General features: G+C 41.1%; 2 protein-coding genes across 4 annotated transcripts; one reads left to right on the top strand and one right to left on the bottom strand.

The window, feature by feature from the left end:
- Positions 1-14,845: 14,845 nt before the first annotated feature.
- zgc:101566 (uncharacterized protein LOC449823 homolog) lies at positions 14,846-27,057 on the bottom strand. Its single transcript, XM_037108090.1, has 3 exons — positions 26,802-27,057; positions 24,274-24,403; positions 14,846-15,479 (listed from the first exon to the last, which is right to left on the bottom strand). Exons 1-3 carry the CDS (start codon positions 26,805-26,807, stop codon positions 15,199-15,201), a joined length of 417 nt encoding a protein of 138 aa, XP_036963985.1. The 5' UTR covers positions 26,808-27,057; the 3' UTR covers positions 14,846-15,198.
- A 15,204-nt stretch (positions 27,058-42,261) lies between these two features.
- On the top strand, positions 42,262-99,225 carry LOC119024923 (anoctamin-1-like). Of its 3 annotated transcripts, XM_037108159.1 has the most exons (25): positions 42,262-42,757; positions 49,380-49,772; positions 53,664-53,762; positions 55,718-55,869; positions 56,693-56,747; positions 57,270-57,318; positions 57,799-57,854; positions 60,616-60,657; positions 61,283-61,347; positions 63,747-63,881; positions 69,761-69,921; positions 71,017-71,099; positions 73,300-73,311; positions 76,267-76,341; positions 78,237-78,305; positions 78,439-78,640; positions 79,100-79,211; positions 79,378-79,435; positions 81,105-81,205; positions 84,249-84,391; positions 85,228-85,380; positions 85,504-85,556; positions 90,021-90,205; positions 94,859-94,964; positions 95,836-99,225. In XM_037108159.1, exons 1-25 carry the CDS (start codon positions 42,653-42,655, stop codon positions 96,094-96,096), a joined length of 2,925 nt encoding a protein of 974 aa, XP_036964054.1. In that variant the 5' UTR covers positions 42,262-42,652; the 3' UTR covers positions 96,097-99,225. The 3 variants fall into 3 exon arrangements, with proteins under 3 accessions (XP_036964054.1, XP_036964055.1, XP_036964056.1); XM_037108160.1 differs by lacking the exon at positions 73,300-73,311; XM_037108161.1 differs by lacking the exon at positions 76,267-76,341.
- The last annotated feature ends 21,778 nt before the right edge of the window (positions 99,226-121,003 follow it).

Genomic DNA, 121,003 nt, shown 5'->3' with positions numbered 1-121,003 from the left:
GTCAAGTTAGTACATAACGGAAATCTGAGGTGAGGAGACTCAATCATCTGATGATAGTAGCATTTGGCCCATCATCACCACAGACCAAAATACTTTTTTTCAATTTGGTTATAAGTATTTTATCGTTGAAATGGGCTTGAATTTATCTAAACTACATTTCTAGGTTTGTTTATTAAGGTTTTGTTGTGGCGCTATGCAATATAATGGTTTAATAGTTTAGATTAAACCGGTTTTGGTGTCCCTGATCTCAGATCAGCCTCAACCATAGGGTTTAACCCTCAGTTGAGAATACCAAACCACTACTGTATACATGTATTTATTTGTATTTTCAACAATGGATTTTTTTTTTTTTTAACACTTTGGGTTACCATTAATTTACCAAGTAAATAACTGGTAATTAGGGGACTGTAAAAGAAAGGCTTACCGGAAAGTGAATAATATGCTAAGTAATAAGAACAAGTCATTATAACATGGAAATATATACCAAACATCCAGAATATTATCACTGCTGATAGGTGTAAGATTAAAATTATAGCTCAAAATATTAGTATTGATATGGTGCTAATAATGTACAGACCACTGTACATTTCTTGACGAGTGATATGACCTCGTAGTCAGCACCATATCACAGCTGATCAGGCAAAAGCGGGTCTGTTAAAGCATGTGTTTATATAGGGGAAATAATTAATTGTATTTTAACTAAAGGGGTAGCAAAATCGGAATGTGTTCAGTGGTTGAACTGAAATGTACAGAAATAACAATTAAACAGTTATTCACTAATCTGCTCAAAAAACACGAGACAACAGTAAAAGACAAAGTGAAGTAAGGTGACAAAACATTGAACAAAGAGCAGAGGGGTTTGGGGATTGGACCAGGTAGATGTAAATGGAGCTGCGTAAGCAACACATTATAGTATTGAGACTTACCCGGCAGATACCGGGAAATCTAAGTTTTAGCTTGGCGTATTTGTATCATATTATTAGACTACACTTATGGGACCTGTAAACTGTCGTCTGATGAGGATGAAGAGGAAGGATGCATTGCGTTTATCCTCTAGCTGACCTTTGTTGCTGGGGGATCCTGCATCTCTCTCTCTCTCTCTCTCACACACACACACACAGTCTCTCTCTCTGCAAGCCATCTTACGTTTCTCCAGTCCAGACTTAACTGAGTCATGAATGCTTGACCTGATTGGAAGACAGGCATAGTTCATGCAAGGCCTAGATCAGAAAGGCTCTGCATCTGATTCAAATCACATAAATTGGCACCTGATGCTCTGTAGATGGTACCTAACAGTGAGATGTCTGCACAGAGGCCAAACGATACAAGGTACTACCCATCCCAGCCTCAGTCTGTTCATCCTACTGCCTTCTGTTAAAGAAGTATTTGCTTTCACGCCAGACTACAGAGCAGCCTTTCTCCTAAGACTCCTGAACTCATCCTCAGCACATGAATTTCATTTTTTCTGACTTGATTATAGTAAATAGCTCAAGGTGACAAGAAATCTCAGTGGTTTCATTAATTAGTCTTTTAACATGCTCATGTCATACAGTGAAATTCAGTAGCCTGGGTCAAAGAAGCTTCACAAGTAGAGCAATACCCGTATTATTATGATTATTATGATGATTATGATTATTATTATTGTTATTATTATTGTTGTTGTTGTTTATTATTACTACTATTAGTAGTAGTTTGTAGTATTACCCATAGTATAACTAAGGGTCCATTTTTTTCATTACTTTTCTCTTTGTCATAACAAAAAAGTAATTTGAGTTCTAGCAAGTTAAATCATTCACTTCTAGAGAAAATATATCACCTTATGAAGTCAACTGCTTGACTTAGCTGTTCTTAAGCTATAACAATAAAACGAATAGAAAACATCAAGATATACACTGTACATATGCTTCTGCTTCCTACCTCACAATGTCTATGGTGGCTGTATTTTTATACCAGTTGATAATTGAGAGATTGAGGTTTGGCCCCTTGAGCTGATCAGGGTTATGGGTTAAGTTATACAGTAACAGATTTTGTTAATGATGTCGAGTCAGAAATTACATGTTTGTTTCCAGAGCGTATTAAATATGTATATGCCTGTTAATATGACCACACGTCATTTTATGTGAAGAATGTGAATTGAAATGTATTGTTTGTAAATATCCTGTCATTGCGTTCACAATGCTAACCTCTGTTAGTGTGCTAAGAAGTCCCATTGTGTGTAAGCATCAAGCTAGATGGCTCAGTGCTTGTTAAATAAATTGATTTAACAGTCAAAGAGTGCTTACTGTAATATTTATGTAAATGCAGTATGCAGTTCATATACTATTAGTCTCATACTGAGGTTTCAGACATACTTAAAAAACATATTGTTTTAGTTAACTAAACAGCATGTTGGTTAGGAATTTCAGATGCAGCCAGGGGCTACGTTTTGGGGTGAAGTCTATGTCTTTCCCTCTATAACTGCACACTAAAACATGCTCTCACATACCCAAATGGCAAATACTCTTTAGAACCACTTCCATGCTGACAGTCTCATTCTGCCAACTCTCAACTTAAAACTCATCTTAACTTCCAATAGATATGTTTTTGCTTGTATTAATCATTTTGAAGTAATTGATTGCACAATACAAAATCTTTAGAATAATGACACCATCTATGTTTAGATGTATGTCTAAGCTGTATGCCTGTATCTTATTTCTCCTACTTTTACTTGCTGTGTGTAATTTCCAGATGTTTTGAATGTGGATGCTGTCCTGTGTCAAAATAGTTGAGATCCATTTAGGAAGTGTCACACTCAAGGCTTTGTCTGTCATTCTGTCTCTTATGATCATTTTTGATTAAGTGTTAACTTTGCAAAGAAGAAGGATGGGTAATGGATAACCATGATTGAAAACAATGTGTTGAAAATTAGAAAGCTATTGATAATCAGTAAAGAAATGGTGTTGAGCTGAGGTCATGAGAAAGTGTTCAGATCGATATGAGGGCAAGTGGATAGGCTACGCCTCGGCCTCAAGAGCAAGACGATTATTTCCTAACAAAGTGTTATGAAATTGCTAGCCATCATCAAGGGACTATTAGTCATTGAACGGAGAGATGGCTGAGAAAATGTCCCAATAAGGACATAAAACCAAGCCACTGTCCTAAGCAAGAGTGTATATAACCTGAGGAGCATGGACTAAAGTTTGTTTATTAGTATCCAGAGGGAGATTTTGTTTGCAGTAGCAGAGTCCTTACACACACATATGGGAAACCATAGAGACACAAACACACATCACCCAACTTAGGACAGTGAAAGTTAGATAAAAGAAAAAACACATTTTAAGAACTTTTTAAAAGTTCTTACAGGTCTAAGTTATTCTAAGATAGTAAAATTTGACTGGACTACTAATAGTAAGAGGAAAATATACAAAATGAAACAAAAAAAAAATTAGGTTACAAAAACAGACATAATAGGTAAAATATAAATGGATATGTAATATGCGCAGTTAACCAACCTGTCCTGCTGCTCGGGGACTTTAACTCTTGTGACCTGTCCAATCATCTACCCACTCTACATCAGTATGTGGACTGTCCGACCCGCCTGGCACGTACCCTGGATAAGTGTTATGGCAATATACCAGACGCCTATAAATCCACCTGTAGGCCTGCCTTAGGGAAGTCTGACCATAATGTCATACATCTACTTCCACGTTACAGGGCTAAACTGAGACGGGAAAAGACAGTGACTAAGGAAATAGAGACCTGGACTGAGGACTGTATGGAGGGGATGAGATGTGAGTTGGAGACCACCGACTGGCTATTTCTTAACTCATGTGACACTCCTCATGAACTAATTGATACTTTCACATCCTATCTGCTGTTTAATGAAAGTAAAATCATTCGAGCAAAAACTGTTAGAATATTTCCTAATAACAATTTATTGATGTCTAGTGATCTTAAGGAATGTATTCGTGAGAAATAACGAGCTTTTGAAAATGGCAATATTGAGTTACTTAAAGCTAGGGACTGTAATGTTGTTCAGAAACACATTTTGTTATACTGGGTGAAATGGTCCTGCTGTCCTGAGAGTAGTCAATACATTATGTATTCAGAAAAAGGAACGAAAATAATCAGACCTCTGTGGCAGCTGCAGGACTGAGAAAAAGCTGACCAATCCCTGCTTTTCGGCCCGAATAGCAGGGATTGGTCAGATGCTCTGATTGGTCAGATGCCTTCATGTCTCGTCCTCTGTCCCTCCCTCCTCCGCGCGTACACACGTTACGTTTCACTGATGCCCGGAAATATTCAGCACACTCCCCTGCAGAAATAGGAGTTGCAGGAGAAGAAGTTCATTTGGTTACAATGGCAGAGAAAATGCAGCCAGCATTTCTTTTAACAGCTCACCATGCGAAAAAGGCAAGGAAAGGAAAGTCTGAGACAGAAATGGCTGCGACGAAATAGGCTCTGGATAAAGAAAGAAGTCAGACCCAAGTCAACATCGGTGCGGTGTCTGAGTGGTGGAGACAACTGTGAAGGGCCTGAAAAGCGATGCAGAGGTTGCTCTCTTTCTGTTGGACAGGTAATGATTTGTTTTGTTTAGGGGGATTGTTATTTTCATGAAATATGTAATGTTTGCCAACTTAGCTACGTTTGTAGCTCGTAGTAGCCCAATGCTAACATTAGCTTCTTTGTGTGCTGTTTGTAGCCATGAGAATGGCTAATGAGTCGGCCCAGTTTCCACTGGATACGGTCTGCTGCGTTGCGGCTCCAGTCCAGTTTTGCGCCGCCTTCCAGCAAACCCCACCGGTTGCGGTTTGAGTCCGCCTCGGCGCAGTACTGTAGACAGCTGGCTTCATAGATCTGGAAAAGTTTCATTTGTTTAAGTATGCGGATGATATGGCCCTGGTTGCCTTATTGAAGAAGGGGGACATAGTTGGAGAGGAAGTATACAGAGCACATGTGTCATCTCTCTAGAAGCGGTGCGATGAAAGCTCCTTAGAGATCAATGTAACAAAAACACAGGAACTTGCCTTCCATGAAAAGGACCCTGTGCAGCCCCTTACAATTAAGGGACAAATTGCAGAAGTAGTAAACAAGTTCAAATATTTAGGTACATATATTGATTGCAACCTAAATTTCAGTGAAAACACTAACTATATTTTTAAAGCCTGTAATCAACGTTTCCACCTACCATGCAAGCTCAACTCCTTTAGAGTGAGCAAGCATATTATAGAAACAGTTTATAAGAACCTGATAGAGGGCATTTAATTTTTAACATGGCAATGTGATATGTTAATCTAAACATAAAAAGAAGAAGCAAGCTGCAGAGAATAGTAAACCTAGCCTCAAAAATCATAGGGATGAGACAGAAACAATTAAGTTGTATGTACGAGGAAGTGCAAAAAGTGAAAAAAGTTGTCAAAATAGCAAAACGATCCCTCTCATCCACTCAACAGGGAGTTTGAACTTCTTCCCTCTGGTAGATGATGCAAAGTACCAAGGGCAAATCGTAATATTTTTAAAAATTCCTTCATCGTGAATGCCACTGGAGCACTGAACACCATGTCCCGTTGATGCGTTTTTAATGTAACTGCCACTGCTGTCCTGCTTTTTGCCCTGAAGATGTTTGTGTGTAAGTGTTGTTGTTGTTGCTGTCCTGCTTGTTGTTTTTCTGAGACCAAAGACAAATTTCCACATTGTGGACAATAAATGAAACTAACTAACTAACTAATTAACTAACCAAGGATCTCAAATTTGGTGTTAATAGCATTTAGTTTGACCGAGATATCAAACAGTTTACATTTTTATAGCTAGCTGTAGAAATGTGTTTGTTGATAATTTACGCATTTTTTGACCATGCAAAATCCTGTATTCAGGGAACATAGGGATATAAGGTTTGCGAATGTGTTATTTAAAATGCGGAAGTTACAGGCAAAAACGTGATTGCATCCATTATAGCACCACCTAGTGGAGTATATGTGCAATTCTTGGTATGGAAGAACTGTGTCCCATTCTATCTGTACCATATAAATTTCAAAGCTCTCAGCATAATATTTTGGCTGAAATTAATGTTTGTTGTTTATCTTGTAATAAGTCATGCCCACATTGACCAATCATGACGACCTTCAAAATATGGCGTCAGGATTGGCCCTATATCATACCAACCAAATTTCGTAAAAAACGGTTCAGCCGTTCAAGAGATATAAATTTCTCATATTTTTAGTGCCCCCTAGTGGGCAAAATTCGCCAAATTTGGCTCATCTCTCCCAGTGTCATGGCAACCAAGGATCTCAAATTTGGTGTTAATAGCATTTAGTTTGACCGAGATATCAAACAGTTTGCATTTTTATAGCTAGCTACATAAATTTGTTTGTTAATAATTTGCGCATTTTTTGACTGAGCAAAATTATTTTGATAACATAAGATCAGGTCCAGCTGAACAGTGTACATGCCAAGTTTCACGCAAATTGGACAAAATTCCAAGGAGGAGTTCTAAAAAGTAGGTTTTCTAGTTTTTGCGATTTAGCAAAAGAAAGTTCAAGGCGGAAGTGAGCGTGGCCAATTGCAAAGTGATTCCTACCACCGCTGGGGCTGGGAACCCTAATGTAAGAATTTTTTGGGGGCCAAGCCCGAGGGAACGTGTATGCAAGCATATGCGTTTCCTAGGACCAGTGGTGCTAGGAACCCTAAAATGCGGTGCTAGGAACGTGCTAGGAACCCTAAAAATCCTCTGTTTCCTAGCCCTTCGGGCTTGGCCGCCTAATGAGTACTGAGCTGTATGCTTTGTCCTTGCCAAAATCTCTGCAATAAAACCAACATAATATTAAAGTTTGAGTAGTGGACATTGATTTTATATCTCTTTGATGGAAGTAAAAGTCAGGTGTTAAGTGAGCATAATATCTTAAGGGTTCTTTAAGGTTACTATAGCCAACCAGTCCCTTTGGGTTTACCAAAAGCCCTTAAAATCCAACCTAGCACCATACCAAGAGCACAGATTATTTAAAGAGCTCCCATTAATGGGTGTGGCTGGTGGCTTTATCTGACCCAAGGGCTAATTATGTGAGATGCCAAACCAGAGGAAGCTGGGTAGACGTTTGGATTCAGGCAGTTAGAAGCTAGGCAAGTTTCCTTATTACCAGCTAATAATCCCTATTTAAATTCCCTCTTTTTAGCAACCTTTTGTAGGTTTAGGGATCTAACCCTTTATAACGGAGAGCTGGTTGAGTACCTCCTGGACGGGGGTAAAGCTCAGGATTTAACACCTGTCAACCAGAGAGAGGGAGGGAGCTCAATGGGCCACAACAAATGTACAGTTTAATTAGACCACAAAAGAGACAATAACAGTAGCTATGTAGTGTGCTGTTTCTTAACTGTATGTTCAGTGGCTGTCTGGTGTTAAAAAAACAGCCAGTGGTGGAGCTGACGTAGTGGACTCAACCATAGTTGTCCAGGTAAATACACCACCATGACTGACTGTCACAGTTGCGCCACAGCAGTGGAGAGACCAGGCAGATAAAGCCAGTGGGTGATGAGTTGATCCTCCTCAAGGGTCAATTCAATATTACACATGACACTGCCAAGTGTCATAGAAGCTCCACAAAGACCCACACAAAGAGTGATGGAGATAGTTAAGACACTCAGGCTAAAAGTAACGTGAAAGAAGGTGAGAAGAAGAGAAGTATTGCGTGTGAAAAACACCATTCTGAGGCATGCAGCAAATGTAGTATGATTTTATTTTATACGTATAAAAAAGTAGCTTAACTTCAACTACAAAATGCACACAAATGGAAACATAGTTTAGTCTTCATACTTTCACATCACAATAACCAACTTTTTTTAAATCAAAAGTGTATCCCCTTGTTACATCCCTTTTTGCAACAGTTTTCTGTCTTTCTTCATGATGCCTTTGTTCAATTATTCTTTTCAAACTGACAGAAGGCAGAGTGATTGAATAACACAGTCCCAGAGGTACAGCTGTACCACTTAATTCTAGCCAACTGACTCATTTAAGTTTGATGTTCACTCATTTTAATGCTTGAGAGCTGTCTTTATCACCTGGGCCCGTATTCACAAAGACTTTTATCTTAACGTTAGGAGTACTCCTAAATCGGACTAAATGTTTTTATGTAGGAGTTGTTTCTTATAAGTAATTCACAAAGCTGCTGAGACCTACTTTTAGTTATGAACATATTGAACTCTCTTTTGCTATGGATAATGTCATTTAATAAGGACACGCTTGAGTGACAGGGCAGCCCATTGAAAAGTCATTTAGGCTACGCAATGCATGAAGTGAAAATAAGGAAGTTGCCTACAAGCCCATGATTTTTATGATGATGATATTTATGAGGAGAATTAAGTGCACCCCCCCCCCCAAACAAAAATGCTTCTGACAAAAATTACAAATTAGAAGATTGCGATGAAAAACGTCAATTGCCAATAAAAGTGCCATTTGCTTGAAAAGCTGCATCAAACCACTCTCCATTAAAATTCAGGAATCGTGTGTTGATCTGGGCCATTTCGCAACAATGTCCAGTATATTGTAACATGCGTCAAAGACAATTTGTATATTGATGAAATGCAACTTTTTCCGATTGACAAAAGCCCTATTTGCATGGGACTAGTATAACCTGGGGACCTCCAGTAATTTGTAATAGTTGCAGAGGTCGTCTGTGATCTTAATTCCTTGTGAATCTGCAAGTCTGTAATTTGTAAAGTAAAAATTCCACCGCAAATTACCATATTTCACCAAACACAGAGGTCATGTGATAATATTAGTACCATGCGAATCGGCATCTCTGTGATTTGGGGTTATTTTTTGTTTTTCTTAAGGTTTTTCTGTTTTCCACACCTTGTTTCAGCCTTTTTCCCGGTCGAGCATTATGGAGGCTGCGTTGGGAATTATAAATGGAAGTTTTGACAGCACGTTGGGTGCAAATTCAGGGGGCTCACCAGAAGAGCCAAATCTCAAAAGATGATTAGATGGATTACATGCATGGCAGCATGCAGTAAGGAACATTTTTCCATCTTTCAACAGGCTCCCCAGTTATTATATTAAAAATATCCATATCTAACCGTTGTGCTGCTCCAGCAAGCACTCCGGTGCGATCGACCCGGGGGATAATGTCAGTAAACTCAAGTTAAAACACAGACTTTGCTTATCCTGTGCGAATGCGCTGCACGCAACACAGACGTGGTGGGATAATTTCTAAATCACTTGAGGTCCCCAGGTAATACTAGCACTGTGCGAAGAGCTGCATTCTCCCTGTAGCCAAATACTGGAGTGTTGCCAAACATTTTTACTCGGGCGTTATTGGATTGTTTCGGTTGGTTGGAAACGTTATTGCGTCCCTCACCAACTCAACCACAACTTCAATCCCTTTGCGGTCCATCCGACATCATTTTAATAATTCCCTGTCATTTAGGGTCTCCAAAACATTCGGCTGTGACTAGGTCTTAGCGAGTTAGGAGTCCTCTGGACTACTTCTAAGGTCTCCCAGACTTAGATGCTACTTTTAGGTTTCGTGAATAACTCTTATTTTCAAAAATTAGGAGTCCTAAAGTTTCGATTGACACGCCCATTATTTTTAGGAGTTGCCCCTAAATTTGCCTGTTAGGAGCTTCTTTTAGCCTTAAGATTCCTTGTGAATACGGGCCCAGGTCTTTAAAGTCCAAATCAATCCTTATCAGTCAATGACAATAAATTGACCTTGTACTTTGTATTTCTGGGCATTTCCTAAAAGGTAATTTCTCATTGTAATCATAGGGAAAAAAGGAATTTCTTTGGAAGAAGCCAAAACCCAAGTTTAAATGTATTCTTAATTTACAACAGATTTAGTTTTCTCCACAAATAAAGGATTGTTTGCTCTTCTATAGACATATTTCAGTTGTTGAATGTTTAGGTGTTCACTGTGCATTGACTTAAGGACTTGATTAAAGTCTCAATTTTCCCTATAATTTATCACATAGGTCTTTCCATGGAGATAATCAAAAAACACAGACCCACAAAATTAACCAATATGGTCCACAAACTCAACACAAAAATATTTGGAATCAATTTTGAGTTCTGAGAGTCTACTATTTACATGTTAAATTGTATTATTAACTGTTATTGCTATTTTGTTGGGCAATAATAATAAGAAAGTAAATTAACAGTAACACTTTATAATTATCTTCATTAAATGGTAAATTCATAGTAATTTTTACAAAGTTATTTACAGACAAACAAAATCCTAAATTAACAAAATTAACATTGTTAATTGTAAAGTTGCAACAGATGTTTATAATAATTTATAAATAGCGAATAAATACTGTGTAGTTCATCTATAAACAGTATTCGGACTACCATTATAAATCTGTACCTGATAGGTTTAAGCCTTTACAGTGTCCTAATAAATGGCTTATAAACCACTTCATTATTAACAACAACTAACTATTAACTTAAGTTTAATTAACTATAAATGCACCATTTTTAATGATGGTTATTATAAAGTGTGACCAATAAAAATAACTGTTCTCTATCCTATTTGGCCAGTTCACCCAAACAAATGATCTTAAGAACAAAGCTCACAATCATTCATCATGTGACTCAGCAGTAAAAGCCTGCAGTTTCACAGTGACAGCAGAAATGTAAAAGAACACAGAGAAGCCAGACATAATCCCCAGTAACACATCACCGTCTTCACTTCCAATATAGTAACATAGGCTTACTCTGCATTTTCTTGCTTGAATCCAACTTTGTGATGTTTGTGATGTGACTTTTTTTTAATCCTTTATGGTACATTTTACAAATCATTTGCAACTGCGATTTACAAATAAGATTGCAACATTTTTTTTCCACCCAAACCTTAGAATAGGAACACAAGAATGTTTTGAATTAAGTTCCAGTTAACGTAAGCATTGTGCAGTAAGAACAATGGTCAAAGACATGCACTGCTAATGAATACATATGTATATCAGAGAGATCAAGTAAAGGTACATAACCCTAATACTACATAAGTTTGCCCATACCAGGATTTTCTATTATGGGTATCTTTTTTGTATGAAATGATTTTTCACATTTTATTTTAATGATGTAAACCTGAGATTTAAAGTGAAACTCTCGCCAAAATGCAACCTAGGCTTTTTTGTGAATGTATATGAGTCAAACCTTAATGTAAAAGCATAATTACGACAAAAGAGGCACTCTTAAGATTTACCTCGTTTTCGGGTGAAGCTTGTTTTCAATGGGAGTGCTAGGGGCACTTTTACGATAGCATCAAATCGCTATTTTTAACCTGTTAGGGACCGCCCCCATTTTAAGGTTCTTTTTCCAAAACAACATACTGAAATTAAAAGCATGACCGCTCCCACATAGTTTGAGACTCAGGGATGTGCTTGGTACCGTTGGAAGTTTTTAAAAAGTTTTTTAAAGAAGTGTGATTCTATGACATACCGACACAGAGTTACAGAGGTTGGAACACAACAAGATATAAGGATTCAGGTATGTCTATGGCCACAGCAGACACAGTTAGGCCATAGCACAGGTCTCAGCTTACTACACCAAGATTTGAAGACAAAAGACTAGGAGACTGGAGACTCCAAAAGGGACTTATGGTTTCCAAGACTGCCTACTGAGATTCAAGGGCTTATAACTTGAGAATCCCTTTACCTAGAAACATAATCTTGGTCTCAAATGAAAGCTAAGACTCTGGGGTTTCTTTCCTGTGTCTTGATTTGATTCTGCTCATTCTGGGATAGAATGACAGAGGCATAACCATTGAAAACAACATTTTTACCATTCCACCTACAGGCTTTTGATAAGAAAAAGCTAAAGTGAACTTGAAAAATGTTTTACATAAATATTATAAAAGTAGAAAAACTTAGCAATACAAACAGAACATTCTTGTTTCTTGCAGTAGAGGGCTCTTTCTAATGTTGTGTCATGGTGAGTTTAGAAGGCTATTACATGGTCTGGAAATAACTTTTTTTCCTCTGTGTTTGGGCTTAAAATAATCATGACAGTCTCAGCTTTCCAACAGTGTGTGGCATGAGTATATACTGTTAAGATCTGATGCTTAAAACTATTAGCAAAGTTTTTACAAAGTTTTGGAACCCCCCCCCCCCCCTTAGTGAAGAGGTTAACCGGTTAAAATACTAAGAAGGCTCAACACAACGTGAAACTTTGCTCGTAGTATCACCAGGGTCTTTACACATGAACACGAGCGTTGACAACATTGTGTATACAGAGTTTACTAAAAATAAAGTTTCTGAACAGCTCACCTTGGCAGCAGCTTGTTCCACTCCCAATTCATCGTTTTGTCATTAGCGAAAAATAATACTGACCTTGAAGTTGATAAAGGAGCCACATATGAGAAACAATACTATAATAAAAAGCCGGAAAAGTCACGTGAGATATCGCGTGGATAGTTGTTGCCGGAAGACAGTAAAAGTCCACCTTAACTGTCCTCCATGTTACGCTGCATTCTGAGATCAATACTTCTCACCTGCCATGACGACTGGGAGTGGAACAAGCTACTGCTAAGGTGAGTTGTTAGAAAAACTGTCTTTTTAGCAAACTTTGTGTACACAAACAATGTTCTCAATGCTGGTGTTCATGTGTAGAGACCCTTGTGATACTACAAACAAAGTTTAATGTTGTGTCGAGCCTTCTTACTGTTTTAAAAATAGAGATTTGATGCTATCGTAAAAGTGCCTGTAGCACTCCCATTGAAAATGAGAAAATGAAAATACGGTAAATCGTAAAAATGCTGCTTTCATCGCAATTATGCTTTTACACAAAGGTTTGACTAATATACATTCACAAAAAAAGCCTAGGTGGCATTTTGGTGAGAGTTTCACTTTAACATTTACGTACAATAGAGTCTCACTCGACTGCTACGCTGTCCTAACCATCTGTCGGCCAAGACAAAGATCAAAACAAAGGCCAACTTCAAGGATGGATTTGGTCCAAACGAGGAAGTAGAGGTGGCATGAAGTAGGGAAGCAATTCAATTGCCAAAATAACTGTTACCAACACATTTCTACAAACCACGGATATGTTACAACTACATTTCTTTAGGCTAAATTTTGTATTTTGTGTTGTGACAAGGCTGTGCTCATGGTCTGGTTAGATTTGAGCAAAAAATCCCACCTGGTTAGGGTTTAAAGTATCCAATGCCTCTCTCTATTTAAAACATTTTTTGCAGGAAACACAATTAGCAACCACACTCATACCACACTGTGGTAACACTATACAATAAAAATGACATATGATCATTTGAGATCATTGAAAAATATTGGTGAGGTCTGTAATTATTCATATAATTCTGTTGTTTAGTGGAGCACACTAAGCACAACAGGGGAAAATAAAACTCATTGACTGCTATCTTATTTGGGCAACCCACCCTTACAAATGATCAAATCTCATGAATTATAATAACGTAGCAACCCAAACTCAGTCATTCATCATCAACACACACAGTGTTCAAAATTGAAAGCATCTCCGCTTTCATTGGAGGAGTTGAGTCAAAAATGGCTTAAATGTCGCTCGACTGCTAGACGGCAGAGGCAGCACAGAGTTCAGGTCAAGCAGAACTGGACAACTTGGACCGGGATATGGTTCCAAAGGCATACAGGAATGTGTGATGGCGTGACTTTACCAGAGACTTTTAGAAGCTAACTGGTGTTTTTCCGATTTTGTGTGCAACAGCAGCACTTTCACTCCAAGTGTGCCCAAGTTGAGGGTCCTCTGGCAGAGCGCACACTGTGCTTCAAATTCATAATTGTACAGCTTTTAACTGACTGAATTCTGGATGTTAAAGCCAACACTTGTTAAATTTAAACTTTCCCGTAGTTGTACCAGGTTCCCCAGAACTGGTGAAGCGCGTTGGCAAAATGCCACTTACGTTCCAGGATACATCAGACAGAAGTACAATACACAGAGCTGACTGTGAATCTCACCAACACATTTCCCCGAAACAAAAACAAAAAAACAAAAAAGGCGACGACAAAAGCGGTAAATGAATGTACATATTTAAGACCTAGCTAAATGTAATTTAAGAGCATGTTCAAAATATGGACATATTTAAGACTTTTTACGACCTTAATTTTGGATACATGGTTTTTAAGGATGCACAGATACCCTGGAAAAAGGCTGTGTCAAACTTAAGTATCAATTTGGCCTTGTCAGTGCACTGATTAACAGCCACTTGCCTTCTAAGTTGCATTTTCATTGGAGTACAGGTCACAGCATATTTTATGCCTTAGACTAGCACTGTGTTTAACCAGTGTGTTATGTTTTAACTGTGCAGTACCAGCATTAACTGCAAACTCTGTGTTCCCCGCATGTTGCCGGTATCGACTGCAAAATTAGCAGTTCAGGGAATTCGTCTCTCTGGATACCTTAACCAGTCAAATTCACCCAGCCATTCTTCACGGAAACAGTATTTTCTACCCTTTTTCGCCACACTTGTGTCTTCAGACTCGGACTCATCCTCTGAGTTAGGATTTGAATCTGGCACACTACTACTAAGCTAGACCTGGTGGAAATTAACACATGAGTGAAACCAATCAGCTCCGCTGGCGTGGCAGAGCCAGCAGACACATATCTGGTGGAATCGCGGGGGAACCCCCCCTCCCTCCCCACACACACACACACACACACACACACACACACACACACACACACACCTTCACCTGTTCGACGTACCAGTGTAAAACAAACAAACAAACAAAAAAAAGTATGGACTGCCAAGTGTGACTGCAGCCCAATAGTGTCCTTAACAAAATATGGGTTAATTTTTAAATCAAGGAGTTGGAAAAATGTCACTGTGTTCAGACATGCAGATACAAAGGGATACTTTCTGATGTCTGCTGCCCCTCACTCAATCTCTGATTGGACAGTTGTTTTTATTTTCTGTGGTAATCTGACACGTTCCTCACATGCATCATCGGACATTCACACAACATTTTCTTAACTTGCCATGTTGCACGCTTGTTGTGCTTTTGCCCCATTGATGGCCCTGCTGCCTTGTGTAGCTGCTTATCTATCTTTGTAGCTGCATGAGTGAAGAAATGCTTTAATCTGGGGAACTTTGATAAAAGTCCATTTGAAGCTTTCGAGGTATTTTGCTTTCGGTTGCATTATACATATCAACATACATGCGTGCATCCATACACACACACACACACACACACACACACACACACACACACACGCACACACACACAACAGCCCACTGTCCATCAGTCAGCTTTGTCCTTCTTCCTTGGTGTGACTTTACTTGCCACCACTGATCCCACCGCTCCAACACTTCCTGTAACCATGGAGACACTCCCTTTGACCAATCCCACACTGGCTGCTGGCATACTGGTCACAGCTGTCTTGGTGAGCGCAAAACTTTTAGTTCCTACCCATGCAACACCCCCCAGTGTTGCACCAACAGCGCTTCGTGTCATGCTGAAAAGGCCGCCGCCCACTCTCCACATGACTCCTCCTTCTTGCTGTGGGGGGTCCTTATCGGTGTCTGGTACAGAGACAGGGAGACAGAGACAAATAAAGTTAAAGACAGAAAGATGGACAGAAACAGAATGACAAGACAGAGTGAGACACACATAACCAGACAAGTGCCGCAGAATTTAATTGAATTTACAAATTGCTTTATCAAACCTCAACAAAGAGAAAAAAAACAACATATATACTAATTTCCCATCATCTCCAGCAGGAACATGTTGAATGGAGAGAGAGAATACTAGCGTGTATGTATCAAGTCCCCAGCAACAGCACTGGGCTTTGAAGACAATCTGACATAGCAGCCAAACCTTGCAATTACAACATCACATGATGCACACTGGCCCAAAATGACTTTTTCCCAGAAGCTTACATTGTGAAAGAGGCAGCTGTAAAACAGTGGATGCATTTTTGAGTGTCACGACACTTGCTTCATTTCACGACCTGATTTTGATCCATTTGGTTTGATAACCTTTTGAAAGTGTAGAAGAGGTTAGCTGCTCAGTAAATAAAAGTCTCCACTTTGAAGTACTGTGTACTTTGTGAACACTCGATGGGCTGCACACTGTGAAGACAACGTAGAAGAACTGGGTATTTTGTTTTTACCTGGGAATAATCAGCCACTGAGAAACTTTTTTTTATGCTGTAACCCTGCCAATCTCTGTTACCTAACATTCTCTACCGGTACTGAACTTTAAGTAATAGTGGGGCTATGGAACTGCCAGTCTGCAGTTAAGAAGGCGGACACCATTTCAGCCTATGCCTCCATGTAGGCTCTCCACTTCCCGGCCCTTATGGAGACCTGGATTATCCCAGAAAACACTGCTGCCTGCCCTCTCAACTGCCTACTTATTCTCACACTCTCCACGACAAACAGGTCGAGGAGGAGGAACTGGACTCCTCATCTCACCCACCTGGTCCTATTAGGTCCACCAGATCTGGGTAGGGACCACCTATCCAGATCTGCATTTGAATCCCAAACTGTCTCCGTCACCCTTCCTTTCAAGCTCAGCATTGTGGTGATCTACCACCCTCCCAGTCCTATCCGTGACTTCTGTGATGAGATGGACACCTTCTTAAGCTGGTCACCACCCACCTGATGACCTTGCTCACTTCCACCACCTCCTCTGACTTCACCTCAACTATATCAGCAGCCAAATCTGCCTTCTACCTGTCAAGATTAAGGGTTTAATGTCATATGCACAGTAAGGAAACATGTTTCTCTGTACAATGAACTATCACTATATTTGGAGCTAATATTCATTTGCAGTACAAGGGAAAATATTGGCATCAACATTTTGAATAATACAAACTCCAAGACTTAACTTTAAGTGTTTTTACGCGTAGACTTATTTCTATTCATCTGCAATAAGGGTTTGAAAAAAAGAGAGAGACTTAAAAGTGGGGCCACAAGCTGATATATGCTCAACTCATCATGCTTAATTTACTACAGCATTTGGGAAGCCTGTAGTTGATTTTATTATGTAAATGTTTTATTTTACCAACATGTGATAGCAGGGACACTGTCATTCAAAACTAGCCTGCTACATTACTAACTATGAATGTAACTATAGCTGAAAAAGTAGTACAATAACGATAGAGACTATTCATCCCTGAACACCACACACACACACACACTTCTTACTTTTATCACTATTTCTCTATCAATATTATCTGCAACCTTGTTTCAAGTGATTAAACTGTTAAAAACACTAAATAGCCTACAGCATCTTCACTTTAATAATCAGTGTTTATCATAGGAGCAGACAGCTGCCACTGACGTATTGGGCCTCATAGTAACGTTGGTAGTCGTGAGTTGTACAGTTTCTACAGTCTGCTGAGCGTCTACAGCCAGAGAAGGAGAAAGCAGACCAGTGGGTTAACGTTACACTAAAAGCTAATCAGCCTTCACCTCAACGTGCTTCCCTGCAATAAAACTGGACTGAATTGAGTTTATTAGTTTTTTACTCTCTCACTCACACACATGGACTATTTCCATATTGATATTAGCGAGTGATTAACATGCTTGTCTGGAGGGACTGCGAGTGAGCAGAGCTGCCGCTTATTTTTATATAACGTTAACGGGCTCACAGCAATGTTACTAGTAGTTGTGAGTTGTAGAGGACTGGGATGTTTATTACAATTTCGGGAGAGTCTGCTGCCTTAGCTTGCCTTCGGAACCAAGCCCCCAGGAACAGCGCCGGGCTATGAATCCAGTTTTACGTGGTGGCTAAACTTTTTCTCCTCTCCGCTGTGTGTGTGAGCACTGTGCATGCACAGCTTTTACTACTGATTGGCTGTTACTCGCTCTGCCTGTAACCAATCAGATGGTGCTGTGGGTGGGACAATGCTGGAGACAGAGTAGGGGCAGCAGACAGAGAGGCTCGGCTGCACCACAGCCAGAATAACCCAGTTTTAAATCGATCTCTTATCGGCCGTCGGATTTTAAAAAAAAAGGCCGGTGCCGATATGCGTCAAAATGCTGGATATCGGCGCCGATAATCGGCCTGACCAAAATTTCAAATTTCAATTTCTCCTTGTCCCTCATACTTTGAGCTAGAGAAAGCATCCCAACTTTTAAAGAGTCAGAAGACTTTGAACTATTGGGCATATATTCAGTTTTTAAAAATCTTTTACAGTTTTCAAATCATTACAGTTTTAGTTTTAAGAATTTTTAGGCTGTCTTCTGACTTTATAATGGGTGTGTATTGCGTGAGCTAGAATGCGAGATATCATCGCTAGAGTGGAGAGCAGCTGGAAGAACTGGAGAAAAAATTCTCTTCAGCTTGATTTGGATCCCACATCTTTTACTTCATGTAGACACAATATACATAGAAATGTAGGACATCTTGTTGGCTTTCAGCTGATCATCTTATTTCAGATGTAGGACTTACAGTTTTGGATGTGGAAGCCCCAGAGCGATAAGCACTCCAGCAACTCCCCCATAAGCTGCAATGTTAATTTTGAGCCTAAATTTCTGACATCACAGAGTTCAGCAATGTCTCCTGTTAGCTTAGTAGTAGTGTCTCCTGTTTGCCTCTGCTACTGCTCCAGCATATGTGCAGCCACAGAAACTGTAAGAAAGCTCTACAGGTCAAGGTCCAGCAGCACCCTCTACTGGTGCAAAGACAACTAGCAGTGTACAAGTCAGGACATGCCCAGTCAACTGAAATGCAGCAGACAGTCAGTGAGCAGACACTGTAACGCTGCATGGACTTTCTGTGTGTTTCTCTAATGTGTGCATTCTTGAGGAAATGTAACTGGTTTCTGCTTGTAGTTATGTATAATTTGATCACTATTGCAGTTTGTGTTTATTCTGCCCTTGCTAGGATGTAGCTTCTTTCTAGCTTAGCAGATAGCTAAACAGGTTCCTCCAATAAACATCCAGGAGTCAGTAGGTATGTTTTAGATGTTTGGCTTGGCTGTCCTTTAAGAGCACAATGTCCCCAACTTGCAGGTTAGGTCGGTTTGCTTGCCATTTCCTTCATGGCTGGAGCGTTGCAAAGTACTCTTGACGCCATCTTTTCCAGAACGAGTCAGCGAGTCCCTGGACTTGCTTCCATTGCCTCCGATAGAGATCCTGACGACACAGGAACAATTGGCCGTGCATTCATTATGGCGACCACCTCTGCAATCAGCGTGATGAGTACCTTGTGTGTTAAACTGGGGGAATGCACCTTGAGCAGCATGCCATCTAGAATGCGCCAGGCAACTCCTATCATTCTTTCCCACACTCCCCCCATATGAGAAGAATGCGGGAGATTGAAGTCCCAGCCTTGGTCTTTGAGGTAGGTCTGAAGCTCAGCATTTCCTGGTGTGATGCCAAGTTCTCTGCATGCGCCTACAAAGTTTGTCCTTTGGTCTGAACGAAAGCGCTTTGTTAAACCCCAGATGGCAGTGAATCTTCTAAGCACGTTTATAAAGCTTGATGTTGACAGAGACTCTACTACCTCCATACGGACTGCCCTTGTAACCAAACAAGTGAACATGACAACCCAGCGCTTACTTTCTGAAAGACCTCCCCTGGTACGACAAGCACAGACAGACCATGGTCCAAATACATCCAATCCAACCAGTGAGAATGGAGGTGCTTGGGTAAGACGGTCAGCAGGTAGGTTGGACATCTTAGGTTTTTCCATACTTGCTCTTAACCTCCTGCAGGTGACACACTTGTGTATGATGGTCGATACCAGTCGGTGTGTGGTCCAACGAGCTCAAAGGACTCTGACTGAGTAGGTGTAGCTCCATCACCTTTTTCGAGAAAGGAGGGTCCTGAAAACCAATTGGTGTCTCCTAGAAGTGCAGCTTGAACTGGTCTTGTGCCATGATCAGCAGGATGGTGCTCTGTACTCACAAAGTGCCATTGTTCCGGCTGTGATGAGTTTCGGATGCGTGCGACCCTGTTAGCGACGTACGCATAAAACCTCCGGTTGGTGTTGTAGATATAACCCAGCACAACTCTAGAGTCAGTGTAGAACTTAACTGAATAGATCTCAACATCTAGCTCATCCACTAACATGTCTGCGAGCTCGACTGCGAGCACAGCTGCACAAAGTTCCAGACGAGGCACGGTGTGGGAGTGACGTGACGCTAATTTGGATTTCCTCATGCAGAATCCAACATGACTGTGTCCTTTATTGTCGACTGCTCTGACATAGACCACTGCAGAGATGGCCGTGGTGGACATATCAGAGAAGACACACAGTGTGCTGGGTGTAGAGCAAGGAAACAGGTAAGTATGGTCTTGGTATGTGAAGTTGCACGAGGGCTTTAAGCGAGTCTCTCCAGGACTTCCACTGTGTCTCTTTTTCAGCGGGTATTGGGGCGTCCCATTCGTAATGCTCAGTGCATAGTTCTCTGACAATAGCCTTGCCTTGTACTGTTATTGGAGCAATGAACCCCAACGGATCAAATACACTGTTTACTATAGAGAGAATACCCCTCCTGGTAAATGGCTTCTCCTCTTCAGAGACAAGGAAGGTGAAACTGTCAGTTTGAAGGTGCTAGTTAAGACCTAGACTTCTCTGCAGGGGTAAAAGATCTACACCTAGCTCGAGGTCTTTCAGATCTTTAGCACGTTCTTCAGGTGGAAAAGCCTCCATCACTGTATTTTGATTGGAGACTATTTTGTGCAGTCGTATGCTTGAGTCGGCTAGCATTTCTTTGGTCTTCTTCAGGACTCAGATGGCGTCGGTGGAGAATGAGGCAAGTCCGTCGTCAACATAGAAGTTCCTGATAACAAACTGTTTTGCCTCCATGCCATGTTCTTCCTGACCTTGCAGAGCAGCTCTTCTCAAGCCATAAATGGCAACAGCGGGAGAAGGACTATTGCCAAATACGTGTACGGTCATGCGGTACTCTGTGTTCCTTTTGGCAGGGTCATTGTCCTCGAAGCAGAGAAAGCGTAATAAATCGCGGTCTTGCTGGCGAACTTTGAAGCAGTAGAACATCTGTGCCACAGCCACCACCACAGGTTCCTTGCGGAAGTGAGTGAGGACTCCCAAGAGTGTGTTATTTAGGTCAGGGCCACTCAACAGAACATCATTAAGGGAGACTCCATCATGTTTGGCGCTGGAGTCAAATACTGTTCATCCCTGACCTGGCTTGCGCCTATGATAAACTACAAAGATTGTCAAGTACCAACACTCTTGTTCCCGCTGAGTGGTGGGGCTGACTCAGCATGACCTGCATTGAAGATCTTCTGCATGAAGGAAACCATATGTTCTTTCATGTCTGGCTTTTTCTTGAGCATATGACTTAACGTCGAAAGATGCTTGACTGCTTGTCTTCTGTTGTTAGGAAGTCTGCGCCTTTGTTTCTTGAAAGGTGTGGCTCCACCCAACTGTTTGAGTCATCCATGAAGACCTCCCTGTCCATTATTTCCAGAAAAGTTTTGTCTTCCACAGACATGGCTGGCCTGTCATCATGTGGTGTTTGCTGGAGGACTCCCTCTCCAAAGCTATCCTTTTCATGAAACAGGTCTTTCGGTTTGTTAGCCTTTGGAAAGTGATGGTCATGAACTAATGCATCGAGCTTCTCTTTGATGTGGAGACTGATAGTGCAAGGGTCAAACAGAGATGTATGTCCGTTACTCAGCACTTGAGTTCAGTAAACATTAGCACAACCTGGATTGTCGGCTCGTCCAAGACAGACCTCTCCTACAATCACCCAGCCCAAGACAAGACACTGGGCATAAGGAGCGTTGTGTGGTCCATTGCATTGATCTCAAACCTTGTGTGCCTGTGGTATGTCTCGGCAGAGCAAGATGAGGATGGCTGCAGAGGGGTCTAGCGCTGGGATTCTGCCCACGACCCGCTTAAGGTGTTTGTAATGGTTGGCGATCTCAGGCATGGGGATTTCCAACATGTCGTCCGGGAGCATGTCGCATTCAATTAGAATGGGGAGTGGAATTTGACTGCCCTCTCTCTCTGACCTGCTGGATAATTCTGGAGCATGATCTTGACCTGATTGTAGTCCCACAGATGTCAGTGCATTTTGATGTGACAGTTTGAGGAGCTCCTTCTTCATGCTCCCTGCCTTGATCTCTTGTGGCTGCAGAGGTCTCAGGTTTGTTGTGGAGTGGGCATTGTTTGTCCGGGTCGGCTGTCATTTTTTCTGCGGGACAGTTATGACTGTCATCGGAGTTCACTGAGACGTCTGTCCTCTTGACAGAAACAGGAGTTTTCACGTTATATTTAAAGGAATGCTCTGCCTTTCCGACATTTGAACCACCTGTGAGTGGAGCAAAGCTTGGATTGTTGAGTGTTTTGGCTTGATCACAAACAAACTTTGCGAAGAAGGAAAAAGGTGGGTATGATGCGCAATATTTTTCCTTGTAATGAGATGCTATCGTGGATGTGAACTGCTCGTATTCTCTTGGCGTGCTCAGGCGATTTTGGGCCGAGCCATTTGCATAGCGGGTCGAGCTCTTCCCTTGATATCAGGTGTAAGTCCACTGTAGAACTGTGGAAAGATTATTTCCAGGCCCAATAATTTTCAGGCCGGTCATCGAACATCAACAGCCTAGAGCTTATCATTTCATGATGTATTAAATACATGGCCAGATCAGTTGTGGCTGATGGATTGGGGTCATGGGTTCTGGGAGCAGCACAGCATCATTTAATAACCCAGAACGTGATGATGGTGTCTTTTAACACAAGCCGAGATGAAAAAAACGTATGTCAACTACAGAGTCAATTGACCTGCATGTAGATGCTGAGTGCACACATTGCCATTGCACACAAAAGCCCAATCTGAGCAGGTTTATGCGGGATTTTTGACCAGTGGAAAAGGGGTAACAGCACTGCTTTATGTTCTTAACCAGACAAAGTGGTGGTGTCAATAGAGATGCTCTGTTAACATTTTTTTCTTTACCAATACTGATTCCGATGCCTGGGCCGATACTCAGTAGGGCTGAACAATATATCGTTATCGTATCTATATCTAGATATGAACATTCAAGATATTAATGTCGAAAAAGAAACAATATAAATGATATAGATTCCCCCGCTCGCCCTGCATGTACAGTTCTGGCAGTCACATCATTTTTACGATTGCCCTTGAATGCACCGCTAAGGCCAGCCAACTACAAACCTCATTTCATGCTTGCTGTGGATCGACAGCTGAAGCCAACCAATGACAAACATACGAGGGTGTTAGTGAGGGAGACGGAGACACACAAACTAGTGACAAATTTAGCGACTTATTCAGATCATCAGGGGAAAGACGAGAAATATATTATATTGTGATTCTCCTGCTGCTCAGAGTCAATGCAGGCCTCGGCTCCTCTGCAGCAGCACCGGGGTCTCTCCCCTCCCGAGCGGCTGTGCAGGCGGCAGGCCGGAGTGTCGGGGGCTGACTGGAGCAGCAGGAGCGACACTGCAGCCGCTCGCTCTGTGGATATGAGCCCAGATAGCTGCTGTTTACTCTGTTGATCTGTTCATTCTCTGACTTCTTTCTAGATTCCACTGGTACTTTACCGATAACCTGAAGCTGCTGAGTCTCGATCTTCACTTTCACTCTTTCTCTCCAGATTAGGATGTCATCGTTCATCTTGTAAAAATGCACATAGTCCATTTGATCTTCTCCCTCCGTTTACTGTTGTTACTTATATAAATATAAAATAAATATATAAATATACTTGTCTCTGTAGTGAGTTTGTGATAATTAGGTAATGATTTTCTCTATCAACCATTTGTATATGGCTTAAAATAATCTCTTTATTTTTCTGAAAAATGCTTGGTTTTCACCAAACCCGTAGTCATATTGTATCATATCGATATCAAGATATCTGGCATGAATATTGAGATATGAAATTTTGTCCATGTCGTTCAGCCCTACTCAGTACCAGTCCAATACCAGAGCTTGTTAAAAAAAATTTGGAGACTTTTCATGTTTATTTCAACGGCTGTATACACTACTGACCCTTGCCATCATTGTTGTATGGCCTGGCTCAGGTAAATCCTGGCAGAGACTGAGTTCAATACAACATTCTTTTAGCCATCCCTGAGTTCAATAATAACAGTAATTTTGGATGGCATTACTTAAATGACTGTTCTAGAGATCAAGTCTCCTCAAACTGCAGAAGGCCAACTCTAAAACATAATTTGCAGTAAAGTCCAGTTTCATTTTGGCCTACTGTGTTATGTGACTAAAGTTATAATGTCTCTTGTATGTGCAATCTAGAGTTTTGACATACAAACAGTAAAAGATAGAACTAATAATCTGTGACATTGTCTTCCTCTTTTTCAGAATTGATGCCAACATACTGTATTTGGTGTGAGAACTAGTCAATAGATGTGGTTCCTCACCATTTGGTTGTTCGTCTTGGAGGTAAGGGGGGGTGTCCTCATGTTCCCTGTCCTCACTGCTGTGGTGGTTGTTGTAGTCATCTGGAGATGAGCAGCTCTCCTCCTCTACCGCCTGCTCTGAAGTCAGCACCTGAAGACAGCATGAACTGTCGATATTACAGAGTGCCAACAGTTCTGTGTAAAAAGAATGATTTCCATTTAAATTAATTTGTGGAATTTGTGCCCATATTTTAAAAAATCCTTTTCAAGCTATTTTAAACTCTAACTAACTAAAAGTTATATTTTCACCTGAAAACTTCTAAATTTTAACACTTTGCGAGTTTCACACTCCACTCAGATCTTCTAACCCAGAGTGTGTGACATCACAATAAGGTGTCAGTCTGACAGAATGAGGTAAGAGGAAAGGGAGAATCACTCAGACCAGGGGTACTCAAATACAAATCTTAAAGGGCCACAAAGATTTTTTCAATGACTCAAAGGTCCATGTATTGAGGTCAGTCAGGCCACATGCAATAATACTGTAATATTCAAAACAAAATGTCCTTTTCATTCAAAATGCCAACAACAACACAAACTAAAATAAAAAAGTCATTTCCATTTTTACATAAATTAAAATACATAGTTGAACATTTCCTCATTTTGTTTGCCTTCAAACATTGTGTCCATCACTTCAGTCATGCATTCTTCTATATTTCTGCATCTGAGAATGGCTTCTTGTGCTTACTCAAAATCCACACCACTCTAAGTGAGCACTCTGTTGCTTTTTGTTGTTGTGTCATAGATGTGACAAGAATCCTGCTTGCAGCTTGACATGATGATTTCAGTGCATTTATTTTTGTTGTTCTTACCTCTGAATTAGGAGGAAATGTCTCTTCAAAATTCCCTATGCTTTGTCTAATAATGCCATTTCAAATTGGAAATCTTCATCACAGCTATAGTCTCCTGGCATGTTAAGCACATGGGTCTTGTGCTGGTTGTAGGGAGAATGAATACAAATTTTTCAGTCCATTCTACTTTTAATTGCCGATTTTCACTGTCCACTTCTCTTTTAGCAGTGAACTTGGAACACGCCATTTTCGAGTGATCTAGGCTCCTGCAGCCGGCAAAATGTCAATATGCAAACTGCTCCAAAAATGAAAGTGAAAGTGAAAAATTGCACTAGTGAGTGACCCAGCTGTCTGTGTATCGTTGGCATGGAGACAAGTCCCAGTAAAGACGAGCTGACCCAACCAAAACACATAGTGAAGGAATAACAGTTAGGGGGCTGCCTATTGACGACCACTGACATAGATGATCAAACTTTTTTCACAATTACTATATGTTCTTTGAACAAGCAAGTTAAAAATGATAAAATAAAAGGTCAATGGCTAAAATGTATCATTCGCAATATGTGGACTATAGTATTGTACATTGCAAGTAATTCATAGGTGATGTTTTTCCAGGTGCAAATATCTTTGGCCACTGAGTCTCATTGCAAGTTGTACATTCACAGTTTGACAAATGGGGGGCAGCAGAGAGTTAGTGGGTCACAGTACATCCAGGTATGTCTGGTAGTTGTCGAAAGTTGTGGAGAATATAAGGAGACTGGCAACAGAGGAACCTGGTGAGTCACAAAAAAAAAAAAAAAAAGAAAAAAACACTGTTTTGACAGTTAAACAAAAGCCCAGGGCGAAGGAGGGCAACTTCTTTTGTTAAGTTGCTAGTTGAACAAGAAGTCTTGGCATATTGTGTATGGGGAGGCCAGTGCCTTACTTCTCTTTTTCCTGTCCTGTGTTATAATTCCAATGAAATTCACTCCCTTACAGCAGAGCACTTCTCTTCCCTCCCTAAAAGCCCAGAGTGGCTGCTCAGGTGAAATGTCCTTTGTGATCAAGTCAGACCCCGTTTGGATTGGGTGTGCATCTCTCTGTGTAGTACTATTTCTTGGAGTGGCCAACAATGATGAGTCACATTTCAATAATCCTTTCTGACAGTGTATTCATCAAATAAAAATCACATTATAATACACATCGTGAATAAACATTCTGTCAGTATGTATTAAATTACTGATAAGTGGGTTACAAGCTGAATATCAACACCAACATTTGTTATGCACAGTAATCAGTGCAGGCTTTTTGAGACGGCTGGAAATGCTCATGAAAGTGTCAAGGAAACTCTGAGGGAAACTGCGTTTCATCAGCTCATTGTTGTGAACATCACTAAATGGAGTTATGAAACAAAGGAACACTTTCACTCGTCTGGTTTCGCACTATGTGTCACCCTGCAGACCTGGTAACGTGCGAGCCGTTTCTACGCGCTCTCATCGTGTTCGTGCACAGCAGCACGGTGTTTCACAGCGCATCACACCTGCAGGTACCTGCTGACAGCTCGCGTCCCCACAACGATGCTTCCATCTGCTCACTGACTCAGCCTGCGTGGTGTTGCGTTTACTGGCAGGCTGAGCAGGAGCCCCGTCTCTCTCTCTCTCTCTCTGCTCTGTCCCCGCTGTGCTCATCATAACCAGAAGTAAATCAAGGACTCTCTCTTACCTTCATTCTGGGACAACACAAATGTTTCCTCGGTGTGTGTTTTTATCGCTCCTGCCTCTGTTGTTTTGCTGTCAACCTGAGAGCGGAAGTGACGTCGTGTTGTTTACTGAGCGCTGGCAGCTGTAATACCCGCGCTCAGCCGCACACTGTCAGCAGAGACTCACGGGGTGGAGAGGACTAGTGCACGGAGGCGCTTCCATTACTCACGCATGTTTGACAGGGGGCTGGGTCTTGTTCATGCTGGGCGCTAGAGCTCAAAATTACAGGAAAAAGTATAGACACAGTAAACATAAATTACCTAATGAAAAATAATTATGACATCTGTTGATGAATAAAATGTCTCTGGCTAGTGATTTTTCAGCATTCCCATTCATATTGGTTTTAATTGTTTTCCTAAATGTATAAGTTTGGAGGGATAATGGCCAAATGAGTGTGTATGTTCTTCATCGTTTGGCTTGCATGTGACTTCATGCTGGTCTATTTTTGATCACTTAAAGATTCTCCTCTCCTCTCTGCATCCCTGGCAAATCAGCACTTTTTTTTTTAATGTCATTCTTCAGACAATCTGAGTGATTCACGACAGCTGTCAATCAAAGTCACACCCTCGGTCGCTTACATGCGCAGGCATGATGGTCACTGATGCAAATGGCGAGTGGGATGTATTTTGAGGAGACAATGGCAGCTTCAGGTGAAACAACAGCAACAAAAGAAAATTTGGTAATTCCCTACAAAAGAATTCTCTCATGAGGCGTTCGCTTGAGGAAAAAAAGCAGATAAAGGAGCTTGGCCTGGACCAACCAGACTTAAAAATCCAGCAGCAGGCAAGTGACCGTGGACGGTGTAACACCCGGGGCTTCTCCCACTTGTTTTATGCCAAACAAGTTGGCTGGCTAGATGTGATCCCTGCTTGCTTTTTCAGAATGTTGGCACTGAAGTTTTGTGGACAATAACAGGTGTCAGAGACCTGAATCATCTATCTGAAAAATGCAAATGGCACGAAAGTAGCCATGGTCATCTTGACAATAGCTTGAAGCAAAGGGGGGGTTTTTTGGCAGTTAGCATTGCTGAACAGCTAGATGAGGGCTATAGAGTTGGCATTGGAAGGCACAATGAAAAAGTGACAAGAAATCATCACTGTCCACAATAATAGACTGTGTGAAATTTTCAGGGGCCTATGAGTTGGCTTTACGTGGCCATGATGAGAGTGAGAGATCTGTTAACCCTGGGATATTTTGTTGTTTGGAGGATTTTGTTGCCTCTCTGGATGGAGCTTTGAAAGAATACCTTGAGAACGCCACTGTTTTTAAGGGTACTTCAAAAACTGTACAAAATGAGTTCCTGGAGTGTGTGTTGTCTGTAGCAAGGGAACAAATAATCAGAGAAACCTAAAACAGTGATTTTTTTAAAGAGTCCAGGCAGATGAGACAAGAGATATTGCTACACAGTCCCAACTTGTGCTTGTGCTATGCTATATTGACTACAAAAAAACAGCGTGCAAGAGGGATTTTTGGAGTTCATTCCACTGCAGTCAGCTACATCCGAGTCCATTGCTACTGAATTAAGAGAGCATCTTGCTGCCATTGTTCCCTGAGGATCAACAAAGTAAGCTCATCTGCCAGGCATATGATGGAGCCAGTGTGATGAGGGGTGCCGCTGCAGGTGTTCAGAGGAAAATAAAAGATGCATACCCAAAATGCCTACTATATCCACCACATTTCCGACGTGAGAATTTTTTTTTCTGACCTAGGTGGATCTGCCAGCTTTTTTTCCAAGATCACCCAAGCGAACATGTGTTCTTGATAACATGCTGATCTGTAGACTGCCAACATCCAGCAGCATCAGAAAGAACTTTCACAGCCAAGCCATCAACACTGTGTTTAAGCACAGGGAGGATCTCGTTCGCTGTTTTGAGAACATACGAGACGTGACTTTGACCCCAATACCATCAGAGAGGCAGGATCCTTGACCATGCTACTGGAACATCAGGACTTTAAGATCTTTCTGGAACCTTTTTCACCACATCATGCCACATGTGGACCTCCTCTATGCCAAGCTTCAGAAAAAGAACATAGACTCAGGCCACATCAGAGGGAGCGTCCAGCAGTTCGAACAGGACATACAAAGGATCAGGTATTCCTGTTGATTTTTCATCATCATCTCTCTTCCCTCTCTTTAATTATTATTATGAATTTCACAGAATTTATGATTTTTATGAATCATTATTCATAAAAAGAGATCAACTTTCAGGAAAGCAGAGGTTTTTTTTTCAAAAATAATCATATAATTACATAATTTATGGTATAAGTAATCTGACTGATTGAAGGCTTAGTATATTCCTCCACACTAGACATTTGTACAATTTAAAATATCACATTCATTGATTTATAATGGTTTTATTGACACTTTAAACATATGCACTATTCCCAGTCACAAATGACTGGCCATAGGAAATGAATATGTACTGTACCTGCTCAGCCACACCTGCAGTGTTTAAAACCAGACGGCATCTTGTGACAGGATCACACCATCTGCAACACCAGATCGGTGCATAATGCTATGGATGTAATTACAGAGAAGTGAGTGTAGTGATCCTACGAAGGATAATTTAGAAAATGTTGGAATGGAAATAAGTTACTAGGAGCTACTGTAGTGGAAATTCTCCTTTGTGAGGTCGAGATTTGCTAATTCTCACACGATCAGTAACACACTTCACACTACCGGAACTTCACTGTGTGATGAACACAAGTCCAGTCAGAGCTGAATAGCAATCACTCCAAAGTCAACACAAATGATATACTCTACATGAAATGTGGTCCGGCTGCAGCAATTGTGGAAATGTAATCGACCAACCTTTTAAACTGAAGATGCTTGGCTGTTTTTAATTACGCTGGATGTTTTTTTTTTTTTTTTTACTAAGCAAAAGATATCTTAGTGATATCAGCAGTAAAGCACAGTAGATGAGGTCTGTTGTGAATGGAGCAAGTTTGGAGATCAGTCTGGGCTGAATTATTATCCCAGATCACCACTATTCAGAGTTACGATGCAGTGGGAGATGCGCCACTAATCTTAGATTTCATCATGTCAATCTTGCAGTCCTTAAATTCATTAAATAATCTGGGCTAAAAGTGGGAGAAAGCGTTCTTGTGTAAACTGACCTGCAGTGTTTAAAATAAAGAAAGTATTATTGTTATTGTTAATTTAGCATGAAAATGTTGATGGTTTGGTAAACTATCCATCCAAATGAAGCAGAAAACTTCTTGCTTTCCTTTCTTCCACTTCAGTTCAAGCTGTCTGCACAACCTCTTTGAAACGACGTACGTACCTGTAAACATTGCCCCACTTTGTACTTCACACTAGTCCCACTGTTGCCAAAGACATAAACTTCAGATTTTTCTAAAACATAATCTGGCCATCTTTGAAAAGATCTTTCTACAGCACTTACTGTTGTAGACTTTGATAGCTATCTTGGTTTTAAAAATATTCCGCCTGCTGTAAAAAAAAGCTTTTTAATTTGATTCTGAAGAATTGAAATGTAACTTTTCCATTCACAAACAAATATGGCCATGAGTTATTTTGTTATTACCATTTATGGGACACACAAATCTCTGGCAGCATTCAACTATGAATTACCAGACCTTCATGATAAGAATTCTCGCTTGCTGTAAAATAAATTGTACATATGGGTGTTTTAGCATCATTATTTTTACAAAACACAAAGGACATTTCAATTCTCAAGGAACCAGACAACTAAGGAGGAGAAAGAAAAGAGGAGTATTAAAAAAATACAATATACATTTAAAAAGAGAGAAAAAGAGAAAAGTTCAAATCAACAATATGAAGGTCTTTACATCTTTCAGTGCAGTTCAAAGGGACAAGTAATCATCTCCCTGTCTCACAACAACTACACCCAGATGGCAGATGGGCTACAAATGCATTGTCAGCTAAGAAAGAAGCGAGAGACAGTTAAAAATAAGGTGAGAGGAATGGGGAAAGAGGTTTGTCAATGAATAAATGACTGAATGAATGATTGGATGAACAAATTGATTAAAATGAATAAACCCTCATCCACACCAACCAAAAAAGCCCCCTCCCATTGGGTCTGGGGGCTGTCCTGAATGGGTAAAGGACCGGGAGGTAGGCTGATGCCAAGTGTTCTCCCCAGGGCCTGGGACGACTGAGAAGGTGAAACCATCACACCACATTTCAACAAAGCTTGGTAAACCTGATAAAGACGAGCTAATCTGAATTCAAGTGGAGGAGAAGGGGGAGGAGGATGGTGGTTTTGTTGTTGCAGTTGTTTTTTTGTTAGGGATAGATCAGATCCATAGACTGTACAATAGCAGTGGCTCTAGCTACCATGAGTACCCAATGATTTGTGGGCTACTATTTGACGTTTGGTGTCTGTCTGTTGTCATTTTGATTCCCAGCAACACTGTGCAAAGTCACTGCTTAGTGACACTGCAAAGTTATCTCATATATAACTAACCCCATTCACACTGCAGTTTGCAGGCGGGGATCCTGTGCCAATTCTCCACACCTCCTCTGTGTGAAAATTTCAGATGCAGAGAGGGGAGGAATTTTGCTCTGGCGCTGAGCTGCCTCTGGAGGTAGTATCAGGGCCGCATTATTGGTGAAACGCCCCAGTGTGAACGAATAAGCTGGAGGCGCGGAGCCGGGGCATGTCGGTCTGACTTATTCGATAACTGCACAGGTCCCTCACTCAACTAAATAAAGAGAAATGTCCTACAAAGCAATATTACAGAACCAAACAAAAGTAATGTAGTAACTGTAACTTTGTGCAACCTATATGAGGAAAACAAATACCACAGCTGTCGGTGGAGAACCGTCCATCCTCCCTCCTATCCTCCCAACTCTTTGTCACATTTCTGCCCGAAAAACAGAATCTGTCACCGGCAAAAAACTTTAACTCACCTAGTGTTTGTGATTGGCGACTGTCAGCCCTCTGGACCAAGACTTCAGGGAATTTTACCCCAGAAAACAGCCCCCGTCGACGCGAGTGAGGAAGTCAGACAGTGTCCAGTTTACTGATGGCGATTATGTAATTATGTAATTTAGCATGAAAAATGTAACTTCGTCACTTTCCAGGATGTTTGGTGGGTCAGGATCTCAATCACTACACATTATAACAGCATCCATATGATTATAAACTGTCCGCTGGTTTGGATTGACAGGGGGACACCTGGGAAACACTGACGTCATGAACATGACATATACGGTCACACCTCTTTAGGAGCCACAGCGCCGGATTTCTGTGTGAATTACATGGCGGTATGGCGGAGATGCTTCGCTCTGTGTGAATCACCATCAGCGGAGAATTGGCGAACTACCACTCCAGAGACGCTGTGTAAAAAGGGCTACTGTTTTAACCACATACTGGCCAAACACTTCAATCTCACGTCCAAAACTCACTCAAACCAAAATACTTTTTCATACATGTCTCCAAATAAGTTGTTCAGCCAGAACCCTGGCTTCAGTCCTCACTCATATAGCATACAATGTTACTGATAACACACTGATCTAACACTGATCACAGGGAGCATTACAGAACTGTAACTGCAGAGGGCTGTAGAACATAAATGATGAGAGTACCCTTTGTTCCCAACTCTGTTCAGCTCCTAATCCACCCCTGCACCCCCACAATGGACAATACTGAAACAGACAATAAGTAACCTGTTGATGGTCACGGCATTTCCCGCTTCCACTCCCTCTCTGTTACATTTTTTTTTACATTTGCACATTTGCACTAATTTGCTGCTACTGCTTACTGCACAATTATTGTATTTTAGTTTGTCTGACTTCTGTGTAACTAATGGGCTGACTTGTTTGTATCTGTGTACAAGAACTCCACATGCCTCTAATTGCCCCCCAGGGACAAATACAGTTTTTTGAATTGAATTGAGAAAATATGACCTTTTATCACTCATGTTTGATGTATTCATACATCTATTTTTTTTTTTATAATTGCTAAAACGCATTTAATTGAATGGAATCTTAGCACTTAAGACAGCAACACACCACCATTATATTATTTATTCTCTACCTGCATACAACATAAAATAAGAAATCCAGTGTTTTTTTTACCATTCAGTCCAGTCATTGTTTTTACCAAATACACAAATATAAGTCATTTTTAATTGACACCGAGTAAGACCCCCCCGGCCACTAGCTTATGTAGTTTTAGCAACCTCCAAAAGACCGCACAATAACAATACTCTGCAGTCTATGCCTCCACCAAGAAACCGCCAACTAAAAGTCTCTCATAGCCACAAATAATGCTCAGAACAGCAACGAACTTCAGCAACAGTACAAAAAGGGTCCCAGCACATAGTTGGAGGCATCAAACAACTGCTAGCTTTGGTGGATTTCTACTGAAAAGAGAACACGGCTCACCACTCTCCTGCACCAGCTTGGTCATTGTTGAGAAGCCCTGCGAGTCGATTACCGAGTGCTGTAGAGCTCAAGGATGAAAATGTATGATTATTACTTCATGGAAATGCGATCAAATTTCATATGTGTCTTGCCTACCAGTTTATAATAGTTATTATCAAGAGCGGACAGGGAAAAGAACAGAACTGAGCGTTTCTAACTGCACTCGGTGATCAACTCGCATGGCTTCCCCTCACTCCAATTTTATGATTAGGGAGGGTTCTTTCAGTTATTTTAGATGTTTCAATGAACACAGTGATGTACTGTAAGAAATATCATGGCACATTTAATCCACAACCCTAAAAGCTGTAGTTATAAATTCTACAAAGGAAACAAAGTTAAACTTTTGTGTTCTGAAATGAATATGTTTAGACAGGATCTCAGTGTTTAGCAGGACAGCTGCTTCACTCCAAACTTTTACTGTGTGAATCTGGACTGTGTGTGTGCTTTTGATGTGTAGAAAAATCGGCTGTTCTTCGCGCACACATGTGCATGTTAAAGTAGGAGACAGAGTGACCCGGGAGAAGCATAAAATTCCCCCACAATACCATATTTCTGCTGCTGGAGGATCGCTGCAGGTAATGTCATTAATATTTTCGTCATTGAGAACAAATCGCTCCCCTCATCCCATCAGGATGATACTTTTTATGACCTGTCCCTCCTGATCCGTGGACTGAGATCTGCAGTTGTCAATGTAACAGATGGTGGTGAAATGGTAGGGCAGAAGGTTCAGCAGCTGAGGACCACATCCCTGCCCCTCAGCAGAGGTGAGTGCAACTGTTAAATGTATGCCAGGTCCTGGCACTAAGACAGGAGAAGGGTTTAAAGGAATTTATTGATTTGCTCAGGTGAAAAGACAGCTAGAAGTGGCCCAGTCCCAAGATAGAAACCATAACATATCACTGTCGATAAAGTAAAAAAGAAAAATAGAAACAATTTTCAAGCCCTTGTTTGCGCACAGAAGCTGCTATTTATCAAGGATACCTTAAGTAATGGTGCTAGGATTTAATTTCTAAGGGTATGAATATACAAGTGCATATATGACCTTTTCTTTTGGTGGGGGTGGGAGGGATTTATTCTACTCAGGGTTTGAACAGGTGAGTCTTGGGTCTTTTACAGAAGATGGCAAGTGACTCTGCTTTCCTGACATTGGTCAGTTGTTCATTCCAGCACTAAGGGTCAGAACAGAGAAGAGTCGTGACTTTGCTGAGCAACCTTTGTTTGCTCTCAGCTATGGCGGTACCAGCCGGCCAGCCGATGTAGTGGAGCAAAGTGCTCTCACTGGAACATGTGGTCTGACCAGTGTTTTTAGGTAGATGGGTACAGCTCCATTAATGGCCTTGAAAGCCAGTACCATCATCTTGAATAGGATACAGGCAGCAAAAGGAAACCTCACAGAGGGGGGGTCACATAGGAGAGTTTGGGTAGACTAAAAACTATGCACACTGCAGCGTTCCGGATACGCTGCAGCAGTTTAGTCATACAGGCTGGGAGTCTAGCCAAGAGTGGGTTGCAGTAGTCCAGGTGGGGGGTGATCAGCCCTTGGACCAGGAGTTGCGTTGCATCCTTTGTGAGGAAAGACTGGATCCTGCGGATGTTGAAGAGGGCAAATCTGCAGGATAAGGCCCCAGCAGTGATGTTGGGGATGCAGGATAATCTGTAGTCAAGGATTAGTCAAGGACACTTTCCAAAGCACAGACGCCCTTCCTTTGCATGCTTTTTGTTTTCCTTTTGTTTGAACTGCCCTTCCTTGTTCTTTGTTGTTACATTGTAAAATGCTCTTGGTTCAATTGTTCTGGGTTCATCCACCGGTTCAGATCCGGCCTGTGCCTGTCCAATCACCAGTTTACCGGTATTCTTTGAATAAACACACCACCGCAGCAAACTACCCAACAGGACTTGATTGATTTATTTAACAGAGTTGGGTGTCATCTGCATAACAGTTGTAAGCAAATTCATTCGATGTGATTGCAGAGCGCAGCAATCACATTTCCACTATACACTAGGACCTAGTACTGAGACTTGAGGGACACCAGTTTCCAGAAAGCATGGTTTGGACAAGGAGCTATTCCATATGACCTGAAAGGTGCAATTTGTCGGGTATGATTTGAATTAGATTAGATTAGAGAGGACTTGACAGGTGGTTGACTGTGTCAAACACAGAAGATAGGTCAGCTAATCAATGAGAAGAGGGCAACATCCCTGTGAATGTAGCACAGTTTCAAATCTGTTCACACAGATTTCCACATCCAGTTTTTTTTTTTTTTTCTAACATGTGACCCTAGCAGGGCTCCAAAGATGACCAAGTAAATCAGGAAATAAAACAGTGTGCCTGGTTCTAGGGGGAGGAGCCCACCTGGTGGTTGTTGGTGCAAAATCAGTTGGATATAATAATTTCTGCCATGTCCCGGGGACCTTCCTGGGACCTTCCTATGAAATGATAAACATCTGTTGGTCTGTTGGTAGACTTACACAAAACAGTTGAGCATGTTACAGAGATTGTCATTAAAGAGGGCTTGAAACACTGCAGGGGTATCGGTTAGACCATATACCATTACAAGGTTCTCAAAATGTCTAAGTGGTCTGTTGAAGGTAGTTTTCCATTCATCTCCCTTTCTGATGCAGATGAGGTGGTAAGCATTGCAGAGGTCCAGTTTGGTGAAGATCTGCATATGACAGAAAGGCTTAAAGAAGGGTTCAATCAGCGGGAGGGAATACTTGTTTTAATGGTTATGTTTAGTCAATGGTAATCAACGCATGGACATAACATCTTGTCCTTGTCCACAAAAAAAAGAACCCAGCCCCACAACAGGAGAATAGGAAGAATTAAACCACCAGTTAGAGATTCATTAATATCTCTCTCGGTGGCTTTTTTCTTGTGGTGGGACAGGTTATGGAGTGTGCTTGTAGGGAGTGGAGCACCAGGGACATCAATTGCACCTTCATAGGGTCTTCATGGGCAAGTAGGGGCAAGGTTAACTCTTTACCAAAGACCCTCACCAGATCATTATATGCTGTTGGCACAACAGACAATTCAGGTGCTGGAGTGGTTTTAGCAGGGGTTCTGCTGGCAGGAATTGCTGCATGAGGCAATGTGAGTGGCAGAAAACACTCCAGCTGGAGACATGGGATGGGACCCAATCAATGTGTTGATTGTGACGCTTCAGCCAGGGGAAACTGAGAACTACAGATGAAGTGGAAGAGGGAATGACAAAGACCTGAACCTGCACACAATGATTTCCAGAGATAACTAGGGTTAAGGTATGCTTAGTGACTGTGGCCGTCTAAGGCGTTTACCATTTTAGGGGATTCTAGGGTCTCCATTGGGCTGTGAGCTTGTTCCACCAGCACAGCTTTGGTCAGTCATGTGGGTCATGTGACCATTGTAAATCAGGACATGAGGTCCTGCCAATCTGAGGATCTGAGGAACACCAAGAAGGTTAGCACCGAGCTGCTACCCTTGCAAAGGAAAGGAGCGACCAGTTTCCTCCTTTGCCGACTTTCATCAAACCTTGCACAGCAAGACCAGCATTGTTCAACATGGGAACCCCAACCTCCTCCTGCAACCACCAGTACCTTCTCTTCAAAGACTGGTGATGTTAAACTGGGCTTAGAGGCTGTCCACACAAAAATCTGCATACTTTCTGAAATGATGACGCCATCGCCCCACTCCTTGACCTCTAGCCTCCAACCTCTGAACCCTGTGACATCTCATAACAACAACAACAACAATGGCAGACTACTGCTTATGTTTGTGTTTCTTGCAACTTATTCACCCTGTAGTCGAGTGTGAGTCGCAGCAGCAGTTGACCTCATTAATGATCCAAACAAACGCTTCTGGTTTCTTTGCACTAGCCATTTTCATCTTCTTCTTGTTTTCGGATTCTCCTTCTACTGTCTGTTTGTAAACAGCACACAAGCTTTATGCGCATGCTCCGTCTCTTATTCTCCATTTTTGGCGAATTTCAAGCACCACCAATAAGCCTGGAATGTGAACTACAGCGTTTTGAGTCCTTTTCTGTGGATCCATGTGGACGCAAATATTCTTGAAACGATGCCAAGGAAGGCAAAAAAGATCATTTTGGTACGTGTCGACAAGGCCTTAGATAGCATAGCATAGCATGGCTAAGCACAGGATTTTAAACCCTGGTTGATGTAATGCACGTGCTCAATTTATGTGTTTATTTACTGTTTAGGTGTTATTGTGACCTCAGGACAAGTTATTGGTGGTTTACTTTCCCAGACGGCTAATACGACGTTAGTCGAATTATGCTTCACACAGACTCAGGGTCTCTGCATGCAATAACCAAATTTCCTAACCTGGCACCACGTCACATACACACACACACATGTTCCTTTAGCCTGGATCATATCACACCCACATGTGATATCAGTGACTGCCCATGTTTCTTTGTTATACCAGACACACACACACACAAACACACACACATATGCCTGTATATAGTACGTTTGTTAGATTGTGATCTTTGTGTTGAATAAAAGACTTTTGAACCTTCTTGCTGTATATTTGATATTGTACAAGGGTGAATGGTGCCAACCTCCGCACTGTCAAGAACTCCAAAATCCTTCAAACCATTACTAGCTGTTATGGTAAATTTGGTTGTAGCTATTAAGTTAATTATTAATCAGAGTTATAAATAGTTGGGTATACTTTTATGAGACCGATTTAGTAAAATTGCTATGTATTTCCTTCTTCAAGGGTGGTGCCCCAAGGTGATCTAATGCAATTTGGATCATATCATTTATCATAATTAATAATTATCCCAAATAATCATTAATTATTATTCATAGCCAAATTTAACCTATATCTGCCTGTGATTGTTGCATAAACATTACTTAATTGTGCCTTGTGTAATACAAGGCCCAACAGTGTTGAAGGGCATGAGCATGCAGGTTAACCACAGTAGATGCAGAGTCTATTCTTAAGTAGTCTTTGGCATTCAACAGGTGACAAACAAGTCTGTCAGAGCTGCAGGGGCTCTTCCTCAGCAGCAGGGGGAGCACCAGACTACATGGCAGTGTTTTTGGGGGACTTAATGCTGAGAGAGAGTGAGACTGTTTGTCTCTCCCTCAACGTGTTCACTACTCAAATAGCTAAAGCTATCAATGTCAGAGGCAATCTGGTTCATCACGAGTGAATATCACATCCTTAAGGTATTCATATAACTCCGTAAGAAAGTTTATGCACATTTATTCCATCCACCCTCAGAAGCTAGAATATGGAAATCAATAGAAAAGGAAGGTACTGACTTCGAACCCTGACGTTTAGTGCTTAGCAGCCTCCTGGCCCTGCAATGTATAATCAGACACTTTGTGCATCTCAAAAATCAAAGTTACATAGGACTCAGTAATTACTGACTGACTTTTCCACAAATCTGTCACACACTGTACTTCCTTTTCCCTCCAAAAGTTCATGACATACACTATATGAAGTACGGTATCTGGAGGGCAGCTGTTCAGACACTAGGAAACACTGAAGGAAGAAATGACCACGGGTGTCCAGGTTGCTGGTAATGCAAAATAAAGACTCTCTGGTAGAGGGGAGGTTGACCAGAAGGAATCACTGGGCAGTTGAGCTGAGCATTGAGAATGATATTTGAGCTGAGGCCATACAAGAAATCCATCACCATTTCTTCATATTTTCCTACCAACACTCCTTGTGCGCTGAGGGCTTGATACAGGGTGCCTGGATCTGCTGGGTCCGTGTTTGGCCAGATTGTGGTGTTACAATTTGGAGGTTGGTTTCTGGCCCAAAAGTGGACACAAAGATAAATTCATGGCCCAAATCAAAGGTGACCAATCATTTATTTTTCTCTCCCCATTGGCTACTGTATTAAATTCTTCCAAAATGAGGTCCCATGGGGCAAGCCAAAAGGGGCGGGTTTTCACCACTGTATTGAACCCATTAGCCAAAGACGCCAATGTGGTGCCTACGGGTTTATATGGATGTAACAGTGGAAATGTAATTGCTGTAAGTCAAACACAGACAGCCCTGAGACAAAAAAAGATGTCTGAAATTTCCCCAAAGACCTATTTTCTCTCTTTTTGATCATAAAATCTATTAACACTAGATTTGAAAAAAACATTTACATTACAACAGGGATGAGTATACGATTTTAGCTGAACCTTAAGTACTCTGAAAATGATTGTTTAGAGTCTGAGAATCCTGTCTCCAATCAGTGGAAAAAAATTCAGATTAATATATAATGGTTATAACAATAGACTAGGTTTGTATGGCGCTTTTCTAGGTGCTCAAAGTGCCTGACAGGGTTCCAGGTTCCATTCATTCACACACAGTCATACCCATTCACACACGCATTCATACACTGATGACAGAGACTGCCATGCAAGGTGCCAGCTGCTCATCAGGAGCAATTTGGGGTGGTGTGTCTTGCTCAAGGACACTTGCACAACATGCAACTGGGGGAGTGGGGATTCGAAATGGTGACCTTCCGATAACTAGACGACCCGCTCTACCCACTGACCCACAGCCACCCTAGTTATAATATAACTGTTCACAGAATAGCCTCAGAGTTAATCTTCTGATGAATGTTTTTGATCACAAGGGTAAAATAACTATTTACAGAGCAATTTTTTTGTTAACTTCCATCAGCTGCTCAAATGATGACTTTCCTTCATTTCGACACATTTTATAAACAAAACATACATCACTGGTGTCAGATACCTGTTTCAGCCAAGCACTTGCTGAAATCTTCCAGCTATGACTGTAAAATCCTGCTTTTTTAATCTGCCATTAACAACACTTTTCATTTCAAAATTTATCCTGCCAGGATAAGTTGGAGTCTGATGAGGTGAAAGGCATTAAGAATAACTGTAACAACTATATAGAAATAGCCAGTCCTCTGTTGATGGTATGGTCTGTTTGTGTAAGTCATATCAAGACATCTTTAGTTGTTTTGTTCCTTACTCATTTCTTAGTCAACACACTCTTTTTTAAGATGTTTCCCAGTTTTTAGTGAACCAAACGCTGGACCACTGAGAAAGTATCAGAACGGACCTTTAAAATCCAGATTAGTCAAAACTTTGACTCATGTACACAAAATTTTGGCCATTGTTGTTGGAGAAAGATGAGTTACAGTATGTGAACACAAACACCACTTCCGTCTGTTTCCTGTGAGAACTGACCTTTGAACCCTACATCTCGCTCCCAGCATCGAGTCGGACACATGATATCCCCTGGGAGCTTGACAGCATGTGCTCTACAAGGTCCCTGCTTTCCTTTGCTTGATTCTCTGTGTATTTTGTAACTCTTAAAATCTAAAAATATCGCTGAGTGCGGATGTTGCTGCTGTGTTACATAAGCTTGTGGGACTGAAGTGTCAGGAATAAGAGGTTGTACAGAAAGTTTCTGGATCTTAGTTCTCACAAAGTAAACAATCATGGAAGAAAGGACAGTTTCCTGGAACAGCTTCACAGAGGAAAATCTACACAGAAATAACTGCAAGCTTTATATTTTGGTCACTTTTTAGTATACTTGAGGAAAAATGTCACAGGTTTCCTGTGCGCCACTGTAAAAACTGGCAGTAATGAAACTGATTACTCAAACTGTTTTTAGTCTATACTTCAGACTTTTATTCACCATAGCAATGTTATCATTCCCAGCAAAAGAATGTCCCTTCATCCACAGAAATGAATCCTGGATAATGTCACTGTCAACCTCTCTTTCAATCCCTGTAACTGAAGAGATGAGTATTATTAGCATTTGTATTTCTTGCTATATGATCTAATGAATATAGTCAATAGATTTTCTAGTCAAAAGAAACAGAGGTTAATGTTTTTTATTTTATTTTATTTTAGATTCACTTTAGCTAAGGAATATCCATCCAGTGCTTTTTACAAGACTCAGCAGATTTACATTTTTTTTATTACTGTCAATGTGGGCTCATTTGTACAATTGCATTTAATATATATACCAACTGTTTATGGGTGCACAGAAGACAAAAGTGGCATACTTCAGAGAACAACGATTTTATGTGATCTCTGATTTCTATAACTGAACATTAATATTCTGTCAGTTAGATAACACGGTTGAGGTGAAAAGAGGCCACAGGTCACAAGAATACATGTATTTGGGTAACAGAAAACAAACATACAGAGATTGTCACATTTTGACAACAATCCCTGTGAAATGCTGTTGCCACATGATGATATATGTTTTGCCTACCTCTGCTTCTCTCTTTCTAGTCTGACTCACTAGATGTAGCCTGTTGGTTTAAGCCTATCAAGTCTGTTCACCATGAGTGAACTTGGGGGAAAAAATAATATATAATAATATGTTCCAAATAGCATTCCTACCAGCAGGCTACAAACCCCAGTCTATTTAGTCAGAGCCCTGTGTAGGAGCAGAAACCACCCCAACGCAAGGCTCGATATATGACATAATATGACATCAGAGGAATGTGAATGGCCAGTTTTTAGGGATGGTCATGAGCAAACATTAATTATTATGTTCTCAGGACAACACCAAGGCAGCGATACAACTTTTAGGAGCAGGGGGTGAAGACCAATGAATGTAGGACCTACTTTTCTCAGGCATACCTGACTTGGCCCTGTCTGTTGACGCTGGCCAAATAATGCAGTTGTTTGAACTGACCAACACATGCCTCTTCTGTATCGGGGACTTGAAATGTTGATGGTGGCCAGAGGGTGCAGTTCCTCTAGGTGACCTCGACATGAACCTGGTCAGGGGGAAAGTGAACTGGGCTGTGCAGAACTTGGCCCATTCTTGAGACTTGGCCATGACAATGAGGTCATCAACATTAAAAATATTGCCAAAATGCCCTGGCTGCACAGCTATTGTGGTTGTCCTTTGCTGGTATGTTGTGTTGGTATTATTTTTATCAGTGTATTCTGAACAATGTAAATCAGGCAGGAGGAAAACTATAGCACACTCCCTCTTTTTTCAGAGAAGTGTGTTACTGGCAGAGGCAGGGAGGGAGACGGAGAGGCAAAGCAAGAGAGAGATGTTGGGTGTGCTCTGGGGCGGTTGATCTTGTAGTGATTACAGTTGAGTAGAGACAGCGAGAGAGTGAGGGAGGGCACCTTGTGTTCATCAGAGTTTTATCGTTGTCTAAGTTTAGATTTTGGCTCACAGAAGGCTTCTCAAGTAACAAGGCTGCAGGCTCACACCAGAGACAGAAACAGAACTTTAAAGGGAAACAAGTAAAGGCACAGAAAAGTGGCAAGTCACAATATAATACGAGGAGAGGAAAGACCCAGAAGCTGTCTTATAATGAGACATTTTGAACAGGAGACACAGAAGTAAAGAGAGGAAAAGCACAAACTGGACTACTCTGTTTGGAAACAGCTCTTCACCACATTAGTTCTAATTATCTTTGCTTTTTCCCTGCTTGGACTGGACAATGACAGAGGAAGCAGAAGAGGGAGTAGACCTCTCTCCAGCCTCTGGGTGCGAGCAACAGGCTCCACACTTTTTACAAGATGTCATCTTCCACGGCAAGTTTAAGGTGAGTTTCTCTGGAAGGGACAAACAGAGGAGACTGAGACTGACAGCAAGGTAGTAAAAGGAGAGTTACCAAAGGTTAAACAGAGCTGAATGAAATTGGTTCAGGTAGCGACATGGACAGTATGGACTGTTCACAGATACCTGTTCTAAACAGCATTACAGGGAGTATATTGTGATTTGGATATTGGTATTATACAAAAGAATCTCAATTATTAAGTGTTTTCAAAAATATTTTGTGAGACAATTTTGAATTTTTCTGATTCAGGTTTTATTGGCTCAAAAAAAGAGTTGGAAACACGATTCACTTGGCCTTGATGTTGATGACCTTTCGCCCTGTACCATCACTGCTACCTCAATCCATGAGGAAGATTGAAACTTTGAAGTTCATCCTTCTTATTGTAGTCACACTGCAGCTAATGTAGGACTCTTCTCTGGTGGTCTGAGAACAGAAAGCTCATAACTGAAGATGAAAATCGCCAGAAAGTAAGGGATGTGGGGTCTCATTCATGAAATGTCCGTACAAACAGATCTGGTTCTAACTCATGTGGCCAAGCTAAGCAATGTCAGATACAAAATGTGATGTTGTGATGGCAATGATTTTTCTCATTTCCAAAGTATTTGTAAGCTTGAACAAAATTGGATTGATTAAGACAACAAGTTGATATGATATGAAGATATAAAGATTCTGGTTGATAAATGAGAGAGAGTATATATCCACTTTTTATTGCCAAAAGTCAAAAGTTCATCTCTGAACTTGACTCCTGTCGTTAATTCCTCCAGATGTTGATAGCTGTCATGGAGCTAAATATTTGTGCGTTTTGTGTTTTGTCATGTGCTATATGTGAACATGTGACGTTTTCTTGTGTCCGCAAAAAATTCTCTTACGGGAGACAATAAAAGCAGCTAACTAGCTAAATGAAAAAGTGTTCTGACAAATGAGCTCACGTGTGAGATTTTTGGTCAGTTTTCTGCGTTTCAAAAGTGGTTAGTTCTTCCGTGATACAGAAATGGCCTGCTGACCAACTTGACATTGGGTGTCAGTGCATGGCATGGCATGTAACAGCCTGTAATGCAGCAGCTTTCTGAGCTGACTGAAAAAAAGTTAGTCATTACATACAGTCATAACATTATTATTTCAGTCTGAATCCTTGTCAGCGCCCTTTTTTTCTCTCCGTACTTTTCTGGCATCCAGATTCAAGTGCAAGCCCTGTCATAACAAGGACATTTACTCTAACATTAGCTCTGAGATCATTGCTAGCACCCCCTTGTTTATTTTTCTGTGTATTTTGGTTCAAATTAAAATTTGGTTAAAGTAGGTTGTACATGAGTATGGCTGGACCCTCTTAGCTTCTGGGCCTTAGAAAGCTTTCCTCACTCCAGCTTATTGGCAGCCCTGCATAAAGTAAGTCACTATTTTTGGAAAACTTGAATACGCAGATATAATGTGTCTGGTGTCTAGAGAGGAATATTCTTTCATGCCACAGGTGTGTGTGTGCCATGTCTTTTGGTTGTTTTTATGATGTGTTCACCTCTCATGAACTTCTCTTCTGGCTGCCAGCTGACTGATGTTTATTGGTTGTAAATATTAAATAACAGACCTATTTTCATGCCCAAACATATGATATTTAATTGTAACGGATTCAGCAGTCCAGTTGCACACCAATCACTACCTGCTAGGACATGTACACTCTATATGATTATCCAACTATCTAGCCATCAAAACAGTTTATCTTGGTCAGGGTTGTACAAAAAACAGGTATAGAACATCTAGTCAGATTCATGAAGTCATTCTTTAAAGATTTAATATGTAGGAATGTCTAAAAGCAATTAGACCTTTCCCAAATAGCAAAGTGTTGTTCCAGTTCCAGTTTAACAGAAAAAAATAAATAAATAAAGAATAATGATCAAATAGGAAGCGGTAGAGTCTGACTTATTTCTTCAAAAATGTTAGGTCACACATTTCCCATAATGCAACAAAAGCACCCTTTAATTAGTCCTTCCCTGCCTGCTGAACGTCTGTTAGAATACTGTATCTCTGATGACTTCACAATGACATCATTGCAATTATTTTCTCAGACCTGAAAAAGCTCCTCCAGAGCTACAAGCCTTCACCTGTTTTTTTTTTGCAGGCTGAGAAGTAGCAAACTTACGCACCCCCCCCCCCCCCCCCTTTTTTTAAAGTATATTTTTTTTTGCATTTTGGATTTATTGACATAACAGCTGAAGACAGACAGGAAACAGGTTGGGAGAGAGAGAGAGGGGGAGTGACATGCAGCAAAGGGCCCAGACTTGAATGGGGCCGCTGCAGCGAGGACAGAGCCTCTGCCTTATTTTTTGAGCAAGATGTAATTACTGGAGAATTACTGGAGTTATTGGACTGAAAATATTAATAGGATTTTGAGCTGAAGTTTAACAGGGAGATCCTCCTAAATTTAAGTGATGCATTATGTAAATCAAGAAATGATCTTGGTGATCTGTTGGTTTTATTGGACACCACAAGCATTCAAGTTTCATTGGCTGCAGAGAGCACATTATACAGACAATGGAAACCTTTCCTCTAAGCTGTTATAGATAGTTATTATCTACAGCTAATGATGATGTTTGTCATTTGAACCAGCGAAAGTGTCCAGATGAAATGAAAAGCTGCTACGTCAATGTTTTCTATATATCTCTTTGCTCTACAAGATAAAAGAGTTAAAGGTTTGTTAAGGTCAGAGTTCAGGTAGTCCAGGTATTTTACTAACCATGAATTGGATCCAGCATGTACCCAGCTATCAGAGCCCAACCCTAGTAAACTGATCTTCAAGTTAAAAATGGGCAGAGTTTCCCTTTAAACATTGGTGCATGCTTTCTGTGTAGTTTGATCTGTAGACACCTCCTCTCAGATCAGCAGCCAGACTTTATGAATAGACTTCATGAGGAGAAATACTGTTACAGGCTCAGGTCATGACACAGCTCATAATTCATACACACTATTTATGAAGCGCCACAGTGGGCATGGCAGCTGCCATCCCTACTATGGCACCCAACTGCTCCCTGAGCTCCCGAAGTCAACATTTTCACTCACCGTGTCTCTATGCAATCCAAATTCCTGAGATGGGAAGCAAATTCAGGAGTCAACTTGTTTCACCAAAACTAAGACCCTGAAAAGTAGGGCTGTGTAATCCACAGCTGCTTTCACACACAGTGAATGAGCCATCAACTAACAGCCCGTTGCACAGCTGCATCTGGAGCTCAGGCCGGATGTCCGAGCTCTATCTGCATAGACATAAACTCTGACAAGTCAGTGATGGATGTTATTTATCATATGCTAAATTGGGTTCCACCATGATACCATTGTCAGTCTCTGTCTACAAATCAGCTGGTTGATTCACCAGTACAGACCAGCTTCATTCCTCAGGCTGTGAGGCTCCTCAATTCATCCTCAACACTCCACCATATAAAATTGTTTATGTTTCTTTTTTTTTTTTTTCTTATGTAGCATAAAGGGATTCAGGCCACATTCACACTAGCATCCCAAATCAAGTTTTTCTTATATCTACACTGATTTTAGGAAGTCTCAACAGCAAAAAAAAAACCCCAAAAATTATTCTTAAACATTTGATCAACTGCAGCGGACCTGGGTTTGACTCCCGGCCTCAGGACCATTTGCTGCATGTCACTCCCCCTCTCTCTCCCCCTGTTTCCTGTCTCCCTCTTCAGCTGCACTATCAAATAAAGGCCAAAAAAAAAATACTTAAAAAAAAAACTGATATAGTTGCAGTGCAACACACAACTGTGATGTCAACACAAAATATATAATATGTTATTATGTGTGGAGTCACACAGAAAGAAACTGTCTGCTCTGTGACATCACAGGGTGATTGGAAAGCCACACATACAGCACTGACGCCTGTATCCTTACCACAGAAACTCTTACAGATATGTTTGCGACGTCAAGAATCTAATCCGACCACTTGCAGATACTCTGTCTGTCAGATCTGATTTGAGAAACAAATCTGATTTACCTGCAGTCTAAACATAACCTGAAACTCAAATGTCTATCTACAACCCTGGTTTAAAATCACTAATAAATTAACCTTTAACCTGAAACATCATCATTCTAAATGGAGAAGATCAACTTCTGCCCTATCTTCTGTATATAGAGTCCTTCTATTTAAATGCAGCAGGATAAAGAATTCTTCAAAAACATCAATCTACCCTGTTGCTAAATCAAAATCAGTGTCCTGCTAACTAAGACCTCAGTCTGAGGATATTATCTTATGTTTTATAGTCACAACTTTTGTACATCTGTGGTACATCTAGGAACATGTCAGATGTGTAACTATGTTTAACCTCTGTGTCAAACTGCTTGAATAGAACTGCCTTAGGATGCAACACGAATTTCAGTGTAAAGTGACAATAAAGTTGTGTTGTACCATCTCTTATTTGGTGTACCACAATGTTATTATCTGCTTAACCGGTTGGAAAGATTTGCCTTTCAGGACACATCCTTATATTATTATATCAAAAGAAAAAAGAAAACTCTTGAGTCAAAAGTATAAAAACAAAACTTAAAGAAACATAATGACTGGGTCAAGATTTTTTTTTTTCTGACTTTCCTCATATAAGTCTTCCTGAAAAAATGGTCAAGTACAGAGGGACGTATCGCGGCTATTAATTGGTATGTATAGAAAACAAAAATGTTGCTGAATGTGAATTATGCCCCTCGCTGTCATATCGCAACAAGCTAGGCTAAGCATGTTTTCATGTTTTTTCAGTAATTTATTTCTATTTCCTTTTTCATTGTGGTGTCCAACTGTGCCAAGCACGTTTGATCACCAAAGTCCAGTTTGTTTGACTATTGTAAACACTCTGTAACATACGTAAGTATGGTACACTTCCTTGACCCTGGCATGGTTGAAAGATGTGTGCTTCCCCATGGTACAGTTGCTCATGCACAGGCACAAGCGCGGATGTGCAATATGGACTTGAAGTATAATCATGCGTATTACATCACCATACAAGTAATCCAGGACTGTGAGAGGGCTGTGTATGACCAAAACAACACATAATATGTTACAAAATAGTCAGTAAAGTTTGTCACACCCTGTTTTGAATACTTCTCTCTCTGAATTTCCTGTCTGCTCACCCATGCCATGCAGCTAGCTGGTAGCTGACTGCCTGACTGTGAGCTCCCAATGAACATGGTTGATCAAGGACTTGTTAAACACACCAACATCCAGGACCGCCACTGTGATGACATGGAACATAGCACCAGTGTGATTGTCTTGCTGGATTTGCCTCCTGACAAACTGGGGCCTAATATAAGTCGGCTGGTACGACTGGTAACATCGGATGCATGACTGAAGGGGCAAGCAGGTAGCTGTCTAACAGCAGTTTGTAATAGATTCCCTGTTGTCAGACTTGCCACAGTTGGCCCAGGGAGTCTGTGTTTGGTCTGACACTGATATCAGGTAGCTGCTGTTAGTGGTAACTTTAACAACAAGGGAAGCCGTCTGTTCATGAGAAAATCACTAAAGTTCAGGCTGCAGGACATTAGACAGAAAACCAGAAAATATTGTCTACATAAAATGTAATTCAGGTTCAAACAAAAATGGAAAAGAAAGGCCCAGCCCCAGAAACACTCCAACTTCATCTTTTTGACATAAAATCTGAGCTTTGTGCCACTCACTCAACGCTTAAAGATTGTTCGACGGTGGATGACATGTTGATACTTCTTGCAACTGAATGGTCCAAGCTCCTGTTAGTAAGATTCCCAATTCATCAAATGCAGATTCTTTGGCTTTCCCCAACTCGTCAAAAACTGCTGCTTTCCTGTAGCATCCACTCAGACCTACAATCCCAAAGCATCTTACTATCTTACTAACAGGAGCTTTGAGTAAATGTGACATTTTGTTTTATAAGATGAATGGATTTTTCAATGCATATATTTTGTCATATCTTGTTAAGTAGGTGAACAGCGTAACCTCAGATATGATTTAATTTCAGTTACAACTATAACATTGTTTCTCTTTTTATCAACTTATTGTTCTTCCACAACACAGTGGAGGTCATGATTCCATCTGCATTGCTGTTGTCCTGGTAGTTGGCTGTTACAGATCTGGTCATAGGTCATATGTTATGGTTATGCAGTTATGGGTGGATTAGAATTTGGATCTATGCAGGGCTATCAAGTATAACAGTGGATAAGGCTTTAATGAATTTAAGAGCTGTTGGGTCTTGACGAGGTATGCACTGTACTGAGTGCCATTATTTTTCAGAATGCTTTTGAATAAGCAATTTTTAAACACAAGGTTACTGTCTTCTAGGTATATTCTGATGGGGTGTATAATCTGCTACTTTCTACTTTCTGTTTTTTTGGTATTCATCCACTGGCAATGTGAAAGTCAATAGCCTGTTTTAAGAATTAGATAAAATCCTACTCTTGTGTGTAATGTTGATGTAAAGTTGTTGCCAATTGCATGTAAGTGTGCCTAATTAGCATGAGTAATAGTGGCTGACATACAAAGAAGCATCACAAGTAGTCCTGGCCTTTTAAACAAATCTGCTGGAGTGTTGCCTACATGTAGTTTCCTCTGTACTTAATCATCACCCATCTCTGTCTGCCCCCATGCTGTCAGCTGCTGAAAGCTCTGACCCCAGAGGAAAGCACCCACTGCCAGCACGGCCTCTACTTCGAAGACGGTCAGCGGCGGGTTGACTATGTCCTCACCTACCCATTGAAGAAGCAGGCCGGGGGGCGCTCCTGCCGACAGTCAACGCACCTGCTCACTGAGAACGCTTTTGCCCGCAGCCTACGCCGTGGCCCCCATCACATCTCTGAGCATCTCCGACATTACACATTAAAAAGGGCAAAAGACTCATTGTCCCCACCATCATTACCAAGGGATGACGCAGAGCTGGGATGTCCAGGAGAGACGTTCGGCGGCCACGAGGATCATAAGACATTCAGGAGGGAGGAGTTTGAGGGGAAACTGAGAGAAATGGGACTGGAGCTGGAGAAAGATGAGGATGTGAGTTGACGTCTTCATTCATTTATTTTTTTCCAGAAACACTGTCAACTCTACGTAAAATATATTTTATAATAGTGTCTGTGATGTACTTTATAGACACAAAAGTCATTCCATTTACAAAGGTTTTTACAGAGTTAAGACAGTACGGACAAGCACAACATAATCAAGTAGGAAACACTATTGATGGGTGAAAAATTCTTGGAAACATTACAAAAGAAAAATTTAAAGTGAAACTCTTGGCAAAAACCAACCTAGGCTTTATTTGTGAATGTATGTGAGTTAAACTTCCGTGTAAAAGCATAATTACGACAAAGGAGGCACTTTTAAGATTTACCGTAGTTTCGTTTTGGGGCAAGCTAATTTTCAGTGGAGTGCTGGGGCACTCATACACTAGCATCAAAATCTCTATTTTTAAAACAGTAAGAGGGCTCGACACAACATGGAACTTTGCTGGTAGTCACCAGGGACTCTACACATGAACACCAGCATTAAGGACATTGTGTGTGCACAGTGTTTACTAAATAGAAGGCTTTTGAACCACTCATGTTAGCAGCTGTATCTTCAGTGCGCCGCCGTCATGGCAGACAAAAAGTGTTGATCCCGAGTGTGACCTAACAGGCGGGCTTGAGGAGCGGGCCACCATTAATCTCCTTCCTGTTAAGTTAAGTTGTAGTAAGATAGTAACAAAACTTACGGTGAATCCCTGAATATTCTGCCAGGTCATTGGCATCTACCTTCCATCTGCCGGCCTGTTTGTCTGGTCTGTCCACATTGCCTTGAAGGAGAGAGTTGATAGTTGCCCTGGTAGTGATGGACATTTAAATTTGCAATGATTTGGCCATGTCCATCTCTCACTTCTCAAAGTTTGTAAATTCTGTATTATTATGGGATTATAACAAGAGATGGTGTTATGAACATGCAACTTGTTTTACCAAGATAAAACATACGTCTTAACCCACACAATATATTTACTTCTCTACATAAAAGCGCTGCTTATGCTATTGTTGACATCACACTGTTCTCTTAACATATCACAGAGCATGTTTCTACAAGCTCTGACTGGACGTTATGAAGGCAGTGTATTTAAACTGCAAACCATGGTCCTATTCATTATCTGTTTCTCGCCTAAAATGTTTTAAGAAGCATAGTTCGGTGAATCACGGTGGTAACTGGTACGTTAGCAAAAATAGGGATGAACCAAATGCAAAACACTGCATGGTCAGTGTCAGGCAGGCTGGGTCTAAAGACAAAGAATCCAAAACGCTAACACAAAACTCAACAATAACAGATGGAGCAGGCAGAGTGAATCTGAGAAGAAAACAAGTCCAGAAAACACAACAACCAAATAAAGTGCAAAAGAAAAGAGTGCTAGGAACACAGGCAGAAACACCAGTAACTGGAGGAACACTGGAGACGCAGGCCTGACGTCGGGAAACAGAACAGACAGAATGACAAAGACAGAGGAATACAAAGAATGAAATAAACAGGAGTGAAAATCATTCGAACACAAGTGAGCAGGGAAAACAGTAAGAGAAACAGGAGACTCCTCTGGGATAGGTGAAACTAATCGGGCCATTAACAGTAACTTGCCCAAAAATGATATTTATATCCCGCCCTGTCAGGAGCATGAACAGCCCATCCCTTACCATGCGCACACTCCCCTCTGTGCAGCGATATGGTTAAAAGAAAACAGTTTGATCAAGATCACTGGAAAAAGGAAATTGCAGTTCAATCATTTTTGGAAACAAGGTGAATAATGTAATGGCAGGGAATTTTGATACAATCTTTTTCACACCATGATTGTCTGGACTGAAGTTGTTTCATAAAGCAGTTGTAGATACATATGACAGAGTCTCGGCTCTGTTTATATTTCACTGAAGTTAGCAGACATCGACTTCTGAATGTCCTCAATTTTGGAGGCAGCCAATTTCTGTAAAACTATTTGCAGGGTTGCAGCTTAGATATATCTGTGTATCAGCCATGTAAACGGGTAATCTGATATTGTGCATATGTATAATATGTCCTAGTGCCAGCATATAAATAGAAAATAAGGCTCTCCACAGCAGTAACTTGAAATGGCTGACCTGAGGTTGCCAGTACCACATAGAAGGTCTTGATTCCTATTTTCCTGAAACTGGGCACAAGGACCAACACAAAATCCCAGTGCAAACACACATATGTGATATTTGGCTATCACCAGTATCATTGTGGTGAAAGCAATTGTCTAATCTCTGTGTTTGGGTTATTCTATGCAAAATATCAGCCTTTTTACATGTAACGACAAAAAAGGGGTTAAAACAGACTGTTAGAGAGAAAAAACCGAAACAGATGAAATGGTAGGAGAACATAATCGAATTGGAAACATGTAAGGAAATTTTGTAAAATGATTTTAATGTATTTGTTTTTATATTTTTTTTCTATGTTTAGTTGTCCGCTCACAGCTTTTGCCTGTAGCTCTGTATTAAGGAACACAGGTGTCAGGGAAATAGTAATAAAGCATTTAACTAATTGTACAATAAAGATACGCATTAATAAACTAGTTTACAAATCAATTTATCACTCTAATAGACTGTCATGGGCAATTTTAATGGGCAATAAAAAGAGGAATTATAAATAGAATTTACAAATGAAATATAAATCTATCAATAAATAGTAAAAAAAAAAAAGGGATTTACAAAAACAACAGCCAATGAGGACATGTCGTGGCAACTGTAAATCAGTCACTTGCGTAGTGCAGATGAGAAGTGTTCAAACACTAAGCTCCAACACAATATTTTCTTCTAGACGTTCTTTAGTGCTTGCAAGCAAGAGTCACACACCAGCAGAGCGCAGATCTTGACTGAAGAGAGGCAGTCTTTCCTCCGCCCTTATAATAACCTGGAACAACACATTCAATTTGTAACGGTCACAAGAATACATATGATCTCCCTTCAAACACTTCTTCCCCTCCATCTCACGATACACGTGTTGTGTGCCACTTGCAAACCTGACGTCAAAACACTTCAACACAGAAGAGGCTTCACCAACCCTCTTCAGGATGAACTCCTTACCTAAGTTCCTTTCTGTTAATTTTCACAGCACATTATACCACATACAATACATGAATACATCCATTCATACTCTGCACCCACATAGGTATCACAAGACAGAACTCATGTTGGAAGCTCACCAACAATAAGATTTGACTTTACCTTAAATGATAATGTTGTATCTAATAATAAGTTTCACATGTAAACACAATGTATCATAATAAGAAGGGACATTTGAGAATTTATCTTACAGACATAATTTCAAAATACATTAATTAATTCATAAATAAATCTATTTAAAAATGCACTTTAAAAGGACAAATTAATAGCTGATTCACAAATTGAATTAAGAATAATAATTGAATAATCATTGTCTCTCCACTTAGCCTTTACGTGACACTTTGGGACTTGAGCTGGTAAAACGAGCTAAAACAATGCAAATTAGCATTGTCATCTGCAGACATATGGCATGCCTGCATGTGCATTTAAAGCAAGTGCACTGGAGACTTCCACCGTCTGAGCCGGCTAACTTCCAGTTTACACGTTGCTATCTTGAAAATGGATAAAATAATTTAATCGTACGGTACTTTTCAATTTCTTCTAAATGTAACTGGACCGAATGGCTCCAGGTGTGACAGTAAAACCTTTGAGTGTTTGTTGCACTTCTTGTTTGCATTTCAGTATAAACACTTCTCTATCATGATATGATGTGACAATTTTATTCGTGACGGAACAGAATTACTCAGTCATTTATCATATTTTTGACATGCAACAGCCTGCTCATTTTAGAAAGTTCCTGATAAAATCAAAAGACAGTGTTGCTGTGTTTAAATTGAGCCTCACTATGTTTTATGTCCCTTAGGCCAGAATTCAAGGGGTGGGCTTTGTGAAGATTCATGCTCCCTGGAACGCTCTCTGTCGAGAGGCTGAGTTAATGAAGCTGAAGATGCCCACCAAGAAGGTAAGACTCTCTGGATACTTCCAGATTGCACACTTTTCTTTGTTTGTACTGCTGCTGCCCTTACAAATGACATACTGTTGTCTGCAGTATGCATACAACTGGGACATACTACTTTGTCTTGACAGTGCGCCTTAAACTTTGACTAGCTTTCTCCTACACGGGTCACAGCCTTAGCACAACATTTTGGAGTACAAAGAACCAGATAGTGACATTTAAATGTGCTTCATCTGTCGTGGCAATGTTTGCTGTGTTTATATATGCATTACACAAGACAAATGGGACATATAGTGGGTCAGAATAGCCAGAAAAGCATGCTGACTTCAAAATTCAAAATGCCGGATATAGTAGTTCATCCAGGTAGTTTTGGCATGCCGCATTTCACATATATCATATTGGGACATACTAATACTTTTTCTGGCATGGTAAATAGTGTGGTCATATGGGTATTGGAATGCAGGGCGAGTCTCTTTCCATTCTCTGTGTATCTCTGTCTAGTTAGAAAAAATGAAGTAGCCACTTGTTGAACACAACACAATACAAGAAAACACAGTACAAGCAAAACAAAACTGTAGTCCTACCTGTATGAACGTGTACCATGTTCATCCAAAACAACTGACAACTGTATGATGATATTATTATTAGTATTAATATAATTCAAAGGAGCCTCCACTTTACTTAAGTAGGAGGCCACAATCTGAATGGCTCACTGAATCCCATGTTATCTGACCTAGCACAACTGACCTTCAATGTCTTTTTTAGAAATATATTTTCTATACGGTAGATGTGGTACAATAAAAGACACCTTATACCTCAGCCTTACATAAGGTGCCTTATTGCGCATTGTTAGACTGTTCACAACCTGCCAGGTTTGGCCCAGGTGAGACTGCCCCGCTCACCTCAACTACTATTCACCTCAACACTTCAACAACGTCCTCCCCATCCAAAGACTGATGTGTCTGTCTACACCAACATCTTTGATGAGGCTCTCTTGTGGGGAACTGTGCTGACGGGACACAGTGTTTGTCCAATGTCAGGTCTGACTGCAGGGAGGGAGGGATGGATACAGGATGGCCATTTTGATCTTATGGCCATTCCAAGATTGATGATGCCTGACACACAGACATTTCAAGGTTTTTCCCAAATAATAATGAGCAACTTTAGGTAAAAGAAACACTATATGTTTCCAGCATATTATTTGTAATCAGGTATATCCCTGCTGAGTACAGACACATACTTATTTTCATTTAAGCATCTTCAAATTTCTCAGAATTAACATTAATCAGATAAAACTGACAGATCTGCTGCCAGTGATGACTGTCATTTTATTTGGTAAAAGGGCCAATCATTGTCATTCATGAGACAGGAGTAGTGATAAGATATTTAATGCGAGACTAATGGGAGAATGTAGGACACTTTAAGGATTACCTGGTGTGATCCCATCACAAGAGTGATGCTGATTGATGTTTTCTTCACTGATGTTTTAATACCTGTAAAGCAGTATGTATTGATTAGGTTTTTTCTTGTAGTTGGTTAAATATTGTGACATGTCATATGATGTATTGAATTTCGATAACAAATCTGTTTTGCCCTTGTTGGTAGCAGGCTAATGTAATGTTGATATTATGACAGTCAAATATACATTTGTGAATTTGGGTTTCAAATTTGGGTCCGGTGATAAAAATTCTAAAACTTGTATCAATTGCATTTGAATATTGTTTTTGTGCTTATTTAAGTGACGCCATTGAGCTAAATGTTGTATTCTTCATAAGTAATCTATTGTTGTTGTCTTGCTTTGAATATTTAATGTTTTTAACACTTTTCCTGCCTTCCATTTTGAATTAGTGAAATCAAAGTTGCTGTTCTGTACCTAATTTGTGTGTGTGTGTGTGTGTGTGTGTGTGTGTGTGTGTGTGTGTGTGTGTGTGTGTGTGTGTGTGTTTCATGGGGATTTGTAGGTGTATGAAATGAAGCCGTCGAGCGGAGTTGTGGGTAAGATCAGCTCTCTGGTCAGTAAAGCTCTGGAGCCTCTCCACCCTCATGTTGAGGAACGTCAACCCAAGAATATCAAACGCCTGTCGCACACTTTTTCCAGGGAAAAACAACACCTGTAAGTAACCCTTTTACATCTGAATGGGTTTGACCCTAGTGAACGGACATGACTGTGGAGGATACATGTAGAAAAGACATTTTGTTCATTGTCTAAAAATGAAGTAGAAAAAGTGTTACCAGAGGGGTGTTTTCATACACTGTGGTTTCATTCTCTCTCTCTTGTTCGTCTCCTTACATAAACCCTTGTTACTGACGTGTGTTACTGTTACTAAGTGGGCCACTACAGACCCATACACATTACTGGCACTTTGACAGTTTTCATTTTTGCTGTACCGTGACTTTTACTTGCGTACTGGCACTTCTCACAACCTACCGGTACTGTTATGTGCCCTTTCCATATCTGCCAGGGCGAAGAGATGGCCACTGCCCGCTTCCCTCTGATACCAATATTAACCAGCCGGGCTGTGCAGACAGTGTGCACTGCTGGCAAAAAAACAAATATGAGAAATAGAACTGACTTAGTTTTTGTGTTTTGTGTTTTTTTTTTTCATTTTTAAAAGGCAGACAGACACACACAGATGTGCAAACAGACAGACACAGGCTGCAGATGGTGGAGATGTTCTCCACACAAGTCTATGATCCTTTTAACTTTATTATTGCAGACAAAGCAATGTCCTGTTCCCACCCCAGGAACACACAAAAAGGCTGTAAGTTAAATATCAGCTGTACGTGTGATTAGAAACAGAGGGGCAGAGAAATGCACTTCAGGCTAACTATTGTTGCCACGTTTATTGCTATACTGTGGTAAACATTACAATAATTGTTCTAAACTTTAACAGACCATAACAAGTGTGGATGCTTTTGTGTTTGTGTCTTCACAGGTTTGACCTGTCAGACAAAGATTACTTCTTTGACAGCAAAACCAGGAGTTCAATAGTAAGTCCACTGAAGTTTGCCTGTGACGTATCCACCAAAAGCACTCTCCCACAGAGATCACGCACAGTTCAGTGTGTAGTTCAATTTGAATAGAGACAACCGGAAGCTTGGGCTGTAGCTCAGCGGGTAGAGCAGGTCTACTAGTGATCGGAAGGTTGCTGGTTCAAATCCCGGCTCCTCAAGTGTCCTTGAGTGAGATACTGAACCCCACATTGCTCACCCTGCAACGAGTGACTTGTCCAGGGAGTACCCTGCCCTCGCCCTGAGACAAGGCTGGGATTGGCTCCAGCAGCAACACCCCGCGACCCCATGGAAAGGGATAAGTGGTTATGGACAATGATATGATATGATATGATACGACAACTGGAAGCTTGTTTCATGTCACTTTTAGTAAATGGAGATTATAGTTTTCCATTGTTATAATATATATTACTAAAAATGTGAACTATTTGTTTTCATGTATATTTTCTTCAACAACATGGTAAATGTACTTAAGTTCTTCTGTTTTCCATACCCTTTAAGGTCTATGAAATACTAAAAAGAACAAAATGCAAGGCCAAGTACAGCATGGGTAAGTTCAGATCGCTATCACTCTCCAGTGGTATCTGGATGTATTTTTAGTTAATCTCAAACAGATATGTTCATTTCATCATCCAAACTAAACTGCTGACTCAGTCATCATTCAGCACCTTCCTCTTCATATTATTCATTGGCTCCCATGACACTACGGTGTAAGGTAGCTATTGAGTGAGCAACAGTTGCAGCTGAGCTACTTACAATGTTTTTGTCCTCCTCCATTGCATGGAACAGTGGGCTTGTTGTTTTCGTCACTTTCCAAGTTGTCATTATGCCATTGAATTTGACATTTTATCACATCAAAAAAATGTCAGGTTGCAGATCTAGAAACTAGATATGAAATGAAATAATTTCATCCACCGGGCTTGGGCCTACAGGCCTCAACAACTCTACTGGGGTCACATTCACAGAGCTAGTGTATACAGATGTAGAACCCATGTGCACACCTGTATCTGTGTTTGTTTTCTCTCTGCAGGTATCACCAGTCTATTAGGTAGTGGAGTTTATACAGCAGCTTACCCTCTTCATGATGTGAGTAATACATGTCAACATGGGCATAGGAAGCATTTAAAATGTAGGTGGGACAGTCTGGCGAGGATCTGAGGGTTCCCCCCAAAAAACGTTTGACAGAGTAGATGTCATGTCCTGTGGTTCCTTTCACACAGGAAGAATGATGCTTTCATCTGGATAAACTAGCATGAGAAAAAATATGGATGCATTTGTCAAATTAACTGGGCACATATTTGAAGATATTCAAAAGCTGAAAGTACAGAAAAGTGTTTGATGACAAATGTATAATATCTTTGTGGCACAGGCCCCTGAAATCCTACATATGGATTTGAATGTGACACAATTAATCCCCAGCAATGACTTAAGGGGATTGGTGACTGTTCTTTATTAAATGAATTCATAACCTCATATTGCTATCAGGTGCCCAGATGTATTTTTTAATATATATAATCTAATGGTGATGCTGCGGATTCATTTCCAATATTTGAAGATAATAATAAAAGCTTACAGCTATAGCTCCTCCATGCCACAAAACCCTTCACAGGTTTTTTTTTTTTTTTTTTTGTTTAGTGTCCATTCTTTACTTCTTCATTTTTTTCATTTTTTTACCACCCCCCCCCAAAAAACAAAAAAAACAACCCCCCCTCCCAAAAAAAAAAAATGGAAAAATGGACAGAAAACAAGAACTCAAAATAACTTACAGCTACATTAACACATATATACAATCAAAAGAACTAGTATAATAGAATATATCAAATTTCTGAATTGCACAAATCCTTCATCACACAAATACAATCACACACTTAAGAGAGTATAATAATTTTACTACACTCTGTACAAGAAACATAAAATAAATACCAACCAACTTCTGGATATATTTTCCCCACTAACCAGTGACTTCCTGAAGTAATGTTGGTGGCAACTTCTTCCGTCACTGTCGTTTCTATGAAATACAAAGTCAGATGGTACCTGACTTGGTCTCATGGAAACCAGTTGTGTCTGAATTCTCACAGTTAGAACTGAAGGCCAGTTAGCAGGTCAGTGCACAGAGGCTCATCCTCAAGAGACGATGCAGCTCCAGGCGTTTCTAATGGAGCACAAGGGCATTAGTATACACATATTATTCACAGCATTTATAGTGGTGGAACATCACACATACCTAGTAATACCAACATTATAACTGTCTGCAAAATGCTTTGCAGGGATGCACACACACATGTGCGCAAACACGCTCACAGACATATGACAGACAAACTCACCTGAGTCTTGCTGGGGAGAAGTAGAGGTAAACTGGTCTTCATCCTCAGGATCAGACAGTTTGTGGAGACTATGTGTGTCTGAGGAGGTAGATGGCTCCTCATCCTGGCTGGTGGCAGAGGGTGCTCCACGATATTTAAAAAGTCCCCTGCATTTGTATTAAAATACATCATATAGGATCGATGCATTAATAGCACAATTAAATAAACATGTTATTAAGCATCATTTATCCAACTTTTTGAAAAAGAAACACATGACTAACACAACCCCCTTGGTTAATGGCTACTTATATACATGACACACTCCAAGTGACTCAGAAAGGTACAAAACAAAATATCAGTGCACTATGCATCTTTTGAATTAGCTTACAGAATTGATTATCCACTTTACTGAGCAGCACAGGACCTACTGCAACGTTTACCAAAGAGTATTTGAGCTAGTCATCGCTGTGATACACACATATTATTAGGGTGAAATTAATTAGACATAATGTTTGCTAGTCAGTTGGTCTGAAAATCGATGCTGTCCGCATCTACTATTATATCCAGCAGTGTAGCAAAAGGCTAACAAACATATGATTTAGCCTATGCTAATTAACGTCATTTAATTTCATTACATGCATGGTCACACTTATGAAGAGTATTTGACAGGGCTCCATACCTTTATCTTTTGCTCGTTTCTCCTCTTTTTCTTTTCTGTTTTTCCTGAACTGGGCACCTGATGGCTGTGTCCTCCTCTTATCCATTTGTTTATTTGACACTGGGGAATTAGCACATTGCCCATCCCCCAACACCATCAACCAAGAGTTAAGACTAAACCAATTCACCTTGTTTTGTAATATATTTCATTATTTAACAAAACTGCAAAAAATAACGTATGTGAAACTATAGACTTTTATTCACAATCTTATTATGACTGAAATGTGCTTTATAAGGAATTCCTGATGTGATTGACTTTATCCTACTAATTGCATTAGTTGTGCACTATTGATATGAATCCCCGGCCCCGCCCCCCTTCCCCTTCTTCCCCCCTGTGTGAGACTCTCAGCAGCAGCAGACACACCTTTAGAAAACAAAGGGCGCCCAGCCGCCCGCTGCCCACATGGCGTCATGACATCATTAAATTGACGTGTAAATGAGCAATACAGTAATTGGAGGAAATGAATGTGTGACACTTCCTGGTGCACCTGGCTCTTAATAGGACTGGGAGTTGACACTTGGATTGGTTTAAATTACGTACTACCCAAAACACACCCATGACAAATTCAGGGTCTAAATACCATCTCTTTGTGCTTCACTTTGCGTCCACATCATCTGCCGTTTAGCTAGCAAAATGGACTTGGACACGTCCAAAACGCACAAGCATGCAGCACTTTAAATTGAGCACCATAGACCTATAGGGCCCCTTGTCGCAATCAGTTGCAATTTTATTTCAGATTTCCTAAAATTTTAGATTAGAATTTCCAATTTAGATGGAAACCTAACAAGGGTGAAGAGTAACTATCTTTTTTTATTTGCTTTTTCAGGGAGATATTAATGAGGAGAGTGCAGAGCCCAATGACAGAAAGGTAAGAAAATAATTTTCTAAATATATGGATTCCAGTAATAAACACAGACTGGTGTTCTTCTTTTGCATTTGTAAAGCTTTACACACTTGGACGTGTAGAGTCACACTGAGACACACTATGAACACTAAACAATCTGACACCACTTAAAATGAAGTTTGGAATAGAAACGAACGAGGCCGGATTTGGCATGCTCGTCCTCCTCTGCCATGGCTCCACACAAAAGTCCCATCAAAAGACAAAACATGAATTGTGTGTACATCAATTAGTCCTATATTTCATTTTCGTCCACAATTATTGACAACACACAAGCCTATTTTGATCCAGACCCCCATACACCACTCCACTGTGGAAAATAATGCACCGTTTACAGCATATTCATATTGACATTAAACCAACCAGTAGAGCCAGCACTACAGTTCTACAGCTCTTCCAGCTCATTTCTCTTTGCTCTATCAACTATGCAGGGGTTAACCCGACCAACATTGTTTAGCTAACAGACAGCAACTGTCCCTCTTACAAAGGTGTGAAGCTTGTGGAACTCTCAAATTCACTTTTGATAATCAGCAGCAGGCACGATAAACTGAGACAAATGTTGTAACAAAATACTGTTTATTGTCTTCCTCAGCTTTTGTATGAGGAGTGGGCGAACTACAGTGTCTTCTACAAGTACCAGCCCATCGGACTTGTGCGGTAAGGACATGTTTCTGTAGCTATCATCACTGTACGGTACCAACTCTGATAATGAAGTAACCCCCCTCCGTCAGCCAGAACTTTAGTTTGAAGGACTGTAGTTCATCGTCAACATTTGTACATCTTATACTTGACCTTAAACAAATATGAGTTAAAAACTACCTTAATAAGTTATTCAAAAATATAATTATTATGAATTTGGCATTTCCATGTCTTAAAACAACTAGACCTCATTTTTTTCTGTCAGTTGGCTTACATTATGCCAGATGTTTCTAACAATCTTTTTGGCCGAAATGCACAAGTTTACTCAAGGTAACACTGTGTTTCATGTTGCTATTACTTTTGTGAAAATGGGAAACAACTCATTAAGTCGTTGTAGGTGCTGTGCTCATGAACGGAAACTAGGAATTATGATAGCAGTGTTATTTTTCATTTCAGATTTTGCTATAGGTCATTTCTTTAATGACCCGGAAGGCACTGTGATCTCTAGGCTGTGTGTGTTCATGTGGCGATCTCAAAGTTCTGAAGTCCTCATCATGTTAAGATGAATATTCTGAGTGTATTACAGCCAGGAGGTCAAGTGGGATGTCCTGTGGCGATATAGGTTGAGCATCTATCTATGTTTTAAGTGCATTTGTGTGACAATGAAAACACTACAAATGTCAGTGGAAGATTTGTGTCTGTAATTATTTGTATCAGATACGAAAATACAACACATACGTATGTTGATCTGCTCTTGCTGCTTATTAAAAGACAATCGTGTGGAGATGTAAAATGCCACTTTATGCACACCGGCACCCCTTTACATTGGCTTACACTGATGGTTATGTCACAGTGTGCTTTCCCTCTCTACTGGTTGGATCTACTGTCAATCGATAGGCTACAGGTCTGTAAGAAAACCAAACACTTGTCCCTCCCCTGTATGCATAAGCCTGCATTTAGCTTAGTAGTATCAAACAACATGGATCCTGCATTTTCATGTGACCTTATGATGATGATTACGATGATAACTTTTTTTGACGGCACAGGAGGCAACAATGCAACTACGGAGTTCATAACCAATGCATAGACAGTGTTTATGTTCCAAAGTAAATAAACACAACACTGTGAAGAATGTATCATCCTTTATTGCACGACCACTTGATCTTTCTGTGACAATGATTGAGGTTGGGGTGGGGCTTTAATCTCCTGTGTCCAGGTCACCACACATACCTCTTCAATTGCCTTTGCAACTTCGCATTCCAGTCCCTGCTCAGAGCACCACTGCTGCACAGTCCTCATGGAAAAGCCCCGCAGGACACCGAAGTGGTCAGTCAGTGCTGCGGCTTAATCACCACAGGACATCCCGGTCGTAATATACTCAAAATATTCATCTAAAAACATCATGAATAGTTCAGAACTTTGAAATCGCCTCACGAATGGATGTAGCCTAGAGATATGACCAAGAGTCCCAAGACCTTTTCCGTTTCCGGTTTCGTTCATATTCTGATTTTAAAGTGAAACATGGGAAAGTAGCTGTTTTCCAATTTTCATTTTTTTTTTAAGTACACAGATTGCTGTGTGAATCAAATGTTCTTTGTAGCATGGCCCCTTAACTCCTTCTGAGTGATTCTGATTGATAACAGCTGGTGACTTTTCTGGGCCTATTTTAACATGTCTTGTTTGATACAGCCATTAGACTCAGCCACAAACACTACAGTGGGAAAGTCTAAGGAGCTTAGCATTGATCTGAAAGAGCTTATTATTGATTGGAACAAGTCAGGAAAGTCACTTGGAGCCATTTCAAAGCAAGTACAGGTCCCAAGTTCAACTGTCTGTAAGTATAAATTGCATTGTACAGTTGAGTCACTGCCACAATCAGGAAGAAAACACAAACTATCACCTGCTGCTGAGAGAAAACTGGTCAGGATGGATAATGAAGACAGAGGATTATCTCCAAATTCTTCAAGAAAACCTAAAATCATCAGCCAGAAGATTAGCCCCTGGGTGCAGAAATAGCTAACTCAGGCTAGAATTGAGCTTTTGGAATGGCCTTCTTAAAGTCCTGACTGAACCCCATCAGAATATGTGGACTGTCCTGAAGAAACAAGTCTGTGCCAGGGAGACAACAAATTTAGTTGAACTCACAGACTCTGTCAAGTCGTGTTAATGTTTTTGCAACCAAGTAATTTGTGTTCCTCTCATTATAGCTCAATTAAAGAAATATATGAAAACATGTTACAGGGTCTTACCAGCAACTTAAACACGTCCTCACTGACACAATGTTTGAGCACAGGTCAAATTTAGACTTACTTTTTATTCTAGGATGAGCAAATCAGTCAGTCTAGTCTCCAGTGTCCTCTTATCAATATGGAAGTTTTGTTTGACTACATAATTCATTTTCATCTTGTGTTGTTTAGAAAGTACTTTGGTGAGAAGATTGGTCTGTACTTTGCCTGGTTGGGTCTGTACACCCAGATGCTGATTCCTGCTTCTCTAGTGGGGGTGATTGTCTTTCTGTATGGATGTGCAACAGTCGATGACAACATACCAAGGTAAACATATGCACACAAACACGCGCACATATACATTATGCACACACACACACACACACACAGAACAGACATAAAGGAAAGTCAGTGATTTAAGGTTACCCCCAGAGAAGTTGTCGTTGTTGTTTGATGGATGCCTTGTAACCGACAGATGTTGCTGGTGGGCTGTCCTACTATCACATCTGTTCCCAGATGACCTGCCCTACTGTAACTCAACTGTAGTTTAAAAAGTATGTTTTTCTCTGATCCACATAAATCATATTCTAGAACTGTATCTTGTAGCAGTATTGGGAACATTCATACATCAGCTCATGCCTTGATTACAATAGAGACTACTATGACTAAGTCACATAAACACCAACATTCCTGGCAGTGTAATAGGTCAATATTGTCGGACCCTGAATTTTGTTGTATGGCAAAATTTTGAAATAAATGGGGAAACTGATCCATCAAACCTATGGGAGATCACAAAAGCCTATCTGAGGGGCATGATGATATCCTTCTGTGCTACCAGAGAGAAGAAAATAATTAAAGAACAGAGAACACTACAATTACAGCTGCAAGGTGCTGAATCAGAGCATAAACTAACTTTGTCTAAGGAAAGCTGGGACAAAGTAGTAATTGCTCGATCTGCACTTAACACAATGCAATCCCAATGTCAGAAAAGGCTCAATTCCTACAGAAGCACAAGAGTTATTAATAAATAAATCTAACAATGCAATCTCGAAATGTAAAGATAAAAAAGGTAAATTAGTACATAAATCCTCTGAGATCGCAAATGTCTTTAAGGATTGTTTTTGTTCACGATATATAGCAGAAAATTCAGGAGAAGAGGATGGAATGAATATTTTCTTTCAAAAAACTAAGATACCTAAGGTTGGTGATTTTGAAAGGAATCTGCTTGATGTTGAAATTACATCTGAAGAGGTTGAAAGAGCTATTGCTAACTTAAAACATGGGAAAGCATGTAGTCCAGATGGCTTCCTGTCATAAGTAGGGCTGCACGATTTTGGAAAAAAAACTGACATTGCGATTTTTTTTTAACCCTGCAACATATATTGCGATATGAAAAAATACAGTGAATAGCACACTGCTGCTTGTGAACAATTGACCTGCGCTGATGTTACCTCTTTTTGTCGTACTGAGCTGAGTGGTACTGACATAAATGGTCAAACAAATTAGTTGTGTTACCTCTCCTTGTGGCAACAGATGCAAAGCACTGTCGATACAGAACGTGTTTGGTCAATATCATCCTTCTTGTAGCTGAAATAATTCCAGATAAGTGATGTTGCTTTTCTTTTTGGCACCGAGTTTGCGGCGATTTTCTCTGTTGCTCATTATTCAATGTTGTTACAAGTGACTCACTCCATGTGCAGGGGTGTGGTCTCCTTCAGCACACTGAATGAGAAATAATGTGATTGGAGGATCGCTACCCATGCAGACTCTGCATGCACAGTGTGTGCCTGTCAAGTCTTCTATTTCTTTTGTGCAGATTCCCCACTTGAAAGGGACCTGATTCATCTACCCCGAAATGATGAACTGGATTTCACTCAATGACCAAACACTTCTTTTCCATTTTTTTCCTCCTTTTATTTTGGCGGTTCACTTGATTAATTGCTTCAGCCTTTTCTTTGAAGGCATTTGAATTTTGTAGGTCTTCTGGGCCCGTATTCACAAAGAATCTTAAGGCTAAAAGTAGTTCCTAACAGGCGAATTTAGGAGCAACTCCTAAAAATAATGGGCGCGTCAGTCGTAACTTTAGGACTCCTAATTTTTGAAAATAAGAGTTATTCATGAAACATGTTACAACTAAAAGTAGTACCTAAGTCTGGGAGACCTTAGAAGTCGCTAACTCGCTAAGACCTAGTCACAGCCGAATGTTTTGGAGACACTAAATGACAGGGAATTATTAAAATGATGTCAGATGGACCGCAAAGGGATTGAAGTTGTGGTTGAGTTGGTGAGGGATGCAATAACGTTTCCAACCAACCGAAACAATCCAATAACGCCGGAGTAAAAATGTTTGGCAACACTCCAGTATTTGGCTACAGGGAGAATGCAGCTCCTCGCACAGTGCTAGTATTACCTGGGGACCTCAAGTGATTTAGAAATTATCCCACCACGTCTGTGTTGCGTGCAGCGCATTCGCACAGGATAAGCCACGTCTGTGTTTACTGACATTATCCCCCGGGTCGATCGCACCGGAGCGCTTGCTGGAGCAGCACAACGGTTAGATATGGATATTTTTAATATAATAACTGGTGAGCCTGTTGAAAGATGGAAAAATGTTCCTTACTGCATGCTGCCATGCATGTAATCCATCTAATCATCTTTTGAGATTTGGCTCTTCTGGTGAGCCCCCTGAATTTGCACCCAACGTGCTGTCAAAACTTCCATTTATAATTCCCAACGCAGCCTCCATAATGCTCGACCGGGAAAAAGGCTGAAACAAGGTGTGGAAAACATAAAAACCTTAAGAAAAACAAAAAATAACCCCAAATCACAGAGATGCCGATTCGCATGGTACTAATATTATCACATGACCTCTGTGTTTGGTGAAATATGGTAATTTGCGGTGGAATTTTTACTTTACAAATTACAGACTTGCAGATTCACACGGAATTAAGATCACAGACGACCTCTGCAATTATTACAAATTACTGGAGGTCCCCAGGTTATACTAGTCCCATGCAAATAGGGCTTTTGTCAATTGGAAAAAGTTGCATTTCGTCAATATACAAATTGTCTTTGACGCATGTTACAATATACTGGACATTGATGCGAAATGGCCCAGATCAACACACGATTCCTGAATTTTAATGGAGAGTGGTTTGATGCAGCTTTTCAAGCAAATTCCGCTTTTACTGGCAATTGACGATTTTCATCGCAATCTTCTAATTTGTAATTTTTGTCCGAAGCATTTTTGTTTTGGGGGGGTTGCACTTAATTATCCTCATAAATACATTTCTTTATCCAATATCTTGTCATAGGCTTTGCCGTAGGCTTGTAGGCTACTTCTTTATTTTCACACCATGCATTGCGTAGCCTAAATGAATTTTCAATGGGCTGCCCTGTCACTCAACAACCAATCACTGTTGTCACCGCTTCTAAGTGAGTCCTTATAAATTGATGTCATCCATAGCAGAACACTTAAAAAATTTTTTGGCGATATTTTAATTGACTGGGTCAAATAGCTTTATGCATCTTCACAAGCTGCTGTATCTGTTAATGGTTTGACTTTGGAGATATTTTCCCTAGAGAGAGGCACAAAACAAGGCTGTCCCCTGTCTCCTTTACTTTTTGCTTTGATAATAGAGCCTTTAGCTGAAACCATGAGAGCCAGTGACCAGGTGAAGGTCATTCAAACCAAAAATTTCATTATACACAGATGATATTCTTGTATTTACGAAGGATCAATCTGAACCTATACCAGCTTTGATTAAGATGATTGATGAATTAAGTAGTTTTTATGGATATAACATATAAGAGCATTTGTTTTGCTGCCTCAAAATAAATGTTTTGAAGAAAGTTAAAAAGCAGCACTATCACAATACTTACACAATACTGTGCCAATTTGATTCTGAATCTCAATTCACAACCAGTCAGATTTTTTTTGCAAGTCAATTAACCGTTATGTGTGTGCGTATTAGTCAATTTGATGATCATATTAAAACATTGTCACCCATTTTCCATCATACTGATTGCATCAGTGGTCATGATAAAACATAAAAAATGCAGTCAGCTTTTAGAAACCACCTCTTTAAAATTTTGGAAAATGGATTTTGAGTTCCTCCCAGCATTCATATACTGCTGGAAAACCATGCTATGTATAAAGCAAACAAACAAGACACTGATATTGATCTTTCAGTCTCACCTTTGTAAAGAAATCAAATGAGTGTACTTCCTGAAATCTGAGATTGTTCTTCAAGGTCATTTTAATATTAGGACTAACTAATGCACAAAATGGAGTTTGGAGCTGTTTAACAGAAGAAAATCTCAGTGGATCAGGAAAAGAGCAACAGCAAATTCAGAGAGAGGGAGACAAAGGAAATGGTTTGATGAATGAGTTGAGAAACTAAGACCTCCTCTCTGTTCTGTACCTGCCTCTCATCATCCACAGGATATTATGACACATGCTGCCGGGTCACTTTGCACTCAATGCACACACACACACACACACACACACACACACACACACACACACACACACACACACACACACACACACACACACCCTAGCCCACAGGCATACAGTTAGACAAAGCAGACCCGCAGACTGTCAGGTACAGAGTGGTCAGTGTGTTCAGCAGTGCTCAGTGTCAGAAATTCTCCAACTTCTTCTTTTTCATCTTAGAAACATTTTATGTATTTTCACACATAATGGATATAATTATGAAAGTTGGCACACGCATCTTTTCGGTCAACAGTAAACTTGAGTAGTACAGAAATAAGGAGAAACTGATACCAGTTTTGACAAGCAAGATGAGGAATTATTGTTAGTTAGTTGGAGTAACACACACAGGTCATGTTCAATTCACTGAACAAATGTTAATCAGTGCATTTAGTCATGACTGGAAAAAGTCCACCCACTAATGACAGAGGTTTGCCTCACTGCAGCATCTGGTCACTTCAGAGGGCTGTCTCTCTGTATTCTTCAAAATATGCAAACAATTCTCTGGGGATACAAAAGTCCAGGGGTACAATCCCCAGGCTGCCAACCCAATGAGGCAATTCATGCATGTGGTGTGTTTTCGAGTGATCACTGAGGTCAATTTGTGCTTGAACTCCATGAACATTTCTTCTCATTTAAAAGTTTGAACTGTTTGTGAGGAAACAGAACACAGAAACACAAAAACTGGCCAGTTCCACACTACTCAGGTAAACGTAATGTCACTCATTGACCTGGAGTTCCTTTGATAAAGGCTTGCCTTAAATGGGATTTAAAACAGAAAACTTTCCTGACATGCTAAAGGCTAAACATATGCTAAACACAATCAGTACATACTGAGTCGTCTGCAAAAGGCCAGTGGAGTTTTAGCCCAATTGCAGTCACCTTTGTGATTTAATAAAGATCTATGGTAGCTTCTGATTCTCTGGACTGGAAAACAAATAAAATAAATAAATGGGTATCGGGGGAGATTATTTAGACATAAAGTGTGACAAAGAAAAGCATTAGAGTGTAGAGTTCAGTTGTGGAAGGTGTACAGATACGTGCCATGGCCAAAAACTAGAAAGCCCAAAGACTTGTTTTTTTAACTTGTTGCCCTCCTGCTTCCACCACTGCTGAGCCAAGCTCACTGTATCTGCATCAGAACTCAGCTGTATCCGTGTGCCCTATAGGACATGCTGCTGAGCAGCACCAAGCCAACCCTGAAAGACAGAAACCTGCTCCAGGCTGTACTGAAATGCTGTAATCTGTATTGTAAGACAACAAAAGCTGGAAGTGAATTAAACCAAAAGCTGACCAATGCGGCCTGCGTCTACCTCACACCAGGGCTATCTTTGGGTTGGAAAATATGTTATTATCCTGCTGAGCCATTTTGAAAAAAATGACAGGGCTTTTCAATTAGTATTGCCAGGTGTATGCTGCCCTCTACTGACCAACTGCGGAACTCAGTACACTTCATGACTATGTGTTGTGAATTGATTTTCGTGTTGCATGGAAATTATATCACAGTTTTTCATTAGAATACATACATGAAAAGAATACTCATGATAAAGAAAAATGTATTTCACTTCTATGAAGTAAACAACTGTGAAGTGGCTCCATTACCTTACCTGCGTGTAGTATGTCACTAGCTTCTGTGTGTGTGTGTGTGTGTGTGTGTGTGTGTGTGTGTGTGTGTGTGTGTGTGTGTGTGTCTGCCTGTCACATTTTCCAGCATGGAGATCTGCCACCCAAGGAACAACATCACCATGTGTCCTCTGTGCGACAGAGTGTGCAGCTACTGGAAACTAAGTACTGCCTGTGGAACGGCGCGGGCCAGTCACCTGTTTGACAACCCAGCAACTGTTTTCTTTTCTATATTCATGGCTCTGTGGGGTGAGTGAACACATATCGACTCACTCAAAACAAATAATGAGCAAGCAGCGAAACGAACAAAAACATTCATTCAGAAAGTCTACCTCACTATTTCTCTTTTTGGAGCCTGTATTTGGTCTGCTATTGAACTGGCACATTATTGAGGGTGCAACATGTAAGAACTTTAGTTTGAATGTGAGCTTACATTATCAAAAGAATGTGAGGAAATAGCAGGTTTTATGTCAAAGATGTCTGCCAACCAGCTAGCCTCTAGCCACTTAGTGCCTTAAAAGTTAATAGCTGGATGATAAACTATACTTTTCTGGTGCTCTGACACCTCAGTCTGGGCACAGTCAGCTAATACAACACACAGAACTTATGCTAAATGCAGCTACAGTTAGCAGTTATTCTGGTGATAGGCTGCATCCTATTTGTTTGTATGGGGAATTCGACAGACGGTCTTACATATTGCTCCTTTTAACCACACCCCCCTTACTGTTATCACATTTACACATTTTCCATTCTAAAACATCATGTTTACTTGAACTGAGGTTGTTTTTACCACAGTTTCTTTCCATTTGAAGTCAGACTGGATCTGAGTGGCAGGAGTAAATGTTTTGTGGGGGATTTTAATAGAGTTGCTGGTCAGTTATTTTTCCATGATGCATTACATTTAGGGCATTTATCAGATGCTTTTGTCCAAAGCAGCTAACAGTGATTCATACACTGATGGCGGTGGTTGACATGCAAGGTGCCGACCAGCACATCAGGAGCAGTTTTGGGGTTCAGTATCTTGTCCAAGGACCCTTCAGCATGCAAACCAGGGGAATCAAACCAGCGACCCTCTGATAACAAGACGCTGGCTCTAGAGATGACATGTTTTGCATTTTCGGCCAGAGGCCGTGTTGGGTTGGATCTATAGTCATGGTCAAGTTTCATATACCTAAACAACTGTTTATTAGATGTGCCTTACCCAATTTATCTTCAACATTCATCAAACCTTGTTTTCACATATCCCCACTATATTAGATAGACAGGGAATTACTGTTTACCTAAACAAAAAGTCTTCCAACCATGTACCTATGCTGAACTCTCCTGGCCTCCTTACCCACCCAGCTGCCATGTTCATGGAGCATTGGAAGAGGAGACAGATGAGACTGAACTATGAGTGGGACCTGACTGGGTTTGAAGATGAGGAGGTGAGTGGTTCAGCAGCAGCAGCAGCAGCAGCAGCAGACAACACTGAGAATGTATGAGTGTTTTATATTATCATGACTCAGTTGATGCTGAGTTGTCTCTTATGGATTGTGCGAAGGTAAACAAGTTAGTGGTTATATCAATTCAGTTGTTCATTTGCACGCTATTCAAGTGTGCCATAAATAGTGTCTCGTGTGTGTGGTGGCCCCTTGGAGTAAAATCATGAATACTGGTGAAATGCACCCCATATCCTTACATGTCACTGATTGTAAAACACATACATTTAACTTGCAGTAGTTGATTTTTCAGCCACTTTGGGGCAGTGGAAAAATGTGAACACAGCATTGACATATCATCATTATTTAAGTGGTAAAGCAAACTTGTTGGCAGAAAGTTACTTATTTACACATCCAGCAGTTACGGAGCCAAGTTATTACTCATCATTAGTGCCCGAGCAGATCTTAACCTGTGAGCTCCCAATTGTTTTTAGAATGATGAGGTAGTGTACAGCAGGTTTATTATAGCAGGTAGTGTACAGCAGGTTTATTATAGCAAGTAGTGTACAGCAGGTTTATTACAGCAGGTAGTGTACAGCAGGTTTATTACAGCAGGTTTATTAGAGCAGGTAGTGTACAGCAGGTTTATTACAGCAGGTAGTGTACAGTAGGTTTATTACAGCAGGTTTATTATAGCAGGTAGTGTACAGCAGGTTTATTACAGCAGGTAGTGTACAGCAGGTTTATTATAGCAGGTAGTGTACAGCAGGTTTATTACAGCAGGTAGTGTACAGCAGGTTTATTACAGCAGGTTTATTACAGCAGGTAGTGTACAGCAGGTTTATTATAGCAGGTAGTGTACAGCAGGTTTATTACAGCAGGTAGTGTACAGTAGGTTTATTACAGCAGGTAGTGTACAGCAGGTTTATCAGAGCAGGTAGTGTACAGCAGGTTTATTACAGCAGGTAGTGTACAGCAGGTTTATCAGAGCAGGTAGTGTACAGCAGGTTTATCAGAGCAGGTAGTGTACAGCAGGTTTATTACAGCAGGTAGTGTACAGTAGGTTTTTTAGTGTTGTTTCTGTGAAAATGCACCTGCTTCGTGAGAATAATGCTATGAGATCAGTGAACATCAGCTCATCATTCCCCCTTTTGGCCTGGAGCACATGAGCTTCATATATAATTCATATACAAAGACCATGCAGGTATTTATGATATGGGATACTTAAACAATGCAGGTTTTCTTACCAAATACTTGATCTTTTGTAGATAGTAACATAAGACTTATGTAAGACTTACTGTGTGCAAGTAGTTTATAAGTATATTCCTTTTTCTTCCTGCAAATGAAAATAAATGACTGATTGTTTATGCGAGACACGTGAACAACATGAATGGACCTGTAATCTGATAAATGTTTAGAAAGATTAATGATCACTGATACATACAATTTTAAGCATCTTATTCATGCTACTTCAATACAAATGTTCATCTTTTTGTTCTTTACCTGAAGAAAGTCAACTTTTTAAGACCGTCATTTAAATTCTGTTAAAATAAGGATGTTTTTCCTTCATTCTCGCATTTTCTATTAATTTAGTGGTTCAGATTCCCAGAGCAGGATGGTGCTGTCAGAGCTGAAGCTGATAATCCACAATGTTGCATCTACTGTATATATCAACTGTTTGATGGCATAAAGTTTGGGTAACACGCTAACCAGTAACAGTACTGAATCTGCTATGCTTCACTGCGTCATCAAATTCAGTGGTCCTAACTTTACAACAACGTTACAACAGACTGTTTTATTATTTTTCTATTCATCTATGTTTTCACCTCCAGCCCCAAAACTGTCTAACTGACTGTTGTCTTTTGTATGAACATAGCAAAAACAGGTTTTCTCTTTAATGTAAACCTTCGTATAATCCCACTGCAGGTCTGTTGTGTGGATTTCACACCTGAAAAGTCATCTGTAAAACCCTTAAAACAAATACCAAACCAGGTCACCAGAATGCAAGAAATGTTTTCAGCTACCAATTGACTTTATTTGATTGTATTCAAAGACAACATTAAATTCTTCTTTAACACATGTGATGAAATGAATGTAATAATCTGTGTTAAATTTATCCTGGCTGTGTATACTGACCCTACTGACTAACCCAAACATCCTTGTCCCCTCTCCTCTCTCCCTTTCTCTCTTGGTTTATTCTTCACAGGAAGCTCTCAAGGTTTGGATGAATTCCTTTTACTAGATCAGCTTCTCTTTTCCCTCTGTAGCCTTTCTGCTGCTGCAGACCTCTGATCTCGTTACACCACACAAGAAATGCCTGCAAATGTTGTATTTGTTCTACACAGTGTGTACAACATGAATAACGTTTTCTCCATCGGTATAGTTTGGTGTTGCTTCTCTCTGAAAATGTCTTGATATTAGCATCAGAATTCCAGTTAAGTAGGGATAGGCCAAATAGCAGCAGAATCGCTTCAGTCAATCTAAATCATTTGAGGAAAAGTGATAACAATTTGAGCTTAGTGGCTGATCCTGACTGAACTGAGTCAGGATCAGAACTAGACGTTTAATATATGATACAAATCTGTTCCAAACTGGGATGTAGTGTGATAAATCTGACAGTTCATAACGGAGCATACTCTTACAGTCAGTGGTGCAGAGTCAACATTTAAAGTCAAACTCTCTACAAAATGCAACCTAGGCTTTTTTGTGAATGTATATGAGTCAAACCTTCGTGTAAAAACATGATTATGATGAAAGAGGCACTTTTAAGATTTACCATATTATCGTTTTTGGCTCAACCTCATTTTCATTGGGAGTGCATGGATATCATAGCATCAAAATCGCTATTTTTAAAACACTAGGAAGGCTCGACACAACATGAAACTTTGCTCGTAGTATCACCAGGGTCTCTACACATAGCTCAACTGAACCACATACAGTCTACCTAGACGTGTTGATCCCCGAGTACGTCTGCGCTGCCATGACGACAGCTACAGGAAGAAGCTACTGCTAACGTGAGTTGTTCAGAAACTTTCTTTTTAGTAAACTCTGTGTACACAAACAATGTTCTCAACTGCACATCAGGAGCATCTATGGGATTCAGTATTTTACTCAAGGATACTTCAACATACAGCTCAGTTCCACCCCAGGGGATCCAGGATTCAAACCAGTGACCTTCTGAATACTAGTAGACCTGCTCTATCTGCTGAGCTACAGCCGCCCCTCTTCTTAGTGTGTTACATAATAATACATTTAATTTAAAAAAAAAAAAAAAAAAAATGTTGATGCTAGCGTAAAAGTGCCCCATGCACTCCCATTGAAATTTTTTTTTTATATATCTGTCTTTGTGACATGACATTATATAAACTTATAAATGAAAGTTTTTTATATTGAATCCTAAAACATGTAGCATTCTGTTCACATACACCATGTATATTATAGCACTATAATCACAGTCATAATCCCAAGAAGAATGTGTAGTGAAGACTAGTGCATGTGATGCCTATAGCAGTAGCCAATCCAAATTCTCTCTTTTAATTTTATAAGCACATTTTTTCAAACACTGTCCAGCTGCGGATGTGAGTGATCACACTACAGAGGAGGTTTGTGTTTGCTTCATATCAAGGTTACTAGTGGACCAAACACTATATTCCAGCACACACCAGGGATATGTTGGACACGACTTTGTTAACATTTACATACAAACACCACAGAGCGAACGATGCATCACATGTTGCTTCACTTTGCTAGCTTCATCACTGTTGCTTCTCCCTCTGACAGTCACACTGAATAGAACCTGCGATAGGTGCAAAAAAAAACCATTCACTTCTTTAACAGATAGTCAAAAGACAAACTGGATCACTTTGAAATATATTTTTGTCCAATACAACAACAGAGAAACTTCACAAACACAGGCTGCCATAAAGTGATATCAGTGCACTCACACTTTTCACTCATTAATCATTTTTATTAATTTATTTGTAATAACACAATTTTAATGATAAGTGTATGAGGATGTTGCCTTACAGTGTGTCTGATGTCATCATGTTAGAGTTGTTCCTAGAACATCACAACTAATGTTGTTAAAAGAGCATCATTTCTAGTTAGAAATCATAGATGCAAACCATATAGCAAGCTGTGGCTGAGTGGGTTACATACAAGCCTCTTACTCAGGAGATTGAAGTTTGAGTACAGTATCAGTTCATTTATTATTTTATTTATTGATTACCATCCTGGAGCAACATTAATTGTGATGTTTAGAGAACACCTACACAGTGTTTTCAGATTGTGTATTTCATTATATTGTTAATTACAGAACAGTCATATTCCCAGGTTTCATTTGCTGCAGCTGCTATAGCTGCCATCAGCCTTAACAATGTTATAATATATATCCTCTCTTTCAGTGCTGTGCTTATTTCCTGACTGTTCACCTCAAGCTTCTTTCCTTCTGTTCACTTTTATTATAGCTGTGAGTGTCCACTTCACTGTCCTTTATTCTGTGTCCTTTCTAATATGTTTTATATCAAAACACCTCCAGTGATTTATGTGGTGAGTATGACTAGAATTGTTGTGACCATTAAAGCTGCAGTCTGGAGTTTTGAGAGAAAAAAGTGGATTTAGCCAGAAGATTTGAATGCTACAGCTCCCAGGTCCCTTCTTCTTCCTCTCTGCTGCTCTGCAGCCCTGCCTTCAAAGCTCCTCCCCACAGAGGAGCCTGCTGTGCACAAGCAGGCTTGTAACCATGGTAACAGAGGACGCCAGATAACCAAGACGGCACATTTGAAATAACAACAGAACCCTTTTTACACAGCTGACCTGTATCTTACTCTGCTGTCAGATCATGATAACAATTTTAGCAAATTTAACCAAAATAGTTACAGACTACATTTTTAAATGTCATGTCAGCCAAAACAAAACAAGTGGCACCTGTCAGGTGTGCCGGGGAGTGAATAGAAAGAAGAGGTTGACTGGAAGTTTACTTAGATCTTTCTCCCTCTCTCTCTCTAGTAGTTTCACAAATTAGTGTGATATGATACGTGCATTATATTGAATAATATTCTTGGACAGTTCTTGGACAGATCAGTCTTTTTTACCACAGACACATTTCACGGTTATTACTCTTTAACTGCTCCTCTATATGTTTTACTGTGTGTGTGTCATGTCACCATCACAGGACCACCCCAGGGCCGAATATGAATTCAGGGTCATGCAAAAATCTCTGAGCAAAGATCACAAATCACAGCACAAGGTAATTGTAAGGTAGTGCTTACATATTTGCACCTTTCAGGCATATGTGTCAATTCATATTTTTGTGTTAGAGCATTAGAGTTGGTGCACCTTATTTCACCATCTGCCTCAAATTCAAGGAATGTCTTTGTGTCTTATTCTGTCTGTTTGCTTTCATATATCAACTCTGATTTGCGATTAACGTTTATTGTACAAACAAAATACTATGGGCTCTACCTTATGCATGGTGCCCCTTGGCACGTTGGTCTTAAAATGACTTCGTCAGGCGCACTGATGGCAGATTATTATTTTTAAGCAGCAGAAAGTGACAGGGCCATAGACCAACAAAAAGCCGGTCTAAAGTCCTGATATTTAAAGAGTGCATTATTCATACCGTAAGTTGTGCCTACACTTGGCTGCAATGGCAGTAATGTTTAGTCAGCAAAATTAAAAGCTGTAGTTAATTCTACAAAGGGAACAGAGTTAAAGTTTTATCTTCTGAAATGAATATGCTCCAACAGGATCTCAAAGCTCATTAGAAGTTTCTGCCTCACCTGCAAGGTCTCCATGTGCAGCTGAGGACATACAGCATGGTTTACATCACCACGCAGGGAGACCTTGCCCCCCTCTCTATGGATTTCCCCTCATTGGTCTCCTTTGTCCTCACCTGCAGAGGATTTGGATAGGGGACTTGCAGTTTGTCCTGGTAGCCCTTAACTGGCCTCAAATGGACCTCAAACCACTGATACCTGGTGTCGCCATAGGAGCGCCAGGTCTGGAAGCATCTACTCTTACAGGCACAAGGGGCTCTGTTTCTTCCCATTCCCCAGGGCCTTTGGCTTTGGGCCTGGCCGTTAAAAGGACCGGCCTCCTAGAAATGGACCTGCCACAGATGGTGGTAAGGATCCTTCAGGGGACATGAGCGTAATCATGCCATTGCAGTTAGGATGCAGGGCAAATCAAGCGTGGGTCTCAGGCAATCCTGCTTTATCTACAGGAGCAGCTGGACAGAGGGAAGGCTCTATTGACCCATAAAGGTATGGTAACTGCCTTTAAAGCAGCCTGTGTGGGTAGGCACAAGCTTTCTGAGGACTGTGGTATCCTCATTGCACATTTTTTGAAAGGTGACCAGAGACTGGTCAGAGGTTGGTCCTGGGGGCTTTGCAGTGTGACTCTTTGGGCACCTTGAGTTGCCGAGCCTGAAATGGCTATCACTCAAGACAGCACTTCTACTACCTGTGAGATTTGTGGAGAGAGTAAAAGAGATGCATGCCCTATAAGTGCATGAGGGCCTATGCAGGTTTAGGCCAGATAATGGGGGAATAATGCAATCAGGTGATTGAGCTTTATCCCTTTTGCCCGCAAGAGCGTGAGAGTTGCACATTTTTAACCCTAACCCTAACCCTAACAGACCAACCCCATCAGGTTGTGTGTGGGTCAGGCACCGTTGATGGGTTTGGGATTCTGAGACTGCTTCAGTTCTTCCTGAGGTGTCTTTCAGAGTTCCCATACATATGGTTCTCTGTGTGTAGAGACTATCTCTCTTCTTCGAGATTGTGCCGTTCAAGTAAAATCAAAGTGATCATGCACACCTTTGCCTTATATACCTGTGCGTGCCCTTACACCTGCTATCTGTCAGGTGGGGACATTATATGTATATACAGGGGGCAGCTATGGCTTAGGGGTAGAGCCAGCGTCTTGTTATTGGAATGTTGCTGGTTCAGTTCCCCTGGTCTGCATGTCAAAGTGTCCTTGGTCAAGATACCATACCCTCTAAATGCCCTAAAATGTAAATATATATGTACCTGGGTGCAGCGATAATCTCTTCACATAGAGAAACAGGGTTACAATGTAACCTACAGTTCCTTGCAAGATGTTAAAATTATAAACCTTTTTTCATTATATTTTTATTTTCAGATAGAAAAGCTCTCATGTCGTGACCGCCTACCTGCCTACATGACGAACATTGTCATGATGCTGTTAATGGTAAGAAGAACCTGATTCTCAGCACATACTGTACATCACTGATGATTTACTGAAAGGGTGTGGAGTAATTGTCACTTTTCCCCCACAAGTGTGTGTAATCTGTTTATAACCCTGAAAATCTTTACATTGTCAGATTGGTGTTACATTTGCCATTGTGTTTGGTGTGATCCTCTACCGGATCTCCACCAAAGCTGCTCTTCATATGAGCTCCAATCCAGTCACACGGAATCATGTACAACTAACAGTCAAAACTACTGCAGCCATCATCAACTTGGTGGTCATCCTCATACTGGACGAGGTGTATGGAGCTGTGGCACGATGGCTCACTGTACTAGGTACGTTAGGTTCGGTGTACAACTGGTTCAGGCTGTCAAATGTGTGCAGGCACCTTTTTTTGGAATTGTTTTTGTCAAATGTACCTGGTACAATATTGGGATATGCATGTACATATTTCTATGGCTTTTCCTTGTGAATAACATAATAATCTATGTACTGTGCAGAAATTAAAACGAGAACGGTATTCATGGTGTCCATATCATATGTTCTTTGTCCCTAACCTTAAAATGTAGAACTGTTGTTGATTTAAAAAAAGGGCCAGTTAATTACCAGACTCATCTAATCTCAATGACAGATAAAATAACTAATAATAACTAATAAATGAACTTTCTTTGTGAGGGAGGCAGCAGCTTATGAATTGTTTCAATGAATAAGGATAAGTTCAGAAGGAAAAGTTTTGCCTTTTTTTCATTGCAAATGCCAAAAAGATTCAAAGTAATTGTCTGTGTTCATTTTAGAGGTTCCCAAAACAGACAAGAGTTTTGAGGAACGACTCATCTTCAAGACTTTCATTCTGAAGTTTGTCAATGCTTTCAGCCCCATCATCTACATTGCTTTCTTCAGGGGAAGGTTAGTAACTTGTTTTGCTTTCAGTTACTTGCGTTCCCTGTCACTTTTTCTGTCATTATGATATATTTAATCAATCTTAAATATTTAAGAATAAACAGCGAGAACAATAAATGTTTGAAGATAAAGACACTTTATGTCTGCTCTTAACCGCTTTATTCACTTCCAGACTTGTAGGCAGACCAGGCAACTACCTGTACGTGTTTGAATCCTACAGAATGGAAGAGGTAAAGTTTACACTTTTATACATTATTTGAGAAAAATATTTTATAACCACATACTGGCGTTAGAGTTCAGGTGCTTTTTATATGCTCATAACAACAATAAACATCCTTGTGCTCCACTGTGTTGACATGTACATTCTTCATTCGTACCTGGCGTACAGATGGTTCGCAACTGAAATAAACTTGAAAAAAGTTTGAAAAATAAAAAAAAATAAAGTTTTTCTATTTTGTAGTTTATATCATTATCACGTACAGATTGTTGAATCTTTCATAAAACATAAACACATTGGTGCTAAAAATAAACTTCTTTTATAATAGTAATGTCCTTTCAATATGCTTTGAGTTTGGTGTGTACTCAGGATTTACATTGTTACTGCCGCCAGGAAAAAGCTTTCACCTTCTCCTTTCCCCCAATCTGACAATTTTAGACAAAAGTTTCACTATGAATTAGGTTAAAACTAATGTGAAATGAATAGAGATTAAACATACTTATTATACTATACTAGACTGTACTATATAAATACAATAGTATTAATAAACACCAAATTCTGTGATTTATTTTATTATTTTGCTGAATTTGGCTGGAGGTTTGTCAGTAATGTCTGTGGGTATAGAGACCTGCTGAATTTGGACCTATAATAATGCCTTGTTTCCTGAGGTATAATATTTCAGAATAAATGATCTTGCTGCCAGTGATCGAGACTGAAAACATCAAAAACAGTGAGATGAGATCAGCAGATAAGACTGATAAGACTAATAAAGTCTGATTTCAGTTATGGATACATTTACATTCACAATAACACGCCAGTGTTCCTCAGTCAACACACCAACCAAGTGAAAAGAAAGTCGCAGCAATTCAAGGCCAAGCTATTAGCAATTTTACAGGAGTGGAGAGAGGGGAGGTCATCTCCAAGTTGATAGCAGCTCAAACAGGTGTGTTACCAACCTCAGCCAGAATCACAGTACTAGTTTTTGACTGGATACCACACATTTAATGGGTGAAACAGGGAACTTAAGTAAGCTAAGGTAATAACCATGGGGTCATCCATCTATCCAACTGTTGAAAAGATCACACTGCTTCAGCACCAGCACTAGATCTATCCAACACAACTGTGAAATGAACTCACCAACAAGTTAAAGGTATTCTGGCGTAAATTTAATCCATGGTCTAACACACCGTGACACCGAGTAAGCATCTCATAGCAACAAATAATGCACAGATCAGCACCAAACTTCAGCAACAGCACAGACGGGGTCCCAGCACATCAATCATCTGCAGTGTATTGTTATCGTGTGGTCTTTTCTGAGGTTGCTAAAACTACATAAGCTAGTGGTTGGAAAACTTGATCTCTCGAGGGGGGATCTGACTCAGTGTCATGGTGTGTTAGACCATGGATTAAATTTATGCTGGAATATCCCTTTAATGTGTGAACAGGAGGAGTATTGGAAGCAGCTGTTTTCTGACACCCGTGATCAAAGATCTGAGACTTGTAAAGAAAGTGTTTTTTTTCTGGTGTGTTTAGCAGACATTATGTGCTGAAGTCACTTAGCTAATAATAATGTGTACTGATCAACAGTCCTTTAAACCCTTACATTAATGTTGTCATATGTTGTCGTTTATCTTGAGGCCTACTTGTTATAACGTCTTGTTGCTGTGGTGGACTGTTTTCAGTGTGCCCATGGAGGCTGTCTGATGGAGCTGTGTATCCAGCTGAGTATCACCATGTTGGGAAAGCAGCTAATTCAGAACAACCTTTTTGAGATTGGAATTCCGTAAGTATGCGTCACTTAAAATTCATAAATCAACATTACAACTCACATTGTCATGCAACACAAGGCCTGGACATAAAATAAATGATCTCAAGTCACTGATCTGTGGAAGAGCATTATCTTTTGAAAATTAGAGATTTAAAGTGAAACTCTCGCCAAAATGCAACCTAGGCTTTTTTTGTGAATGTATATTGTAGAGTAGCATGCTCGGACCAATACAAAGAATCAAATCTCGAAAGAAGGGTGACCTACATGGTATCGTGCTGTATAACAAGATATCGTTTGATTTTAGCTGTAAGCTGTTTGCTGTTAGCTCCCTACTGTTAGCAGGGAGCCCACACTCACAACAACCATGGCCTGCGAAAACACCTCTGTCACTAAGGCAAACAGATCACTGACCTCAAAGAAGACATCCGTCGACTTTCCCACGAGTTGCAGAATAAACAGGCCCTGCTGACCTCCTGTCTGGACATTGCCCACGAACAATCCATGCATATAATCTCACTCAAAGAGGCCCTCCAGGATACTGCTCCATGGGACACCTCCACCTGCCCACGGCCTTTCACCTCCTGGCCGACAACCTCAATCTTGGGAAAACTCCCTGGGCTGCTGCAGTCACTCTCTTCGTCCATAACCCGCATAGTGGTGCATGTAGTGTCCAACGACCTGGCTTGGGGTGCCACCGAACTGACCAAAAGTGCTTTTAACTCCCTCTTTGACTTCCTACGCACTTGTGGAAAATCCATTTTTATTTCTGGTCCCATTCCCACACTTGGCCGCGGAGATGCGCGCTTCTCCAGGCTGCTCCTGTTGAACACCTGGCTCAAACCTGCCTGGGTTTTCACTTCATGGACAATTTTAATCTCTTTTGGAATCCACCGTCTTTCTTTAAGTCCGATGGCATTCACCCAACCACCACTGGAAGTTGCATGCCCGCAGCCAATATTCAGTACACTGTACATTCTGCTCCACGTGATTGACTATTTACACCACACACCCCCTCTGCAGCCACTCTTCTTCACCCCATGCAAACAGCAGCACAGAGCACACCTCACTATCGCCCCCGTCCGACCCAATCAGTTATTAACTCTCCCACTTTTCCCCAGACTTTCCCCATACAGTCCATCATATCACACAGACCACCTTGCCCTGTACATCTAAGGCTGTAGATATCAAAAATGTGTCCCCCATTTTCTGCACTCCTGCCACTCCCCACCAACCCCTAAACACCTGAAACTTGCCCTATTCAACACCCGCTCACTTACTAACAAAAGTGCCATCCTACATGAACTCATCACTGACAATAAATTGGACTTTCTCTGCCTCACTGAAACCTGGCACAGACCTCTGGACTATTTCTCCCTGAATCAAACCACACCCAACGGCTACACCTACACTGACATACCCCGCCCCGATGGGGGGAGTTGCTGCCATTTTCAGGAAAAACTTAAAACATTCCATTTTTCCAAATTCACAAAAAGGTTGCATTTGGTGAGAGTTTCACTTTAAGCATTGTATTTCAAGGAATGGAAGTTCTACTAAATATGGAATGTCCAGGCGACAAACATTCCAAACGAAGCCAAACGAAATCCTAAACCAATATGAAATGTACAGGGCCATACATGAGCTTCTTCAACATGTCTATACAAAATAATGTCTCAGGAGTGTTTATAATATTGTTCTTTAACTGTAAACTTGCTCACATAAGGAAATTAATGGCATTTAGGAAAACATGTTATAGATTGACAACTCCAAAGTCTCAGTCTTGGTTACTTATACAATTTGTAAAACGCTTATATAACATGTATTAGGCTGAAAAATACATATTAAAAAATACATATAAAAAACATTTATCAATCAATCAATCAATCTTTCTTTGCATAGCAGCCACAGCAGTAATAACATAAGATATTAGCTCCACCTCAGCTCGACTGATGTAGTCAGGGGTGAGTTCAGCAGTAGATTGCTCTCTGTGTGCCACTCTGAAAGATTGTTGATTTCTTCCCAATATGAATACTCATCATCATCAAGTGTTTATATTGGGATCATAATAATGATCTCTGGGGTCTGCTTGTGAGGAAGTCCAGTATCCATTTACATAGTATTGTACTTAGGCCCAGAGTGTTTAGTTTTCCCTTCAGCATCATGAACCTGCTGTTCTGGCCTGCTGGAATCTGCCATTGGCAGAGATTTTCTCACTGTTTACTGTAACGATCTTTAAGAGTGTTTATCTGTCATGAGCAATGTGTGTTTCAGAAGAAAAGGCAAAAAAGGCAAAAAAATAACAAAAACAAGAATATAGTGATGTTTTAGGGAGCTACTGCACCCCACATCTGCATGCACTGCTGGCATCACCATGGCAATGGCATCTGGAAGTATTTGTGAAATCATATTCTTCTAGAATTTTTTATTCTTTTTTTCCTGCGCAATGCACAGACGTAACAGGTCATCAATATCCATTTCCTAACATGCAGACGTAGCTCGAGAACACAACATGTGCTTAGTGCCACTGTTTGCAGAATCTTGTCTTTCATCAGTATGAATGCTCAAAACATCATAGTTATTATTAAAATGATTGTCCTAAGTGTGTACTGCCAATTACAGGTAGTCTTATATTGCAGAGAGATCCCCAACTCTTTCTCTGTTCACAGGTGGTCTTGAGTCTAGAAAATCAACCAGAATGTCTATTTTTGAGAAACTTAGGATATGGATAAATGATCAAATTGGGTTACCATGCCTACCAATAGTTATTATGACCACCTTTGTGCAAAAAAAAAAAAAAAAAAACAGACTTCCCCCTTTTCATACAAGCTGATTACAGTAACAGAACAACACTGGATGAATCAATCAATCCAAACTGTAATGTCCATCATTAGCACGTAAGAATGGCAGGATACCAGTTGAAAAATTGTGTTCATGTGTCAGTTTTTCAAATTTTGTGTGTGTGTGTGTGTGTGTGTGTGTGTGTGTGTGTGTGTGTGTGTGTGTGTGTGTGTGTGTGTGTGTGTGTGTGTGTGTGTGTGTGGTTTCTCTGTGCATTCATCAGCAAGCTGAAGAAGCTGATTCGTTATGTTCAGTCAAAGCAAGGTGCCTTTCAAGAAGAAGAGAGGCAAAAGAAGCTGCGGAGATATGAAACTGACCACTTTCTGGAACCATTTGCTGGGTTAACGCCTGAATACATGGAAATGAGTCAGTACCACACACAATAACCACACACACACTGCACCGTGTCCTCAGAATCAGATACAAACAGAAGCAACACACAAAAGCTTGTGTTGATACAGATTACCTGGCCATCACCTGTGATGAGACTGAATGCAATTCATAATATCATATAGATTTACACTGCATTATATCTACTCACTTAGGAAAGTAATGAAATGCGGTGGACCATGCTCATCATGTAAATGCAGCGTGAAATACAAATAAAGTAAATACACTTTAGGATCATGCAGAGCACAGTATATCTTGTTTTGCAATGGCAGTGTCAACAGGAGAAATCATATGCTGAGGGTTTGACAATAGACTGCAACTAACAAAGTGTCTCTTAACTCACTAAACTGAGACCTCTATTATGGGAATCTGGGATCTTTCTCTACCAAGAAGTAGTCTATATTGGTTAGTGTTTGGTGTATTTGTAAAATGTGAGTCAATAAAATGTCTTCTTTCATAAATGGAGTGTAAATGGTGAAATCAGTGTAAACAGTGTGTTCAAACAGCTGCTAAATGTTAGCACTTTAGACACAGAAGCAGACAGGCTGGTACAGACATGCTGCCACAAACTGACACTTTTTACAAGGAGACAAACAACTTCAGCTTCTGATTTAATGCTGCATTTACAACAAGGCATCAATGATTTAGAAATTGCTGAACGTGCTGTCGTAGCACCTACAATATACTTTTAATTTACTGTATAGGCTTTTGGTGGTGTATTTACATTATTCTAAGTTCAATGTAATCACAGATATCAGGCTGACAGTTAGTAATGATATCTAATATATTATTTTGTCTTCTTGTGCGTCCAGTCATCCAGTTTGGTTTTGTTACATTGTTTGTGGCATCCTTTCCCCTGGCTCCTCTCTTTGCTCTGCTCAACAACATCATCGAAATACGACTTGATGCCAAGAAATTTGTGACTGAGTTACGGAGACCAGTGGCAGCAAGAGCCAAAGACATTGGTGGGTTATATTCAACATGCTGTAGTTCTTAAACCAAAAAATGCATGAAAGTACCACATAGTAAAGGAATACAGTTAGATCTTGTCAAAATTATGCTGCTGATACATATTTTTGTGTCTACAGGTATATGGTACAACATACTAAGAGGTGTAGCAAAAGTGGCCGTCATCATTAATGTAAGTAAAGAATTAAATATATTGATTTGTATGTATTGTGCAGTCTGTAGGTATTCTTTTCAACTCTAAACTCCATAATATTGGATTTTAAAACAATGCAGTAATACAGGAGTAGATAGTGCAGAATCTGATTTGAGGGCATTTACATTCACATCTTCATGCAAACAGTAAACATACCCCCCGGGTAGGTCTGCAGAATAAGGGACATACTTGTACAATTAATTAATAAATTATTTATGATAAATAATAAAGAATACATTTATTTAATAAGATATCCAGACAAACAAAGCCAATGAAGAAATCATACAAAAGAGGAGAAAAAACACACCGTGAACATGAACTGAAGAGCATGAGACACTGCCCAAAACCAAGAATTATGGAAAAAGCAAAACCTGAAACCAAATGAGAAATAAATTCTACACTCTACAGAATCCTGTCTTGTAAATGTTATCTCATACTGTTTATTAGAATGAATAAATCTTCGCATGACTTGATAACTGACATCAAGGAAGCGAAGCAGAGATATCAGCAGAGACTGGCCAACAAAATCACAGATACGTTGCAGGCCATCCAGAATATCAACGGCTGCCGAAGCAGGCGTGCTACCATCGGCTGTGAAGCCATGTGGCTGGACAAGCTTAATACATTTTACACTTAGTTTGATCTTCTCAACTAAGAGTCAGCACAGTCTATACCTCCAGTATGAGTATAAATAAGGCTGCTGGTCCAGAAAATATACCTGGCGGTGTCTAAAAGCATGTGCAAATCCACTAGCAGATGTTATTACTGACATACCACTGTCACAGGAGAGTGTTCCCACCTGCTTTAAGACAGCCACCATCATCCCTGCACCCATGGTTTCAGCTCCTCTGAAAGCCTATTTTGAGACATTTAGTAGAAGCTCTAAATGCTGTCCACTTTTGTATAACTTCTTACATTTTCTGTGTATTAAGGTTCCTGAAATCAAAAAAAGTGCGTTTATTCACCCATTATATTCCAATTGTAACTAATTGTCTCAAACTAATTAACTCAGCTCTGTCTATGCCTATTGGGACCAGTCATGCCCCTCCAGGGCTGCACTCGCATCACTACTTTGACGTCACCACTTGAACTTCTCTTCACTGAGTTGCGCAGAATTTTAATGGATAGTAAATCATTAAGTTAGAAAACAAACTGATTTTAATCAGCATTTTTGAACAGTCTATGAATAAGAAGTCAGAATATCAAAACATAAGCAACCAAGCCTTGGACATTTTGGATTCACCAAACAATGACAGCCCTGCATTGGCTACAGTTCCTGCTGATAGCGACAGCTCTATGGATGAAGAGACTACACTACTGCCCAGTAGCATAACATCATGGTGATAGGCCTCGGTGCAAACATTTTCTTTGTGCTCCTAAACAAAATGCATGCTTGTGCACACTGCATGCACGTGCACACACACACACACACACACACACACACTTAGACACACGCACTGCCACTCAAGAGAACTGCTATTGCAGGGTGGACTGGCCATCGGGAGTACCGGGATTTTTCTCAGTGGGCTGATCAATAATGGGCCGATGGACGGCCGTTTTTTTATTCAGATATTTATTTATTTGCTGCTCATAGACGTTTCTCCGTCGACACAGTCAAGAACGTGAGAGATTGGCGATAAAACACAACAGAGCTTCATCGTCTGTCCGAGGAGGACAGCGTCAGAGCCAGGCTGCCTGGTGGAGGGAGGAAGAAGGCTAGCGAGGAGCTTGAGAAAAACATGCAGGGATGGGTGATCAGCAAACGGGCACGCCACGAGAGAGTGTCCCGCAAAATGATCAGGGCGATGGAGAAACAAATGTACGCCACCGTGAGTGTCAGCAGAGATGAGGAGTTTGCCGCGAGTGTTGGTTGACTAAATCTTCAACAGCTTCACTTGCAGAGGGATGCCAGAGAATTCACTGAGAGGCTGGCGAAGTTTGTGACATTTTCATCCCAGATTTTTGAGAGGAAGGAATTAAAGGCCTGTCCCAAATTGCCGCCTGATCCCAAATAAACGCCTGGTTTGTTAAGTGATTGAAGCAAATAAACGCCCCGGCTATTATTTGGTATGTTACGGTATGATAACTCTCCCAGCCCGGGTAGAGAGACATGCACTGGCTCGGCCGCCGGGGTTCAGCTGCAGACACGGCAGAGAAGTGATGAGATGCAACTCATCATGACTGACAGGTATCAAGGCCACTCAGCGTTACCTTACCGACCCGCCCCCAGCTATTTCATTCACAAAAGCAGGGCCTGAAGCAATTCTGGACAACTGTTTTTGTTTTCTTTTTTCCTTCCTTCATGGGCCCCTGACGGTGTCTGGGCCCCGGTGCAGATGCACCGGTTGCACCGCCGATACTTACATCACTGCTACTGCCACCTGCAGCAACGAACCTTTCAACTAAACAAGAAAACATTGTGTGAGGGAAAAAAAAGGAATTCATGGCTTCACCAAAACTCAAAAGTTAGGATGTACAGTATCTGTGTCTTTCACATATGTCAATTTAGCTTTCAGAAGGCAAATATGGTTTATCAATGCACAGAAGTTTGAGGAACAGGCCAGACTGGATGACGACGTTTTGGGAAAAAAATTCTGTCAGCAACAGATGAAGCTGTGGTACTCTCTGGCAGTCATTGGACTGGTGACTAAACAAGATTAGGCAATTTTTTTCCATAAAGCACAGTCTATAGAGTGCACTGTTGTTGGGCCTTGTGCCTCCGCATCTCAAACAAGGAGAAGGCCTCTGGGTGAAATCAAAAGCCTAACTACTAGGGCTTATTGACACGAGGAGCTGCAGAACAGAAGAACTGTACTGAGGCCCAAAAGGTGTGAAAAACGTAACTCAGAGTTACGACCTGCCCCCAAAACTTTCACCCGGAAGCCCGGAAGCTCCGCCAGGATTACGATGACGTCACTCCCAGTTTAAAGGTCTATGTGTCAGTAACCACATCGCAGTCCAAGGGAGCACTATGTTGTGATGAGACCTCGGTTTCATGCAACCGTTGCCATAAGGGTGAAACTTAGGGAAACGTTTTTTCACTTTGTTTGAGCTAAGCTAAGCTGCTCTCAAACCAGTGGTAGTTTCAAGTCAGACGGGACACAAGCTAGCCACACCGAGCAGCCCAAGTAAGAAGCTTTTGCTTGGGCAGAAACAGATATAGAGATATAGCGTGTTTTTCTTTGTTGTGCTTCAGTTGTAATGTTGTTGCTGAGTCCAATTTATGGTTTGTTGTACTGTGTGCTAACTGTGTTATTACGCTCACTAGGAGCTCATTCAGGCGAGTCCACTTAGCGGATAGCCTGTGTAGTCTGCTGTGTGTGACCATAATACGTCTTATTCCGGCTCAATCAGCGGACGATAAATGAACCTCGATTTGTTTTCCAGTCACTGTTCGAGGGAGAGACAACCGCATGGTCAGTGTGTTGTCTTTGTTGTCTGCTAAGTGCTCGCTTAGCTTCTTTCCTTTTTCAGACTCACCCCCCCCCCCCCCCCCCCCCCCGCCCACACACACACACACACACACCCACACCTATATTCATGTAGTCTTATGAGCAATCTGTTATAGTCTGAAACTATAACTAATAACACCGCTATAACCTCACGTACTGTTTCTAGTGATATCCCCTTTATTGACTTCAGAGGTGGACTGCTTGCAGTAGCACGGCTACCCTTTTTGGAAAGGAGCTGCTGCAGGTTGGTGAAAAATAATAATAAATAAAATAAAATAAAAATAATTCTCAATAGGCACTTGTAATTGTGTTTACATTAAAACTCACCCACAGCTCATTAATACTACCTGTATTACTATCATTGTAAGGTGTCTGCTGATACTACTGATACTGTTGGCCACTGAATTTGATGACTTTGATTTTTTGATTAAAATGTCTTAAAATAACATGACCTTTGTTCTATATGTTGTTGAGATGTGTTATAACATTATACAAAATGTTTCCAACAATGTTCAAACCAGAGAAATCAGCAATTTTATTCAAGCTAAATTGTGATAAAACTAAAATATCACCTCGTCTGTGAACATCTTTCCTTCATCCTTCACATGAGACAGATTGTTCAGCAAGGAATTAACTTAATATTCAATATTCAAGGACTGGTGATACTCTCTCCAGCTGTGTTCTAATAGATAATAACACGTGCAATCTGGTGTGCAACATGTAACAACATGTTGGATTTTATGGGGCTGGAGCATTTTACTTGTTTGCTGCTGTACTGAGTGCAGTGTGCAGTGAACATGTCTGACACTTCTGTGTGTTACCACTATGGGTACAGTTGATTTATGCTGTATGTTGTTACATTCCACACTGTCTTGTTTACTCATGCAATATGAAATATTCATTTACATTAGACTAACTCCTATTTTTGTCCCTAATCTCTGTACTCCACCCCTACCCCCACACACACCACCTCCCCAACCACAATTTCTAGGCATTTGTCATCTCCTTTACTTCAGACTTCATCCCTCGAATGGTCTACCAGTACATGTACAGCCCTGATGGCTCCATGCATGGATTTGTCAACCATACGCTGTCCTATTTCAATGTCAGCCACTTCCAGGAAGGCAAAGAAACCATGGATCCATTGCAACTTGGCTACCCCATTGAGATCTGCAGGTGGGAAATCAATCTCACTTCAGGAGAACTGTAATCACCAAATTATTGTACCACAACAGAGCAATAATTCAAAACAAAAGATAAAACCAATTTGACATTTTTTCTACTAACAAGCATTGTGTGTTGTCTCATGAAAAAAAAAAAAAAAAATAAGGAATACATCACATAAAGACAATGGTTCCTCACCTACTCCCCCAACCATCCATTCATACTTCCATCCAAGCATACATGAATGTTATCCAGTACAGGCTGGCTTTGAATTCCAGCAGGTAAGACTGTGGTGATAATCCTTTAAAAAAAGGGATTTGCTTTGTGTTTTGGTGCATAACAATTAACAAAACAGGAGGAAAAAAAATTATTGCAGAATAATCATGAATTAAAAAATGCACCAGGATTCACCATTATTATATATCTTTATAGGATGCTGATGCCAAAGTTAAGTTGAAATGAAAAAAATACGAAAAATACATTGAATAGATATTTTTTTTAGCAAAAAGAACTGTACAAAGTTCAAAACAAAGTGGATGGAATGTGTAACATTTTGTGCAAAAGTTTACAGAGTAAAGTACAAGGAACGTGCGATGTGCAAATAATAATCCAAAACACGTTCACATGCAGACTGTTAATGTAGCGGGTTGTGTCTATGGTGCAGGATAGTAGTCTATGTAATGACGGCCTGAAGGAATATTTTTGTGTATATTTCACAGGTATTACAAAGTGAACTGCTTGTGCCCAACTAATGATCTGGTCTTAACCTATATTCTGTGGGGAGAACTAATTGCCATATATAGTATAGTTTACTTTAAATTGACTTTAAATTTGTGCTATGATTCTTTTGAATGAAATAAAGTAATCAATCAAAACATAACTAAACTGTAGGAATATAGGCAAATTTGTTCAAATTATTATTATTATGTCACAATAAATATTCTACTAAATGTACTAAAGACGCAACTACCTCAGCAGAGTTAACAATAATTCACTCAGAGCAATAATCCACTGCTACAATAGTCCATAATCATCCACAATAGGCCTAATATGTGTTAGTGTTGTTTGGCACACTTCACATTAGAGACCTATAAACTGAGGACATACTGAAACAATCCTAAAGTAATGTTAGTTGGCAAGTATTTAACAGCAGTGGAGGTCCAGGAGGGACCAGTAGCTCCACTGGACGAGGATACAGCAGACATGACAGACATCTGCCTTCAGCTAGTTTCTTCTTTTACTTTTTCCTTTTTTCTTTTTTCTGAACCAGATGAATAGGTTTGTTTTGATGCCATGCCGTGAATGACCAGTACCGGGGGCTCAGCTCAACTTTCCTCACATCTCCTCGCTTAGTAGTACTGATCGTCATAGCAATGCGCTAGACAACAGATCTGACCAATCGGTAGAGAGCAGATCTGACCAATCAGCGGGCCAGGTGACAGGTACTTACTGTAACATACTGTTACATACTCTGTCCTGTCGGTAAGATAAGAGTGAAACCAGTTGAGAGTGGTGTCAGTGAGTCCGACAGTGTGATGTAGCTGGTTGAGAAGTATACAGTCATCCACAGTGTCGAATGCTGCAGACAAGTCAAGGAGGATGAGGAGAGAGGGTTAGCCAGTCTCCATCATCATCAGCAGGTCGTTTGTGACCCTCATCAGAGCTGTTTCAGTGCTGTGGGGGGAGCGAAAACCAGACTGAAACCTTTCGTAAAGGTTGTTGTGGTTCAGGTGATCCTGTCGGTAGGCAGAAATGGCTTTTTCTATTACCTTGGAGAGAAATTGAAGGTTGGAAATGGGCCTGTAGTTGGCAAGGATTTCAGGGTCCAAGGAGGGTTTTTTAAGGACAGGTCTGATTATAGCAGTTTTTATGGCAGATGGAACATAGGCAGCCTGGATGGAGTGGTTTATCACTGTGGTGACAGAGATGTTTGTTTTCACCAGGGCTGTAGGAAAGGCGTCGAGGGCACAAGTAGAGTGTATTATCCTTCTGATGATGTCCTCAACCTCTTGCTGTGAGACTAAAGAGAAGCAGTGGACAGACTGGGAGATCCCAGACTGTGGGTCGAAAGTCAGGATAGGTAGAGTGGAGAGACAGCCAGATAGGACGGCACGGATGGAGTCAATTTTTGAGCTGAAAAAAGCCAATGAAATTATTGCAATGTCCTTTTGTAGTTTCTATGTGCGGGGCTGTTTGTGGCTTGAGGAGATGGTTAATGGAGAATAGCTGCTTAGAGTTTCCAGGACTCTCTTTTATGATGTTGGAGTAAAATTGTGATCATGCCTCTCTGAGGGATTCTGAGAATCAAATTATCTGGGTTGATGTTTTTCTGGGTCCTAAAGCAGAGTTGGTGTTTTTTTTCCTCAATGTGGGGGGACGGAAATGGTAACTCCATGGAGATGACCTTGTGGTCAGACATGCCCAGGTCATACACCAGTAGATTGCTGATAGGGGCAGAGTCTGTAATGACAAGATCAAGAGTGTGCCCCTGGTGTGGGTACATCAACATGTTGAGTGAGATTAAAATAGTCCAAAAATTGAAGAAATTCAGCAGCAAGACAGCAGGAGGGGTTTTTCAAGTGGATGTTCATGTCTCCCAGTATAACTGTATTAGCAGATGGAGCACAGAACGATGAGAGGAGGTTGTGCATCTCCAGAATGAAAGCTGGGTTAGGTTTGGGTGGACGGTAGACAAGTACAGTCATGAGGAACGGAGGCCTACATTTAAATGCAAGGCACTCAAAAGAGGACAGTTCAGGTAGAGGCAGGGGGGACAGATCCAGCTCATCACGGTAGACAGACAGACCACCACCATGGCCTGTGCTGCAGGCTTTCTGTAGGTAGTGGTAGCCAGGAGGACAGGTCTCATTTAAAACAGAAAACACATCTGGTTTGTGCCAGGATGCTTGTCCAGGATGTGGTCGTGTATGAGACGAGATTTGTTTGTGAGAGATTGTGCATTAAACAGTTAAATTTTGACATCAGGACGAACAGTGAGTCTCTGGATTGGCTGAAGCAGCCTGAGATCCACTCCGCGTTTTCTGCCCCATTCTGTGTTTCCATGGCTACTAGTATGTGGGGTGACAGCACACTGATGACGTGAATGAGACAAGACAGTGCACACAGCTGACCAGAGGGATTGGATTGAATAGAGCTCAACTGTGAGGTTCCAGAAGTGAAGCTGGTTGCGTTTTTTTGGGATCCATAACACAAACACAATATATGGATATAATAATAGCACTAAAACTACGACTAAGGATCATGAGGTGCATTAGTGCGCATGTTCCAGATCAGCAGTTCAGCAATCTAACAGCTTGTGGAAGGAAGCTGTTGATTAGTCTGTTAGTTTGGCCTTTTTGACTCCGGAACTGTTTTCCTGATGGCAGCAGTTCAAAGAATGAGTGGAGAGGAGGGTGGGAGGCGTACCTGACGATGTTCAGTGCCCTGCTCCTGCAATGGCATAGAAAGAGACCCTCTCAGCACCTCTAACTATCCACTGCAGGGATTTTTTGAGGTACTTCATGTTCTCCACCCTCTCCACTGTGTGGGGCTGTAACCTCCAAAGTTGATGATAATCTCCTTCATTTTGTCCACATTGAGCACCAGATTGTTTTCTCTGCACCAACCCTCTAGGTGTTTAACTTCTTCTCTGTACATAGATTACTCATTTTTATGAATGAATCCCATCAGGGTGGTGTTATCTACAGACTTGATGATCTGGTCCACCCCATGTCTGGAAATACAGTTTTGTATTAGCAGTGTAAACAACAATGGACTGAGTCCACAGCCTTGAGGAGATCCAGTGCTCAGAGTGATGGAGTTGGAGGTGTTATTTCCAACACCGACAGACTGAGGAGGAGCTTCTCCATTAGTCTCTAGGGGATGATGGTATTAAATGAATTAACTGAATTGCATTAAAGCACTTCCTGGATAACCTCTCAGTTACTTACCTGAATTGCTGTTCCCCTTTGAACCAGGACTGCTAGCTACGGCTGTAACACATCTTCATACCTGAATGACTGAATCGGTTGATTGCCAGCAACTTCCAAAACTCCATATAGCCTACCCCAAAACAACATGATTGTTGTAGTGTACCAGACCTTTGTAGTATGCTCGCTGTTTGATTAGGTTTAGGCAAGTAATCTACCTGTGTAGGTTTTTGGGAAAATAGTGTGGATTGGGTTAAAATCATGACATCAATTAAAGTGACGTGAAGTCACGTCTGACTTTTGCTTTCACACTGGCCACAAATCGTGGTTTTCCTGAGTTAAAGTGTTGTGCTTGTTTGATCTGACCATCCATCCCCGACCGCCTCCCTCTGCAGAATGTATGGCTCTCTGTGCTGCTTCACTTTACTTTCCTTTGCCGCTGTAGTCATTTCTACAGCCACCACATGTCAACACCTAACAAGAAACTCGCCATCTCCACCCTGAAGAAATGTGGATAAACACTGCATGAGCCCAAGTGCTAGCTTAACACCAACAGGAAATACAGAACATTGTGTTCTTATAACAGATCAGACAGTGATTCAGTCACCAGCTTCAACTCATAATGGCACCTTCAGCTAGTAATAGGAGATGATGTCACGTTAATAAGAATGTTGCTGGATTATAAATTGTAAGAACCGAAAAGGAAGACAAATAAAATGTATTTTTATCTCTAAAGGTATAAGGACTACAGAGAGCCTCCTTGGTCAGCCAATCCATATGAGATCTCCAAGGAATTCTGGGCAGTGCTTGCTGTCCGACTGGCCTTTGTCATTGTGTTCCAGGTACAGTGAAACATGTTCTGAAGTAACAAACCAATTACAAATGCTATACACTTAGAGTAGTCATCCCAAATTTCCACTGGATACATGTCTGCTGCATTACGTCCCCGTCACGCCAGAGGAGCTGATAGGTTTCCGGCACAAATACTCTGGCAGATGCCGGAGCAGGATGCAGCAATTCTGCTGAATTTAGCACTAAGCAGACAGGAAGTCAAGCACCAAAATAACAATATAACATCTGGTTACTTTTCAAAATGAAACACTTGACGCCAGCACACAGATCTAAAAAAAAAAAAGACAAACACAAGCTCTTCTGCTAATCCTTCAGTTGGGAACATGTCATGTTGTTTTAATAATACAGTACTATAACTGCGGTCGCAAGTGATCATGTGATTATCGTGGGAACTCCTCGGCCTCACAATGCCAGCTCTCTACTGTACTGTGCCATGCCGGACTCAAAACACAACTGGTGGGGATTGCTGGACAGCGGAGCAAAACCGGATCGGAGCCGTAATGCAGCAGACACGTATCAAGTGGAAATCCGGAGTGATGGAATCTAGGACAAACGCTCCATCACTGATGCACCACATATCATGCACACTGAAAGGCAGAATGACTTAGACATTGAAATTGTTCTAAAATGCAAATTATACTTTATTTCTGCTTCAGGGTTTGGGTTTTGTGTTACACACTACATTCCTTCCATTTTCAATATGTATATTCTAAAAGTCCAGTGTGTAGGATGATGTGCCATCCAGCAGGTCAGGTTGCAAATCGCAACCAAGTCAAAAGTGCTCACCTCATCCTCCCTTCGATGGCCAGTTATAAATTGAGAAACACAAACTAAACTAAACTTTCAATTTGTCTTTACCAGAATGTTGTGATGCTGATGAGCGACATCGTTGACTGGCTAATTCCTGACATCCCTAAAGACATCAGCCTCCAGATCCACAAGGAGAAGATTCTATTGGTAGACCTCTTTATGAAGGAAGAGCAGGGCAAGGTCCAAATCCTTGAGAGCCGGTTGTCCACAGGGGACAAGGAGAACTGCAGCCGGAGCAGCAGCAACAACAACAACAGCACAATGGCTCACCCACGCTCAGGACTTCACACCAACAGCACTAAAAGCCTCTAATGCTCGTAATAATTCAATTCGTTCAGTCTTAGTTAGCAGGCCAAATGTTGCCAGCACCCTGCTTGCTCAGGCCAACCCAAACTGATTTCATGTTCTTATTCAGATCATTCCAACACCTGGTAGCGCAGCTGGCTGAGGTAAGAGGAGAGTAAAGGTGAATGTGTGGGGCCAATTATGTCACAATATGTATGGAGAGTTTTAAAACTATCTCAATCCATACATGCGTACTGAGACACGTTGTGAATGTGTACACAAATCTGTAAATGTGCAAGGATTTAAGAATATGTACAAGAATAATACACGCTCAAATTTACCATGTGTACAAAAATCCCACATTAGCATACGATATGCAGTATGTATAAGAATAAAACCGTATACTTAACAAACTCAACTTTATTTTTGTTGCTGAATCTGGAATTTTTGTTTTCTATTTCAATTATATCTATCTAAACTTTGGTGCAGTCCTTTATTAAACAAGAACAATTACAAATTGGACCCCTGAGAAAGGGCTGTGAAATATAATATTATAATATATTATTCTGAGCAAATGTCATTAACACTTCATGTTATGCTAATCATGCCAACTACTTGCCCTCAACAGGTCAATAAACTGAATGATTGTAAATATCAAAGTTTTTCCTGTTAATTTATGGTTGTCTTAAAACATAGAGTGACACATAATAACTTGAGTGTTGTGCACAGATCTGCAGATTTCACAATCGTGGTAGTTGTCAAGTAACACATTTAACATTTATTTGAAAGTACCCCAGATTTGCCACAATAACTGCCTCAAAATTGACCATATGATTTAATAGTAACATTTTGCTATTTCATGTTTTTTCTAAGTACATAATAGCTGGTAATTTCTTTCAGACATTTCTATGAAACTTTCACTTGGGTCTGGCCTAACCTCTGCAGGTAAATGAACCATTTAAACATTGCCTTTTCCATCTACACCATTGTTTTAAGTGTAATAATTAATGTTACCTAACCCACATATTCACCTGATATGCTCTGACCTCTCATTTTGACGTGTGACTTTTTTCAGTTTGCGCTCATAAAACAAATCCTGGGCACGCTACAGTAGTCTGTAGTCATCCATTTATATCAGAAAGGTGTTTGAATGGGTACTTTCTCAGCATTGAGAAGCAGGCATCCCTTAAGAATTCCATATCAATCTGCAACATTATTCTTAATCACTATTGTTCTTAACTTCTTGTTGTTAAACCACCAATCCAACTCTCTGCATTCTATAACAGTATAATACTATAGAGCCATCTATGACACAGGGCAGTGCATGAGGCGCATCATAATTTAAAGTGTTATTTCACTGGTAAAATAATAGGCTTACATTGTACAAATTACAAGTAATTTAGATAACCACCAGCTATCAGACAATTTACAACTTCAGCTCAAAGAGACCTTTATTGGTCAACTCTATCATCACGACAGCCTTAAATCATCTGACCTGCCAGATGGTTTGCTATACAGAATTATCTCAGAGACTGTCCTTGAAAACAGTTGGGAGAGGTCAGGAAAAGAATTTGGTAGGTGATTGGATGAAACCTGTGTCTATCACATGTAACTTCAGCCAATCAGATCCACAGTAGGAAAATGCTACCAGAGCCAGTTGGCACATTAATCTTGTACCGGTTGTTATAGGCTGATATGTACTGTTAAATGTTTGTGCCATGGTCTCCATGGAGTCCGATCAGAACAGACTGAGCTAAAGACAGCAGAACTGTTCAGAGGAACATGAAGTGTTGTGAATGTGACAACACAACAAGTTCACACAATATAAATGTACTGAGGTACCACAACAACCACAGGACAAAGACTGAGACAGCTGAGACTGAGGCACAGAATTGTTCCTAAATTCTCATGAACATAATGATGATTTTACAATGTCAATAATAAGTAACAAACAGATGACAATAAAGTAAAGAAACATTCATCTGATTGGCGATCAGTAAGGGTCAATATGGCTTCCAGTGATCAATGATCGGCAATAAAAATCTTGAACAGAGCGCTCTTAAAATTATCAGACTATGAGACTGGTCTTGCACAATCACTTGTCTATTGAAAATAATCAAAAGAGAACATGACCCTGTAGAAAACCTGGCAAGAAGTTAATAGTGGGTGGATTCTCATTTCTGTGTGGAGTGTCATGTGTCAGATTTCCTTTTTATGTAAATCTTTTCTCACAAAGTGAGCAGCTGAATGGTTTCTCTCCTGTATGGATCCTCATGTGTTTTACCAGTGACTGACTCAGACTAAACCTTGTTTCACACACTGAGCAGCAGTAAGGCTTCTCTCCTGTGTGAACTCTCATGTGCCTGGCCAGAATTCCCCTCCGGATGAAGGTTTTTGAGCAGACAGAGCAGCTGACTGGCTTCTCTCCTGTGTGGGTTCTCATGTGTGTGCTCAAACCTGTGCTCTATGTGAATCTTGTAGCACAAATGGAACAGTTAAAGGGTTTCTCCCATGTGTGCATTCTGACATGCTTCACAACATCTCCTTTGTTAATAAATTGTATCTTACAGACTGAACATCTGAAGGTCCTTTTCCCTGAATGAACAGAAAGCAAAAAAAAAAAAAATCTCCTGAAGGACTTTGTGTCAAATGTTTTATGTTCAGGGCAGTTCAGGGGCTTCTTGGCAGTGTTACAGTCTTCTCCACCTTCAGGAACACTGTTGTTAGCCAGAGTTTTTAAATGTGACCAAGGCTTCCTGGTGTGCTTCCTGTCAGAACTGTTTTCAGTCTCCGACTCAGAAGAGTCTGAAGTTTTGTCATCACTACCTGGTCATATGAAAGGCATGTTTCTCAGGGTCTGCTTTGATTTCACAATTCTGTACTTCCAATCATAATCGATGTTTTCAGCTTGCTGGGAACAGTCTGAAATGTCATCATCACTGACTGGTTGATGACTATCTGGATCTGAAGCCCTGGTTAGTTGTGACCCTCCACAGTCCTCTCTATCACTTCCTGGTTCCATCTGTTGAGTTGAGCTGCTGGTTAGAGGTTCTGCCTCTCTGTTCTTTTTAGTCTGTCTCTGATGAGGCTGTGAGGACTGAGTGTACTCTTTACCATCTTCACTCTTCACAGGGTCAGGTCCATGAAGCTGCCCTCCTTTCTGACTGCTCCACAGTTGCTCCTGTTATCGGTATGGCCTCATGGTTCTGCTGGACATCTTGAGATAATACTGAAATACCAAACTGATACATTAAAGCAGACACTGACATTTCCAGAAAAGTGGTCATGTTCTGTATTTTTTTTTTTCTGCTAGCAGCACAAGGGCTTTAAGTACATTACAGTCACAACACAAATACAAAAGCCACAACACAAATACAAAAGTCACAACACAAATACAAAAGCCACAACAGAAGTGACCCACAACCGAAGTGAACGGCAACGGATGTTGACAATGCAGCGGATTGTTGCTGGCATTTTTGGACCTGTGTGCCGGCTGTCTCTGGGCAATACAGAGTCCAACTTAGTCGCTGAATTTTTTCCAGGCTCTCTCCTGTTTTGTCCAAGTCTCTGTGTATCTGTTTCTGTCCCGGAGCTCCCGAGCTCCGGTCTCTGTATGCGTATGGAGAGTGGTAGTATAGTTCGGGGTGCTGAGCACGGTTAGCACAACAATAGAACAGCAGGCTTTTCTCGCTTGTTGTGTCGTTCCGAGCCGGGGCTGCAGTGCCGACGGCAGCGCTCTGGTCTGATCCCAGAGCTCTGTACAACCATACCGCTGTACACACATACAGAGACCGGACAATAAAGGAAAGTGCTTGGAGAAAATCAGATAGGAAGTTGGACTACTTGCTAAGTTATGAAAATATGTGTCTGTTACTTGATTACAGTGGTCTGTTGTACTTTACTATGAACCACAGTAGCACAATCACAGCTGACTTTCCTGCATACTAGCTTGTTGAGTTTACTTGCTTCGACTCAAAGGAGTCATTGAATAGTGATATTATTCACATGAACTGAGTTCATGGGGAGACAGTGAGTGTAATAATTACATTCATTACATTCATATATATATATATATATATATATGGTCTTCTTTTCTGGATTGTTTTATCTTTGAGCATATATTTGCAAATTAATCTGGCCAGATACTGAAACAGCACAGACCTCAATACAGCGCTTAAAGTCCTAGTCCCACAAACTGTCTGCGTTTTTCTGGTTTTCCATGGTCACAGGTGAATTCATGCCATTATATGGGATCACAGACAAGTTGTTGTGTGTGCAGGTAAGTTTAGCATTGTGTTTGTATAAATACAAGGATGCTTCTCCTTTAAGGCTAGACGTCCAACTGCCTTATCCAACCAGTCTCCGACCAATCTGTTGCCTCTTGTCTGACCCATTCGGCACAAAAGTTATATTGAACGCACTGCTTCGACATGCTGCCTAGTCCACAACAGTGTGTACGTAGTGTCTATGTCTCATGCCATTACTCCAAGACATGAAGACAAGAAATGACGGAACTGAGTGCATAAAAAAACAAAGAGCACACAGTATTCTGTCCCTCCCACACACCGCGCTAATTTGCTAGCACACCGCCAATCAGATTATCCGATGGCTCAGACGTCCGACAGCCAGCCTCCTCAGACTTCGCATGCTGAATCGGATCAGACAACATCCGAGCGGCTCTGAAAGCTTCCGATGCTGCTGAACACACTAAACATATTTGTTCCCGTCCTCCTCTGAGTCTCTCCAAATGCTTCAGATGTCCAACAGTTGGGCCGGTGTGTTCCTGCCTTTAGTCATTACATAATGACTGCAGCTTTGTTCATGAGGCTATGTCATCAGATGGATACCAACAATAATTGCATGTTACGACCCTTAACCATAACATTCTCCTGTTGGCAGGTCAGCTGTGGTGGCCAGCCATTATTCATTCCCTCCTGGCTTCCATCTTAACTCCTCCCCCTTCTCCATATCCAACAAAATGCTCTCTTTACTGCCTCCCCCAATTTGCCTCACTTTCTACCTCTCTTCCTGTCAATCCCATTGGTGTCAGCAACTTCCAGACTGATCAGGGCAAAACAACCTCTGAACCCTACCACCACACAACCATGCCTGAGAGCCTTTGTCCCTGCAGTCCTGCACCTGGTCTTCATAGTGTGCAGACTTCCTCTAAAATGCCTCCTCCCACCCCACTCCATTTGGCACAGTCAGCTCCGCTAGGATGATTTTCTTTCCTTTACACAAAAACAGAACTGCACCCCGTCTCAAGGCAGAATGGATGACATCTGGAAACCGGAGCCTCCTTTTCAGGTCTATGCTTAGTTCCCATGGTTTTATTGGGCAGTGCTGACTGTGCTCCTTCCTTGATGAATGTTACTACAGGTGGTGGCTTCCTCTTGAATTCGTGTTTCCTGGACCACTCCTGCTTTAGAATGTCAAAAGGCGTGGCCTGTACTTTGTTGTGGCGTTTTGCCCACAAAGCTTGCACAGTGGGAAAGTGAGTTTGTTGGTTCTTTTAGGCCCCAAATTTTTGCCTGGACAATGGTTCACCTCTCCTCTGGGTTGGTCAAGTCTGTTTGTAACTGATGTAAAGCTGAGGGGGATTCCTATCAACCTCCAGAGGTACTTGTGTAAGTTTCCACCTGTAAATATATAAAGGTCTCTACTGACTGTTTATGATGCTGATGTATGGATGCTATTATAAAGTGTTGTGATTAAGATCCTCACCCACCATGCCTGGCTCTTGCTGCTAAGGACAGAAACTGTTTTTTGGGCAATTTGTGATGAGGTGTCAGTAGGAGAGACAGGATGACAGACACTTTTCCAGGTGTATATTCAGTGTTTTTTCCTCATACAAGATGCTGAAGACACTGCCTGTAACCACATTACTGTTGTTTGGATGTGATATTGTTTTGTGGGTTGATGTCTGGGACATTTCTCTTTTATTTGATGAATAAAGGATGTGGTCCTGTGCTGTTGGATTACCTTTCACACAGAGGTCATCTTGCCTTGGCTGCAGCTCTGTTGCTACCTCCACTGGCGAATCAGAGATGGAGCGAAACTGCCCCCCATTTCACCTCTGTAACTTCCATTTGAAAATTGATGCAAGGACCCTGCCTCGAAAAGGCAGTGTGAATGAGGCTTTTGTCAACAGAAAATCACTGCGCAGTATTAATGTGCTGGTAGGTCCCACTGGCTACTACTGTAGAATCGCTTGTGCTATACAGTATGCTGGGCACCGGGGTTCTGTTCTAACTAAGAAAACAGCAACATAATCTTCTCCAAATTTGACATGTCATTAGCCCTACCTACACCCCACTGTTTCCACAGGTTTTCTGTTACCTTTGTCATTCCAATCCAGTGACCTATTATATATATATATATATATATATATATATATATATATATATATATATATATATATATATATATATATATTACATTTTCCATTCTGTCAGATGATCTGTGATGCCAAATGCATCATCACTACTGTGGAGAGAAACTGCTTGTACACATCAACACACATTGTGTTATATCCATCTGTCAGTAGACTGTATACAGACACCTAAGATGGCAGGAATGGCGGTGCGTGCAGGTGCTGGTGCAAGTGCTGGTCTTGTTCGAAACCCAAGATTTATAAAACAGCTGGTGGGAAGTTGATAGTGGAAGATGAGCTTTTGAACTTTCTTGTCATCAAAATGAGGACACTAAGCCACAATGAAATTGTTTTGCTGGCGTCAAACAACTTCTCATCTGAGTGGATTGAAGAATCCAAGGGGCTTCTGTTTGAAGTTTGTCCGAAAACTATGCAACGCTGTGTCTTGCACAATGGCCCACAGATGGACATCAACAACATTAAGGCATGTTTCAAAGTGCTTTATGAGTGTGGTGAAAACATTCCAAGGTTTGTTTCGCACTACTTAGTTGAGCTACCACCTGTCGGGTTTGGCAGCATAGACGCCTTGGCACTGCTTGGCAGGGTGGACCAGTTGAGCCGAGAAGTGTCTAGTTTGAGGAAGGCCCTGGGAGCACATATGGACGTGGGGGAGAACCTGTGGACGGCTACTGTGGCTATGGACTGCTGGTACTGGCATTGAGAGTAACATCCAACACTGAGAGTAACATCCAAGTTGTTAAAATCAAACTGGTGAGTGTGTTTGCTACTAGATTCTCCCCTAATCTTGATGCTGACAGTAATAACAGTAATGAATAATGATTAAATGAAGATCTGTGTGGTGTCATTTAATGCGCAAGGGCTGTGTGTTGGCCACAGTGAAGCGGACAAATCACGTCACGTTGTTGTGGACAAGCTCTTGGAGACCTGTGATATTCTGTGTGTTTAAGAGACATTCTTAGCCAAACAAGACTTTGACAGACTCAGTGCTGTACACACAAGACTTTTATGGGGCTGGTGAATCCACTACTATCCTTAGCATTAATATAATCCAAGGCAGGATACCAGGTGGAGATGCTGTTTTATGGAATAAGAAATATGATCAGTTGGTTAATGTGGTTGGATTGGATGTTGATTGGGCTATTGGAATAGAGATAAATTGTAATGACAAAAAGTTCATTATCTTAAAACATCTAAACACCATATGAGTGCTACCAAAATGAAGATGAATACCTTAATAGATTTTCATGTGTCATGTCTTTTATTCAGGATAATGCTTCTACCTGCATCTATGTTGTTGGAGATATGAATGCTGATGTGTCTGATGTTAATTTTTTATTTGCCATTTAATGATTTAATGCAGTTCTGGTCTGATGGTGGTTTGATCCTTTTTAGCAAGGTGCTTATGCCAGATAATAGCTATACTTATATCAGTGATGCTTGGCATTGTACCTCCACAGTACAATGGCAATAAAGGCTATTCTGGTTCTGATTGTATTCTGGCACACTGCTTCATGGCTTGATCACTGTGTATGCACAGCTGATGCACATGACTCTTTAGATGAGATGAAGATTATTTATGATCTGGCCACTACTGATCATATATCCTTTTCTGTATTGTTAAATTTGTTGAATGTACCTATGCTATTGCCTGTGGATAGCAACCCTCTCAGTGGCACCACGATCACACCAAGCATGTGCACGGCCGGGAGGAGGGTTAGCAAAACAGAGGGAAAGTGAACGGAGGCTAAAGAGAAAAAAATTTACAAGTAGACAACGCAAAGAGTATGTAAGCTCAAATTTACTGATCTACATACACAATCACCGTACACAGCAACAAATTCCACTGATACCGGTGCTCAAACCTTCTGCAAAAATAGTACCTTCATACCAGTGTGGTATGTGTCGATGTGTTTTGTATGTTCTTATTGAAAATCAATTTAAAAAAAAGAAAAACAAAGAAAACCAATAGGGAACTTGCAGATTCCCTGCTTGGGCCCTAACTAGGCAGTTATCTTACTGCATAGCCTATTTTTCATCATACAGGTTTACATTTAAGTGTACTGTCTATGTGTCACTAAGTGCTAGATCTGCAATATATTCTAGTGACCCACTGATAGTTCCTTTATTTGTACCCAGAGGTAGATTTTGTTTGCAGCAGCAGTGTCATTTCCCACACATATGGGAAAACATAAAGACACAAAAAGCACATCATCCAAACTCATAAAAATCTGAAAAGTTTTAGAGAGTTCTTACAGGTCCTCCGTCATTCTGACATAGTAAATATATGAGAAGAATATATATATATATATATATATATATATATATATATATATATATATATATATATATATATATATATATATATATATATAAACCTGGAGCCCCCGACGAATACCGAAGCTGAGTTACCAAGTACCTTCAGAAGATCTACTAGTGGATGTGAATGCTGCTCTGAAGAAAATCCCCACAGGAACCATCACTAAGACAAACAAGCTGATACACAGTACAGCAACAGTAATCATGGAGATGCTTGGCTACAAGGTGGGCTCGGGACATAACAAGCAGTACCCACCATGGAAGAGATGGTTAGAGGCCAAGATAAAGGCAACACGGAGAGAAGTTAGCCAGCTAGCAGAACTGCAGAAAGGGAACATGGTGAATAAAGGGGCACCCAGGAAGGACAACTCACTCTCCATACCAGAAGCCCTCGAAACTGCCAAACAACGACTATCAGCTCTGGCCACCCGGTTGAAGAGATACACCAAGGAGGGAGAGGCCAGGAGAATAAACTAGTTGTTCTCCACTGAACCAGCCAAGGTGTGCTCTCAGTGACAGGGAAACAACAACTGGTCAGACCCACCAAGAGCTGAGGTGGAAAAATACTGGAAAGACATATGGGAAAGAGAGGCATCACACAATACCGATGCCCAATGGTTAGTGGACCTAAGGGCTGACCACAGCAACATCCCAGAACAAGAACCAGTAACCATCTCAATGGCATACATCCAAGAAAGAGTGTCAAAGATGAAGAGCTGGACAGCACCAGACCCCGATATGATCCATACATACTGGCTGAAGAAGCTAACTGCACTCCATGAACGCCTAGCAGCACAGATGAACCAGCTGCTGAGGGATGGGACCCGCCCAGAGTGGCTAACCCAGGGCAGGACAGTCCTAATCATGAAGGACCCCCAGAAGGGACCCATCCCATCCAATTACCGACCAATTACCTGTTTCTGCACAACATGGAAGGTCCTGTCAGGCATCATTGTGGCAAAAATGAGTAAGCATGCGGCTCAATACATGAGCGAGGCACAGAAAGGAATTGGCAGTAACACCAGAGGAGCCAAGCACCAGCTGCTGGTTGATAGAACAGTCGCCCAAGACTGTAAGAAGAGATAGACCAACCTGTGTACTGCCTGGATTGACTAAAAGAAAGCCTACGACTCAGTGCCGCACACATGGATACTGGAATGTCTGTAACTGTATAAGATCAACAGGAGCCTAAGGGCCTTCATCCAGAACACGATGGAAATGTGGAAGACAATCCTAGAGGCCAAATCAAAGCCAATTGCCCAAGTCAACATCAAGTGCGGTATATACCAAGGAGATGCGCTATCACCACTGCTGTTCTGCATAGGCCTGAACCCCCTCAGTCAGATCATCACAAATACTGGCTACGGGTACCGATTCCGTAGTGGGGCAACAATCAGCCACCTGCTCTACATGGATGACATCAAGCTGTATGCCAGGAGTGAGCGAGAAATAGACTCACTGATCCACACCACCAGGATCTACAGCGATGACATAGGGATGTCATTCGGATTGGACAAGTGTGGCCGGATGGTCTCAAAGAGAGGCAAGATGATCAGGACTGAGGGGATTGACCTGCCAGAGGCCAACATAGGTGATATCCAAGACAGCTACAAGTACCTTGGCATCCTATAGGCTAATGGAAACCATGAAGAGGCCACAAGGAAGTCAACCGCAGCCAAATACCTCCAGAGAGTAAGGCAGGTCCTGAAAAGTCAGCTGAATGGTAAGAACAAGGTCCAAGCCATCAACATGTATGCACTACCAGTCATCAGATACCCCGCTGGTATCATAAGCTGGCCAAAGGAGGAGATAGAAGCCACAGATATCAAGACTAGAAAGCTCCTCACCATGCACGGAGGGCTCCACCCCAAGTCCAGCACCCTGAGGCTATACACTAAGCGGAAAGAGGGAGGCTGAGGACTAGTAAGCGTCAAGGCCACGGTCCAGGATGAAACTTTGAAAAGTCAAGAATACATCAAAAAAATGGCCCTGAAGGATGAACTGCTAAGTGAATGTCTCAGGCAGCAGAACCCTGTTGAGAGTGCAGAGGAGGAGCAGACAACCTGGACGGACAAGCCCCTACATGGCATGTACCACCGTCAGATAGAAGAAGTGGCTGATATCAAGAAATCCTACCAGTGGCTGGAAAATGCAGGACTGACAGACGGCACAGAGGCACTAATCATGGCAGCACAAGAACAGGCCATATGCACAAGAGCCATAGAGGCCAGGATATACCAGAGTAGATTAGACCCAAGATGCAGACTGTGCAAAGAAACCCCTGAGACAGTCCAGCACATAGTAGCAGGGTATAAGATGCTAGCTGGATCAGCATACATGGAGAGGCACAACCAAGTGGCTGGGATAGTATACAGGAACATCTGCAACCAGTATGGAATAGAAGTACCCAAATCCCAATGGGCCATACCACAGAAGGTGGCTGAGAAGAACAGGGCCAAGGTTCTGTGGGACTTCAGCTTCCAGACTGACAAACAGCTCCTGGCTAACCAACCGGACATAGTGGTGGTGGACAAAGAGCAGAAGAGGGTGGTGGTGATAGATGTGACGATCCCAGCTGACGCCAACATCAGGAAGAAGGAACACAAGAAACTTGACAAGTGCTAAGGGTTGAAAGAGCAGCTGGAACGGATGTGGAAGGTCAAGGCTAGCGTGGTCCCCGCGGTAGTGGGGGCACTCGGGGCAGTAATCCCCATATTGGGAGAGTGGCTCCAACAGATACCAGGAACAACATCTGAAGCCTCAGTCCAGAAGAGCGCAGTCCTAGGAACAGCCAAGATACTGCGCAGATCCCTCAAACTCCCAGGCCTCTGGTAGAGGACCCGAGCTTGATGAAGATGAATCAAAAAGAAAAAAAGAAATTATTTAGGTTGTAAAAACAGACATAATGTAAGATTAAATGGATAAGTAAAAAGTTCAAAAGTAAGAAATTAAAATAAACAACAAAGCGTAAATAAGTAAAAGCAGCAATAATCAATCATTTGTGCAAAATAAAGTAAGTACTTACTCTTCAGTGTAAGAGCTGCAGGGACAAACTGTTTTTGTGTCTTTTTGTTTTGCACTTGGGGATTTTAAACCTGCGCCCAGAGGGGAGAAACTGAAAGTCATTGTGCAATGGATGGAAACTGTCCTTTAAAATTGAATCACATATGCGTTGAAGTTGTTTTGTGTACAGGGCTTCCATGTTGAGCTGTGGCTCACCAATCAGCCTGCTGGACCACTTGACTATCTGGTTAAGTGAGTTTTTGTTTTTCAAAGAGAGGCCGCTAGTGTGAATAATAAAACCAATTCAATCAAAGCATGGTAAAAGAGGGTCATGATGGATTTATCGATATGGAAGCGACTCAGTTTTCTCAAACAGAACAGATGCTGATGCCATTTTTTACACACAGCTTCACAGTTAGTTTCAAATGTGAGTTTTGAGTCAATAATCATCCCCAGATATTTATAAGATTGCACACACTGAACAGTTTGACCTTTGATTGACGTGTCTGGATTTTTTTTCCTGAAATCAATGACCATGTCCTTTGTCTTTACTACATTTAGTTGAAGGTGGGACGCCTTGCACCATTCAACAAAGTCATTGATGACTGGACCATGACCAGTTTCACTGTCTCAGAGCAGGATAACTATTAACGAATCATCTGCATATTTAATGATGGTCCTGTTTTCCCACCTGTTCTGACACATGTTTGTGTAGAGGATGTAAAGAAGAGGTGAGAGCGCACATCCTTGTGGGGAGCCGGTTGATGAGCAGACTTTGTCAGAGAGACTTGTCAGATTCTTTGTGTCCTGTTTGTTAAAAAGTTAAGGATCCAGCCACCCAGGTTGTTACTCCAGTCAAACTGTTCTAGCAGCCTTAAGGTTAAAATATGAGGTTGAATTGTGTTAAAGGCAGAGGAGAAATCAACAAATAAAAGCCTGGCAACAGATAAAAGTCTGGCATGGGAGCCACTGTACTCCTTGGCATCACTTGATGAAGTGGATGGTCTTAAATAGGCATCCACTGCCACTAGCTAGCTAATCATCATCAGGAGCTGTACAAGTGCATCCTGAGCAAAGTGATGAAAGCAAGGGATGTGTGTCAGATTTACTAGTAATTTGATCAGTATTTTTGTTTTATTGGTACAGTGGTTCCCATGTGTACTCACACAATTTTTAATGATATGGCATAACTTTAATAATTTATTGCAAATTATTTTGCAGACCTCCAAGCTATGGCTCGCAGACCCCCAGGAGTCCAGGGGCCGGCCTGACCCGTTGAGAACTCTAATGCCAAGCCCAAACCAGCTAAGCTGAGAAGATATGACGACAGTTATCTCGAGCTTGGTTCTATTGAGAACAGCGATGGAAGACCAAAATGTGTTGTGTGTCTTCAGGTGCTGGCTGATAAAGCCATGAAGCCCGCCAAGCTAAAGTGGCATTTAATGATGAACCATCGGGGCTTAAGGACAAAATAAAAGATTTCTTGCTGCTGAAAGAGTGAGGAATACGTTTCAGAAAACACGACTAGTGAACCTGTGTATACTGCGTTCATGTGAGCAATTTTCTATTCAGCTGGACGAATCAACGGTGAGCAAGCACTTCAGTTCATACTTCTCTGATGTGAACGCTGATGCCTGGGACCGGGTGCGGGATCCCTTTCCACCAGCTGCCATAGCAAATGGCCTGACAGGTAAGGCAGATGCGCAGCTATTGGACTTATGCTGTAATAGGACATAGAATCTTGCAAACTTCTGACCCTCCCTTTCACATGAGTATCCTGAACTCACTGCTGAGGCCATGCAAATATTGCTCTCTTTTCCCACAATGTACCTCTGTGAATCATCATTTTTCACTTTGACTGCAATGAAGACTAAGTACAGGGCTCATTTACAAGTGGAAGATGATCTTAGAGTCTGATTGTCAACCATCACATGAAGAATAGAGAAGAGACAGGCTCATCCCTCTCACTAATTTAGTGGGTTATTGATGTGAGTGATGTGTGAATTGATTTGTGTGTGATAAGACTTCGATAGAGCCTAATGCAAATATTTATTACTAAAACTGTTATGATGTTGTTCAGTTTTCTGCCAAAAATTTCAATTAGGGACAAGTTCATTATGTTATGATTAAACCAGTTAAGTAAGCTTTAAAATTAACTGGGTTCAACAGGACTTTGCCAGTCTTACACAGTCAAGCTTACACAGGTAGATAAAACATGTCTGGTAAGACCACCAGCAGATCTAAATGTAGTCAGGAACAGTATCTTTATGTTGACATTCCCTTTTCAGTGTTTTACATTCTCTTGTGATAGATGGACAGAAGCTACCTCATAAACGGTTGATTTTTCAGGTTGACATCAACAGAGACAACCAGTAGTTAAGGTTTGTAATGTCCATATTTAAAGTCATTTGAAAATATGTCATCTTTTTAAGGCTTGAATGACCCTACCATGTAAATATTTGTTCATTTCCTTGAGAATGTGTTAATTTTTCAATTGTTGGTTTTATATAATCCCTCTAAGCACTTTAGCCATGAAACTTTAACTGTGAGAAAAATTAACTGTGTTCATTAGGCCAGTTTTTCTACTGTTCATTTTCTGAAAGCTTTAAGATCTGTTACTTGAAAATTAGAAATGCTATGAGGTCAAAATGTAATCTGAATAAAAATGACCCTGTGTTTAAAAGTAAAGAAATGGTATTAACATTTATTTATTCAAACTGAATTTGTTAAAGTTAATTTCTATGAAATTCGCCTTAAGTTTTTAGGTTGAAAAGTTTAAAATATAAATAATTCCTCAGCATCTTGGAGTACAAATGTCAGTAAACATATGTTTAATTGGCATGATTGATTTCTCATAATTTTTAATGTTGCTCTGCCAAATCAAACTATAATTCTCACCTATGTTAGCCCTCTACCTGACAGAAACACATTTTCTTCTTGAAGGAAAAGCTTTTGGTCTACACTTAATTTGCCATAAAAACCATAAAAAGTGAGTGAGAAGATTGTGAGCAGTGCTCTGTGGTCCTTCAGCCTATCTAATGGCTGACCAGTCAACAGAAGTAGTAAATTTCACAAATGACTTTCCAATGGTCTTTAATTCTCCATTTAGGAGGAGAGGAAATGTCAGGGCCGATGGAAAGGTTAATGTGACTTTCACCCACTAATAAACACGCCTTGATCAAAGAACAATGCAATTAAAAGCTTTCTTTTATTCACTGGACATACATCCACGCTCACTCACACAAATATTCATGTGCACACACATATTCATATGCACAGATATCACAAGGATTTCCCAATTAGATTTTCAATTTTGAACTAAATGGATGAAGTTAATGAAATGGTCTTTTAGAAACGGACTGAATTTCAGAGCAAGAGAGGGTGATGAATTTACAGAGAAGAAATCATTCAAATTGGTCCAAAATGTAACATATTTAATAAGTACAACTAATTAAAGAGTTGATATCAGAGATTGGAAAACTGAATGATCACAACAAAAACAACTGCAAATTAATGATGAGGCTGATGGTGATACTGAATACTAGATAAGGCTATTTCTCATCCAAACCTGCTTAATAGAAACTGCAGTTGTTAATGTCTTTGAGACATGAATACATACTTGTTTCTTTTGTGGTAACCCAACAGAAATACATGGACTTGGTTCATCAGTAAAGAGTTTTTTTTTTTTTTTTTTTTTTCTCAGTCCCAGGCCTTTTCAATTTTAAGTGCAACAAAACCTGCAACAAATATCAAACTATTGTATTATAAGTAATCCCACACACCGCTGTATCACCACATCCAGACCGCTTTACCTTGACTATTTCTGTCTGTAGTAGAGTAGAGTTCCCTCTGTACGGACTGACAGGCACTCCATTTATTCTTTGTTTTGTTTGTTCCACTTTGTTAAGTGCTAAGATGATAAAAGAAGCCTTTGTTGAGGCAGCTTACGCCTTGTTTCTGTTTTTTAAAAACAAGCAAGAAATATTATCATCAATCAAAGCTATTCAGCTATCAAGAAGTACAGTCACACAGCGTTGTGAAGTAATGGCCGAGGATTCCACACAGCAGCTTCGGAGAGACATTGCAGACTGCGAGTGTTTCTCACTGCAGTTAGACAAGTCTACAGACACCAGCGATACAGCCCAGATGTGCATTTTTATTTGGATGGTGTTTACAGATATGACTGCAAAAGAGGAGCTATGAACATAACTGCCGATGAAAGAATGCACACAGGGAGAGTTCATTTTTCAGGCATTCAAACACTTTGTCTAGAAAACCAGCAACTCAAGGTGCGTAAACTGTATGCAATACTGCTGGCTGTTTGTCACCTATGTGCATTACTGCTGTCAATTTTTATGTGCAATACCAAGGGTGACATTACTCTTCTCAATATCATTTATGCATTGTTATATATTTATTGTATGTATAAATAAATATATGTTTAGTTTTTTTTTTTTTTTTTACGTAGGTAGATCATTTTGACCAAGTCATTTTGAAAGTAGCTCACAAGCTAAAAAAGTGTGGGCACCCCTGCTCTACAATATCCCTGTTGGCAACACTCGTATTTAGAACGCCACAAACCCTGTAATGTATTTTAATGTTCCTCTGTTCTATTGTCACAATAAAACAAACAAGTTTATTTTTAAACTGCATTATCATATTATTTCAACGAGGACTCAAACAACTACTGTTTATGTTTTGCTATGCTTCTGGAGATGACCATCAGATGGTACAACAATACACAGCATGGCTGAGTGAGTTACACAGTCCAACAGTTTTTTTAAAACCTTGGCCAGAATCTTAGGAGGAAAACGTCTGTTGTTACTGCTGACTGCAGACTGGGGCAAGCTGCTAAGCTGCACATCAACTAAAGCACGCCATTCATTCTCCCACAATACACTCACACACACACACATATATATATATATATATATATATATATATATATATATATATATATATATATATATATATATATATATATATATATATATATATAGCCTGAAACCCTGAACACATGCAGAACACCAACAGAGGGGAAGGACTGCTGGAGCAGCTGGAGGCCCAATGACCTGAGAAAGAAGAGAGGACAACCCAGAGTCAGTGAGAGAGCTGGAGTGTGTGCCAACATATAGAGCTGTTGTTACATGCGCTCTCATCTTTTACATTTTCGAGCCAGTTGAACAAATATAGCTTTGATAGATTTTAAGTTGTAGAAACTGACAACAGTATCCAAAAGCAACATTAATAATTGTTTGTTTTTCTGCATCCTTCTGTGGTCACTAGCCATTTTTAGACAGGGCACCAAGCCAATTTGCCCGTCCTTTTGGCGGCTCGGTCCACAGTTTTAGACAGCGGCTAGCAAATTGGGGGTCTGTTTTGGTCCGCCGATTTGCTGCCCCGGAGAGTACACTTATTCCCCCCTCACCTGCTATCTAAATCAGAGGTGTCAATGTACCGGCCCCTGCATGAGATGGGTGGAGGTGTCGATGACCTGCACTGTTGTGCGACCCACAGCCGGGGAGTTTTAAAACCAAGAAACAGCTGATCACAGCAGTCAGTCCATCACTTCAACTGCGGACATTAAGATGAACAACTGGACAGCTGCTGAGATCCAGGAGATGCAGCGTCTCCTTGGTCTCTGTAGCTGTTTTGTTGTGTTAGCTTGTTGTTGTGTCGGCAAGCTAAGGACGGTGGCTACTTTCAAATTAAAAGCCCCCCGCTAAGAACCCAGTTCTAAACTCCAATGGGGTGCAATGTAAAGCTCTTATTTTGAAGACGTCATGTCACATGTTTACACCTACCCCAGTGGTGGCTTGTGGAAAAGGAGGAGCATTACGCCTCCATTTTAGAAAGACAGGCCGGCACATTGCTGCCCTTACCTTAGAGCAAATGTGCCACCTTTTCTATCTAAAAAGGGTTACTATGTGCTCTACCATTAATGTTAGTTTATGTCGCTAATGCTTTTTGAAAGATACAATACAATGCCTGATCATCATGAAATTTGTCTGCAAATTTGATTGTACACGAGCTCACAGAAAAAAAAAAAAAGAAAAGAAAAAAGTTACATTTCAGTTTCCTGTAAGTCACTATAAAGTCACAAGGATTCAGGAGTGACACTGGAAGTTTGTCCATCCAATCTTCCTTTGCTTGACTTGTAACGACGCTCCCTAGGGTACGTACCTTGTGATGGCTGCTGCAGGCAGTTGTTCACCACCTCTAGCACAGCTCCACCAATGCAGACAAGGGGACATTTCTTTGCCTCATTTTCCATAAAACAATGATCAGCTCCTTGGTTTGCTTAGCAGGTGTTTCCCCGTTTCTCCTGCAAGACTGTTAACTTTGTGATATAGGGTCATATCTCTGAAATCCTGCTGATGATGGTGGTGGCATCAGCCAAGTGGAGGAGGTGTGACTGCCAACCGTGACTGTCTGTGGTCAGTTTGTGAGGAAGTCAAAGGCCTATGTCAATATCTCAGCCCATCTATGTTCTCAGAAAAACTGGAAGACTCTTTGTAAACCTTTATTGTCCCATTACAAAATACCAATTGTGTAATGGGACACTCCATGCTTTTTCATAATTTTTTTTAATCCCAAATCAGGTTTTGTTGCCCTGCCCAAAGGCACATTCCCCTATTCCTCTTGGGGGCAGAGGATCGTTAAAAACTTCAAGTAAGAAAAGCATTGCTTGCTTAAAAAGATTATTGATGATTATTTTGTAGCACCCAGTCATGCCACAATCCCAAAATTCCCTCCCTGCTCGCTGAATATGGTGTGAAACTCAACACAGCTAATGGCTGAGTAGATCGACTTAATGATAAGCAAAGAATACTCAGGATTAGAAAACACATGCATATTCCATTATCAAGAATGTGAAATATCTTTTTTTTAAACTTCATAAGCAGATGCTCTTAAGCCTTCTCTGATGGTAGATGTGTGAGTGTGTCTCTGTGTGTGCATGGTAAATTGCTGACTTCATTAAGGCAGACCTCATGTCCTCACTCATTTAATTACTAGAGAAAAGGTTAGTGCCACAATGCAATTTACCAAATGTGATTTCTTAGCAGCTATTAACTGTGTGTGTGTGTGTGTGTGTGTGTGTGTGTGTGTGTGTGTGTGTGTGTGTGTGTGTGTGCGTGTGCGTGTGTGTGTGTGTGTAGTGACAGAAAAGGGGGGAGGTTGGCTGGGTGTTTTTGTGCTCAGTGTGTGTCTATGTGTGCGTGTTTCAATTCTCCAAATGCTTTGCTGTTGTACAGGATTAAAAAATTGTTTTGTTCATGGTCTTTGCAGAATGCTCAGATAACTTTGCACCTCCACTCTACATTATTGCCAGTTTTCTAAGTTGAAATTGAGAAGAGTTGAAACAAACAAACAAAAAAAAAAAAATCACTGTTCAGTCACTGGAGCACAGTCAGCAGCTGTGTGCACTTATATAGAAAGCTGTATTGATCATCAAAATGCATGTTTTTGTCATTTTTTTTGTCTTTGTCTTTAGGCCTGTCTAGCAGTGTCTAATATCACATCACAGTACATTTGGCCAAAGTCTGAGAAGAGGTGGTGGGTGGCAGCAGTCAGTGCATTTGCATAACACTCGAGAAAACTGAATTAGTGGGTTAGTCTGACTATGATCGGATTTTTAAGATGCATGTATACACCTTAGTCTGACTAAAATCGGACCGGATTGGATTTCTCATAGTCGGATTAAAACACCTAGATTATTCAATTGATAGCTGCATTACTCATGCATGTATACATTCCATCAGAATCGGATTTTACGTTCTGCGCAGGCTGGAGAATTTTTTTTCCCAGGGCTGTGAGCTGGAAGTAGAGGGACAGTGGTGGCCGTGTCTTTTCCAAAATAACCGCAAGCAAGATCGCCATTGTGCATCTAGTTTGTGTAATTATCATGAACACCATATACGAAATGTACAAAGATATAGCTTCGTCTCGCTCTTCGTATGCCATCTTTCTCGAGTGCCGAGGCAGAGTTTGTTGTTGCTGGTGACGTAAAGAGGTCAGCTGGAGCTGGCTCTCTATTACCACTAGTTTAAATGGGCACAGCGCCACCTATCGTACCGTGGTATGACATGCTTCGGCCAAAAATAAGATTTTATCACCGGCATGTATACTCAGACAATTGCAGTTGTCCTAATGAGTAACATAGTCGAACTATGGCTGTAATCCAACTAAGCTGTGCATGTAAACATACTAAGAGATGACTGGGCCGGGGGAGGGGTGGGTGTCTGGTGAAACCTACTGAAGAAAAGGTTCAGGTCGTTCACACACACGCCTGATCCCTGGAAGCCTGGGAGTCTGGTTTCCTCCTTCCCTGAGATTGTTTAAAGGCTTTTCCAGACTCCACTGACATTGCTCTGCTGCAGCTGGTCCTCCATCTTCCTCCTGTAGCTGTTCTTCCCCTCTCTGATCTTCTTAGCTCCTCCTGCACAGCCATCAGCTACTCCTTGTTGCCTGACCTAAAGGCCCTCTTTTTTTCCTTAAAGTGAAACTCTCGCCAAAATGCAACCTAGACTTTTTTTTGCGAATGTATAGGAGTCAAACCTTTGTGTAAAAGCATAATTATGATGAAAGAGGCACTTTTATGATTTACCATATTTTCGTTTTTGGGTCAAACTCATTTGAAATGGGAGTGCTAGGGGCAAATTAGCGATAGCATCAAATTCGCTGTTTTTACACTAAGAAGGCTTGACACAACATGAAACTTTGATCATAGTATCACCAGTGTCTCTACATATTAACATGAGTACTGAAAAAAATTGTGTACACGGAGTTTACTAAAAATAAAGTTGTCCATGTTACATTGCATTCTGAGATCGATACTTCTTGGCTGCCATGACAAGGGCTAGCGGAGCAAGCGTCTGCTAAGGTGAGTTGTTCAAAAGCTCTCTTTTTAGTAAACTCTGTGTACACAAACAATGTTCTCAATGCTCGAGTTCATGTGTAGAGACCCTGGTGATACTACAAGCAAAGTTTCATGTTTTATCCACACAGAAGTTTATATAGTCTGTTATGCAGCCGTTAAACTGTCAATGTCCTCCCCATGAGAAACACACAGTTCTTCCCACACAGTTGAGTTAAAGCAGTCCCTCAGAGCCTCTTCAGACTCCTCAGTCCATGCTCTAACTGTATGTGTTTCCACTGGTTGCCTGTTTATGAGGGGCTGGTACACAGGCAGAAGATGCACCAAGTTGTGGTCAGATCTTCCCAGGGGAGGGAGGGGGGATGAGTTGTATGCCTCCTTTATGTTGACATACATTAAGTCCAGTGTTTTATTGTCTCTTGTGTGGCAGGTGACATACTGTGTCAATGTGGGCAGGGTGGAGGACAGAAAGGCATGGTTGAAGTCCCCAGAGATGAAGAAGAGGGCCTATGGGTGCTGTGTCTGCAGTGAGCTTGTGACTGAGTGGATGACGTTACAAGCTGCATCAGCATTAGCAGAGGGGGAGATGTACACAGCCCAAACAATCACGCGTGTGAACTCCCTCGGGAGGTAGTATGGCCTCATGCTAACAGCTAAAAGTTTGATGTCCTTACTGCAGACGTGTTCTTTAACAGTGATGTGCCCAGAGTTACACCAACTGTCTGTCTTGAGATGTGTATTGATAATACTACTGATATTAACTCATAACAATTTCATAAGTGTGGTTGATGTGAAAAGGATTATAATTACTCTGCCGTTTAAAGGATCAGTTCACCCAACAATGAAAATTCAGTCTCTATCTACTCACCTCCCTGATGATGCAAAGTCAAGTGAAGTTTTATAGACCACAAAAATCTCTGGAGCAAAACAACGATGCAGCATTCTGCCAAATAACAAATGTAAGAACCGCTGAAAAAACAAAGGGAAAAACGGTGTGCTGTTGCACTCTCTGAGGTATGGGTCAAGGAGTCCAGTACAAGGTGCTTACATGCTATGGCAACTTTCTCATTTTCCTCTTTTTATCCTGCTCACAGTAATAGAGCTAGGTTGAAAAAATAGAGTAAATGAGAAAATTAGTTAAATGTTCCAAACGATGGTAGTGATTGTTGAACGGCAGTGAAATAAGTATAATTTAAAATATGAATATTTGAAAGCCCCTTATGAAAGAATTATGAACAAGGAAGTGCACTTTGCCTGGAATGGCGTCACTGGGGCCCCACCCTGGAGCCAGGCCTGGGGTTGGGGCTTGCAGGCAGCGCCTGTTGGCCTGGCCTTTGCCCACGGGACCCGGTCGGGCGCAGCCCGAATGAGCAATGTGGGCCCGCCCTCCAGTAGGCTCACCATCCACAGGAGGGTTCATAAGGGGCTGATGCTTCGTAATTTGGATGGTGGTCGTAGGCCCCGATGTCCCAATTCCCGGACAGTGACTCTAGCCATGGGGACGTGGAATGTCACCTCGTTGGAGGGGAAAGAGCCTGAGCTGGTGCAAGAGGTTGAGCGGTACCGGCTAGAAATAGTTGGGCTCACCTCCAAGTACAATCTGGGTTCTGGAACCCAAATCCTTATGAGAGGAGAGACTCTCTGGGGTATAGATAGATAGATAGATAGATAGATAGATAGATAGATAGATAGATAGATAGATAGATAGATAGATAGATAGATCATAATTCATTAGTGCATAGAGAATAGAATGATAATTAAGAATAAATAAATTCAAGGTAATAAATAATAAAAACAGCGACAATAAATAGCCCATGGTAATAAAAATGCAGGATTGCAGTGGATAGTGCAAGTGCATACATATGTGGGACATCATTCCCCTCATTCCGCAACTCCTTTCCCTCCCCTCCTCAGTGATGTGTTATACAGCCTGATGGCTCTTGGCAGGAAGGACCTCCCGAGTCTGTCTGTAGAGCAATTCAGTGAGAGCAATACAACACACACCGGAGAAAAGACACATTCATTCATTCAGTCACTCATGCCGAGCAGCCAAGAGCAGCCTGCACACTCAGGTGCCGCAAGGTGGTGTGGGCTTTCTCATAGCTCCCCAGCTCAGCCACCATGTGTTGGAGTTCTCCCCGGTGAATGAGAGGGTTGCCTTCCTGCACGTTCAGGTCGAGGATAGGTCTCTTACTATTGTTTTGGCTTATGGGCCAAATAGCAGTATAGATATCTTTGGGTAAAGAGAGGAGCTGAGCTGTCAACTGATCACCACCTGGTGGTGAGGCGGATACACTGGCAGGGGATGAAGGTTCTGAGGGTCTGCTGGGAACGTCTGGCGGAACCGTCTGTTGGGGAGGTCTTCAACTCCCACCTCCGGGAGAGCTTTGATCAGATCCTGAGGGAGGCTGGGGACATTGAGTCCAAATGGGCCACGTTCTCCACTTCCACCTGGTGGTGGACATCGGAAGTAAGGGATGCTGTCAAGACCCTTGAGGCAGGGTACTGCATTGCGGGCAATATGTCAAACCTGTTCCCAGGTGCATGTTGGACTCCAGCAGGGCTGCCCTTTGTCACCGGTTCTGTTCATTATTTTTATGGACAGAATTTCTAGGTGCAGTCAGGGGCCGTAGGGGGTCTGTTTCAGGAGCCACGGGATGTCATCTCTGCTTTTTGCAGATGATGTTGTCTTGCTGGCTCCTTCAAGCCAGGACTTCCAGCATGTCCTGGGGTGGTTTGCAGCTGAGTGTGAAGCAGCTGGGATGAGAATCAGCACCTCCAAGCCTGAGGCCATGGTTCTCAACTGGAAAAAGTTGGTTTGCTCCCTGCAGGTTGGGGGAGCTCCTGCCTCAAGTGGCGGAGTTTAAGTATCTTAGGGTCTTGTTCATGAGTAAGGGAAGGATGGCGTGCAAGATTGACAGGTGGATTGGTGCAGTAATGTGGTTCTTGTATCGGTCTGTCGTGGTGAAGAAAGAGCTGAGCTGAAAGGTGAAGCTCTTGATTTACCGTACAGTCTACATTCTTACCCTCACTTATGGTCATGAACTTTGGGTCATGACCGAAAGAATAAGATCCCGGATACAAGCGGCCGAAATGAGTTTCCTCCACAGGGTGGCGGGGCGCTCCCTTAGAGATAGGGTGAGAAGCTCTGTCACCGTGAAGAGCTTGGAGTAGAACTGCTGCTCCACATTTAGAGTTGCCAGCTGAGGTGGCTCGGGCATCTGTATCAGAAGCCCCCTGGATGCCTTCTTTGGGAGGAGACCCTGAGGAAGACCCAAGACACGTTGGAGTGACTATGTCGTGTGGCCTGGGAACGCCTTTGGATCCTCCTGGAAGAGCTAGAGGAAGTGTCCGGGGAGAGGGAAGTCTGGGTGTCCCTGCTCAGACAGCTGCCCCCACGACCCAGATAAGCGGAAGAAAATGGATGGATGGATGGAATATGTGAACAAGTTTAAACTCAGACCCTGCCTCCATTTGCTCTTTCTCACACACAAAAGAACAGCGCATTCTTCCGATGCTAACGGTGACCTGTTACAAAATAGTTCCAGGATATAACCTACTTCAAAGCTCTCTAACCACACTCATCTTGATAGATAGATAGATAGATAGATAGATAGATAGATAGATAGATAGATAGATAGATACTTTATTCATCTATGTATCCCAGAGCTCACAGTACACATAATACATACACCATAAAAAGACAGATAATACACACAACCATAAAAAAGACAGCCATTCAAACGATAAAAGAATAACAATGTGAATAAAAGAAGTGAGGGAGGGGAGGATGGATTGGGCCTGGCACCAGAGCCTTGGTCAACGGCCCCTGTCCACTCCTGAACTGTTGAACAACGTCATGGCCGTCGGGACGAAGGACCTCCTGTGGCGCTCAGTCCTTGAGCACAGCGCAGTTAGCCGCTCGCTGTGGCTACTGCTCTGCTCTATCAGGGTGTGGTGGAGGGGGTGGTTGGTATTGTCCAGGATGTCAGACAACTTGGTCCACATCCTCCTCTCCACCATGACCCCCAGTGAGTCCAGGCACCGTCCCAGCACTGAGCCTGCTTTCCGGATCAGCTTATCTAGCCTTCTGGTGTCCCTGTCTGTCGCACTGCCTCCCCAGCAGACAGCAGCATAAAAGATAGTACTTGCCACCACCGACTGGTAGAACATGTGCAGCATCTCCCCACAGACATCGAAGGACCTGAGCCTCCTCAAGAAGAAGAGCTTGCTCTGGCCCTTCCTGTAGACCTCATCAGTGTTCACAGACCAGTCGAGCTTGCTGTCCAGGTGCACCCCCAAATACCTGTAGGACTGCACCACCTCAATGTCCTTGCCCCTGA

Source organism: Acanthopagrus latus, chromosome 8 (genome assembly GCF_904848185.1).
Source record: "Acanthopagrus latus isolate v.2019 chromosome 8, fAcaLat1.1, whole genome shotgun sequence".
In the NCBI taxonomy this organism is placed as follows: Eukaryota; Metazoa; Chordata; class Actinopteri; order Spariformes; family Sparidae; genus Acanthopagrus; species Acanthopagrus latus.
This window is presented reverse-complemented; position numbering and strand designations above follow the sequence as displayed.

Coding starts and splice junctions, on each gene's coding strand:
- LOC119024923 (XM_037108159.1), top strand. CDS start 42,653: ATGACAGAGGAAGCAGAAGAGGGAGTAGACCTCTCTCCAGCCTCTGGG. Junction 84,392..85,227: donor GCCTGAATACATGGAAATGA/GTCAGTACCACA, acceptor TTGTGCGTCCAG/TCATCCAGTTTGGTTTTGTT. Junction 85,557..90,020: donor AAGTGGCCGTCATCATTAAT/GTAAGTAAAGAA, acceptor CACAATTTCTAG/GCATTTGTCATCTCCTTTAC.
- zgc:101566 (XM_037108090.1), bottom strand. Junction 15,480..24,273: donor CCAAGACGAACAACCAAATG/GTGAGGAACCAC, acceptor TCTCTGTACCAG/ACACCGATAAGGACCCCCCA.